Source organism: Coregonus lavaretus (genome assembly GCF_964263955.1).
Source record: "Coregonus lavaretus genome assembly, contig: HAP1_SCAFFOLD_361, whole genome shotgun sequence".
Lineage (NCBI taxonomy): Eukaryota > Metazoa > Chordata > Actinopteri > Salmoniformes > Salmonidae > Coregonus > Coregonus lavaretus.
The window spans coordinates 27,369-171,547 of NW_028165982.1; the positions used below are offsets into that span (position 1 = coordinate 27,369).

Here is a 144,179-nt window from a genome sequence, read left to right on the forward strand (position 1 = left end):
CCCTGAAATCGATACAGGGGCGTAACGACTTGTCTTTCTTTTCAACGAAAAAGAAATCTGCACCCAAAGGAGACGACGAGGGACGGATTATGCCCGAGGTCAGAGAATCACCAATATACTGCTCCATTGCCTCTCTTTCCGGTCGGGACAGATTGTATAAGCGACTAGAGGGCAAGGGAGCACCAGGAAGCAGTTCAATAGGGCAATCATAAGGCCTATGTGGTGGTAGAGACAGAGCCTTGTCCTTACTGAAAACCTCCGCTAAGTCATGGTATTCTTTGGGGACAGATGACAGATCGGGAGGAGCTGAGGGATGAGTTGGGTTACACTTAGTGGGGGGAACCGCTGACCTAAGGCACTCCGAATGGCAGTTAGTGCTCCAACTGAGAATGATGTGACGTGTCCAATCAATTTGTGGGTTGTGAAGAGCCAACCAGGGGAAGCCAAGGATTAGGGAGGTAGCTGAGCCAGACATAACTCTTAACTGAACGCTTTCACAATGATTGTCAGAAATCACTAGGGAAACGGGGGTGGTTTGATGAGTTATCTCCGCGAGGAGGCGCCCATCAAGGGCTGTGACTCGAATGGGGGTAGGTAGTGGCTCCACGGGGATACGAGCTTGTGTAACGAACTGGTGGCTAATAAAGTTGTCTTCTGCACCTGAGTCTATGAGAGCTGAGAGTGGCAGGGAATGACTCTGGAAACTTAAGGTTACAGGTACTTGTAATCGGGGAATGATGGGTTCAGGATCTAACTCTGGGCTCGCAAGTAGACCCACCGTTACGAGCGAGCCTTGTCTTTTGGTCGCTTAGGGCATGTAGCCAGAATGTGTGTGGCGTCTCCACAGTACAGGCACTCACCCGCCTGGAGGCGCCGTTGCCGCTCTGCTGGAGGTAGTCGAGCTCGACCCACTTGCATTGGTTCCTCCTCTGTGCTCGGGATGGGATCAGGAACAAGAAGCTGCCGGCTCCGGGGAGGCGAGACTCGAGTGGTTGAAGGCTGGGGAACTCGTCCTCCTAGATGTGGCCGACCGCCTCTCTCCCGACGCCTCTCCCGCAACCGGTTGTTTAGCTTAATGGACAGGGAAACGAAAGAATGTAAATCATGTGGCTCGTCACGAGCAGCCAGTTCATCCTTAATGGCTTCATTCAAACCGTTTAGAAATGCTCCTTGAAGTGCCAAATTGTTCCACTTGGAGTCCGCTGCCAAAGTCCAGAACTCAATAGAGTACTCAGCCACACTGTTAGAACCCTGCCTCAAATTAAAAAGTATCTTGGAGGAATTAACCACATGGTCAGGATGGTCAAAAACAGTCTTCAATTTAGCAGAAAAATCTGCAAAAGTCAATCCAGTCAAAGTTTGATTTGAGCACACAGCCTCAGCCCAAACCAGAGCTCTCCCTCTTAACAGCCCCAGAACATAATGTACCTTAGAGGAATCAGTAGAAAACGACAGTGGTCTCTGCCGAAAAATCAAGTCACACTGAAGCAAAAATCCCCGGCACTTGTCCAATTCTCCATTGAACGGTTCAGGCGACGTGACAGGGGGTTCCCGATGGAACGAAGCCTGCATAATGTCCGAGGAACCAACTTGGGGTGCATCAAACTGGGGGCCAGAGAGAGATTTAGAACTGATAACAGACAATTTAGAGACTTGTGTAATTAACTGAGTCACCTGGTTCAGCAGTTGATGATTATTTTCCAAAAGAGTCTGAATCAATTGGTCATGCTGTCCTAGCAACGTTCCTTGAGCCTGGATAGCTTGTTGGAAGCTGTCTTCGTTTGCCCCGTGCTGTTTCTCTGTTGGGTCCATGGCCAGATCGTTCTGTTAGGCTATGGTTAAACCCAGCACTCAGAGAAACAAAACACGACTAAGGGAGTGGAAGAAACAAAAATGCTTTTAATAAATATTCAATTTGTCTTAGTCCAAAAAACAACTGAAGAAAAGGAACAGAGTGGGCTAGTCGGCTTCGGAGGAAGGAGAGGCTGAGGCAGGCAGGCAGGCAGGCAGGCAGGCAGGCAGGCAGGCAGGCAGGCAGGCAGGAAGGTAGGGAGGTATGTCTGAACGCTCTAGTAAGAACAACGATCTGGCGCCGGTGGAGAGCCATGAGCACACCCCCCGATCCACTCCAGACACACACCGGCAGACGCACCAACATAATGGGGACAAACCCACATACAGATACGACAGACAAAGAGGGGACAAAACAAGGAGGAAGGGAAACAGAAAAGGGAGAGACAAGCTGCCCACATAACATTCTCCTTGTTCGGGCAGGCTTCGGCGGTCGTCGTCCCCGGAGTACTAGCTGCCACCGTTCGTTGTTTCTGTGTTCGTTTGGTTTGGTCTGTTTTGGTACACCTGTTTCTCATTTTGTCTTGATTATGTGTCCTTTAAGTTCTCGTTGTTTCTGTCTTGTGGTTGTGTGTAGTTGTTCCATGTCAGCAGGTGTTGCCAGTCAGTTTGTGCTCTATTTTTATAGAGAGTCCGCACTGTTGTGCGTTTGTTGTATTTTTACGCTGAGTGCGTTATTTTCCTTGTGCCTCCGGCTCTGTTTGTAGTCGTTCATTCTGTGGACTTTATTAAAGTATTTTGGACTTGCATCTGCACCCTGCATTTGATTCCACACCACACCTACGCCCATCTCTGACAGGGTATTACGCAAATGTAGATCGTCGGTTGGGTGGTTAACAGATTTCTGTACTCCGAAGTCCTTGTGTAGGTGAAGGCAGTCTAGAAGGGCATCTAGGAATCTTTGGGTTGTCCAAGAATTTACAGCGTGGCTTAAGATAACCCTTGTTTGGGGTCTGAGCAGATTATTTGTTATGTTTGCAAGCATATTACGATGGTGGTCCGATAGTCCAGGATCATGAGGAAAAGCATTTAGATCCAGAATATCTATTCCACGGGACAAAGTTAGATCCAGGGTATGACTGTGGCAATGTGTAGGTCCGGAGACATGTTGAGCAAAATCCACTGAGTCGATGATGGTTCCGAAAGCCTTTTGGAGTGGATCTGTGGACTTTTCCATGAGAATATTGAAGTAAAAAAAAAAAAGAATATTATCTACCATGACTACAAGGTCCAATAGGAATTCAGGAAACTCAGTGAGGAATGCTGTATACAGTCCAGGAGGCCTGTAAACAGTAGCTATAAAAAGTGATTGAGTAGGCTGCATAGATTTCAGGATTAGAAGCTGCGCCATACAGGGTGCAAAATAGTTGGGAGGAGATTTATGACGTACCGATTCCATGGCACATGGTTTATGAACTGACACACAAAACAACACCGGATTCAAAACGTAGAGTTTTTCAATGTAAATTATTTTCCAAAATTCTTGCAACCAAAATAATGTTATATATATGGGGGGATACAACCATCCCAGCTCTGCATATTTTGATGCAAAGAGACAGAATCATTAGATCAGTTGTTTTGGTGCTGCTCATATATGGCTTGTTTTTGGTCGCAGATTTAGGAATGGCTGAACTCTGCAAATATGGAAAGAATGAAAAATGTCTACCATTATTATGGCTAACATCTCTGCATCATTATTGCTACCATTATTATGGCTAACATCTCTGCATCGTTATTGCTAACATTATTATGGCTAGCATCTCTGCATCGTTATTGCTACCATTATTATGGCTAACATCTCTGCATCATTATTGCTACCATTATTATGGCTAACATCTTTGCATCATTATTGCTACCATTATTATGGCTAGCATCTCTGCATCATTATTGCTACCATTATTATGGCTAACATCTTTGCATCATTATTGCTACCATTATTATGGCTAACATCTCTGCATCGTTATTGCTACCATTATTATGGCTAACATCTCTGCATCGTTATTGCTACCATTATTATGGCTAACATCTCTGCATCGTTATTGCTACCATTATTATGGCTAGCATCTCTGCATCATTATTGCTACCATTATTATGGCTAACATCTCTGCATCATTATTGCTACCATTATTATGGCTAACATCTCTGCATCATTATTGCTACCATTATTATGGCTAACATCTTTGCATCATTATTGCTACCATTATTATGGCTAGCATCTCTGCATCATTATTGCTACCATTATTATGGCTAACATCTCTGCATCATTATCGCTACCATTATTATGGCTAACATCTTTGCATCATTATTGCTACCATTATTATGGCTAACATCTTTGCATCATTATTGCTACCATTATTATGGCTAGCATCTCTGCATCATTATTGCTACCATTATTATGGCTAACATCTCTGCATCATTATCGCTACCATTATTATGGCTAACATCTTTGCATCATTATTGCTACCATTATTATGGCTAACATCTTTGCATCATTATTGCTACCATTATTATGGCTAACATCTCTGCATCATTATTGCTACCATTATTATGGCTAACATCTCTGCATCATTATCGCTACCATTATTATGGCTAACATCTCTGCATCATTATCGCTACCATTATTATGGCTAACATCTCTGCATCATTATTGCTACCATTATTATGGCTAACATCTCTGCATCATTATCGCTACCATTATTATGGCTAACATCTCTGCATCATTATCGCTACCATTATTTTGGCTAACATCTCTGCATCGTTATTGCTGCCATTATTATGGCTAACATCTGGGTGCAACTGGGTCCTGGACTTCCTGAAGGGCCGCCCCCCAGGTGGTGAAGGTAGGAAACAACACCTCCACTTTGTTGATCCTCAACACTGGGGCCCCACAAGGGTGCATGCTCAGCACCCCTCTTGTACTCCCTGTTCACCCATGACTGCGTGGCCAAGCACACCTCCAACTCAATCATCAAGTTTGCAGACGACACAACAGTAGTAGGCTTGATTACCAACAATGACGAGACAGCCTACAGGGAGGAGGTGAGGGCTTTGGGAGTGTGGTGCCAGCAAAATAACCTCTCACTCAACATCAACAAAACAAAGGAGATGATCGTGGACTTCAGGAAACAGCAGAGAGTGCACCCCCCTATCCACATCGACGGGACCACAGTGGAGAAGGTGGAAAGCTTCAAGTTCCTCGGCGTACACATCACTGACAAACTGAAATGGTCCACCCACACAGACAGTGTGGTGATGAAGGTGCAACAGTGCCTCTTCAACCTCAGGAGGCTGAAGAAATTTGGCTTGGCACCTAAAACCCTCAAAAACTTTTACAGATGTACAATTGAGAACATCCTGTCGGGCTGTATCACCGCCTGGTAACTGCAGGGATCTCCAGAGGGTGGTGCAGTCTGTCCAACGCATCACCGGGGGCAAACTACCAGCCCTCCAGGACACCTACAGCACCCGATGTCACAGGAAGGCCAAAAAGATCATCAAGGACAACAACCACCCGAGCCACTGCCTGTTCACCCCGCTATCATCCAGAAGGCGAGGTCAGTACAGGTGCATCAAAGCTGGGACTGAGAGAATGAAAAACAGCTTCTATCTCAAGGCCATCAGACTGTTAAATAGCCATCGCTAGCACATTAGAGGCTGCTGCTGCCTATTGAAATCACTGGCCACTTTAATAAATGGAACACTAGTCACTTTAATAATGTTTACATATCTTGCATTACTCATCCCATATGTATATACTGTATTCTATACTATTCTACTGTATCTTAGTCTCTGCCGCTCTGACATTGCTCCTCCATATATTTATTTATATATTCTTAATTCTATTGCTTTACTTAGATTTGTGTGTATTGGGTATATGTTGTGAAATTGTTAGATATTACTTGTTAGATATTACTGCACTGTCGGAGCTAGAAACACAAGCATTTCGCTACACCCGCAATAACATCTGCTAAACACGTGTATGTGACCAATAACATGTGATTTCATTTTGATTTGCATCGTTATTGCTACCATTATTATGGCTAACATCTTTGCATCATTATTGCTACCATTATTATGGCTAACATCTCTGCATCATTATTGCTACCATTATTATGGCTAACATCTCTGCATCATTATTGCTACCATTATTATGGCTAACATCTTTGCATCATTATTGCTACCATTATTATGGCTAACATCTCTGCATCGTTATTGCTACCATTATTATGGCTAACATCTCTGCATCATAATTGCTACCATATTTTGATTTTTTTAACACTTTTGTGGTTACTACATCAATCAATCAATCAATTTTATTTTATATAGCCCTTCTTACATCAGCTAATATCTCGAAGTGCTGTACAGAAACCCAGCCTAAAACCCCAAACAGCTAGTAATGCAGGTGTAGAAGCACGGTGGCTAGGAAAAACTCCCTAGAAAGGCAAAACCTAGGAAGAAACCTAGAGAGGAACCAGGCTATGAGGGGTGGCCAGTCCTCTTCTGGCTGTGCCGGGTGGAGATTATAACAGAACCATGCCAAGATGTTCAAAAATGTTCATAAGTGACAAGCATGGTCAAATAATAATCAGGAATAAATCTCAGTTGGCTTTTCATAGCCGATCATTAGAGTTTAAAACAGCAGGTCTGGGACAGGTAGGGGTTCCATAACCGCAGGCAGAACAGTTTAAACTGGAATAGCAGCAAGGCCAGGCGGACTGGGGATAGCAAGGAGTCACCACGGCCGGTAGTCCCGACGTATGGTCCTAGGGCTCAGGTCTCTCAGTTGGCTTTTCATAGCCGATCATTTAGAGTTGAAAACAGCAGGTCTGGGACAGGTAGGGGTTTCGTAGCCGCAGGCAGAACAGTTGAAACTGGAATAGCAGCAAGGCCAGGCGGACTGGGGGCAGCAGGGTGTCATCATGCCCGGTAGTCCTGACGTATGGTCCTAGGGCTCAGGTTCTCAGAGAGAAAGAGAGAACGAGAGAATTAGAGAGAGCATACTTAAATTCACACAGGACACTGGATAAGACAGGAGAAGTACTCCAGGTATAACCAACTAACCCCAGCCCCCCGACACATAAACTACTGCAGCATAAATACTGGAGGCTGAGACAGGAGCGGTCCGGAGACACTGTGGCCCCATCCGAAGAAACCCCCGGACAGGGCCAAACAGGAAGGATATAACCCCACCCACTCCGCCAAAGCACAGCCCCCGCACCACTAGAGGGATATCCCCAACCACCAACTTACAATCCTGAGACAAGGCCGAGTATAGCCCACAGAGGTCTCCACCACAGCACAAACCAAGGGGGGGGGGGGCGCCAACCCAGACAGGAAGATCACGTCAGTAACTCAACCCACTCAAGTGACGCACCCCTCCCAGGGACGGCATGAAAGAGCACCAGCAGGCCAGTGACTCAGCCCCTGCAACAGGGTTAGAGGCAGAGAACCCCAGTGGAGAGGGGAACCGGCCTGGCAGAGACAGCAAGGGCTGTTCGTTGCTCCAGCCTTTCCGTTCACCTTCACACTCCTGGGCCAGACTACACTCAATCATATGACCTACTGAAGAGATAAGTCTTCAGTAAAGACTTAAAGGTTGAGACCGAGTCTGCGTCTCTCACATGGGTAGGCAGACTGTTCCATAAAAATGGAGATCTATAGGAGAAAGCCCTGCCTCCCGCTGTTTGCTTAGAAATTCTAGGGACAATTAGGAGGCCTGCGTCTTGTGACCGTAGCGTACGTATTGGTATGTACGGCAGGACCAACTCGGAAAGATAGGTAGGAGCAAGCCCATGTAACGCTTTATAGGTTAACAGTAAAACCTTGAAATCAGCCCTTGCCTTAACAGGAAGCCAGTGTAGGGAAGCTAGCACTGGAGTAATATGATCAAATTTCTTGGTTCTAGTCAGGATTCTAGCAGCCGTATTTAGCACTAACTGAAGTTTATTTAGTGCTTTATCCGGGTAGCCGGAAAATAGAGCATTGCAGTAGTCTAATCTAGAAGTAACAAATGCATGGATTAATTTTTCTGCATCATTTTTGGACAGAAAATTTCTGATTTTTGCAATGTTACGTAGATGGAAAAAAGCTGTCCTTGAAACAGTCTTGATATGTTCGTCAAAAGAGAGATCAGGGTCAAGAGTAACGCCTAGGTCCTTCACAGTTTTATTTGAGACGACTTTACAACCATCAAGATGAATTGTCAGATTTAACAGAAGATCTCTTTGTTTCTTGGGACCTAGAACAAGCATCTCTGTTTTGTCCGAGTTTAAAAGTAAAAAGTTTTCAGCCATCCACTTCCTTATGTCTGAAACACAGGCTTCTAGCGAGGGCAATTTTGGGGCTTCACCATGCTTCATTGAAATGTACAGCTGTGTGTCATCCGCATAGCAGTGAAAGTTAACATTATGTTTTCGAATAACATCCCCAAGAGGTAAAATATATAGTGAAAACAATAGTGGTCCTAAAACGGAACCTTGAGGAACACCGAAATGTACAGTTGATTTGTCGGAGGACAGACCATTCACAGAGACAAACTGATATCTTTCCGACAGGTAGGATCTAAACCAGGCCAGAACTTGTCCGTGTAGACCAATTTGGGTTTCCAGTCTCTCCAAAAGAATGTGGTGATCGATGGTGTCAAAGGCAGCACTAAGGTCTAGTAGCACGAGGACAGATGCAGAGCCTCGGTCTGACGCCATTAAAAGGTCATTTACCACCTTCACAAGTGCAGTCTCAGTGCTATGATGGGGTCTAAAACCAGACTGAAGCATTTCGTATACATTGTTTGTCTTCAGAAAGGCAGTGAGTTGCTGCGCAACAGCTTTTTCTAAAATTTTTGAGAGGAATGGAAGATTCGATATTGGCCGATAGTTTTTTATATTTTCCGGGTCAAGGTTTGGCTTTTTCAAGAGAGGCTTTATCACTGCCACTTTTAGTGAGTTTGGTACACATCCGGTGGATAGAGAGCTGTTTATTATGTTCAACATAGGAGGGCCAAGCACAGGAAGCAGCTCCTTCAGCAGTTTAGTAGGAATAGGATCCAGTATGCAGCTTGAAGGTTTAGAGGCCATGATTATTTTCATCATTGTGTCAAGAGATATAGTACTAAAACACTTAAGTGTCTCTCCCGATCCCAGGCCCTCGCAGAGCTGTGCAGATCCAGGACAGCTAAGCCCTGGAGGAATACGCAGATTCAAAGAGGAGTCCGTAATTTGCTTTCTAATGGTCATGATCTTTTCCTCAAAGAAGTTCATGAATTTATCACTGCTGAAGTGAAAACCATCCTCTCTTGGGGAATGCTGCTTTTTAGTTAGCTTTGCAACAGTATCAAAAAGAAATTTTGGATTGTTCTTATTTTCCTCGATTAATTTGGAAAAGTAGGATGATCGAGCAGCAGTGAGGGCTCTTCGGTACTGCACGGTACTGTCTTTCCAAGCTAGTCGGAAGACTTCCAGTTTGGTGTGGCGCCATTTCCGTTCCAATTTCCTGGAAGCTTGCTTCAAAGCTCGGGTATTTTCTGTATACCAGGGAGCTAGTTTCTTATGACAAATGTTTTTCGTTTTTAGGGGTGCAACTGCATCTAGGGTATTGTGCAAGGTTAAATTTAGTTCCTCAGTTAAGTGGTTAACTGATTTTTGTCCTCTGACGTCCTTGGGTAGGCAGAAGGGGTCTGGAAGGGCATCAATGAATTTTTGTGTTGTCTGAGAATTTATAGCACGACTTTTGATGCTCCTTGGTTGGGGTCTGAGCAGATTATTTGTTGCGATTGCAAACGTAATAAAATGGTGGTCCGATAGTCCAGGATTTTGTGGAAAAACATTAAGATCTACAACATTTATTCCATGGGACAAAACTAGGTCCAGAGTATGACTGTGGCAGTGAGTAGGTCCAGAGACATGTTGGACAAAACCCACTGAGTCGATAATGGCTCCGAAGGACTTTTGGAGTGGGTCTGTGGACTTCTCCATGTGAATATTAAAATCACCAAAAATTAGAATATGATCTGCTATGACTACAAGGTCTGATAGGAATTCAGGAAACTCAGAGAGGAACGCTGTATATGGCCCAGGAGGCCTGTAAACAGTAGCTATAAAAAGTGATTGAGTAGGCTGCATAGATTTCATGACTAGAAGCTCGAAAGATGAAAACGTCATTTTTTTTTTTGTAAATTGAAATTTGCTATCGTAAATGTTAGCAACACCTCCGCCTTTGCGGGATGCACGGGGAATATGGTCACTAGTGTAACCAGGAGGTGAGGCCTCATTTAACACAGCAAATTCATCAGGCTTAAGCCATGTTTCAGTCAGGCCAATCACATCAAGATTATGATCAGTGATTAGTTCATTGACTATGACTGCCTTTGAAGTGAGGGATCTAACATTAAGTAACCCTATTTTGAGATGTGAGGTATCACGATCTCTTTCAATAATGGCAGGAATGGAGGAGGTCTTTATCCTAATAAGATTGCTAGGGTGGACACCACCATGTTTAGTTTTGCCCAACCTAGGTCGAGGCACAGACACAGTCTCAATGGGTATGGCTGAGCTGACTACACTGACTATGCTATTGGCAGACTCCACTAAGCTGGCAGGTTGGCTAACAGCCTGCTGCCTGGCCTGCACCCTATTTCACTGTGGGGCTAAAGGAGTTAGAGCCCTATCTATGTTGGTAGATAAGAGGAGAGCACCCCTCCAGCTAGGATGGAGTCCGTCACTCCTCAGCAGGTCAGGCTTGATCCTGTTTGTGGGTGAGTCCCAGAAAGAGGGCCAATTATCCACAAATGTTATCTTTTGGGAGGGGCAGAAAACAGTTTTCAACCAGCGATTAAGTGCTGAGACTCTGCTGTAGAGCTCGTCACTTCCCCTAACTGGGAGGGGGCCAGAGACAATTACTCGATGCCGACACATCTTTCTAGCTGATTTACACGCTGAAGCTATGTTGCACTTGGTGACCTCTGACTGTTTCATCCTAACATCGTTGGTGCCGACGTGGATAACAATATCTCTATACTCTCTACACTCGCCAGTTTTAGCTTTAGCCAGCACCATCTTTAGATTAGCCTTAACGTCGGTAGCCCTGCCCCCTGGTAAACAGTGTATGATCGCTGGGTGATTCGTTTTAAGTCTAATACTGCGGGTAATGGAGTCGCCAATGACTAGGGTTTTCAATTTGTCAGAGCTAATGGTGGGAGCCTTCGGCGTCTCAGACCCCGTAACGGGAGGAGTAGAGACTAGAGAAGACTCAGACTCAGACTCCGACTCGCTACATAATGGGGAAAACCGGTTGAAGGTTTCTGTCGGCTGAATGAGCGACACCGGTTGAGCATTCCAACAGTATTTCCCTCCAGAAGCCATGAGAAAGTTGTCCGGCTGCAGGGACTGTGCGGGGGGAGTTATACTAACGTTACTGTCTGTACTTACTGGTGGCACAGACGCTGTTTCTTCCTTTCCTACACTGATAATACTCTTGCCTAACGATTGCGTCTGAAGCTGGGCTTGTAGCACAGCTATTCTCGCCGTAAGGCGAGAATTCTCCTGTATATTATGAGTACAGCGACTGCAATTAAAAGACATCATGTTAATGTTACTACTTAGCTTCGGCTGTTGAAGATGTTGATGAGCCATGTCCAGATAAAGCGTCCGGAGTGAAAAAGTTGAATAAGGGAAAAAAAAAGTTGCGATGGAAAAACGGAAAATAACGTAAAGTTGGCAGCTAAAACGCACAGGAAAATGACTCTTCTGTCTCGGGATAAACGTCCGGGGTGAAAAAGTTTAACGAAAAAAGATGAGTGAGGACAAAACTAAAAAGTTGGTAAATTTGTTGAACACAGAGATTGATTAAACGTTTATTAAAAGTAAAACGTGAATAGTTTGGCAGGTAGCCAAGTAGCAACAAACAGCAGAGCAGCAAGGAGACAATGCGGAAGCGAGACGGAAGTCACGTGTCACACTATCACGTGTGACACATGGAGTGCTGCATCAGATGACCTGGCCTCCACAATCCCCCGACCTCAACCCAATTGAGATGGTTTGGGATGAGTCGGACGGCAGAGTGAAGGAAAAGCAGCCAACAAGTGCTCAGCATATGTGGGAACTCCTTCAAGACTGTTGGAAAAGCATTCCTCATGAAGCTGGTTGAGAGAATGCCAAGAGAATGCCAAGAGTGTGCAAAGCTGTCATGATTCCATATGTGTTATTTCATAGTTTTCATGTCTTCACTATTATTCTACAATGTAGAAAATAGTAAAAATAAAGAAAAACCCTGGAATGAGTAGGTGTGTCCAAACTTTTCACTGGTACTGCATATAAAGTTTGGACACACCTACTCATTCCAGGATTTGTCTTTATTTCTTCAAATAGCCACCCTTTGCCTTGATGACAGCTTTGCACACTCTTGGCATTCTCTCAACCAGCTTCATGAGGAATGCTTTTCCAACAGTCTTGAAGGAGTTCCCACATATGCTGAGCACTTGTTGGCTGCTTTTCCTTCACTCTGCCGTCCGACTCATCCCAAACCATCTCAATTGGGTTGAGGTCGGGGGATTGTGGAGGCCAGGTCATCTGATGCAGCACTCCATCACTCTCCTTCTTGGTCAAATAGCCCTTACACAACCTGGAGGTGTGTGTTGGGTCATTGTCCTGTTGAAAAACAAATGATAGTCCCACTAAGCCCAAACCAGATGGGATGGCGTATCACTGCATAATGCTCTGGTAGCCATGCTGGTTAAGTGTGCCTTGAATTCTAAATAAATCACAGACAGTGTCACCAGCAAAGCACCCCCACACCATAACACCTCCTCCTCCATGCTTTACGGTGGGAACTACACATGCGGAGATCATCTGTTCACCCACACCACGTCTCACAAAGCCACGGCGGTTGGAACCAAAAATCTCAAATTTGGAGACCAGACCAAAGGACAAATTTCCACCGGTCTAATGTCCATTGCTCATGTTTCTTGGCCCAAGCAAGTCTCTTCTTCTTATTGGTTCTTTAGTAGTGGTTTCTTTGCAGCAATTCGACCATGAAGGCCTAATTCACACAGTCTCCTCTGAACAGTTGATGTTGAGATGTGTCTGTTACTTGAACTCTGTGAAGCTTTTATTTGGGCTGCAATTTCTGACGCTGGTAACTCTAATGAACTTATCCTCTGCAGCAGAGGTAACTCTGGGTCTTCCATTCCTGTGGCGGTCCTCACGAGAGCCAGTTTCATCATAGCACTTGATGGTTTTTGCGACTGCACTTGAAGAAACTTTCAAATTTCTTGAAATGTTCTGTATTGACTGACCTTCATGTCTTAAAGTAATGATGGACTGTTTTTTCTCTTTGCTTATTTGAGCTGTTCTTCACATAATATGGACTTGGTCTTTCACCAAATAGGGCTATCTTCTGTATACCCCCCTACCTTGTCACAAGACAATTGGCTCAAATGCATTAAGAAGGAAATAAATTCCACAAATGAACTTTTAAGAAGGCACACCTGTTAATTTAAATGCATTCCAGGTGACTACCTCATGAAGCTGGTTGAGAGAATGCCAAGAGTGTGCAAAGCTGTCATCAAGGCAAAGGGTGGCTATTTGAAGAATCAAATATATAAAATATATTTTGATTTGTTTAACACTTTTTTGGTTACTACATGATTCCATATGTGTTATTTCATAGTTTTGATGTCTTCACTATTATTCTACAATGTAAAAATAAAGAAAAACCCTGGAATGAGTAGGTGTGTCCAAACCTTTGACCGGTACTGTATATATATATATATATATATATATATATATATATATATATATATATACACACTGTATAATAGTTCAATCATCCTTCCAACCGATAATGGATAATAGTTAAATCCTCCTTCCTACCAGTACTATAATATCTTTCTTCCTACCGGTACTGTATAATATCATCCTTCCTACCAGTATTTTATAATAGTTATATCTTCCTTCCTACTGGTACTGTATAAGAGTTAAATCCTCCTTTCTACCAGTACTGTATAATAGTTTATTCATCTTTCATACCATTACTGTATAATAGTTTATTCATCTTTCATACCATTACTGTATAATAGTTAAATCATCCTTCCTACAGGTATATTATAATATCATCCTTCCTACTGGTACTGTATAATATCATCCTTCCTACTGGTACTGTATAATATCATCCTTCCTACTGGTACTGTATAATATCCTCCTTCCTACCAGTACTATAATATCATCCTTCCTACCAGTACTATAATATCATCCTTCCTACCAGTACTATAATATCATCCTTCCTACCAGTACTATAATATCATCCTTCCTACCAGTACTATAATATCATCCTTCCTACCAGTACTATAATATCATCCTTCCTACCAGTACTATAATATCATCCTTCCTACCAGTACTATAATATCATCCTTCCTACAGGTATATTATAATATCATCCTTCCTTCTGGTACTGTATAATATCATCCTTCCTTCTGGTACTGTATAATATCATCCTTCCTACCAGTACTATAATATCATCCTTCCTACCGGTACTGTATAATATCATCCTTCCTACTGGTACTGTATAATAAAATTAAGTGTTAAGCTTCAGTGATGATTTCAATCAAATAAAGTTCAGTGTGTTGCCATTTCGGCGGTGTTATGTTTGCTGGTGTGTACTTTGTAGCTAACATGCTGACGGTAAGTAACTATTTAGGTAATAACTAGCTATAGCAAGTTAGCTAGCTAGCTAACATCAGTTAACACTGTAGATTGTGCATGGGTGGTTGTGCAAAATAGTGTTTGTCTGATATTGGTACCAGTTGAGCTGGTTATACTTTTAGCTTTAACTTAGTGGGTAACATTGGTGTCAGAGGCCATAATACTGTAGCATAGCTATTCTTCCCATATTATGAAGGTAGCTAGTGTTAGCCACTGAGGCTATAGTTAGTAGCTAAACAGCTACATTAGCAACCTAGCTAGCAACTAGTAACAGTGTTGTACAACTAGACTCAGCGATGTGATGTTGCACGAGAAGCACAACAGATGTTGCGACGACATGCAAGACAGAGTCACACACAGTATCCGTGCATGAGCACGAGCTCCCTTCCAACGTGATACAGGACCAAAACAGGACCAAAACAGGACCAAAACAGGACCAAAACAGGACCAAAACAGCGGAGAAGTTGAGGTTCGCACTTCTAAACTTACGGCCCGTGTACACATGTAGTGAAACACAGCTTCCCATTCATTTTCAATGGAAATAAAGCGGTGAGAAGGGGAGTGGGCAGGGGACCAATGGGCGGTGCGAATGTGGTGTGGGAGGTGATGAAATAGTTAAGCATTTCCCAACTTTATGCAAATCACCAGCAGCGAAGGCTGGGCGATGACCAATCATATTGAGTGGTTCCCATGACGAATTTGACGATATGCGACCCAACGCTGGATACTTTTTTTTCAGCAAAGATGGCTGACAAAAATACTAGATTGAAGCAAAGGTAAGTAATTATAACGTCATAACGAATCATGCAAAAAAAAAATTACAGTTGAGAAGAATACGTTTCATGTTTTAGGGACTCCTGAGAAAACCAGCAAACCAGGCTGTCGTCTTGTGAAACAGTAGATGTAAAGAATCTAGCTAGCTAAAGCATTTACAGCAAATTGAAGGTACAATTTTTTAAGCTTGCCTTGCTGATGTTTGCCATGCAATGCAGCTGAAGTAACGTAGCTAGCTAACTATGTTATTGCTTATTGTGTAGTGGAGGATAAAAATAACTGTATGCCTATTGTCGTCTAACATTAATCTGATGACTGTATTTCTATATTTAAATATGTTTAATTGTTACCTGATTACATAAATCATGTAACAATTAGCTCATTAGGATTTGGGGCACCACGGAAGCGGTTGTTTAAAGAGTTACCATCTCCCGAATTAAACTCTAGAAGGTATATACCTATCACATCGATGAACAGTCAACTTATTAATCATTACCTCATATCATGTCCTCATTCTGAACGTTGTATCCTCCTTGCATCTGCAAAAACCCCAGCCTTACTTATGATTCGGTACTATAAAAATTGGTTTAATTATTTATTTACTAGCTAACTAAATAATAACACAAGATGAACAGACACACACAGAATAGGTTATTGACTAGAAACTTAATACGATGGAAACAGGTCCCTAGCGGACTGACCCAATATGACGGCTTGTTACAAAAGAGATGGAGAGGGGGGCAGAGAGGGACAGAGACATTATAATTTGATACATTTGGAAACTACTCTCACAGCAATCATATACTTTGCACACGAACCGCCGCCCGCTTGGAGTAAGAAATCATGAATGTATTTAAATCATGAATGCCGCCGTGTAGCTCTCGGAACCGGGCCTTCTTGGAAAGGGGTTTGGTTGGGCCTTTCCGTGGCACGCTTGTAAGGCTCTGATTGTCCAAAAAAGGTCACAATGTACTTCTTCTTAGTTGTCAGATCTCCAATAACTTGTCATGTAGTCCTGAACAAAACTACAGCATGGATTGTCCATTCACTCGTTCTGGAAGATTGGTTCTTTGAAGAGAGGCTAGCCAGCCCTGTCGATGGTTCCCCAGTGAGGTGACGATAATAGCTTAGTAGGATGGTTTGGATAGAGTAGTAGTATGGTCCACTTAAATTCGCTTTTCTAGATACTTTGCTCAGAACAGCTAATCAGCCGTACCAGTGATTGTCCGGGAGGTGACTTATCTTATTATATACCAAGCCTTTATGCACTCTGGTCTAAAGGGGCGGTTCCGTCAGGCTGACACGCTCTCTGACCTCACTCGGGGTGTGGCTACTTACTGTGGAAAGTTTTCATCATTTTTCATATTTCATTCACAACGCATCGGATGAAAACATCATTCATAGTTTTTATACTTTTCAAATTACAGTATTTCCTCTATAATGTTTTTAATGACAATCACAAAATAACAACGCCATATGACATTCGTTTTCTATAGATCTCCTCTGACCATTCCCCATGTTCTATGTTAGAAATATTGTTCCAGTATTCGCTTCAGAACGTGTTAGAGTTTCGGCGGGAAAACGTCTGTGAAACAAAGGCACATTCCTTTGTTAAATTTACGACAGGACGTGGTGTCAAAACCCTACAGTTCCTGATCTGAGAACTGATCTGAGTCTGATGGAAGCTCTCCCTCCAAACCTGATTATCCCAGGACAGTCATGACACGATGGATGTGTAGCTAGCTATGTGGCCATATCTGTGTATGGACCCTAAAACGTTTGATGTAAATATTAGTTCAGAACAGTGGTTTTTAATTGCTTCCACCAGTTAATCATTAATCCCCAAGAAAATGACTGTTACACACATGAATGTTACATGTCAATAGTATAATGTAAATATTAGCTAGCTAGCTATGAACCTAGCTTCAGTATTATAATGTAAATATTAGCTAGCTAGCTTTGAAGCTAGCTTCAATATTATATAATGTCAATATTAGCTAGCTAGCTATGAACCTAGCTATGAACCTCAGCTATCATAGTCGGTTGTATCGACTTCAAGACAGTCTGAATGGCATCAATGAAGCCTATGGATTGAGTAGAATATAATACAACTTTATTGTGCCAAAGATGCAAGTCGTATCTACAGTAAATGTAGTTTTTACTATGCATGAGATCCCCACATTGTAGCTTATACATTGAATATATTCACTGATCATGTACTCTACCTTGGCAAATAAAGCTGCTGTTCAAGGTATGAATGTCTGTGAGACGTTATTTTTCAGTCATATCCAATACCAGGAGTATCAAACTCCAGTCTCTGAATGATGCTGTGTCTGCATTTATGTATTACAATTATACACTTCAACAGTGTTTACCAATCCTGGTCCAGGGACATCAATGGTTACACATTGTAACTCTGCAGTAGACTAGAAACATGATTTAACTAGTTAAAGACTGATTTGTAATTCATATATACAGAACCAGAATTTATAAAACAGTACACTACACTACCTATGCATCATGTAAATACTCAATATCTAATTTCCTTCCTCTGCCCTGATCTGAGGATAAGTGTAGTACTTCATCAAATGAGAGACTTAATTTCAACCAGTAGAGAATGTGAAAAGTTTTATTGAAATAAGTTCATTATCCAAGTGGTATACATACATAATACATGCATTATAAATATTATAATTGTAATATTATATTATAAATACAAGTTCAATCTGTACTTCAATGCACATCTGGTGTGCATTATAAAACCAGAGGAAGAAAGCGGTCAGGGGGGGGGGGGGGGGGGGGGGGGGGGGGGGGGGTGAGAAGGACAAAGAGAGATGAGAACAGAGGAGCAGGGAAGGAGGTGAGAACAGAGGAGCAGGGAAGACAGACAGGGAAAGAGATGAGAACAGAGGAGCAGGGAAGACAGACAGGGAACGAGATGAGAACAGAGGAGCAGGGAAGACAGACAGGGAAGGAGATGAGAACAGAGGAGCAGGGAAGACAGACAGGGAAGGAGATGAGAACAGAGGAGCAGGGAAGACAGACAGGGAACGAGATGAGAACAGAGGAGCAGGGAAGACAGACAGGGAAGGAGATGAGAACAGAGGAGCAGGGAAGACAGACAGGGAAGGAGATGAGAACAGAGGAGCAGGGAAGACAGACAGGGAACGAGATGAGAACAGAGGAGCAGGGAAGACAGACAGGGAACGAGATGAGAACAGAGGAGCAGGGAAGACAGACAGGGAAGGAGGTGAGAACAGAGGAGCAGGGAAGACAGACAGGGAAGGAGATGAGAACAGAGGAGCAGGGAAGACAGACAGGGAACGAGATGAGAACAGAGGAGCAGGGAAGACAGACAGGGAACGAGATGAGAACAGAGGAGCAGGGAAGACAGACAGGGAAGGAGGTGAGAACAGAGGAGCAGGGAAGACAGACAGGGAAGGAGATGAGAACAGAGGAGCAGGGAAGGAGATGAGAACAGAGGAGCAGGGAAGACAGACAGGGAAGGAGGTGAGAACAGAGGAGCAGGGAAGACAGACAGGGAAGGAGGTGAGAACAGAGGAGCAGGGAAGACAGACAGGGAAGGAGGTGAGAACAGAGGAGCAGGGAAGGAGATGAGAAGAGAGGAGCAGGGAAGACAGACAGGGAAGGAGGTGAGAACAGAGGAGCAGGGAAGACAGACAGGGAAGGAGATGAGAACAGAGGAGCAGGGAAGACAGACAGGGAACGAGATGAGAACAGAGGAGCAGGGAAGGAGATGAGAACAGAGGAACAGGGAAGACAGACAGGGAAAGAGATGAGAACAGAGGAGCAAGGAAGACAGACAGGGAAGGAGGTAAGAACAGAGGAGCAGGGAAGACAGACAGGGAAGGAGGTAAGAACAGAGGAGCAGGGAAGACAGACAGGGAAGGAGGTAAGAACAGAGGAGCAGGGAAGACAGACAGGGAAGGAGGTAAGAACAGAGGAGCAGGGAAGACAGACAGGGAAGGAGGTGAGAACAGAGGAGCAGGGAAGACAGACAGGGAAGGAGGTAAGAACAGAGGAGCAGGGAAGACAGACAGGGAAGGAGGTGAGAACAGAGGAGCAGGGAAGACAGACAGGGAACGAGGTAAGAACAGAGGAACAGGGAAGACAGACAGGGAACAAGATGAGAACAGAGGAGCAGGGAAGACAGACAGGGAAAGAGATGAGAACAGAGGAGCAGGGAAGACAGACAGGGAAGGAGATGAGAACAGAGGAGCAGGGAAGACAGACAGGGAAGGAGATGAGAACAGAGGAACAGGGAAGGAGATGAGAACAGAGGAACAGGGAAAGAGATGAGAACAGAGGAACAGGGAAGACAGACAGGGAAAGAGATGAGAACAGAGGAGCAGGGAAGACCGACAGGGAAAGAGATGAGAACAGAGGAGCAGGGAAGACCGACAGGGAAAGAGATGAGAACAGAGGAGCAGGGAAGACAGACAGGGAACGAGATGAGAACAGAGGAGCAGGGAAGACAGACAGGGAAGGACAAAGAGAGATGAGAACAGAGGAGCAGGGAAGGAGGTGAGAACAGAGGAGCAGGGAAGACAGACAGGGAAGGAGATGAGAACAGAGGAGCAGGGAAGACAGACAGGGAACGAGATGAGAACAGAGGAGCAGGGAAGACAGACAGGGAAGGAGATGAGAACAGAGGAGCAGGGAAGACAGACAGGGAAGGAGATGAGAACAGAGGAGCAGGGAAGACAGACAGGGAACGAGATGAGAACAGAGGAGCAGGGAAGACAGACAGGGAACGAGATGAGAACAGAGGAGCAGGGAAGACAGACAGGGAAGGAGGTGAGAACAGAGGAGCAGGGAAGACAGACAGGGAAGGAGATGAGAACAGAGGAGCAGGGAAGACAGACAGGGAACGAGATGAGAACAGAGGAGCAGGGAAGACAGACAGGGAACGAGATGAGAACAGAGGAGCAGGGAAGACAGACAGGGAAGGAGGTGAGAACAGAGGAGCAGGGAAGACAGACAGGGAAGGAGATGAGAACAGAGGAGCAGGGAAGGAGATGAGAACAGAGGAGCAGGGAAGACAGACAGGGAAGGAGGTGAGAACAGAGGAGCAGGGAAGACAGACAGGGAAGGAGGTGAGAACAGAGGAGCAGGGAAGACAGACAGGGAAGGAGGTGAGAACAGAGGAGCAGGGAAGGAGATGAGAAGAGAGGAGCAGGGAAGACAGACAGGGAAGGAGGTGAGAACAGAGGAGCAGGGAAGACAGACAGGGAAGGAGATGAGAACAGAGGAGCAGGGAAGACAGACAGGGAACGAGATGAGAACAGAGGAGCAGGGAAGGAGATGAGAACAGAGGAACAGGGAAGACAGACAGGGAAAGAGATGAGAACAGAGGAGCAAGGAAGACAGACAGGGAAGGAGGTAAGAACAGAGGAGCAGGGAAGACAGACAGGGAAGGAGGTAAGAACAGAGGAGCAGGGAAGACAGACAGGGAAGGAGGTAAGAACAGAGGAGCAGGGAAGACAGACAGGGAAGGAGGTAAGAACAGAGGAGCAGGGAAGACAGACAGGGAAGGAGGTGAGAACAGAGGAGCAGGGAAGACAGACAGGGAAGGAGGTAAGAACAGAGGAGCAGGGAAGACAGACAGGGAAGGAGGTGAGAACAGAGGAGCAGGGAAGACAGACAGGGAACGAGGTAAGAACAGAGGAACAGGGAAGACAGACAGGGAACAAGATGAGAACAGAGGAGCAGGGAAGACAGACAGGGAAAGAGATGAGAACAGAGGAGCAGGGAAGACAGACAGGGAAGGAGATGAGAACAGAGGAGCAGGGAAGACAGACAGGGAAGGAGATGAGAACAGAGGAACAGGGAAGGAGATGAGAACAGAGGAACAGGGAAAGAGATGAGAATAGAGGAACAGGGAAGACAGACAGGGAAAGAGATGAGAACAGAGGAGCAGGGAAGACCGACAGGGAAAGAGATGAGAACAGAGGAGCAGGGAAGACAGACAGGGAACGAGATGAGAACAGAGGAGCAGGGAAGACAGACAGGGAAGGACAGAGAGAGATGAGAACAGAGGAGCAGGGAAGGAGGTGAGAACAGAGGAGCAGGGAAGACAGACGAAAGGAGATGAGAACAGAGGAGCAGGGAAGACAGACAGGGAACGAGATGAGAACAGAGGAGCAGGGAAGACAGACAGGGAAGGAGATGAGAACAGAGGAGCAGGGAAGACAGACAGGGAAGGAGATGAGAACAGAGGAGCAGGGAAGACAGACAGGGAAGGAGGTGAGAACAGAGGAGCAGGGAAGACAGACAGGGAAGGAGATGAGAACAGAGGAGCAGGGAAGGAGATGAGAACAGAGGAGCAGGGAAGACAGACAGGGAAGGAGGTGAGAACAGAGGAGCAGGGAAGACAGACAGGGAAGGAGGTGAGAACAGAGGAGCAGGGAAGACAGACAGGGAAGGAGATGAGAACAGAGGAGCAGGGAAGGAGATGAGAACAGAGGAGCAGGGAAGACAGACAGGGAAGGAGGTGAGAACAGAGGAGCAGGGAAGACAGACAGGGAAGGAGGTGAGAACAGAGGAGCAGGGAAGACAGACAGGGAAGGAGGTGAGAACAGAGGAGCAGGGAAGGAGATGAGAACAGAGGAGCAGGGAAGACAGACAGGGAAGGAGGTGAGAACAGAGGAGCAGGGAAGACAGACAGGGAAGGAGATGAGAACAGAGGAGCAGGGAAGACAGACAGGGAACGAGATGAGAACAGAGGAGCAGGGAAGGAGATGAGAACAGAGGAACAGGGAAGACAGACAGGGAAAGAGATGAGAACAGAGGAGCAAGGAAGACAGACAGGGAAGGAGGTAAGAACAGAGGAGCAGGGAAGACAGACAGGGAAGGAGGTAAGAACAGAGGAGCAGGGAAGACAGACAGGGAAGGAGGTAAGAACAGAGGAGCAGGGAAGACAGACAGGGAAGGAGGTAAGAACAGAGGAGCAGGGAAGACAGACAGGGAAGGAGGTGAGAACAGAGGAGCAGGGAAGACAGACAGGGAAGGAGGTAAGAACAGAGGAGCAGGGAAGACAGACAGGGAACGAGGTAAGCACAGAGGAACAGGGAAGACAGACAGGGAACAAGATGAGAACAGAGGAGCAGGGAAGACAGACAGGGAAGGAGATGAGAACAGAGGAGCAGGGAAGACAGACAGGGAAGGAGATGAGAACAGAGGAACAGGGAAGGAGATGAGAACAGAGGAACAGGGAAAGAGATGAGAACAGAGGAACAGGGAAGACAGACAGGGAAAGAGATGAGAACAGAGGAGCAGGGAAGACCGACAGGGAAAGAGATGAGAACAGAGGAGCAGGGAAGACAGACAGGGAACGAGATGAGAACAGAGGAGCAGGGAAGACAGACAGGGAAGGACAGAGAGAGATGAGAACAGAGGAGCAGGGAAGGAGGTGAGAACAGAGGAGCAGGGAAGACAGACGAAAGGAGATGAGAACAGAGGAGCAGGGAAGACAGACAGGGAACGAGATGAGAACAGAGGAGCAGGGAAGACAGACAGGGAAGGAGATGAGAACAGAGGAGCAGGGAAGACAGACAGGGAAGGAGATGAGAACAGAGGAGCAGGGAAGACAGACAGGGAAGGAGGTGAGAACAGAGGAGCAGGGAAGACAGACAGGGAAGGAGATGAGAACAGAGGAGCAGGGAAGGAGATGAGAACAGAGGAGCAGGGAAGACAGACAGGGAAGGAGGTGAGAACAGAGGAGCAGGGAAGACAGACAGGGAAGGAGGTGAGAACAGAGGAGCAGGGAAGGAGATGAGAACAGAGGAGCAGGGAAGACAGACAGGGAAGGAGGTGAGAACAGAGGAGCAGGGAAGACAGACAGGGAAGGAGATGAGAACAGAGGAGCAGGGAAGACAGACAGGGAACGAGATGAGAACAGAGGAGCAGGGAAGGAGATGAGAACAGAGGAACAGGGAAGACAGACAGGGAAAGAGATGAGAACAGAGGAGCAGGGAAGACAGACAGGGAAGGAGGTAAGAACAGAGGAGCAGGGAAGACAGACAGGGAAGGAGGTAAGAACAGAGGAGCAGGGAAGACAGACAGGGAAGGAGGTAAGAACAGAGGAGCAGGGAAGACAGACAGGGAAGGAGGTAAGAACAGAGGAGCAGGGAAGACAGACAGGGAAGGAGGTGAGAACAGAGGAGCAGGGAAGACAGACAGGGAAGGAGGTAAGAACAGAGGAGCAGGGAAGACAGACAGGGAAGGAGGTGAGAACAGAGGAGCAGGGAAGACAGACAGGGAACGAGGTAAGAACAGAGGAACAGGGAAGACAGACAGGGAACAAGATGAGAACAGAGGAGCAGGGAAGACAGACAGGGAAAGAGATGAGAACAGAGGAGCAGGGAAGACAGACAGGGAAGGAGATGAGAACAGAGGAGCAGGGAAGACAGACAGGGAAGGAGATGAGAACAGAGGAACAGGGAAGGAGATGAGAACAGAGGAACAGGGAAAGAGATGAGAACAGAGGAACAGGGAAGACAGACAGGGAAAGAGATGAGAACAGAGGAGCAGGGAAGACCGACAGGGAAAGAGATGAGAACAGAGGAGCAGGGAAGACAGACAGGGAACGAGATGAGAACAGAGGAGCAGGGAAGACAGACAGGGAAGGAGGTGAGAACAGAGGAGCAGGGAAGACAGACAGGGAAGGAGATGAGAACAGAGGAGCAGGGAAGACAGACAGGGAAGGAGATGAGAACAGAGGAGCAGGGAAGACAGACAGGGAAGGAGGTGAGAACAGAGGAACAGGGAAGGAGGTGAGAACAGAGGAGCAGGGAAGGAGGTGAGAACAGAGGAACAGGGAAGACAGACAGGGAACGAGGTAAGAACAGAGGAGCAGGGAAGACAGACAGGGAAGGAGGTGAGAACAGAGGAGCAGGGAAGACAGACAGGGAACGAGGTGAGAACAGAGGAACAGGGAAGGAGGTGAGAACAGAGGAGCAGGGAAGACAGACAGGGAAGGAGGTGAGAACAGAGGAGCAGGGAAGACAGACAGGGAAGGAGATGAGAACAGAGGAGCAGGGAAGACAGACAGGGAACGAGATGAGAACAGAGGAGCAGGGAAGACAGACAGGGAAGGAGGTGAGAACAGAGGAGCAGGGAAGACAGACAGGGAAGGAGATGAGAACAGAGGAGCAGGGAAGGAGATGAGAACAGAGGAGCAGGGAAGACAGACAGGGAAGGAGGTGAGAACAGAGGAGCAGGGAAGACAGACAGGGAAGGAGGTGAGAACAGAGGAGCAGGGAAGACAGACAGGGAAGGAGGTGAGAACAGAGGAGCAGGGAAGGAGATGAGAACAGAGGAGCAGGGAAGACAGACAGGGAAGGAGGTGAGAACAGAGGAGCAGGGAAGACAGACAGGGAAGGAGATGAGAACAGAGGAGCAGGGAAGACAGACAGGGAACGAGATGAGAACAGAGGAGCAGGGAAGGAGATGAGAACAGAGGAACAGGGAAGACAGACAGGGAAAGAGATGAGAACAGAGGAGCAAGGAAGACAGACAGGGAAGGAGGTAAGAACAGAGGAGCAGGGAAGACAGACAGGGAAGGAGGTAAGAACAGAGGAGCAGGGAAGACAGACAGGGAAGGAGGTAAGAACAGAGGAGCAGGGAAGACAGACAGGGAAGGAGGTAAGAACAGAGGAGCAGGGAAGACAGACAGGGAAGGAGGTGAGAACAGAGGAGCAGGGAAGACAGACAGGGAAGGAGGTAAGAACAGAGGAGCAGGGAAGACAGACAGGGAAGGAGGTGAGAACAGAGGAGCAGGGAAGACAGACAGGGAACGAGGTAAGAACAGAGGAACAGGGAAGACAGACAGGGAACAAGATGAGAACAGAGGAGCAGGGAAGACAGACAGGGAAAGAGATGAGAACAGAGGAGCAGGGAAGACAGACAGGGAAGGAGATGAGAACAGAGGAGCAGGGAAGACAGACAGGGAAGGAGATGAGAACAGAGGAACAGGGAAGGAGATGAGAACAGAGGAACAGGGAAAGAGATGAGAACAGAGGAACAGGGAAGACAGACAGGGAAAGAGATGAGAACAGAGGAGCAGGGAAGACCGACAGGGAAAGAGATGAGAACAGAGGAGCAGGGAAGACAGACAGGGAACGAGATGAGAACAGAGGAGCAGGGAAGACAGACAGGGAAGGACAGAGAGAGATGAGAACAGAGGAGCAGGGAAGGAGGTGAGAACAGAGGAGCAGGGAAGACAGACGAAAGGAGATGAGAACAGAGGAGCAGGGAAGACAGACAGGGAACGAGATGAGAACAGAGGAGCAGGGAAGACAGACAGGGAAGGAGATGAGAACAGAGGAGCAGGGAAGACAGACAGGGAAGGAGATGAGAACAGAGGAGCAGGGAAGACAGACAGGGAAGGAGGTGAGAACAGAGGAGCAGGGAAGACAGACAGGGAAGGAGATGAGAACAGAGGAGCAGGGAAGGAGATGAGAACAGAGGAGCAGGGAAGACAGACAGGGAAGGAGGTGAGAACAGAGGAGCAGGGAAGACAGACAGGGAAGGAGGTGAGAACAGAGGAGCAGGGAAGACAGACAGGGAAGGAGATGAGAACAGAGGAGCAGGGAAGGAGATGAGAACAGAGGAGCAGGGAAGACAGACAGGGAAGGAGGTGAGAACAGAGGAGCAGGGAAGACAGACAGGGAAGGAGGTGAGAACAGAGGAGCAGGGAAGACAGACAGGGAAGGAGGTGAGAACAGAGGAGCAGGGAAGGAGATGAGAACAGAGGAGCAGGGAAGACAGACAGGGAAGGAGGTGAGAACAGAGGAGCAGGGAAGACAGACAGGGAAGGAGATGAGAACAGAGGAGCAGGGAAGACAGACAGGGAAGGACAGAGAGAGATGAGAACAGAGGAGCAGGGAAGGAGGTGAGAACAGAGGAGCAGGGAAGACAGACGAAAGGAGATGAGAACAGAGGAGCAGGGAAGACAGACAGGGAACGAGATGAGAACAGAGGAGCAGGGAAGACAGACAGGGAAGGAGATGAGAACAGAGGAGCAGGGAAGACAGACAGGGAAGGAGATGAGAACAGAGGAGCAGGGAAGACAGACAGGGAAGGAGGTGAGAACAGAGGAGCAGGGAAGACAGACAGGGAAGGAGATGAGAACAGAGGAGCAGGGAAGGAGATGAGAACAGAGGAGCAGGGAAGACAGACAGGGAAGGAGGTGAGAACAGAGGAGCAGGGAAGACAGACAGGGAAGGAGGTGAGAACAGAGGAGCAGGGAAGACAGACAGGGAAGGAGATGAGAACAGAGGAGCAGGGAAGGAGATGAGAACAGAGGAGCAGGGAAGACAGACAGGGAAGGAGGTGAGAACAGAGGAGCAGGGAAGACAGACAGGGAAGGAGGTGAGAACAGAGGAGCAGGGAAGACAGACAGGGAAGGAGGTGAGAACAGAGGAGCAGGGAAGGAGATGAGAACAGAGGAGCAGGGAAGACAGACAGGGAAGGAGGTGAGAACAGAGGAGCAGGGAAGACAGACAGGGAAGGAGATGAGAACAGAGGAGCAGGGAAGACAGACAGGGAACGAGATGAGAACAGAGGAGCAGGGAAGGAGATGAGAACAGAGGAACAGGGAAGACAGACAGGGAAAGAGATGAGAACAGAGGAGCAAGGAAGACAGACAGGGAAGGAGGTAAGAACAGAGGAGCAGGGAAGACAGACAGGGAAGGAGGTAAGAACAGAGGAGCAGGGAAGACAGACAGGGAAGGAGGTAAGAACAGAGGAGCAGGGAAGACAGACAGGGAAGGAGGTAAGAACAGAGGAGCAGGGAAGACAGACAGGGAAGGAGGTGAGAACAGAGGAGCAGGGAAGACAGACAGGGAAGGAGGTAAGAACAGAGGAGCAGGGAAGACAGACAGGGAAGGAGGTGAGAACAGAGGAGCAGGGAAGACAGACAGGGAACGAGGTAAGAACAGAGGAACAGGGAAGACAGACAGGGAACAAGATGAGAACAGAGGAGCAGGGAAGACAGACAGGGAAAGAGATGAGAACAGAGGAGCAGGGAAGACAGACAGGGAAGGAGATGAGAACAGAGGAGCAGGGAAGACAGACAGGGAAGGAGATGAGAACAGAGGAACAGGGAAGGAGATGAGAACAGAGGAACAGGGAAAGAGATGAGAACAGAGGAACAGGGAAGACAGACAGGGAAAGAGATGAGAACAGAGGAGCAGGGAAGACCGACAGGGAAAGAGATGAGAACAGAGGAGCAGGGAAGACAGACAGGGAACGAGATGAGAACAGAGGAGCAGGGAAGACAGACAGGGAAGGACAGAGAGAGATGAGAACAGAGGAGCAGGGAAGGAGGTGAGAACAGAGGAGCAGGGAAGACAGACGAAAGGAGATGAGAACAGAGGAGCAGGGAAGACAGACAGGGAACGAGATGAGAACAGAGGAGCAGGGAAGACAGACAGGGAAGGAGATGAGAACAGAGGAGCAGGGAAGACAGACAGGGAAGGAGATGAGAACAGAGGAGCAGGGAAGACAGACAGGGAAGGAGGTGAGAACAGAGGAGCAGGGAAGACAGACAGGGAAGGAGATGAGAACAGAGGAGCAGGGAAGGAGATGAGAACAGAGGAGCAGGGAAGACAGACAGGGAAGGAGGTGAGAACAGAGGAGCAGGGAAGACAGACAGGGAAGGAGGTGAGAACAGAGGAGCAGGGAAGACAGACAGGGAAGGAGATGAGAACAGAGGAGCAGGGAAGGAGATGAGAACAGAGGAGCAGGGAAGACAGACAGGGAAGGAGGTGAGAACAGAGGAGCAGGGAAGACAGACAGGGAAGGAGGTGAGAACAGAGGAGCAGGGAAGACAGACAGGGAAGGAGGTGAGAACAGAGGAGCAGGGAAGGAGATGAGAACAGAGGAGCAGGGAAGACAGACAGGGAAGGAGGTGAGAACAGAGGAGCAGGGAAGACAGACAGGGAAGGAGATGAGAACAGAGGAGCAGGGAAGACAGACAGGGAAGGACAGAGAGAGATGAGAACAGAGGAGCAGGGAAGGAGGTGAGAACAGAGGAGCAGGGAAGACAGACGAAAGGAGATGAGAACAGAGGAGCAGGGAAGACAGACAGGGAACGAGATGAGAACAGAGGAGCAGGGAAGACAGACAGGGAAGGAGATGAGAACAGAGGAGCAGGGAAGACAGACAGGGAAGGAGATGAGAACAGAGGAGCAGGGAAGACAGACAGGGAAGGAGGTGAGAACAGAGGAGCAGGGAAGACAGACAGGGAAGGAGATGAGAACAGAGGAGCAGGGAAGGAGATGAGAACAGAGGAGCAGGGAAGACAGACAGGGAAGGAGGTGAGAACAGAGGAGCAGGGAAGACAGACAGGGAAGGAGGTGAGAACAGAGGAGCAGGGAAGACAGACAGGGAAGGAGATGAGAACAGAGGAGCAGGGAAGGAGATGAGAACAGAGGAGCAGGGAAGACAGACAGGGAAGGAGGTGAGAACAGAGGAGCAGGGAAGACAGACAGGGAAGGAGGTGAGAACAGAGGAGCAGGGAAGACAGACAGGGAAGGAGGTGAGAACAGAGGAGCAGGGAAGGAGATGAGAACAGAGGAGCAGGGAAGACAGACAGGGAAGGAGGTGAGAACAGAGGAGCAGGGAAGACAGACAGGGAAGGAGATGAGAACAGAGGAGCAGGGAAGACAGACAGGGAACGAGATGAGAACAGAGGAGCAGGGAAGGAGATGAGAACAGAGGAACAGGGAAGACAGACAGGGAAAGAGATGAGAACAGAGGAGCAAGGAAGACAGACAGGGAAGGAGGTAAGAACAGAGGAGCAGGGAAGACAGACAGGGAAGGAGGTAAGAACAGAGGAGCAGGGAAGACAGACAGGGAAGGAGGTAAGAACAGAGGAGCAGGGAAGACAGACAGGGAAGGAGGTAAGAACAGAGGAGCAGGGAAGACAGACAGGGAAGGAGGTGAGAACAGAGGAGCAGGGAAGACAGACAGGGAAGGAGGTAAGAACAGAGGAGCAGGGAAGACAGACAGGGAAGGAGGTGAGAACAGAGGAGCAGGGAAGACAGACAGGGAACGAGGTAAGAACAGAGGAACAGGGAAGACAGACAGGGAACAAGATGAGAACAGAGGAGCAGGGAAGACAGACAGGGAAAGAGATGAGAACAGAGGAGCAGGGAAGACAGACAGGGAAGGAGATGAGAACAGAGGAGCAGGGAAGACAGACAGGGAAGGAGATGAGAACAGAGGAACAGGGAAGGAGATGAGAACAGAGGAACAGGGAAAGAGATGAGAACAGAGGAACAGGGAAGACAGACAGGGAAAGAGATGAGAACAGAGGAGCAGGGAAGACCGACAGGGAAAGAGATGAGAACAGAGGAGCAGGGAAGACAGACAGGGAACGAGATGAGAACAGAGGAGCAGGGAAGACAGACAGGGAAGGACAGAGAGAGATGAGAACAGAGGAGCAGGGAAGGAGGTGAGAACAGAGGAGCAGGGAAGACAGACGAAAGGAGATGAGAACAGAGGAGCAGGGAAGACAGACAGGGAACGAGATGAGAACAGAGGAGCAGGGAAGACAGACAGGGAAGGAGATGAGAACAGAGGAGCAGGGAAGACAGACAGGGAAGGAGATGAGAACAGAGGAGCAGGGAAGACAGACAGGGAAGGAGGTGAGAACAGAGGAGCAGGGAAGACAGACAGGGAAGGAGATGAGAACAGAGGAGCAGGGAAGGAGATGAGAACAGAGGAGCAGGGAAGACAGACAGGGAAGGAGGTGAGAACAGAGGAGCAGGGAAGACAGACAGGGAAGGAGGTGAGAACAGAGGAGCAGGGAAGGAGATGAGAACAGAGGAGCAGGGAAGACAGACAGGGAAGGAGGTGAGAACAGAGGAGCAGGGAAGACAGACAGGGAAGGAGATGAGAACAGAGGAGCAGGGAAGACAGACAGGGAACGAGATGAGAACAGAGGAGCAGGGAAGGAGATGAGAACAGAGGAACAGGGAAGACAGACAGGGAAAGAGATGAGAACAGAGGAGCAGGGAAGACAGACAGGGAAGGAGGTAAGAACAGAGGAGCAGGGAAGACAGACAGGGAAGGAGGTAAGAACAGAGGAGCAGGGAAGACAGACAGGGAAGGAGGTAAGAACAGAGGAGCAGGGAAGACAGACAGGGAAGGAGGTAAGAACAGAGGAGCAGGGAAGACAGACAGGGAAGGAGGTGAGAACAGAGGAGCAGGGAAGACAGACAGGGAAGGAGGTAAGAACAGAGGAGCAGGGAAGACAGACAGGGAAGGAGGTGAGAACAGAGGAGCAGGGAAGACAGACAGGGAACGAGGTAAGAACAGAGGAACAGGGAAGACAGACAGGGAACAAGATGAGAACAGAGGAGCAGGGAAGACAGACAGGGAAAGAGATGAGAACAGAGGAGCAGGGAAGACAGACAGGGAAGGAGATGAGAACAGAGGAGCAGGGAAGACAGACAGGGAAGGAGATGAGAACAGAGGAACAGGGAAGGAGATGAGAACAGAGGAACAGGGAAAGAGATGAGAACAGAGGAACAGGGAAGACAGACAGGGAAAGAGATGAGAACAGAGGAGCAGGGAAGACCGACAGGGAAAGAGATGAGAACAGAGGAGCAGGGAAGACAGACAGGGAACGAGATGAGAACAGAGGAGCAGGGAAGACAGACAGGGAAGGAGGTGAGAACAGAGGAGCAGGGAAGACAGACAGGGAAGGAGATGAGAACAGAGGAGCAGGGAAGACAGACAGGGAAGGAGATGAGAACAGAGGAGCAGGGAAGACAGACAGGGAAGGAGGTGAGAACAGAGGAACAGGGAAGGAGGTGAGAACAGAGGAGCAGGGAAGGAGGTGAGAACAGAGGAACAGGGAAGACAGACAGGGAACGAGGTAAGAACAGAGGAGCAGGGAAGACAGACAGGGAAGGAGGTGAGAACAGAGGAGCAGGGAAGACAGACAGGGAACGAGGTGAGAACAGAGGAACAGGGAAGGAGGTGAGAACAGAGGAGCAGGGAAGACAGACAGGGAAGGAGGTGAGAACAGAGGAGCAGGGAAGACAGACAGGGAAGGAGATGAGAACAGAGGAGCAGGGAAGACAGACAGGGAAGGAGGTGAGAACAGAGGAGCAGGGAAGACAGACAGGGAACGAGGTGAGAACAGAGGAGCAGGGAAGACAGACAGGGAAGGAGATGAGAACAGAGGAGCAGGGAAGACAGACAGGGAAGGAGGTGAGAACAGAGGAGCAGGGAAGACAGACAGGGAAGGAGATGAGAACAGAGGAGCAGGGAAGACAGACAGGGAAGGAGATGAGAACAGAGGAGCAGGGAAGACAGACAGGGAAGGAGGTAAGAACAGAGGAGCAGGGAAGACAGACAGGGAAGGAGGTAAGAACAGAGGAGCAGGGAAGACAGACAGGGAAGGAGATGAGAACAGAGGAGCAGGGAAGACAGACAGGGAAGGAGATGAGAACAGAGGAGCAGGGAAGACAGACAGGGAAGGAGATGAGAACAGAGGAGCAGGGAAGACAGACAGGGAACGAGATGAGAACAGAGGAGCAGGGAAGACAGACAGGGAAGGAGATGAGAACAGAGGAGCAGGGAAGACAGACAGGGAAGGAGATGAGAACAGAGGAGCAGGGAAGACAGACAGGGAAGGAGGTGAGAACAGAGGAGCAGGGAAGACAGACAGGGAAGGAGATGAGAACAGAGGAGCAGGGAAGGAGATGAGAACAGAGGAGCAGGGAAGACAGACAGGGAAGGAGGTGAGAACAGAGGAGCAGGGAAGACAGACAGGGAAGGAGGTGAGAACAGAGGAGCAGGGAAGACAGACAGGGAAGGAGGTGAGAACAGAGGAGCAGGGAAGGAGATGAGAACAGAGGAGCAGGGAAGACAGACAGGGAAGGAGGTGAGAACAGAGGAGCAGGGAAGACAGACAGGGAAGGAGATGAGAACAGAGGAGCAGGGAAGACAGACAGGGAACGAGATGAGAACAGAGGAGCAGGGAAGGAGATGAGAACAGAGGAACAGGGAAGACAGACAGGGAAAGAGATGAGAACAGAGGAGCAGGGAAGACAGACAGGGAAGGAGGTAAGAACAGAGGAGCAGGGAAGACAGACAGGGAAGGAGGTAAGAACAGAGGAGCAGGGAAGACAGACAGGGAAGGAGGTAAGAACAGAGGAGCAGGGAAGACAGACAGGGAAGGAGGTAAGAACAGAGGAGCAGGGAAGACAGACAGGGAAGGAGGTGAGAACAGAGGAGCAGGGAAGACAGACAGGGAAGGAGGTAAGAACAGAGGAGCAGGGAAGACAGACAGGGAAGGAGGTGAGAACAGAGGAGCAGGGAAGACAGACAGGGAACGAGGTGAGAACAGAGGAACAGGGAAGACAGACAGGGAACAAGATGAGAACAGAGGAGCAGGGAAGACAGACAGGGAAAGAGATGAGAACAGAGGAGCAGGGAAGACAGACAGGGAAAGAGATGAGAACAGAGGAGCAGGGAAGACAGACAGGGAAGGAGATGAGAACAGAGGAGCAGGGAAGACAGACAGGGAAGGAGATGAGAACAGAGGAACAGGGAAGGAGATGAGAACAGAGGAACAGGGAAAGAGATGAGAACAGAGGAACAGGGAAGACAGACAGGGAAAGAGATGAGAACAGAGGAGCAGGGAAGACCGACAGGGAAAGAGATGAGAACAGAGGAGCAGGGAAGACAGACAGGGAACGAGATGAGAACAGAGGAGCAGGGAAGACAGACAGGGAAGGACAGAGAGAGATGAGAACAGAGGAGCAGGGAAGGAGGTGAGAACAGAGGAGCAGGGAAGACAGACAGGGAAGGAGATGAGAACAGAGGAGCAGGGAAGACAGACAGGGAACGAGATGAGAACAGAGGAGCAGGGAAGACAGACAGGGAAGGAGATGAGAACAGAGGAGCAGGGAAGACAGACAGGGAAGGAGATGAGAACAGAGGAGCAGGGAAGACAGACAGGGAAGGAGGTGAGAACAGAGGAGCAGGGAAGACAGACAGGGAAGGAGGTGAGAACAGAGGAGCAGGGAAGGAGATGAGAACAGAGGAGCAGGGAAGACAGACAGGGAAGGAGGTGAGAACAGAGGAGCAGGGAAAACAGACAGGGAAGGAGATGAGAACAGAGGAGCAGGGAAGACAGACAGGGAACGAGATGAGAACAGAGGAGCAGGGAAGGAGATGAGAACAGAGGAACAGGGAAGACAGACAGGGAAAGAGATGAGAACAGAGGAGCAGGGAAGACAGACAGGGAAGGAGGTAAGAACAGAGGAGCAGGGAAGACAGACAGGGAAGGAGGTAAGAACAGAGGAGCAGGGAAGACAGACAGGGAAGGAGGTAAGAACAGAGGAGCAGGGAAGACAGACAGGGAAGGAGGTAAGAACAGAGGAGCAGGGAAGACAGACAGGGAAGGAGGTGAGAACAGAGGAGCAGGGAAGACAGACAGGGAAGGAGGTAAGAACAGAGGAGCAGGGAAGACAGACAGGGAAGGAGGTGAGAACAGAGGAGCAGGGAAGACAGACAGGGAACGAGGTAAGAACAGAGGAACAGGGAAGACAGACAGGGAACAAGATGAGAACAGAGGAGCAGGGAAGACAGACAGGGAAAGAGATGAGAACAGAGGAGCAGGGAAGATAGACAGGGAAGGAGATGAGAACAGAGGAGCAGGGAAGACAGACAGGGAAGGAGATGAGAACAGAGGAACAGGGAAGGAGATGAGAACAGAGGAACAGGGAAAGAGATGAGAACAGAGGAACAGGGAAGACAGACAGGGAAAGAGATGAGAACAGAGGAGCAGGGAAGACCGACAGGAAAAGAGATGAGAACAGAGGAGCAGGGAAGACAGACAGGGAACGAGATGAGAACAGAGGAGCAGGGAAGACAGACAGGGAAGGAGGTGAGAACAGAGGAGCAGGGAAGACAGACAGGGAAGGAGATGAGAACAGAGGAGCAGGGAAGACAGACAGGGAAGGAGATGAGAACAGAGGAGCAGGGAAGACAGACAGGGAAGGAGGTGAGAACAGAGGAACAGGGAAGGAGGTGAGAACAGAGGAGCAGGGAAGGAGGTGAGAACAGAGGAACAGGGAAGACAGACAGGGAACGAGGTAAGAACAGAGGAGCAGGGAAGACAGACAGGGAAGGAGGTGAGAACAGAGGAGCAGGGAAGACAGACAGGGAACGAGGTGAGAACAGAGGAACAGGGAAGGAGGTGAGAACAGAGGAGCAGGGAAGACAGACAGGGAAGGAGGTGAGAACAGAGGAGCAGGGAAGACAGACAGGGAACGAGGTGAGAACAGAGGAGCAGGGAAGACAGACAGGGAAGGAGATGAGAACAGAGGAGCAGGGAAGACAGACAGGGAAGGAGGTAAGAACAGAGGAGCAGGGAAGACAGACAGGGAAGGAGGTAAGAACAGAGGAGCAGGGAAGACAGACAGGGAAGGAGATGAGAACAGAGGAGCAGGGAAGACAGACAGGGAAGGAGATGAGAACAGAGGAGCAGGGAAGACAGACAGGGAAGGAGATGAGAACAGAGGAGCAGGGAAGACAGACAGGGAACGAGATGAGAACAGAGGAGCAGGGAAGACAGACAGGGAAGGAGATGAGAACAGAGGAGCAGGGAAGACAGACAGGGAAGGAGATGAGAACAGAGGAGCAGGGAAGACAGACAGGGAAGGAGGTGAGAACAGAGGAGCAGGGAAGACAGACAGGGAAGGAGATGAGAACAGAGGAGCAGGGAAGGAGATGAGAACAGAGGAGCAGGGAAGACAGACAGGGAAGGAGGTGAGAACAGAGGAGCAGGGAAGACAGACAGGGAAGGAGGTGAGAACAGAGGAGCAGGGAAGACAGACAGGGAAGGAGGTGAGAACAGAGGAGCAGGGAAGGAGATGAGAACAGAGGAGCAGGGAAGACAGACAGGGAAGGAGGTGAGAACAGAGGAGCAGGGAAGACAGACAGGGAAGGAGATGAAAACAGAGGAGCAGGGAAGACAGACAGGGAACGAGATGAGAACAGAGGAGCAGGGAAGGAGATGAGAACAGAGGAACAGGGAAGACAGACAGGGAAAGAGATGAGAACAGAGGAGCAGGGAAGACAGACAGGGAAGGAGGTAAGAACAGAGGAGCAGGGAAGACAGACAGGGAAGGAGGTAAGAACAGAGGAGCAGGGAAGACAGACAGGGAAGGAGGTAAGAACAGAGGAGCAGGGAAGACAGACAGGGAAGGAGGTAAGAACAGAGGAGCAGGGAAGACAGACAGGGAAGGAGGTGAGAACAGAGGAGCAGGGAAGACAGACAGGGAAGGAGGTAAGAACAGAGGAGCAGGGAAGACAGACAGGGAAGGAGGTGAGAACAGAGGAGCAGGGAAGACAGACAGGGAACGAGGTGAGAACAGAGGAACAGGGAAGACAGACAGGGAACAAGATGAGAACAGAGGAGCAGGGAAGACAGACAGGGAAAGAGATGAGAACAGAGGAGCAGGGAAGACAGACAGGGAAGGAGATGAGAACAGAGGAGCAGGGAAGACAGACAGGGAAGGAGATGAGAACAGAGGAACAGGGAAGGAGATGAGAACAGAGGAACAGGGAAAGAGATGAGAACAGAGGAACAGGGAAGACAGACAGGGAAAGAGATGAGAACAGAGGAGCAGGGAAGACCGACAGGGAAAGAGATGAGAACAGAGGAGCAGGGAAGACAGACAGGGAACGAGATGAGAACAGAGGAGCAGGGAAGACAGACAGGGAAGGACAGAGAGAGATGAGAACAGAGGAGCAGGGAAGGAGGTGAGAACAGAGGAGCAGGGAAGACAGACAGGGAAGGAGATGAGAACAGAGGAGCAGGGAAGACAGACAGGGAACGAGATGAGAACAGAGGAGCAGGGAAGACAGACAGGGAAGGAGATGAGAACAGAGGAGCAGGGAAGACAGACAGGGAAGGAGATGAGAACAGAGGAGCAGGGAAGACAGACAGGGAAGGAGGTGAGAACAGAGGAGCAGGGAAGACAGACAGGGAAGGAGGTGAGAACAGAGGAGCAGGGAAGGAGATGAGAACAGAGGAGCAGGGAAGACAGACAGGGAAGGAGGTGAGAACAGAGGAGCAGGGAAAACAGACAGGGAAGGAGATGAGAACAGAGGAGCAGGGAAGACAGACAGGGAACGAGATGAGAACAGAGGAGCAGGGAAGGAGATGAGAACAGAGGAACAGGGAAGACAGACAGGGAAAGAGATGAGAACAGAGGAGCAGGGAAGACAGACAGGGAAGGAGGTAAGAACAGAGGAGCAGGGAAGACAGACAGGGAAGGAGGTAAGAACAGAGGAGCAGGGAAGACAGACAGGGAAGGAGGTAAGAACAGAGGAGCAGGGAAGACAGACAGGGAAGGAGGTAAGAACAGAGGAGCAGGGAAGACAGACAGGGAAGGAGGTGAGAACAGAGGAGCAGGGAAGACAGACAGGGAAGGAGGTAAGAACAGAGGAGCAGGGAAGACAGACAGGGAAGGAGGTGAGAACAGAGGAGCAGGGAAGACAGACAGGGAACGAGGTAAGAACAGAGGAACACGGAAGACAGACAGGGAACAAGATGAGAACAGAGGAGCAGGGAAGACAGACAGGGAAAGAGATGAGAACAGAGGAGCAGGGAAGATAGACAGGGAAGGAGATGAGAACAGAGGAGCAGGGAAGACAGACAGGGAAGGAGATGAGAACAGAGGAACAGGGAAGGAGATGAGAACAGAGGAACAGGGAAAGAGATGAGAACAGAGGAACAGGGAAGACAGACAGGGAAAGAGATGAGAACAGAGGAGCAGGGAAGACCGACAGGAAAAGAGATGAGAACAGAGGAGCAGGGAAGACAGACAGGGAACGAGATGAGAACAGAGGAGCAGGGAAGACAGACAGGGAAGGAGGTGAGAACAGAGGAGCAGGGAAGACAGACAGGGAAGGAGATGAGAACAGAGGAGCAGGGAAGACAGACAGGGAAGGAGATGAGAACAGAGGAGCAGGGAAGACAGACAGGGAAGGAGGTGAGAACAGAGGAACAGGGAAGGAGGTGAGAACAGAGGAGCAGGGAAGGAGGTGAGAACAGAGGAACAGGGAAGACAGACAGGGAACGAGGTAAGAACAGAGGAGCAGGGAAGACAGACAGGGAAGGAGGTGAGAACAGAGGAGCAGGGAAGACAGACAGGGAACGAGGTGAGAACAGAGGAACAGGGAAGGAGGTGAGAACAGAGGAGCAGGGAAGACAGACAGGGAAGGAGGTGAGAACAGAGGAGCAGGGAAGACAGACAGGGAACGAGGTGAGAACAGAGGAGCAGGGAAGACAGACAGGGAAGGAGATGAGAACAGAGGAGCAGGGAAGACAGACAGGGAAGGAGGTGAGAACAGAGGAGCAGGGAAGACAGACAGGGAACGAGGTGAGAACAGAGGAGCAGGGAAGACAGACAGGGAAGGAGATGAGAACAGAGGAGCAGGGAAGACAGACAGGGAAGGAGGTGAGAACAGAGGAGCAGGGAAGACAGACAGGGAAGGAGATGAGAACAGAGGAGCAGGGAAGACAGACAGGGAAGGAGATGAGAACAGAGGAGCAGGGAAGACAGACAGGGAAGGAGGTAAGAACAGAGGAGCAGGGAAGACAGACAGGGAAGGAGGTAAGACAGACAGGGAAGGAGATGAGAACAGAGGAGCAGGGAAGACAGACAGGGAAGGAGGTGAGAACAGAGGAGCAGGGAAGACAGACAGGGAAGGAGGTGAGAACAGAGGAGCAGGGAAGACAGACAGGGAAGGAGATGAGAACAGAGGAGCAGGGAAGACAGACAGGGAAGGAGGTGAGAACAGAGGAACAGGGAAGACAGACAGGGAAGGAGATGAGAACAGAGGAGCAGGGAAGACCGACAGGGAAGGAGATGAGAACAGAGGAGCAGGGAAGACAGCATATGATTAATGAATTAATAATACTAAACTTAATATATATATTATTTTTTATTTTTTTTAGTCATTTAGCAGACGCTCTTATCCAGAGCGACTTACAGGAGCAATTACGGTTAAGTGCCTTGCTCAAGGGCACATCGACAGATTTTTCACCTAGTCGGCTCGGGGATTAGAACCAGCGACCTTTCGGTTACTGGCACTGCGCTCTTAACCACTAAGCTACCTTCTCTCAGTTCATCACAATTACATAGCAGTGTCTCTAGCGGTGTCTCCTAACCAGCCTTGGGTCCCCAGTTGGCGCGAGGGTATCTTAGAGCAGGTGAGGTGGCGATGACGGGACTTGGGGTTGGCATCCTCTCTCACGTCAATCAAATTCAATCAAATGTATTTATGAAGCCCTTTTTTACATCAGCAGATGTCACAAAATGCTATACAGAAACCCAGCCTAAAACCCCAAACAGCAAGCCATGCAGATGTAGAAGCACAGTGGCTAGGAAAAACTCCCTAGAAAGGCAGGAACCTAGGAAGAAACCTAGAGAGGAACCAGGCTCTGAGGGGTGGCCAGTCCCCTTCTGGCTGTGCCGGGTGGAGATTATAACAGTACATGGCCATTAAGGCCAGATTTTTCTTCAAGATGTTCAAACATTCATAGATGAACAGCAGGGTCAAACAATAATCACAGTGGTTGTAGAGGTTGCAACAGGTCAGTACATCAGGAGTAAATGTCACTTGGCTTTTCATAGCCGGGCATTTAGAGGTTGAAATAGCAGGTGCGGTAGAGAGAGAGAGTTGAAAACAGCAGGTCTGGGACAAGGCAGCACGTCCAGTGAACAGGTCAGGGTTCCATAGCCGCAGGCAGAAGAGTGGAAACTGGAGCAGCAGCACGACCAGGTGGACTGGGGACAGCAAGGAGTCATCAGGCCAGGTAGTCCTGAGGCATGGTCCTAGGGTTCAGGTCCTCCGGGATGGGAGGGAGAGAGGGAGAGAGAGAGAATTCGAGGGAGCATACTTAAATTTACACAGGACAAAGGATAAGACAGGAGATTTACACCAGATATAACAGACTGACCCTAGCCCTCCAGCACATAGACTATTGCAGCATAGATACTGGAGGCTAAGACGGGGGGGGGACGGGGACGGGGGGGGGAGGGGGGGGGGAGGGAGACACAGTGGCCCCGTCCAATGATACCCCCGGACAGGGCCAACCAGGCAGCATATATCCCCACCCACTTTGCCAAAGCACAGCCCCCACACCACCAGAGGGATATCAACAGACCACCAACTTACTACCCTGAGACAAGGCTGAGTATAGCCCATGAAGATCTCCTCCATCGCACGAGCCCAAGGGGGCACCAAACCGTACAGGAAGATCACGTCTGTGACTCAACCCACTCAAGTAACGCACCCCTCCAAGGGACAGCATAGAAGAGCACTAGTAAGCCAGTGACTCAGTCCCCGTAATAGGGTCAGAGGCAGAGAATCCCAGTGGAGAGAGGGGAGCTGGCCAGGCAGAGACAGCAAGGGTGGTTTGTCGCTCCAGTGCCTTTCCGTTCACCTTCGCACCCCTGGGCCAGACTCAATCATAGGACCTACTGAAGAGATGACTCTTCAGTAAAGACTCAAAGGTTGAGACCGAGTCTGCGTCTCTCACATGGACCGGCAGAACATTCCATAAAAATGGAGCTCTATAGGAGAACGTTATGCCTCCAGCTGTTTGTTTAGAAATTCTAGGGACAATAAGGAGGCCTGCGTCTTGTGACCGTAGCGTACGTGTAGGTATGTACGGCAGCACCAAATCGGAGAGATAGGTAGGAGCAAGCCCATGTAACGCTTTGTAGGTTAGCAGTAAAACCTTGAAATCAGCCCTAGCCTTAACAGGAAGCCAGTGTAGAGAGGCTAGCACTGGAGTAATATGATCACATGGTTCTAGTCCAGATTCTAGCAGCCGTGTTTAGCACTAACTGAAGTTTATTTAGTGCTTTATCCTGGTAGCCAGAGAGTAGAGCATTGCAGTTGTCTGATCTAGAAGTTACAAAAGCATGGATTAGCTTTTCTGCATCTGTCACGACTTCCGCCGAGGCTGCCTCCCCTCCTTGTTCGGGCAGGCTTCGGCGTTCGTCATCACCGGCTTACTGTGGGCCAACGGGGTGTGGAACGAAGGAGGAGCCGCGTTGGAGAACTATGGGGAGTTCGCTCGCCTCTTTCGGGCGGTCTTCGATCACCCGCCCGAGGGTCGAGAGGCGGGCGAGTGGCTGGTCCACCTGAGGCAGCGGACGAGGACTGCGCAGGACTTCGCATTGGAGTTTCGAACTCTGGCAGCTGGAACCGGGTGGAACGAGCGGGCCCTGATCAACCATTTCCGGTGCCATCTGCGGGAGTACGTCCGACAGTAGCTAACCTGCTATGACACCATGTTGTCCTTCTCGCAACTGGTGGACATGGCCATTTGTTTGGACAACCTGCTGGCAGCCAGATGACGTCCTGGAGGAGGTCTGCCCATTTCCACCCTGGCCAACTAGGATCCAGAGTGGAACCGCTAGCCGCGAGAGGGGAGGACGACAGCGCCAGCGCCAGTGCCACACTGGTGGCACAAAGGGACATTCCACCACACGTTTTCGTCAACGCTCTTCTGGGTCTGGAGGCGGAAGGCAGGGCACTTTTTGAGTCCCCTGCTTTCCCTGTGGTATTAGGTATCCCTTGGCTAGCACTCCACAACCCCACCTTCTCATGGCCGCAGAGGGTTCTCACAGGGTGATCGCGAGAGTGTCAGGGTAGGTGTCTAGGTGTTTCCGTTGGTGCAACCACGTGGAAAGTCCAGACAGTACCTCCACCGTGCGCATTCCCCCCAAATACCTCAATCTAGCGCAAGCGTTCTCTAAAACGCAGGCGACTAAGTTACCACCTCATCTGGCGGGGGATTGCATGATAAACCTCCGGGTAGACGCTGTTCCTCCCAGGAGTCATGTGTATCCCCTGTCACAGGCTGAAATGGAGGCTATGGAAACATATGTTATCGAGTCCCTGCGCCAGGGGTATATACGTCCCTCCACTTCACCCGCCTCCTCAAGTTTCTTTTTTGTGAAGAAGAGAGACGGCGGTCTGCGCCTGTGCATTGATTATTGACCACTGAACAAGGAGACGATACGATTTAGTTATCCTCTCCCCCTCATTCCTTCAATGATTGAGTCAATGCGTGGGGCGCGCTTCTTCACCAAATTAAATCTCAGGAGTGCGTACAACCTGGTGCGTATCAGAGAGGGGGATGAGTGGAAGACAGCATTCAGCACAACCACAGGGGATTATGAATACCTGGTGATGCCCTATGGTTTGATGAATGCTCCACCCCGATCCATCACTACCGTTCGTAGTGGAAGTGGATGTGTCCGAAGTTGGGATAGGAGCTGTCCTGTCTCAACGCTCAGGCATGCCACCCAAGCTTCGCCCCTGTGCGTTCTTCTCTAAGAAGCTCAGCCCGGCGGAGCAGAACTACGGCGTTGGTGATCGGGAGCTGTTGGCTGTTGTCCGAGCCTTGACCGTGTGGAGGCATTGGCTCGAAGGGGCGAAACACCCTTTCCTCGTCTGGACGGACCACCGTAACCTGGAGTACATCCGGGCAGCGAGGAGGCTGAACCCTCGCCAGGCCAGGTGGGCCCGATTCTTCACCCGGTTTGATTTCACTCTATCATACATCCTGGGTATGAAGAATGTGAAGGTAGACGCACTGTCCCGACTGTATGAAACAGAGGAGAGGCCCAGAGACAACACCCCCATACTCCCGGCCTCCTGCATTGTGGCGCCGGTAGTATGGGCGATGGACGCGGATATAGAGCAGGCATTACGCATGGATCCATCTCCACCGCAGTGTCCAGATGGGCTACAGTACGTGCCTGCTCTTATCCGTGATCGTCTGATCTACTGGGCACACACGTCACCCTCCTCTGGCACCCAGGTATCGGTTGTACAGTGCGCTGCCTGACAGGAAAGTACTGGTGGCCTACCTTGGCTAAGGACGTGAGGGTGTACGTCTCCTCCTGCTCGGTGTGCGCCCAGAGTAAGGCACCTAGGCACCTCCCAGCGGGTAAGTTACAACCTTTACCAGTTCCACAACGACCATGGTCTCACCTTAGTATTGATTTTCTGACTGATCTTCCCCTCTCCCAAGGTAACACCACCATCCTGGTCATTGTGGACCGCTTTTCCAAGTCCTGCCGCCTCCTTCCTCTGCCTGGTCTCCCCATGGCCCTGCAGACTGCGGATGCCCTGTTTACTCACGTCTTCCGGCACTACAGGGTGCCAGAGGATATAGTGTCCAACCGAGGTCTCCAGTTCACGTCCAAGGTTTGGAAGGCATTCATGGAACGTCTGGGGGTCTCGGTCAGTCTGACCTCTGGGTTCCACCGCGAGTCAAATGGGCAGGTGGAACGGGTAAATCAGGATGTGGGTAGGTTCCTGCGGTCCTACTATCAGGACCGGCCGGGGGAGTGCTCTGTATTCTTGCCATGGGCAGAATATGCCCAGAACTCCAAAAACACCATTCCAATGTGTTTTAGGTTACCAACCGGTTCTGACCACTTCTTTATTGACCGAGTCACTGGTGCTTCCTGCTTTAGTTTGTAAGCAGGAATCAGGAGGAGCTTCGTACGCGTCACTGTGTGTGACGTAAAAGTGATCTAGAGTTTTTTTTCCTCTGGTTGCACATTTAACATGCTGGTAGAAATGAGGTAAAGCAGATTTAAGTTTCCTTGCATTAAAGTCCCTGGCCATTAGGAGCGCTGCCTCTGGATGAGCATTTTCCTGTTTGCTTATGGCCTTATACAGTTCATTGAGTCCGGTCTTAGGGACAGCATCAGTTTGTGGTGGTAAATAGACAGCTACGAAAAATATAGATGAAAACTCTCTTGGTAAATAATATGGTCTACAGTTGATCATGAGATACTGTACCTCAGGCGAGCAAAACCTCGAGACTTCCTTAATATTAGATTTTGTGCACCAGCTGTTGTTTACAAATATACACCTCCACCCCTTGTCTTACCGGAGGCACCTGTTCTATCTTGCCGATGCAGCGTATATCCCGCCAGCTACAGTGAGGGAAAAAATTATTTGATCCCCTGCTGATTTTGTACGTTTACCCACTGACAAAGAAATGATCAGTCTATAATTTTAATGGTAGGTTTATTTGAACAGTGAGAGACAGAATAACAACAACAAAATCCAGAAAAACGCATGTCAAAAATGTTATAAATTGATTTGCATTTTAATGAGGGAAATTAGTATTTGACTCCTCTGCAAAACATGACTTAGTACTTGGTGGCAAAACCCTTGTTGGCAATCACAGAGATCAGACGTTTCTTGTAGTTGGCCACCAGGTTTGCACACATCTCAGGAGGGATTTTGTTCCACTCTTAAAGGGAGTGCTCCTAATCTCAGTTTGTTACCTGTATAAAAGACACCTGTCCACAGAAGCAATCAATCAATCAGATTCCAAACTCTCCACCATGGCCAAGACCAAAGAGCTCTCCAAGGATGTCAGGGACAAGATTGTAGACCTACACAAGGCTGGAATGGGCTACAAGACCATCGCCAAGCAGCTTGGTGAGAAGGTGACAACAGTTGGTGCGATTATTCGCAAATGGAAGAAACACAAAAGACCTGTCAATCTCCCTCGGCCTGGGGCTCCATGCAAGCTCTCACCTCGTGGAGTTGCAATGATCATGAGAACGGTGAGGAATTAGCCCAGAACTACACGGGAGGATCTTGTCAATGATCTCAAGGCAGCTGGGACCATAGTCACCAAGAAAACAATTGGTAACACACAGCTTTGCACACTCTAGAGAGAGTGTGTGTCCTAACCCTCTACAGAGAGTGTGTGTGTGTGTCCATCCAGAGGGTGAAGGAGAGAGGTATCTGCTAGCATGCATTAGCGCAATGACTAGAAGTCTATGGGTATCTGCTAGCACGCATTAGCGCAATGACTAGAAGTCTATGGGTATCTGCTAGCACGCATTAGCGCAATGACTAGAAGTCTATGGGTATCTGCTAGCACGCATTAGCGCAATGACTAGAAGTCTATGGGTATCTGCTAGCACGCATTAGCGCAATGACTAGAAGTCTATGGGTATCTGCTAGCACGCATTAGCGCAATGACTAGAAGTCTATGGGTATCTGTTAGCAATGACTAGAAGTCTATGGGTATCTGCCCATAGACTTCTAGTCATTGCGCTAATTCTAGTTAGCATTGGCTAGCGAAACTACCTCTAACTTCTTTCATACTGGAGACAGAGACATAAAAATGGAATCAATCATTGCCAAAATCCCAAAGTATCCATTTAAGGCTGATCTTGTCGGATTGTACAGTTCAGAAATGGTACGAGACAAATCACCCAGGCAGCTCCTCGGCTTCTTGCTCCAGTATGACCTGAGACTGTCCCCGAGGCGACAGAGTTACTGCAGCTGGTCCAATAGAAAGTTGCTAACCGGCCACAGACCTCACAGCACGTCCCATGACTCCTGGGTCAAAAATGTGAAGGTAGAAACAAGAGGTTTCTAATATCCCATAACTCTTGGGGAAAAACCAAGGGATCAGCGAAGCTAGTTATCAACGGAGCTGGTCCAATGAATTTGTTTATTTTCGAAAGCTTGTGCACATAAATATAACATGTCCTAACCTGGGTTGGATCTTTAACCTTAGTAATAATAATAATAATAATAATATGCCATTTAGCAGACGCTTTTATCCAAAGCGACTTACAGTCATGCGTGCATACATTTTTGTGTATGGGTGGTCCCGGGGATCGAACCCACTACCTTGGCGTTACAAGCGTTGTGCTCTACCAGCTGAGCTACAGAGGACCCCCCGACTCCCCCCTTGACTCCCCCTGACCCCCCGACTCCCCCCTTGACTCCCCCCGACCACCCCCCGACTCCCCCTGACCCCCCCCCAACTCCCCCTTGTCTCTCTCCAATCACAGAGTGATCATTGGCTGAGCCTGCTCCTCCATGTGTTTGACCAGTTGGCTAGTGTCCACTGTGCTGGGGTTGACCACATCGACCTCGGTGACAGGCTCCGTGTAGAGGGGGTTGTCGAAGGCTCTCCAGCCTGCGCTGAAGACCAGGGGTTTGGTGAAGGAGGGCAGGGGACGGCCGGTCTTCTTGTAGAGCATTAAGGCTGTGAGACCCATCAGACACAGGGAAGCCAGCACCACCACCACTGCCAGGCCTGAATACACACGCCTCTGACCTCCCTTCAGAGACACTGCAGGATCACAGGGATAAATATTATAGTATGGCTATGATTGATTGACTGATATGACTGATTGGATGATTGGTTAATTAACTGAGTGGTTGATTGACTGAGTGGTTAATTGACTGCGTGGTTAATTGACTGCATGGTATTCGACTGATTGATTGATTAATTCATTGACTGATTGATTGATTAGTTGATTGAAGGATGGATGATTGGTGGATGGATGGATGGGTTGGTTGGTTGGTTGGTTGGTTGATTGATCGACTCATTCATTTATAACTCACCATGTGTTGGTAATGTTTCTAGAACTGGAGGTGGAAAAGAGAGGATTATTAAGAAGGTATTATTAAGAAGTCCAACGGTGTCTATTATCCTAATTCCTCAAATACTTCTTCATCATTGCCTTCATTTCATACAGTTCTATTGACATTCACATGTGTAGTCCACTATGGAGTGAGAAAGAAAGTTGTGTGTTTATTGTAATAGAGCCATGGTGCTCCTCTCTCACCTTTGGGCTTCTTACAGATGTATGGTTTGTCATGCCATCTGGGGGCAGTGCTCCAGGACCCATCGGAGGATAGCATCTCTCCATAGTTGTTTTGGTTAGAGTCGTAGGGCTGTCCCTCTGCCCAGTTAATGTAGTCCAGCACTGTTTGGTCAACCCACTGCCACTTACCTGCAACAGGGTCTGTTGTTAGTCATTTGGGTACCTACACTCTTACAAAGAAAGGTTCTATCTAGAACCAAAAAGGGTTCTTCGTCTGTCCCCATTGGAGAACCCTTTGAAGAACCCTTCTGGGTTCCAGGTAGAACCATTGTCGGTTCCATGTGGAACACCTCGTTTGAAAGGGTTCTACATGGAACCCAAAAGGGTTTTAACTGGTCCTTCAAAGGATTCTCACATGGGGACAGCCGAAGAACCATTTTGGAACCTTTTTATTCTAAAAGTGTATGTGTGTTTTGTACAGTTCTCTCCAGGAGTTGTAGTTACCTAGGTGTGTTTTGTACAGACCTATCCAGAATGATTGGTAGTTACCTAAGTGTGTTTTGTACAGTTCTATCCAGGAGTCGTAGTTACCTAGGTGTGTTTTGTACAGACCTATCCAGAATGATTGGTAGTTACCTAAGTGTGTTTTGTACAGGCCTATCCAGAATGATTGGTAGTTACCTAGGTGTGTTTTGTACAGACCTATCCAGAAGGATTGGTAGTTACCTAGGTGTGTTTTGTACAGGCCTATCCAGAAGGATTGGTAGTTACCTAGATGTGTTTTGTACAGTTCTATCCAGGAGTCGTAGTTACCTAGGTCTGTTTTGTACAGTTCTTTCCAGAAGGATTGGTAGTTACCTAGGTCTGTTTTGTACAGTTCTTTCCAGAAGGATTGGTAGTTACCTAGGTGTGTTTTGTACAGACCTATCCAGAAGGATTGGTAGTTACCTAGGTGTGTTTTGTACAGGCCTATCCAGAAGGATTGGTAGTTACCGAGGTGTGTTTTGTACAGTTCTATCCAGGAGTCGTAGTTACCTAGGTCTGTTTTGTACAGTTCTTTCCAGAAGGATTGGTAGTTACCTAGGTCTGTTTTGTACAGTTCTTTCCAGAAGGATTGGTAGTTACCTAGGTGTGTTTTGTACAGTTCTATCCAGGAGTCGTAGTTACCTAGGTGTGTTTTGTACAGACCTATAAAGAAGGATTGGTAGTTACCTAGGTGTGTTTTGTACAGTTCTATCCAGAATGATTGGTAGTTACCTATGTGTGTTTTGTACAGTTATATCCAGAATGATTGGTAGTTACCTAGGTGTGTTTTGTACAGATCTATCCAGGAGTCGTAGTTACCTAGGTGTGTTTTGTACAGGCCTATCCAGAATGATTGGTAGTTACCTATGTGTGTTTTGTACAGTTATATCCAGAATGATTGGTAGTTACCTAGGTGTGTTTTGTACAGATCTATCCAGGAGTCGTAGTTACCTAGGTGTGTTTTGTACAGACCTATCCAGAAGGATTGGTAGTTACCTAGGTGTGTTTTGTACAGTTCTATGCAGGAGTCGTAGTTACCTAGGTGTGTTTTGTACAGACCTATCCAGAAGGATTGGTAGTTACCTAGGTCTGTTTTGTACAGTTCTATCCAGAAGGATTGGTAGTTACCTAGGTGTGTTTTGTACAGTTCTATGCAGGAGTCGTAGTTACCTAGGTGTGTTTTGTACAGACCTATCCAGAATGATTGGTAGTTACCTAGGTGTGTTTTGTACAGTTCTATCCACGAGTCGTAGTTACCTAGGTCTGTTTTGTACAGGCCTATCCAGAATGATTGGTAGTTACCTATGTGTGTTTTGTACAGTTATATCCAGAATGATTGGTAGTTACATAGGTGTGTTTTGTACAGACCTATACAGAAGCATTGGTAGTTACCTAGGTGTGTTTTGTACAGACCTATAAAGAAGGATTGGTAGTTACCTAAGTGTGTTTTGTACAGTTCTATCCAGGAGTCATAGTTACCTAGGTGTGTTTTGTACAGTTCTATCCAGGAGTCATAGTTACCTAGGTGTGTTTTGTACAGTTCTATCCAGGAGTCATAGTTACCTAGGTGTGTTTTGTACAGACCTATACAGAAGGATTGGTAGTTACCTAGGTGTGTTTTGTACAGTTCTATCCAGAAGGATTGGTAGTTACCTAGGTGTGTTTTGTACAGTTCTTTCCAGAAGGATTGGTAGTTACCTAGGTGTGTTTTGTACAGACCTATCCAGAATGATTGGTAGTTACCTAGGTGTGTTTTGTACAGGCCTATCCAGAATGATTGGTAGTTACCTATGTGTGTTTTGTACAGTTATATCCAGAATGATTGGTAGTTACATAGGTGTGTTTTGTACAGACCTATACAGAAGCATTGGTAGTTACCTAGGTGTGTTTTGTACAGACCTATAAAGAAGGATTGGTAGTTACCTAAGTGTGTTTTGTACAGTTCTATCCAGGAGTCATAGTTACCTAGGTGTGTTTTGTACAGTTCTATCCAGGAGTCATAGTTACCTAGGTGTGTTTTGTACAGTTCTATCCAGAAGGATTGGTAGTTACCTAGGTGTGTTTTGTACAGACCTATACAGAAGGATTGGTAGTTACCTAGGTGTGTTTTGTACAGTTCACTCCAGGAGTCGTAGTTACCTAGGTGTGTTTTGTACAGGCCTATACAGAAGGATTGGTAGTTACCTAGGTGTGTTTTGTACAGGCCTATCCAGAAGGATTGGTAGTTACCTAGGTGTGTTTTGTACAGATCTATCAAGGAGTCGTAGTTACCTAGGTGTGTTTTGTACAGGCCTATCCAGAAGGATTGGTAGTTACCTAGGTGTGTTTTGTACAGATCTATCAAGGAGTCGTAGTTACCTAGGTGTGTTTTGTACAGGCCTATCCAGAAGGAAGAGTAGCTGTCTTTCAGTAACTCTATGTTGCTCTTTATGAAGCGGAGTTCCTCAGGGTCCTCGATGCTCACCAGAGATGCCCCTTAACACACAATATTCTTATTAATGCTTCTCCATTTACTTTCTTTATGTTCTGTCAAGTTCGTGGAATACTGGATCCCAATTCCAGTTATCTCCTTCCCTCCCTGAAGCGTGCACCTGTTCACTCCCCGCAAGGATTTAAAAGCATTGGATTGGTCTAGCAGCCTGTGTCCTACCACACGTCTTACACCAATGCAGTAAACAAGTACACACTTGGAGGAGAAGGGGAGAGAATGGGAGATGGGCCCAGTCCAAAATCGCACCATTTTATAACGGCACCCCCGTATAGAGCCCTGGTCAAAAGTAGTGCACTATGTAGGGAATAGTGTAGTGGACACTAAGTACTATGCCCTTGCATCTAAAATGAAACTTGTTATCAAATCTTGCATATTGAATATACATGCATGTACCCAGAATAATTCTGTATTAAATAATGTGTTACATGGCCTCTAGTCTCCTCTCTCTCCTGCCAAGTCAATTTATCAGAAATCACAGGTCTACAACAGGGTGACATTCTTTGACACACCCTTGGTTTTGAGGCTCCTACCTTTGTGTATACAGCTGGTGGAGGCGTAGGCCCACTCTATGTCATCATTGACGAAGCTGTAGCAGTGCCCTCTGAAGGGCAACCAGGACCAGGGGCTGTTCCAAACACCGATCTGCTCCTCCTCCTGGATACACTCCCCGGGGTACTGGGACGAGGCAGTGGGCGGGACGGCTGTGGGGGGAACCAACCAATAGGATTACAGCACTGCACAGGGATCTACCAATAGGATCATTCCTTCCCTGCTGCTTACACACACTGGGGAATTTGACTGTCTCACCTGGTATGCTCCCTCTAATTCTCTATCCCTCCCCTCCCGGGGGATCTGAGCCCTAGGACCATTAAATAATTTAGACGTATACACTGAAACGGTGACTGAGTTTATCAGGAAGTGTATAGGTGATGTTGTGCCCACTGTGACTATTAAAACCTACCCTAACCAGAATGTGTGGATAGACGGCAGCATTCGCGCCAATCTGAAAGCGCGAACCACCGCATTCAACCATGGCAAGGTGACTGGGAATATGGCAGAATACAAAACAGTGTAGCTACTCATTCTGCAAGGCAATTAAACTGGCAAAACGTCAGTATAGAGACAAAGTGGAGTCGCAATTCAACGGCTCAGACACGAGACGTATGTGGCAGGGTCTACAGACAATCACAGACTACAAAAGGAAAACCAGCCACGTCGCCGACACCGACGTCTCGCTTCCAGACAAGCTAAACACCTTCTTCGCCTGCTTTGAGGACAACACAGTGCCACCGACGAGGCCCACTACCAAGGACTGTGGCCTCTCCTCCATGGCCGACGTGAGTAAGACATTTAAGCATGTTAACCCCCGCAAGGCTGCAGGCCCAGACGCCATCCCTAGCCGTGTCCTCAGAGCATGCGCAGACCAGCTGGCTGGAGTGTTCATGGACATATTCAATCTCTCCCTATCCCAGTCTGTTGTCCCCACATGCTTCAAGATGGCCACCATTGTTCCTGTACCCAAGAAAGCAAAGGTAACTGAACTAAATGACTATCGCCCTGTAGCACTCACCTCTGTCATCATGAAGTGCTTTGAGAGACTAGTCAAGGATCATATCACCTCTACCTTACCTGTCACCCTAGACCCACTTCAATTTGCTTACCGCCCCAATAGATCCACAGACAATGCAATCGCCATCACACTGCCCACTGCCCTATTCCATCTGGACAAGAGGAATACCTATGGAAAAATGCTGTTCATTGACTATAGCTCAGCATTCAACACCATAGTACCCTCCAAGCTCATCATTAAGCTCGAGGCCCTGGGTCTGAACCCCGCCCTGTGCAACTGGGTCCTGGACTTCCTGACGGGCCGCCCCCAGGTGGTGAAGGTAGGAAACAACATCTCCACTTCGCCTATCCTCAACACTGGGGCCCCACAAGGGTGCGTGCTCAGCCCCCTCCTGTACTCCCTGTTCACCCATGACTGCGTGGCCAAGCACACCTCCAACTCAATCATCAAGTTTGCAGACGACACAACAGTAGTAGGCCTGATTACCAACAATGACGAGACAGCCTACAGGGAGGAGGTGAAGGCCCTGGCGGAGTGGGGCCAGGAAAATAACCTCTCTCTCAACGTCAACAAAACGAAGTAGCTGATCGTGGAATTCAGGAGACAGCAGAGGGAGCACCCCCCTGTCCTCATCAACAGGACAGCAGTGGAGAAGATGGAAAGCTTCAAGTTCCTTGGCATACACATCACAGACAAACTGAAATGGTCCACCCATGCAGACAGTGTGGTGAAGAAGGCGTAACAGAGCCTTTTCAACCTCAGGAGGCTGAAGAAATTTGGCCTGTCACCTAAAACCCTCACAAACTTTTACAGATGCACAATTGAGAGCATCCTGTCGGGCTGTATCACCACCTGGTACAGCAACTGCACCGCCCACAATCACAGGGCTCTCCAGAGGGTGGTGCGGTCTGCCGAACGCATTACCGGGGCAAACTACCCGCCCTCCAGGACACCTACAGCACCCGATGTCACAGGAAGGCCAAAAAGATCATCAAGGACATCAACCACCCGAGCCACTGCCTGTTCACCCGCTATCATCCAGAAAGCGAGGTCAGTACAGGTGCATCAAAGCTGGGACCGAGAGAATGAAAAACAGCTTCTATCTCAAGGCCATCAGACTGTTAAATAGCCATCGCTAGCACATTAGAGGCTGCTGCTGCCTATTGAAATCACTGGCCACTTTAAGAAATGGAACACTAGTCACTTTAATAATGTTTACATATCTTGCACTACTCATCTCATATGTATATACTGTATTCTATTCTATAATATTCTACTGTATCTTAGTCCATGCCACTCTGTCATTGCTTGTCCATATATGTATATATTCTTAAATCCCATTCCTTACTTTTTTGTGTGTATTGGGTATATGTTGTGAAATTGTTAGATAATACTGCACTGTCGGAGCTAAAAGCATAAGCATTTGGCTACACCTGCTATAACATCTGCTTAATACGTGTATGTGACAAATCAAATTTGATTTGATTTGATGCCTCAGGACTACCTGGCCTGATGACTCCTTGCTGTCCCCAGTCCACCTGGTCGTGCTGCTGCTCCAGTTTCCACTCTTCTGCCTGCGGCTATGGAACCCTGACCTGTTCACTGGACGTGCTACCTTGTCCCAGACCTGCTGTTTTCAACTCTCTCTCTACCGCACCTGCTATTTCAACCTCTAAATGCCCGGCTATGAAAAGCCAAGTGACATTTACTCCTGATGTACTGACCTGTTGCAACCTCTACAACCACTGTGATTATTATTTGACCCTGCTGGTCATCTATGAACGTTTGAACATCTTGGAGAAAAATCTGGCTTTAATGGCCATGTACTGTTATAATCTCCACCCGGCACAGCCAGAAGGGGACTGGCCACCCCTCAGAGCCTGGTTCCTCTCTAGGTTTCTTCCTAGGTTTCTGCCTTTCTAGGGATTTTTTCCTAGCCACCGTGCTTCTACATCTGCATTGCTTGCTGTTTGGGGTTTTAGTCTGGGTTTCTGTATAGCACTTTGTGACATCTGCTAATGTAAAAAGGGCTTTATAAATACACTGCTCAAAAAAATAAAGGGAACACTTAAACAACAGAATGTAACTCCAAGTCAATCACACTTCTGTGAAATCAAACTGTCCACTTAGGAAGCAACACTGATTGACAATAAATGTCACATGCTGTTGTGCAAATGGAATAGACAACAGGTAGAAATTATAGGCAATTAGCAAAACACCCCAAATAAAGGACTGGTTTTGCAGGTGGTGACCACAGACCACTTCTCAGTTCCTAAGCTTCCTGGCTGATGTTTTGGTCACTTTTGAATGCTGGCGGTGCTTTCACTCCAGTGGTAGCATGAGACGGAGTCTACAACCCACACAAGTGGCTCAGGTAGTGCAGCTCATCCAGGATGGCACATCAATGCGAGCTGTGGCAAGAAGGTTTGCTGTGTCTGTCAGCGTAGTGTCCAGAGCATGGAGGCGCTACCAGGAGACAGGCCAGTACATCAGGAGACGTGGAGGAGGCCGTAGGAGGGCAACAACCCAGCAGCAGGACTGCTACCTCTACCTTTGTGCAAGGAGGAGCAGGAGGAGCACTGCCAGAGCCCTGCAAAATGACCTCCAGCAGGCCACAAATGTGCATGTGTCTGCTCAAACGGTCAGAAACAGACTCCATGAGGGTGGTATGAGGGCCCGACGTCCACAGGTGGGGGTTGTGCTTACAGCCCAACACCGTGCAGGACGTTTGGTATTTGCCAGAGAACACCAAGATTGGCAAATTCGCCACTGGCGCCCTGTGCTCTTCACAGATGAAAGCAGATTCACACTGAGCACATGTGACAGACGTGACAGAGTCTGGAGACGCCGTTGAGAACGTTCTGCTGCCTGCAACATCCTCCAGCATGACTGGTTTAGCGGTGGGTCAGTCATGGTGTGGGGTGGCATTTCTTTGGGGGGCCACACAGCCCTCCATGTGCTCGACAGAGGTAGCCTGACTGCCATTAGGTACCAAGATGAGATCCTCAGACCCCTTGTGAGACCATATGCTGGTGCGGTTGGCCCTGGGTTCCTCCTAATGCAAGACAATGCTAGACCTCATGTGGCTGGAGTGTGTCAGCAGTTCCTGCAAGAGGAAGGCATTGATGCTATGGACTGGCCCGCCCGTTCCCCAGACCTGAATCCAATTGAGCACATCTGGGACATCATGTCTCGCTCCATCCACCAACGCCACGTTGCACCACAGACTGTCCAGGAGTTGGCGGATGCTTTAGTCCAGGTCTGGGAGGAGATCCCTCAGGAGACCATCCGCCACCTCATCAGGAGCATGCCCAGGCGTTGTAGGGAGGTCATACAGGCACGTGGAGGCCACACACACTACTGAGCCTCATTTTGACTTGTTTTAAGGACATTACATCAAAGTTGGATCAGTCTGTAGTGTGGTTTTCCACTTTAATTTTGAGGGTGACTCCAAATCCAGACCTCCATGGGTTGATAAATTTGATTTCCATTGATAATTTTTGTGTGATTTTGTTGTCAGCACATTCAACTATGTAAAGAAAAAAGTATTTAATAAGATTATTTCATTCATTCAGATCTAGGATGTGTTATTTTAGTGTTCCCTTTATTTTTTTGAGCAGTGTACATTTGATTGATTGATTATTTGATTGGTGACTACTAACACACTGGGGTAGGTGCAGGGGCGGTCTGTTCAATAGGGCGATATGGGCGACGCACTGCCAAACGGGAAAAGGAAGGGATTTTTTTTCTAATCAATTATATCACGGCAACAGTAGTTCAGTGTTCTAATCTAGACGTTTGATCTGCCAGCCACTAAATGTCCAATCAGGCTAAAGTCGTGCTTCAAATGTCCCCGCCCGTTTTGGGGCGATTTCAGTCAGGTTGAAAATCGGCCAGAAGTCTCTCATAGCCTCTAATGTAAAAAATTTTTTTTTCAAATTTCAGAGCTTTCAATACAATCTCTATGGGTTTCTGAGGGCTTGCACTTACGCGCTTTCGTCATACGTAACGTAACGTAACCATGAACGTAACTAAGAAACTACTCTTTCACCCTGAAGGCGGCACGGCAGACAGCACCGCTTGGACAGCGACTGGTGTAACCGACATGCACCATCTTTCAGAAAAGATTAAGAAAAATGAGCTGTCAAAGACCCACATTGATAGCTTTTTGAGATTGTCTGCTTTGGGGAGAGTGAATATTGCCACTCAACTGGATGAGGGATACAGGCTAGCTGTCCACCGCGATAACGATGAGGTTAGCAACAGCAGAGTCGTGAACACTGTCTACGAGAATCGAGACGACCTCATAGAATGTTTTGAAGCCATCCGGATGGGTTCATTGGGTTCATTTCACCAGCCCACCGTACCAGAAGCTACAGAAGAAGGACATCGATGCTGTCTTTATCAAACGTGCCCTCGACAGCTTCGCAAGCAGTGTGCAGGCCATAAGGTAAGATAAAGATTAAACAATATCATTCGATCTTTCTCAAAGCAGAGCTTTATTTGAAAATGTATGCATGAAAGGAGACTGCATTTGTGTTTGAAATTACATTATTCTCATTATATATGGCCAGTGGTGTAATCTATCTTATTTTATATACTATGTGTACTGTACAGTGGTGCTCATAAGTGTATGAACACATTCTAAAGCTGACTAAAAAGAGGAATAAAAAAATAAAAAAATCATCTTTTGGAAATTGATCTTAATGACTTAATTAAAAAAGTTGGAAAATCCAACCTTTAAGGACACCAATTTTCTTTTCTTTTTTATTCCTCTTTTTAGTCAACTTTAGCATGGGATCATAAGCTTATGAGCACCACTGTATACTGTGCTGAACATCCAGGCTATGTGAGACACAAAGGCTAACTTAAACACTAAAGACTTTATGCATCCCTGCTCATTTTAAGTGGAACTGAAGTATTTGTACTATACATGGATACATTGCATATACCTGTGCATCACATAGACAACAATACTGTACAAAGCCAACAAACACATTGGTCTGTTTGCCTTCAGGGACTCCTCTCAACAGCAGCTGCAAGAAGCAACAGGAGCCAAAAGACCCAGAACAGCTTTGAGAGAAGAGGAGAAGCAGAGGCTGTCTGAAGAGGTCTGCAACACCATCCTGGATCACACCAAAGAAAGGTTCTCTTTCTCTGGCCACCTTGTGAGTGCTACCTTACTGCAAGCAGACATGTTTGAAAGGTACTGCCATTCAAAAAAATAAAAAATCTGTTCATGTTCATTTTTACAAATCTATACAATTGGCCAGAATATGGTTGTTCATATTTACAAATCTATACAATTGGCCAGAATATGGTTGTTCATTTTTACAAAGCCATACATATTGTTTATGCAGTGTTGAGGAATGTGAAAGAACACCCTTGATTATTTTTACTGTGATAACTTATTTTGCTTTTGTAAGCCAACACTTTTGAGATCAGTCAATAAATGCTTCTGGTATTGACTTATATGCTGCCCCTGTCTTCATGTTGTTGCTGGACATATCTTTTTAAAAATGTGTGTAGGTCACCTAAATCATCAGAAAAATTGCCCCCCCTGAGAATTTTTTCAGGAGCCGCCACTGGGTAGGTGACTGACTCACCTGGTGACTACTAACACACTGGGGTAGGTGACTGTCTCACCTGGTGACTACTAACACACTGGGGTAGGTGACTGTCTCACCTGGTGACTACTAACACACTGGGGTAGGTGACTGTCTCACCTGGTGACTACTAACACACTGGGGTAGGTGACTGACTCACCTGGTGACTACTAACACACTGGGGTAGGTGACTGTCTCACCTGGTGACTACTAACACACTGGGGTAGGTGACTGTCTCACCTGGTGACTACTAACACACTGGGGTAGGTGACTGACTCACCTGGTGACTACTAACACACTGGGGTAGGTGACTGACTCACCTGGTGACTACTAACACACTGGGGTAGGTGACTGACTCACCTGGTGACTACTAACACACTGGGGTAGGTGACTGTCTCACCTGGTGACTACTAACACACTGGGGTAGGTGACTGTCTCACCTGGTGACTACTAACACACTGGGGTAGGTGACTGACTCACCTGGTGACTACTAACACACTGGGGTAGGTGACTGTCTCACCTGGTGACTACTAACACACTGGGGTAGGTGACTGTCTCACCTGGTGACTACTAACACACTGGGGTAGGTGACTGTCTCACCTGGTGACTACTAACACACTGGGGTAGGTGACTGTCTCACCTGGTGACTACTAACACACTGGGGTAGGTGACTGTCTCACCTGGTGACTACTAACACACTGGGGTAGGTGACTGTCTCACCTGGTGACTACTAACACACTGGGGTAGGTGACTGTCTCACCTGGTGACTACTAACACACTGGGGTAGGTGACTGTCTCACCTGGTGACTACTAACACACTGGGGTAGGTGACTGACTCACCTGGTGACTACTAACACACTGGGGTAGGTGACTCTCTCACCTGAGGATTGCTTACACACACTGGGGTAGGTGTGGTTACAGAGGGCTGTCTTCCAGGTGCCTTCCACGTCCAGGTAGACACAGGGCCGGTCTCTGCTGGGCTCCCCTTGGGCCCACTTGGCCAGGCTCAGGGGCCAGCCGTCCATCCACCTGAAGTAGCCTTGCGTCTGAAAAAAAACCCCACTACAGCTGTAAGTCAGTTGGTTGAGCATTGCGCTTCCAACTTCAGGATCGTGGGTTTGATTCCCGCTGGGGCCACCCACGCGAAAATGTATTCACGCATGACTGTAAGTCGCTTTGGATAAAGCATCTGATAAATTGCATCTGTTATATTACAGTACAGTAGCCTGTCTTGATCATCTGAAAACGTAACGTTATGCTCCTTAGATAATGCCTAGGCTTTATCTCAGAGGGCTAACACAGTTTTTGTTGTGTGGTGCTGTAAACGACCCTGTGGTTGAAACCCAGTTGGTCACACTATCTAGCAGTGAGGAGAAAGGTACCAGTAAGCTGCCCTATTCTGATGAGGAGTCTGTTGCACCTGAAGAGACAGCCAGCAGTGAGGAGAGGGTACCAGTAACTAGTAGTAGTAGCTAGTACTCTACCTCATTCCTATTGAGTCCGATCCACAGTGGTGACTGCAGCTTCAGAGCCTGCAGCTCCAGGTAGGCTACTGACAGTTCATCCAGGGTGCTAGCCAGCTGGCCCTCCTCGGCCTCACACTGCATCCGGGCCTCGGGCCATGTCTGGTTCCGGGGCAGCACCATGTAGGAGTCGTTGGCCAGCTTCACCCATCCTCTGGGTAACGCTGTCGGGGCTGGGACTGGGATGCCTGAGTCTAGGAGGGCAGAGCAACAGTTAGTCACATCACAAATCAGAGGGCTGAGGATGGAGACAAGAAGAACGAGGAAGAAGAGAAAAAGAGAAGGGGGAAGAGGAGGAGGAGGAGGAGGAGAGAGAAAGAAGAGGAGGAGGAAGATGAGGAGGAGGAGGATGAGGAGGAGGAAGAGAGAGAGATAAGAAGAGGAGGAGGAGGAGGAGGAGGAGGGAGAACGAAGAGGAGGAGGAGTAGGAGGAGGCAGAGAGAGAGGAGGAGGAGGAGGAGGAGGAAGATGAGGAGAGAGAGAGCGAAGGGGAGGAGGAGGAGGAGGTAGAGAAGAAGTAGAAGAATGTCTTTACTCACCAACTTTGCGCTGACAGATGAAGCCGTGTGTATCGTTGCAGGACCTGTGCTGCCATTTCCCCAAGATGGATGAGGAACTGGCCATCACAAAACACTGACAGTGAGAGAAAGATGATCAATGCCACCACAACATTCACAGTCACAGACTTCATTCTGTCATATAATATAGCTTTGAGCAAAATGTATGGCTAGCACATTAAATAATACATTATTAATATATTATTTGTATTGTTATTATATCAGATGTATTGTGTGTAATTCTCATTTTGAGTGATGATAGTTAGTTTAAATGGGTCTTACCTTATTAGACTGAGAGATAAATATATCTAAGAAATGCTACAATTAAACAAGCCAAATGATATATGTTAGTGGTATTTATTCAGAAATGTTTCTAGAGATACACTATAGGGATTTGGTCTATGTGTTTCAGTATCTTATGTTATCTTATGAACATATGTACAGTAGGCCTGTCGGTGGGGGTGGGGGTGTGGTGTGGGTGTGTGGTGTGGTGTGGGTGTGTGGGTGTGGGTGTGGGTGTGTGGTGTGGTGTGGGTGTGTGGGTGTGTTGTGTGGGTGTGGGTGTGTGGTGTAGTGTGGGTGTGGGTGTAGGTGTAGGTGTGGGTGTGTTGTGTGGGTGTGTGGGGGTGTGGGTGTGTGGTGTGGTGTGGTGTGGTGTGGGTGTGTGGTGTGGTGTGGGTGTGGGGGGGTGTTGTGTGGGTGTGGGTGTGTGGTGTGGTGTGGGTGTAGGTGTGGGTGTGTTGTGTGGGTGTGTGGGGGTGGGGGTGTGGGTGTGTGGTGTGGTGTGGTGTGGGTGTGGGTGTGTGGGTGTGGGTGTGTGGTGTGGTGTGGGTGTGTGGGTGTGTTGTGTGGGTGTGGGTGTGTGGTGTGGTGTGGGTGTGTGGGTGTGTTGTGTGGGTGTGGGTGTGTTGTGTGGGTGTGGGTGTGTGGGTGTAGGTGTGGGTGTGTTGTGTGGGTGTGTGGGGGTGTGGGTGTGGGTGTGTGGTGTGGTGTGGTGTGGTGTGGTGTGGTGTGGGTGTGGGTGTGTGGGTGTGGGTGTGTGGTGTGGGTGTGGGTGTGTGGTGTGGTGTGGGTGTGTGTGTGGTGTGGGTGTGTGGGTGTGTTGTGTGGGTGTGTGGTGTGTTGCGATTATTCGCAAATGGAAGAAACACAAAAGAACTGTCAATCTCCCTTGGCCTGGGGCTCCGTGCAAGATCTCACCTCGTGGAGTTGCAATGATCATGAGAACGGTGAGGAATCAGCCCAGAATTACACGGGAGGATCTTGTCAATGATCTCAAGGCAGCTGGGACCATAGTTACCAAGAAAACAATTGGTAACACACTACGCCGTGAAGGACTAAAATCCTGCAGCGCCCTCAAGGTCCCCCTGCTCATGAAAGCACATGTACAGGGCCGTCTGAAGTTTGCCAATGAACATCTGAATGATTCAGAGGAGAACTTGGTGAAAGTGTTATGGTCAGATGAGACCAAAATGGAGCTCTTTGGCATCAACTCAACTCGCCGTGTTTGGAGGAGGAGGAATGCTGCCTATGACCCCAAGAACACCATCCCCACCGTCAAACATGGAGGTGGAAACATTATGCTTTGGGGGTGTTTTTCTGCTAAGGGGACAGGACAACTTCACCGCATCAAAGGGACGATGGACGGGGCCATGTACCGTCAAATCTTGGGTGAGAACCTTCTTTCCCTCAGCCAGGGCATTGAAAATGGGTCGTGGATGGGTATTCCAGCATGACAATGACCCAAAACACACGGCCAAGGCAACAAAGGAGTGGCTCAAGAAGAAGCACATTAAGGTCCTGGAGTGGCCTAGCCAGTCTCCAGACCTTAATCCCATAGAAAATCTGTGGAGGGAGCTGAAGGTTTGAGTTGCCAAATGTCAGCCTCGAAACCTTAATGACTTGGAGAAGATCTGCAAAGAGGAGTGGGACAAAATCCCTCCTGAGATGTGTGCAAACCTGGTGGCCAACTACAAGAAACGCCTGACCTCTGTGATTGCCAACAAGCGTTTTGCCACCAAGTACTAAGTCATGTTTTGCAGAGGGGGTCAAATACTTATTTCCCTCATTTAAAATCCAAATCAATTTATAACATTTTTGACATGCGTTTTTCTGGATTTTTGTTGATGTTATTCTGTCTCTAACTGTTAAAATAAACCTACCATTAAAATTACAGACTGATCATGTCTTTGTCAGTGGGCAAACGTACAAAATCAGCAGGGGATCAAATACTTTTTCCCCTCACTGTATATGTCTGTGTAGATGTATATTTACTGTATGTATATTTACTGTATGTATATTTACTGTGTGTATATTTACTGTATGTATATTTCTGTGTTTAAGTGAATATACGTGTAGCATTTTTACTTAAAGTGTAAAGGGTATTTACCCGATTAACTTGATGCCATCGCTGTCTTAACGTCGGCGGCAGATTCTAAAATTAAGAAACAAAATATTATACATGAATGGTATTTATTAAGAGACATTATTGGCTTAGGGATAAGATTTGCAAAGTAAACTAGCACATCACGTCCAGTATGCCACCCAGTGGTCCAGGCTCAAAGTAAACGAACACATCTGTAGCCTAAACACAGTCCAGTTCAAAGTGAACGGCACAGATCCATATATGACAATGGCTATTTGCATATAGGCCTATTGCAGCTCTGATTGGTTATGCCGGACCGGTCTGTGTAGAGTAAGGGCTGAGTCGTGCCTATCAATGCAATAGAATCCTACTCCAATGCGTTCTGCCTACAAGAAAATCTCTTGCATAGTTCGTTTTGTGTGGGTATGTTACATTGAAATTGGCTAACATTGCGTTGATTCGATCACAATTCCCACAGTACAGCGGAACATTGATAGTGTTAACTAAAGGGGAAAACTCAAGAAAGGTGAGTGAAGTTCAATTTCGTGCTTCTCTGCAGCTTAGACGGAACATTGTCTATGTCTATGTGAATGTTTTGTTTATATGTAAATGCATAAATGTCTGCTTCGCGTCACGCCTACGACCAGCTGTGGTATATTGGCCATATAGCACCCCCCAGCGGGCCTCATTGATTAGGTAAATGTGTGCATACATGCATACCTTATTGGGATCCCAGTTTAAGTATTTGACTGCCTGGCCATCGGTCCAAACAAACCTGTCCCGGTTTAAGTTACTCAGTCCAATCCACAGGTCAGTGGCCACAGTAGTCATCTGGGTCGTCAGAAACACTGCAACCATAGAGACAGATAGAGGTCTCATCTTTGTATCTGTGCCATTATAGCGTCTGTGACAGCGTGGGCAGCTCATTGAGGCTACAGCCCATAGGAATCCCCACCCAGCTGACTACTTTAAAATGGTGGAAGCCCTCAATCCATCCAGAGCCCTCTTTCTATCTCTATGGTTACAACCCACAGGAGAGAGAGTTGGTCAGGAGAGAAAAAGGTTGGATCAACACTGACTGACTGATATTTGGCTGTTCCTTTATTTGATGGTACTGTCATTTTCGTCTGTAAAACAAGGTGCTACTAACATTTATAGCAGTATCCATGGGGTGTTTATGTGTATGACTGTCTGTAATGGGTCAGTTGATCAGTTTGACAGTTTAGGGTCAGTGGCGTTGTCTGTGGGCGTTAACTACCTGCCTGTCAAAGAGAAGATGACTGTTCATTCAGTATATACAGTATATCTTTTGCAGTGGTGTAAAGTACTTAATAAAAAAAACTTTAAAGTACTACTTAAGTAGTTTTTTGGGGTATCTTTACTTTACTATTTATATTTTTGACAACTTTTACTTTTACTTCACTACATTCCTAAAGAAAATAATGTACTTTTTACTCCATACATTTTCCCTGACGGCCAAAAGTACTCGTTACATTTTGAATGCTTAGCAGGACAGGAACATTGTCTAATTCACTCACTTATCAAGAAAATCCCTACTGCCTCTGATCTGGAGGACTCACTAAACACAAATGCTTAGTTTGTCAATTATGTCTGAGTGTTGGAGTGTGCCCCTGGCTACCCATAAATAAAAAAACAAGAAAAGGGTGCCGTCTGGTTTGCTTCATATAAGGAATTTCAAATGATTTTATACTTATACTTTTGATACTTAAGTATATTTTAGCAATTACATTTACTTTTGATACTTAAGTATATTTAAAAACAAATACTTTTAGACTTTTACTCAAGTAGTATTTTACTGGGTGACTTTCACTTTTACTTGAGTCATTTTCTATTAAGGTATCTTTACTTTTACTCAAGTATGACAATTGGGTACTTTTTCCACCACTGGTTTTATTGAATTGTTTTGTATGTTTTAGGATAGATAGAGGTGAAAGGTTAAAGGTAGGACAAAGAGTGATGAAAGAGCAGTGGGCAGGATTCAAACCCCCAGCGGCACATCGTAGATGTGATCCAGAGGCAACGGCTTAGACGGCCACAGATGAGGGTCATTGGATTAAAAGCATCTCACCAACCTTGCTCCCTCCTATTGGCGATGGACGCCAGGTTTGCGCCCATGGATTGGCAGAACGATCTGGCCTCGAGCCAGGTACTAGGTACCCGGTGTCCAATCAGTTTGTAGCACTATAAACAAATCAATAAGCAATACATCAACTTGATTAATTAAAGTTGATTGACTATAGGCAAACACTTAGAGTTAGACTTTCATTCTCAAAGCCTGTTGTAAAACTGTATCGTCTGTTTTCATGTGAAAGACTTTTAACATTAAATTATTATTACATTATTATTATTATAACACTCTTCCTGTGTGACCTGTGATCTCTGACCTTAGACTGGTAGAGGGTCCATTCCGGGGGACATCCTCCTGTGGGGGGGGCAGTAGGGGCCACAGTGCTGTTCGCTGGGGGGGAACCAATCCTCTCACAGATGGACCTCATTTGGGTGCCACAGTTATAGTCGTGCCAGAAACCTGAAGACACAGACACACAGTTATAGTCATCCTAGAAACCTGAAGACACAGACACACAGTTATAGTCATCCTAGAAACCTGAAGACACAGACACACAGTTATAGTCATCCTAGAAACCTGAAGACACAGACACACAGTTATAGTCATCCTAGAAACCTGAAGACACAGACACACAGTTATAGTCATCCTAGAAACCTGAAGACACAGACACACAGTTATAGTAGACCTAGTCATGCCCTTGAGTTCTGTGGTAACCACCCCCCAGATTCAGAATTAAAATAACTCAATGCAAGTTCTTATAAGAGAGGATCAATTATGGGCCTCATCTCATCTTTAGCTCACCCATGGAGGCATACATGGCAACACAGTTCTCATCGTTGTTCTTGAAGTCCGGCTGGTTGTTGTCCCATCTCTGGTACACTACTGGGGAACCGTCCATCCACCTGGACAGAACACGGAACACAATAACTCAGAACTTAGAACACAAGAACTCAGAACACAAGAACACAGAACATAAGAACTAAGAACACAAGAACACAAGAAGATTCAAGAACATGAGAACTCAGAACACGAGAACTCAGAACACGGAACACAAGAACTCAGAACATAAGATATTGAATATCAGATATTGAATATCCCTTTGAGCACGGTGAAGTTATTAATTACACTTTGGATGGTGTACACCCAGTCACTACAAAGTACAGGCGTCAGTAACTAAGATGCCGGAGAGGAAGGAAACCGTTCCGGGATTTCACCATGAGGCCAATGGTGACATTAAAACAGTTACTGAGTTGAATCACTGTGATAGGAGAAAACTGAGGATGGATCAACAACACTGTAGTTAATCCACAATATTAACCTAAATGACAGAGTGTGTCACGCCCTGGCTCTGGGGACTCTTATATGTTGAGCCAGGGTGTGGATTTTCTATGTTTTGTTTTCTATGTTTTAGGTTCTAGTTCGTTTTGATCTATGTTGGCCAGGGTGGTTCCCAATCAGAGGCAGCTGTAGCTCGTTGTCTCTGATTGGGGACCATACTTAGGCAGCCTGTTTGGCACTAGTATTTGGTGGGATCTTGTTCCGAAAGGTTTGTGTTGTCCATGCTGTTCTAGCTGGAGGTAAGCAGGAGGTAAGCTTCTCATATGGTGTTGAGTAAAGCTTAACCATGTATTAGATCGTAGGTAGGTAGTTAGTTGTAGTTAGGTATTGTAGTTATTGTAGGTTAGTATTGTTGTTATTGTAGGTTTCCGTAGGTAATTGTAGGTTAGTATCGAAGCACGAGGCTAGCTAGCTAGCGGGTAGCTACTGGTAACGTTTAGCAACGGTGGAGAGCTGTTTCCAATGTTAATGTGCTGCTAGCCAACGTTTAATTTTTGCTGCGTTATGCGTTATGAAAGGAACTAGACACGGACATGAATTATCTGTTTAGTGTGCTAACACACTCTTGGCAGTTTGTTGTAACCAAGTATTGGTGCTAAACTGTGTGTTAATGGATGCTAGCATGCTAGTTAGCTATGGCGTCATAGCTAGGCATCGTGGGTTGTTGTGGGTAGTTACTGTAGGTTGGCAGTGTCTTCGGCCGTGCCGGCTGTAGCACGAAGCGAGCTAACTAGCCGTTTTTCGAACAGAGTCAGAGTCAACACAGTAGCCATTGTGTGCCGGGTGTAGCACGAAGCTAGCTAGCTAGCCGTTCTTCAAACAAAGTCAACACAGTGGCCATTGCTAGCTACCCAACACGACCAGCTAACTGTACTGTAGTAGCTAAATACAATATACTTGTCCTAGCTAGCCAACGTTTAATCATTGCTGCGTCATGAAAGGAACTTGACACAGACACGAATGATCTGTTTAGTGTGTTATCACACTATTGGTGGTTTGTTGTGACCAAGTGTTGGTGCTAAACTGTGTGTTACTGGATGCTAGCATGCTAGTTAGCTAGTTAACACACTATTGGTGGTTTGTTGTGACCAAGTGTTGGTGCTAAACTGTGTGTTATTGTTATTGGATGCTAGCATGCTAGTTAGCTATGGTGTCATAGTTAGCTAGCTGAATAAAGTGGGTTGAGTCTATTCCTTTAAACATTGAACCACTGTGGTTCACAACAATTCTGATTTCTAAAGGTGGAAGTTGGGAGAGTTTTTGTTCGGGTGGTTCAGTGAAACAATTTTAGTTTCTGAGGTAGAAGTTTTTGGTGAGGGAGGCCCTGCTCTCTCCTCTCCCAGATGCTTAGCTCATTTCATTCCGATCTCCTCTGCATTTTTGTAGCCATTTGCTACAGCCTGTCAACTATGCCTCTGCCTATCCCTGTTCTCTCCTCTCTGCACAGGCTACACAAACGCACCACACCGCGTGGCTGCTGCCTCTCTAACCTGGTGGTCCCTGCACGCACCCCACACCTGGAGTTCCAGGTCGCAGGCAGCCTCTGGAACTGCCGTTCTGCTGCCAACAAAGCTGACTTCATCCCAGCCTATGCCAACCTCCAGTCCCTCGACTTCCTGGCGCTGACGGAAACATGGATCACCACTGAAAACACTGCTACTCCTACTGCTCTCTCCTCGTCTGACCATGTGTTCTCGCATACCCCGAGAGCATCTGGTCAGAGGGGTGGTGGTACAGGAATCCTCATCTCTCCCAAGTGGACATTCTCAATTTTTCCCCTAACCCATCTGTCTATCTCCTCATTTGAATTCCATGCTGTCACAGTCACTAGCCCATTTAAGCTTAATATCCTTGTCATCTATCGCCCTCCAGGTTCCCTTGGAGAGTTCATCAATGAGCTTGACGCCTTGATAAGTTCCTTTCCTGAGGATGGCTCACCCCTCACAGTTTTGGGGGATTTCAACCTCCCTATGTCCACATTTGACTCATTTCTCTCTGCCTCCTTCTTTCCACTCCTCTCCTCTTTTGACCTCACCCTCTCACCGTCCCCCCCTACTCACAAGGCAGGCAATACGCTTGACCTCATCTTCACTAGATGCTGCTCCTCTACTAATCTCACTGCAACTCCCCTCCATGTCTCCGACCACTACTTTATTTCCTTTTCTCTCTCGCTCTCCTCCCACACTACTCACTCTGCCCCTACACAGATGGTAATGCGCCGCCGCAACCTTCGCTCTCTCTCTCCCACTACTCTCTCCTCTTCCATCCTATCATCTCTTCCCTCTGCTCAATCCTTCTCCCTCCAATCTCCTGATTCTGCCTCCTCAACCCTCCTCTCCTCCCTTTCTGCATCCTTTGACTCTCTGTGTCCCCTATCCTCCCGGCCGGCTCGGTCCTCCCCTCCAGCTCCGTGGCTTGATGACTCATTGCGAGCTCACAGAACAGAGCTCCGGGCAGCGGAGCGGAAATGGAAGAAAACTAAACTCCCTGCCGACCTGGCATCTTTTCACTCCCTCCTCTCTACATTTTCTTCATCTGTTTCTGCTGCTAAGGCCACCTTCTACCACTCTAAATTCCAAGCATCTGCCTCTAACCCTAGGAAGCTCTTTGCCACATTTTCCTCCCTCCTGAATCCCCCCCCCCCCCCCCTCCTCTCTCTCTGTGGATGACTTCGTCAACCACTTTGAAAAGAAGGTTGACGACATCCGATCCTCGTTTGTTAAGTCTAATGACACTGCTGGTCCTGCTCACACTGCCCTACCCTATGCTTTGACTTCTTTCTCCCCTCTCTCTCCAGACCATCTCCGGTGACCTTCTCCCCTACCTCACCTCGCTGATCAACTCATCCTTGACCGCTGGCCATGTCCCTTCCGTCTTCAAGAGAGCGAGAGTTGCTCCCCTTCTCAAAAAACCAACACTCGACCCCACTGATGTCAACAACTACAGACCAGTATCCCTTCTTTCTTTTCTTTCCAAAACTATTGAGCGTGCCGTCTTTAGCCAACTCTCTTGCGTCCTGCCACAGTCATACTCTGGACCTAGTTTTGTCCCATGGAATAAATGTTGTAGATCTTAATGTTTTTCCACAAAATCCTGGACTATCGGACCACCATTTTATTACGTTTGCAATCGCAACAAATAATCTGCTCAGACCCCAACCAAGGAGCATCAAAAGTCGTGCTATAAATTCTCAGACAACACAAAAATTCATTGATGCCCTTCCAGACTCCTTCTGCCTACCCAAGGACGTCAGAGGACAAAAATCAGTTAACCACTTAACTGAGGAACTCAATTTAACCTTGCGCAATACCCTAGATGCAGTTGCACCCCTAAAAACGAAAAACATTTGTCATAAGAAACTAGCTCCCTGGTATACAGAAAATACCCGAGCTTTGAAGCAAGCTTCCAGGAAATTGGAACGGAAATGGCGCCACACCAAACTGGAAGTCTTCCGACTAGCTTGGAAAGACAGTACCGTGCAGTACCGAAGAGCCCTCACTGCTGCTCGATCATCCTACTTTTCCAACTTAATCGAGGAAAATAAGAACAATCCAAAATGTCTTTTTGATACTGTTGCAAAGCTAACTAAAAAGCAGCATTCCCCAAGAGAGGATGGCTTTCACTTCAGCAGTGATAAATTCATGAACTTCTTTGAGGAAAAGATCATGACCATTAGAAAGCAAATTACGGACTCCTCTTTGAATCTGCGTATTCCTCCAGGGCTTAGCTGTCCTGGATCTGCACAGCTCTGCGAGGGCCTGGGATCGGGAGAGACACTTAAGTGTTTTAGTACTATATCTCTTGACACAATGATGAAAATAATCATGGCCTCTAAACCTTCAAGCTGCATACTGGATCCTATTCCTACTAAACTGCTGAAGGAGCTGCTTCCTGTGCTTGGCCCTCCTATGTTGAACATAATAAACAGCTCTCTATCCACCGGATGTGTACCAAACTCACTAAAAGTGGCAGTGATAAAGCCTCTCTTGAAAAAGCCAAACCTTGACCCGGAAAATATAAAAAACTATCGGCCTATATCGAATCTTCCATTCCTCTCAAAAATTTTAGAAAAAGCTGTTGCGCAGCAACTCACTGCCTTTCTGAAGACAAACAATGTATACGAAATGCTTCAGTCTGGTTTTAGACCCCATCATAGCACTGAGAATGCACTTGTGAAGGTGGTAAATGACCTTTTAATGGCGTCAGACCGAGGCTCTGCATCTGTCCTCGTGCTACTAGACCTTAGTGCTGCCTTTGACACCATCGATCACCACATTCTTTTGGAGAGACTGGAAACCCAAATTGGTCTACACGGACAAGTTCTGGCCTGGTTTAGATCCTACCTGTCGGAAAGATATCAGTTTGTCTCTGTGAATGGTCTGTCCTCCGACAAATCAACTGTACATTTCGGTGTTCCTCAAGGTTCCGTTTTAGGACCACTATTGTTTTCACTATATATTTTACCTCTTGGGGATGTTATTCGAAAACATAATGTTAACTTTCACTGCTATGCGGATGACACACAGCTGTACATTTCAATGAAGCATGGTGAAGCCCCAAAATTGCCCTCGCTAGAAGCCTGTGTTTCAGACATAAGGAAGTGGATGGCTGAAAACTTTTTACTTTTAAACTCGGACAAAACAGAGATGCTTGTTCTAGGTCCCAAGAAACAAAGAGATCTTCTGTTAAATCTGACAATTAATCTTGATGGTTGTAAAGTCGTCTCAAATAAAACTGTGAAGGACCTAGGCGTTACTCTTGACCCTGATCTCTCTTTTGACGAACATATCAAGACTGTTTCAAGGACAGCTTTTTTCCATCTACGTGACATTGCAAAAATCAGAAATTTTCTGTCCAAAAATGATGCAGAAAAATTAATCCATGCATTTGTTACTTCTAGGTTAGACTACTGCAATGCTCTATTTTCCGGCTACCCGGATAAAGCACTAAATAAACTTCAGTTAGTGCTAAATACGGCTGCTAGAATCCTGACTAGAACCAAGAAATTTGATCATATTACTCCAGTGCTAGCTTCCCTACACTGGCTTCCTGTTAAGGCAAGGGCTGATTTCAAGGTTTTACTGTTAACCTATAAAGCGTTACATGGGCTTGCTCCTACCTATCTTTCCGAGTTGGTCCTGCCGTACATACCAATACGTACGCTACGGTCACAAGACGCAGGCCTCCTAATTGTCCCTAGAATTTCTAAGCAAACAGCGGGAGGCAGGGCTTTCTCCTATAGATCTCCATTTTTATGGAACAGTCTGCCTACCCATGTGAGAGACGCAGACTCGGTCTCAACCTTTAAGTCTTTACTGAAGACTTATCTCTTCAGTAGGTCATATGATTGAGTGTAGTCTGGCCCAGGAGTGTGAAGGTGAACGGAAAGGCTGGAGCAACGAACAGCCCTTGCTGTCTCTGCCAGGCCGGTTCCCCTCTCCACTGGGGTTCTCTGCCTCTAACCCTGTTGCAGGGGCTGAGTCACTGGCTTGCTGGTGCTCTTTCATGCCGTCCCTGGGAGGGGTGCGTCACTTGAGTGGGTTGAGTTACTGACGTGATCTTCCTGTCTGGGTTGGCGCCCCCCCCCTTGGTTTGTGCTGTGGTGGAGACCTCTGTGGGCTATACTCGGCCTTGTCTCAGGATTGTAAGTTGGTGGTTGGGGATATCCCTCTAGTGGTGCGGGGGCTGTGCTTTGGCGGAGTGGGTGGGGTTATATCCTTCCTGTTTGGCCCTGTCCGGGGGTTTCTTCGGATGGGGCCACAGTGTCTCCAGACCGCTCCTGTCTCAGCCTCCAGTATTTATGCTGCAGTAGTTTATGTGTCGGGGGGCTGGGGTTAGTTGGTTATACCTGGAGTACTTCTCCTGTCTTATCCAGTGTCCTGTGTGAATTTAAGTATGCTCTCTCTAATTCTCTCGTTCTCTCTTTCTCTCTGAGAACCTGAGCCCTAGGACCATACGTCAGGACTACCGGGCATGATGACACCTTGCTGTCCCCAGTCCGCCTGGCCTTGCTGCTATTCCAGTTTCAACTGTTCTGCCTGCGGCTACGAAACCCCTACCTGTCCCAGACCTGCTGTTTTCAACTCTTAATGATCGGCTATGAAAAGCCAACTGAGAGACCTGAGCCCTAGGACCATACGTCGGGACTACCGGCCGTGGTGACTCCTTGCTGTCCCCAGTCCGCCTGGCCTTGCTGCTATTCCAGTTTCAACTGTTCTGCCTGCGGTTATGGAACCCCTACCTGTCCCAGACCTGCTGTTTTCAACTCTTAATGATCGGCTATGAAAAGCCAACTGAGATTTATTCCTGATTATTATTTGACCATGCTTGTCACTTATGAACATTTTTGAACATCTTGGCATGGTTCTGTTATAATCTCCACCCGGCACAGCCAGAAGAGGACTGGCCACCCCTCATAGCCTGGTTCCTCTCTAGGTTTCTTCCTAGGTTTTGCCTTTCTAGGGAGTTTTTCCTAGCCACCGTGCTTCTACACCTGCATTACTAGCTGTTTGGGGTTTTAGGCTGGGTTTCTGTACAGCACTTCGAGATATTAGCTGATGTAAGAAGGGCTATATAAAATAAAATTGATTGATTGATTGATCTCTCTCAGAATGACCTTCTTGATCCAAACCAATCAGGTTTCAGGATTGGTCATTCAACTGAGACTGCTCTTCTCTGTGTCACGGAGACTCTCCGCACTGCTAAAGCTAACTCTCTCTCCTCTGCTCTTGTCCTTCTAGACCTGTCTGCTGCCTTTGATACTGTGAACCATCAGATCCTCCTCTCCACCCTCTCCGAGCTGGGCATCTCCGGCGCGGCTCACTCCTGGATTGCGTCCTACCTGACCGGTCGCTCCTACCAAGTGGCGTGGCGAGAAGCTGTCTCCGCACCACGTGCTCTCACCACTGGTGTCCCCCAGGGCTCAGTTCTAGGCCCTCTCCTTTTCTCCCTATACACCAAGTCACTTGGCTCTGTCATATCCTCACATGGCCTTTCCTATCATTGCTACGCTGACGATACACAACTAATCTTCTCCTTTCCCCCTTCTGATAACCAGGTGGCGAATCGCATCTCTGCATGTCTGGCAGACATATCAGTATGGATGACGGATCACCACCTCAAGCTGAACCCTGGCAAGACGGAGCTGCTCTTCCTCCCGGGGAAGGACTGCCCGTTCCATGATCTCGCCATCACGGTTGACAACTCCGCTGTGTCCTCCTCCCAGAGTGCGAAGAGCCTAGGCGTGACCCTGGACAACACCCTGTCGTTCTCCGCCAACATCAAGGCGGTGACCCGCTCCTGCAGGTTCATGCTCTACAACATTCGGAGAGTACGACCCTGCCTTACACAGGAAGCGGCACAGGTCCTAATCCAGGCACTTGTCATCTCCCGTCTGGACTACTGCAACTCGCTGTTGGCTGGCCTCCCTGCCTGTGCCATTAAACCCCTACAACTCATCCAGAATGCCGCAGCCCGTCTGGTGTTCAACCTTCCCAAGTTCTCTCACGTCACCCCCCTCCTCCGCACACTCCACTGGCTTCCAGTTGAAGCTCGCATCCGCTACAAGACCATGGTGCTTGCCTATGGAGCAGTGAGGGGAACGGCACCTCTGTACCTTCAGGCTCTGATCAGTCCCTACACCCAAACGAGGGCATTGCGTTCATCCACCTCTGGCCTGCTGGCTCCCCTTCCTCTGCGGAAGCATAGTTCCCGCTCAGCCCAGTCAAAACTGTTCGCTGCTCTGGCACCCCAATGGTGGAACAAGCTCCCTCACGACGCCAGGACAGCGGAGTCACTCACCACCTTCCGGAGACATTTGAAACCCCACCTCTTTAAGGAATACCTGGGATAGGATAAAGTAATCCTTCTACCCCCCCCCCCCCCCCCCCAAATTGTAAAGTGGTTATCCCACTGGCTATAGGGTGAACGCACCAATTTGTGAGTCGCTCTGGCTAAGAGCGTCTGCTAAATGACGTTAATGTGCCCTTGAGCAAGGCACTTAACCCTAATTGCTCCTGTAAGTCGCTCTGGATAAGAGCGTCTGCTAAATGACTAAAATGTAATGTAATGTAAATGTAACCTAGGACTTCACGTATCGTTTGTTTATTGTTTTGGTTCGTGTTGTGTACACAAATAAAGAATGTACGCTTATCATGCTGCGCCTTGGTCCGCTTCATCTGTCAACGATCGTGACAGAGTGAAAAGAAGGAAGCATGTACTGAATACATTTTTTTCCAAATAATGCATCCTGTTTGCAACAAGGCACTAAAGTAATTTTGCAAAAAAAATTGCCAAAGCATTTAACTTTTTGTCCTGAATACAAAGTGTTATGTTTGGGGCAAATCCAATACAACACATTACTGAGTACCACTCTCCATATTTTCAAGCATGGTGGTGACTGCATCATGTTATGGGTATGCTTGTAATCGTTAAGGACTGGGGAGTTTTTCAGGATAAAAGAAATGGAATGAAGCGAAGCACAAGCAAAATCCCAGAGGAAAACCTGGTTCAGTCTGCTTTCCACCAGACACTGGGAGATGAATTTACCTTTCAGCAGGACAATAACCTAAAACACAAGACCAAATCTACACTGGAGTTGCTTACCAAGAAGACAGTGAATGTTCCTGAGTGGCCGAGTTACAGTTTTGACTTAAATCAGCTTTAAAATCTATGACAAGACTTGAAAGTTTTTGTCTAGCAATGATCAACAACCAATTTGACAGAGCTTGAATCATTTTTTAAAGAATAATGGGCAAATGTTGCACAATCCAGGTGTGGAAAGCTCTTAGAGACTTACCCAGAAAGACTCACAGCTGCAATCGCTGCCAAGGGTGATTCTAACATGTATTGACTCAGGGGTGGGAATACTTATGTAAATGATATATTTCTGTATTTCATTTTCAATAAATGTGTACAAATGTCTGAAAACAAGTTTGCACTTTGTCATTATGGGGTATTGTGTGTAGATTTGTGAGAGAAAAAACTATTTAATCCATTTTGAATTCAGGCTGTAACAACAAGATGTGGAATCTGTCAAGGGGTATGAATACTTTCTGAAGGCACTGTATGTGTGTGTGTGTTGTTGTTGTAGTTATTTTTTTTTTGGGGGGGGGGGGGGTATCCCTGGAACCTCCTACTGCATTATTCAACATTTCTGATTAGTAAGGAAGCAATACAAATAACAAATCGAATTCATTTCTTTCATTTTTTCTTTTAAAAATATATTTTAAGCCATCCTGATTGGGTGGGCCAGTATTCAGCCTCTGCCCAGCCTGGCACTGCCGTGGCCTCTGCACGAAACATGGAACACAGAACAAAGAACACAAGAACCCAGAACAAAGAACACAAGGACTCAGAACACAGAACTCAGAACACAAGAACTCAGAAACACACAAGACACAGAAAGAACACGGACAATACACGGCAAATATGATGCATTCATGACATGACGGAATGTTCGGAAATACAACTTCTAAACTCGGAGCAGTTATTTGTGTGCATTCACATGCTTTGAAATCGTTGATAACACCAACTGGCTAATGTCTAACTAGCTACGTCAACCATAAACAAAAAGTGCAGCCGTCACGCTCTCAACCAAATTATTGTGTTAAATAAACATCCAAATAGATTGATTTGGATAAATAATGTTTTGGTAAGTTATGTCTGAGAAGTATCTGAGTCTCCAATTGGAGTGCTTTTCAAATCGATTTCTCCCACAAAGGAAGCTTGTATTTCAGAGTTTTTAAAATGTCAAGAACGCAGCAATAGAAGAGCAGTTTGACACCATTAGTTTAGTTTATTTGAAAATCTATTTACTCGTTTTATACTCACCCGAAAGACCGATCAAGATCAACTGTTAGCCCGATGTAATGGGATCCCAAACGCTCTTTATTTATCTGAAAAATAACAATTAACATTAGCTCTCTCTCTCTCTCTCTCTCTCTCTCTCTCTCTCTCTCTCTCTCTCTCTCTCTCTCTCTCTCTCTCTCTCTCTCTCTCTCTCTCTCTCTCTCTCTCTCTCTCTCTCTCTCTCTCTCTCTCTCTCTCTCTCTCTCTCTCTCTCTCTCTCTCTCTCTCTCTCTCTCTCTCTCTCTCTCTCTCTCTCTCTCTCTCTCTCTCTCTCTCTCTCTCTCTCTCTCTCTCTCTCTCTCTCTCTCTCTCTCTCTCTCTCTCTCTCATACTTGCCAAAGCAAGTGTAATAGATAATAAACAAAAGTGAAATAAACAATAACAATTAACAGTAAAATTACACTCACAAAAGTTCCAAAATAAAATTTCAAATGTCATTATGTGCAAAAGCACAAAAGGGAAAATAAATAAACATAAATATGGGTTGTATTTCCAATGGTGTTTGTTCTTCACTGGTTGCCCTTTTCTTGTGGCAACAGGTCACAAATCTTGCTGCTGTGATGGCACACTGTGGTTTTTCACCCAGTAGATATGGGAGTTTATCAAAATTGGATTTGTTTTCGAGATCTTTGTTGGTCTGTGTAATCTGAGGGAAATATGTGTCTCTAATATGGTCATACATTTGGCAGGAGGTTAGGAAGTGCAGCTCAGTTTCCACCTCATTTTGTGGGCAGTGTGCACATAGCCTGTCTTCTCTTGAGAGCCAGGTCTGCCTACGGCGGCCTTTCTCAATAGCAAGGCTATGCTCACTGAGTCTGTACATAGTCTAAGCTTTCCTTAAGTTTGGGTCAGTCACAGTGGTCAGGTATTCTGCCACTGTGTACGCTTCGTTTAGCGCCAAATAGCATTCTAGTTTGCGATGTTTTTTTGTTAATTATTTCAAATGTGTCAAGTAATTATCTTTTTGTTTTCTCATGATTTGGTTGGGTCTAATTGTGTTGCTGTCCTGGGGCTCTGTGGGGTCTGTTTGTGTTTGTGAACAGAGCCCCAGGACCAGCTTGCTTAGAGGACTCTTCTCCAGGTTCATCTCTCTGTAGGTGATGGCTTTGTTATGGAAGGTTTGGGAATCGCTTCCTTTAAGGTGGTTGAAGAATTTAACGTCCCTTTTCTGGATTTTGATAATTAGCGGGTATTGACCTAATTCTGCTCTGCATGCATTATTTGGTGTTTTTCGTTGTACATGGAGGATATTTTTGTAGAATTCTGCATGCAGAGTCTCATTTTGGTGTTTGTCCCATTTTGTGAATTCTTGGTTGGTGAGCAGACCCCAGACCTCACAACCATAAAGGGCAATGGGTTCTATAACTGATTTAAGTATTTTTAGCCAGATCCTAATTGGTATGTCAAATGTTATGTTCCTTTTGATGGCATAGAAGGCCCTTCTTGCCTTGTCTCTCAGATCGTTCACAGCTTTGTGGAAGTTACCTGTGGCGCTGATGTTTAGGCCGAGGTATGTATCGTTTTTTGTGTGCTTTAGGGCAGCGGTGTCTAGATGGAATTTGTATTTGTGGTCCTATTTTTGTCTTACTGAGATTTACTGTCAGGCCCAGGTCTGACAGAATCTGTGCAAAAGATCTAGGTGCTGCTGTAGGCCATCCTTGGTTGGTGACAGAAGCACCAGATCATCAGCAAACAGTAAACATTTGACTTCAGATTCTAGTAGGGTGAGGCCGGGTGCTGCAGACTGTTCTAGTGCCCTCGCCAATTCGTTGATATATATGTTGAAGAGGGTGGGGCTTAAGCTGCATTCCTGTCTCACCCCACGGCCCTGTGGAAAGAAATGTGTGTGTTTTTTGCCAATTTTAACCACACACTTGTTGTTTGTGGACATGGATTTTAATTTTGTATGTTTTTCCCCCAACACCACTTTCCATCAATTTGTATAGCAGACCCTCATGCCAAATTGGGTTTTTGAAATCAACAAAGCATGAGAAGACTTTGCCTTTATTTTGGTTGGTTTGTTTGTCAGTTAGGGTGTGCAGTGTGAATACGTGGTCTGTCATACGGTAATTTGGTAGAAAGCCAATTTGACATTTGCTCAGTACATTGTTTTCACTGAGGAAATGAACTAGTCTGCTGTTAATGATAATGCAGAGGATTTTCCCAAGGTTGCTGTTGAAACATTTCCCACGGTAGTTATTGGGGTCAAATTTGACTCCACTTTTGTGGATTGGGGTTATCAGTCCTTGGTTCCAAATATTGGGGAAGATGCCAGAGCTAAGGATGATGTTAAAGAGTTTAAGTATAGCCAATTAGAATTTGTGTTCTGTATATTTTATCATTTCATTGAGGATACCATCAACACCACAGGTCTTTTTGGGTTGGAGGGTTTGTATTTTGTCCTGTAGTTCATTCAATGTAATTGGAGAATCCAGTGGGTTCTGGTAGTCTTTAATAGTTGATTCTAAGATTTGTATTTGATCATGTATATGTTTTTTTTGTTTGTTCTTTGATATAGGGCCGAAAAGATTGGAGAAGTGGTTTACCCATACATCTCCGTTTTGGATAGATAGCTCTTCGTGTTGTTGTTTGTTTAGTGTTTTCCAATTTTCCCAGAAGTGGTTAGAGTCTATGGATTCTTCAATTACATTGAGCTGATTTCTGACATGCTGTTCCTTCTTTTTCCGTAGTGTATTTCTGTATTGTTTTAGTGATTCACCATAGTGAAGGCGTAGGTTCAGGTTTTCTGGGTCTCTATGTTTTTGGTTGGATAGGTTTCTCAATTTCTTTCTTAGGTTTTTGCATTCTTCATCAAACCATTTTGTCATTGCTGTTAATTTTCTTAGGTTGTCTGCTTGAAATTGTTTGATTTGATAGGGAAGCTGAGAGGTCAAATATACTGTTCAGGTTTTCTACTGCCAAGTTTACACCTTCACTATTACAGTGAAATGTTTTGTCCAGGAAGTTGTCTAAAAGGGATTTAATTTGTTGTTGCCTAATTGTTTTCTGGTAGGTTTCCACACTACTTTCCTTCCATATATAGCATTTCTTAATATTATTCAGTTCCTTTGGCTTTGATGCCCCATGATTGAGTATTGCTCTGTTCAAGTAGACTGTGATTTTGCTGTGGTCTGATAGGGGTGTCAGTGAGCTGACTATGAACACTCTGAGAGACTCTGGGTTGAGGTCAGTGATAAAGTAGTCTACAGTACTACTTCCAAGAGATGAGCTATAGGTGTACCTACCATAGGAGTCCCCTCGAAGCCTACCATTGACTATGTACATACCCAGAATGCGACAGAGCTGCTGGAGTCGTGACCCGTTTTTATTGGTTATGTTGTTATAGTTGTGCCTAGGGGGGCATATTGGGAGGGAATGCTGTCACCTCCAGGTAGGTGTTTGTCCCCCTGTGTGCTGAGGGTGTCAGGTTCTTGTCCAGTTCTGGCATTTAGGTCACCACAGACTAGTACATGTCCCTGGGACTGGAAGTGATTGAATTCCCCATCCAGGATGGAGAAGCTGTCTTCATTAAAGTATGGGGATTCTAGTGGGGGGATATAGGTAGCACACAGGAGGATATATTTCTCTGTTGAGATAATTTCCTTTAGAATTTCTAGCCAAATGTAAAATGTTCCTGTTTTGATTAATTGAATAGAGTGAGTTAGGTCTGCTCTATACCAAATTAGCATACCCCCGGAGTCCCTTCCCTGTTTTACTCCTGGTAGTTTGGTGGATTGGACTACCAGCTCTCTGTAACCTAGAGGGCAACCAGTGGGTCCGTCTCCTCTATACCATGTTTCTTGTAGGATGACAATGTCTTTATTTCTGATTTATTTGGTGAAGTCCAGGTTCCTACTCTTTAGGCCAAAGGCAGATGACCTCAGGCCTTGGATATTCCAGGATGAAATAGTGATGGCTTTGTGCTCCATAAAGTGTCCAATGTTGTTAGTCGTGTGGTTTGGCCTCAGACCAGTAAGTGTGAGCAGAGCCTGCTGAGCATCTCTCTCTCCCTCTCTCTTCTCTCTCACACACACAGAGTGCACAAAACAGTAAGAAAACCTGCTCTTTCCATGACATAGACTGACCAGGTGAATCCAGGTGAAAGATATGATCCCTTATTGATGTAATTTGTTTAATCCACTTATATCAGTGTAGATGAAGGGGAGGAGACAGGTTAAATAAAGATTTTTAAGCCTGGAGACAATTGAGATATGGATTTCGACACCATGTAGAGTCCAAGCCCCGACGAATTGAGGGAAAAAGGGGGTGCAACTCAATATTAGAATGGTGTTCTTAATGTTTTTGTGCACTCAGTGTATATAGCTCTGCCAATGTGTTTAAAGGCAGGACTATAACGAAACTATAGGTGTTTACCTTTTTCCACAGAAATGTATTTTCGTTTTGTCCGTTGATAACTACGAGGTCCCCATGCCTCTGCTGACAGTAGTATCTGGCATCCTCCATGGCCAGCATTTCAGTATTAAAGTAATATTGAGAGCCTCCGTACTCCAGCCAGCCATCCTCTGTCACATTATACTCTAGACAGGATTAGAAAATACTCATATCAGTCTGAATCTGAATCATCTCTGCTTGGAGACTCCAGAGAGGACTTATTTGCTTGGTCTGGACTACAGACTACAGACCAAGCAGATCAGTGCCCCTAGAGTCTAGACCAAGCACATGAGTCCCCTCTAGAAAGGGGATTTATCTGCTTGGTCTCTAGAAAGGGGACTTATCTGCTTGGTCTCTAGAAAGGGGACTTATCTGCTTGGTCTCTAGAAAGGGGACTTATCTGCTTGGTCTCTAGAAAGGGGACTTATCTGCTTGGTCTCTAGAAAGGGGACTTATCTGCTTGGTCTCTAGAAAGGGGACTTATCTGCTTGGTCTCTAGAAATGGGACTTGTCTGCTTGGTCTCTAGAAAGGGGACTTATCTGCTTGGTCTCTAGAAAGGGGACTTATCTGCTTGGTCTCTAGAAATGGGACTTATCTGCTTGGTCTCTAGAAAGGGGACTTATCTGCTTGGTCTCTAGAAAGGGGACTTATCTGATTGGTCTCTAGAAAGGGGACTTATCTGCTTGGTCTCTAGAAAGGGGACTTATCTGCTTGGTCTGGACTACAGACTACAGACCAAGCAGATCAGTGCCCCTAGAGTCTAGACCAAGCACATGAGTCCCCTCTAGAAAGGGGATTTATCTGCTTGGTCTCTAGAAAGGGGACTTATCTGCTTGGTCTCTAGAAAGGGGACTTATCTGCTTGGTCTCTAGAAAGGGGACTTATCTGCTTGGTCTCTAGAAAGGGGACTTATCTGCTTGGTCTCTAGAAAGGGGACTTATCTGCTTGGTCTCTAGAAATGGGACTTATCTGCTTGGTCTCTAGAAAGGGGACTTATCTGCTTGGTCTCTAGAAAGGGGACTTATCTGCTTGGTCTCTAGAAATGGGACTTATCTGCTTGGTCTCTAGAAAGGGGACTTATCTGCTTGGTCTCTAGAAAGGGGACTTATCTGCTTGGTCTCTAGAAAGGGGACTTATCTGCTTGGTCTCTAGAAAGGGGACTTATCTGCTTGGTCTCTAGAAAGGGGACTTATCTGATTGGTCTCTAGAAAGGGGACTTATCTGCTTGGTCTCTAGAAATGGGACTTATCTGCTTGGTCTCTAGAAAGGGCTTATCTGCTTGGTCTCTAGAAAGGGGACTTATCTGCTTGGTCTCTAGAAAGGGCAGTTATCTGCTTGGTCTCTAGAAAGGGGACTTATCTGCTTGGTCTCTAGAAAGGGGACTTATCTGCTTGGTCTCTAGAAATGGGACTTATCTGCTTGGTCTCTAGAAAGGGGACTTATCTGCTTGGTCTCTAGAAAGGGGACTTATCTGCTTGGTCTCTAGAAAGGGGACTTATCTGCTTGGTCTCTAGAAAGGGGACTTATCTGCTTGGTCTCTAGAAAGGGGACTTATCTGCTTGGTCTCTAGAAAGGGGACTTATCTGCTTGGTCTCTAGAAAGGGGACTTATCTGATTGGTCTCTAGAAAGGGGACTTATCTGCTTGGTCTCTAGAAATGGGACTTATCTGCTTGGTCTCTAGAAAGGGGACGTATCTGCTTGGTCTCTAGAAAGGGGACTTATCTGCTTGGTCTCTAGAAAGGGCAGTTATCTGCTTGGTCTCTAGAAAGGGGACTTATCTGCTTGGTCTCTAGAAAGGGGACTTATCTGCTTGGTCTCTAGAAAGGGGACTTATCTGCTTGGTCTCTAGAAAGGGGACTTATCTGCTTGGTCTCTAGAAAGGGGACTTATCTGCTTGGTCTGGACTACAGACTACAGACCAAGCAGATCAGTGCCCCTAGAGTCTAGACCAAGCAAATGAGTCCCCTCTAGAAAGGGGATTAATCTGCTTGGTCTCTAGAAAGGGGACTTATCTGCTTGGTCTCTAGAAAGGGGACTTATCTGATTGGTCTCTAGAAAGGGGACTTATCTGCTTGGTCTCTAGAAAGGGGACTTATCTGCTTGGTCTGGACTACAGACTACAGACCAAGCAGATCAGTGCCCCTAGAGTCTAGACCAAGCACATGAGTCACCTCTAGAAAGGGGATTTATCTGCTTGGTCTCTAGAAAGGGGACTTATCTGCTTGGTCTCTAGAAAGGGGACTTATCTGCTTGGTTTCTGGAGGGGACTCATCTGCTTGGTCTCTAGAAAGGGGACTTATCTGCTTGGTCTCTAGAAAGGGGACTTATCTGCTTGGTCTCTAGAAAGGGGACTTATCTGCTTGGTCTCTAGAAAGGGGACTTATCTGATTGGTCTCTAGAAATGGGACTTATCTGCTTGGTCTCTAGAAAGGGCTTATCTGCTTGGTCTCTAGAAAGGGGACTTATCTGCTTGGTCTCTAGAAAGGGCAGTTATCTGCTTGGTCTCTAGAAAGGGGACTTATCTGCTTGGTCTCTAGAAAGGGGACTTATCTGCTTGGTCTCTAGAAAGGGGACTTATCTGCTTGGTCTCTAGAAAGGGGACTTATCTGCTTGGTCTCTAGAAAGGGGACTTATCTGCTTGGTCTCTAGAAAGGGGACTTATCTGCTTGGTCTCTAGAAAGGGGACTTATCTGCTTGGTCTCTAGAAAGGGGACTTATCTGCTTGGTCTCTAGAAAGGGGACTTATCTGCTTGGTCTCTAGAAAGGGGACTTATCTGCTTGGTCTCTAGAAAGGATACTTATCTGATTGGTCTCTAGAAAGGGGACTTATCTGCTTGGTCTCTAGAAATGGGACTTATCTGCTTGGTCTCTAGAAAGGGGACTTATCTGCTTGGTCTCTAGAAAGGGGACTTATCTGCTTGGTCTCTAGAAAGGGGACTTATCTGCTTGGTCTCTAGAAAGGGGACTTATCTGCTTGGTCTCTAGAAAGGGGACTTATCTGCTTGGTCTCTAGAAAGGGGACTTATCTGCTTGGTCTCTAGAAAGGGGACTTATCTGCTTGGTCTCTAGAAAGGGGACTTATCTGCTTGGTCTCTAGAAAGGGGACTTATCTGCTTGGTCTCTAGAAAGGATACTTATCTGATTGGTCTCTAGAAAGGGGACTTATCTGCTTGGTCTCTAGAAATGGGACTTATCTGCTTGGTCTCTAGAAAGGGGACTTATCTGCTTGGTCTCTAGAAAGGGGACTTATCTGCTTGGTCTCTAGAAAGGGGACTTATCTGATTGGTCTCTAGAAAGGGGACTTATCTGCTTGGTCTCTAGAAAGGGGACTTATCTGCTTGGTCTGGACTACAGACTACAGACCAAGCAGATCAGTGCCCCTAGAGTCTAGACCAAGCACATGAGTCACCTCTAGAAAGGGGATTTATCTGCTTGGTCTCTAGAAAGGGGACTTATCTGCTTGGTCTCTAGAAAGGGGACTTATCTGCTTGGTTTCTGGAGGGGACTCATCTGCTTGGTCTCTAGAAAGGGGACTTATCTGCTTGGTCTCTAGAAAGGGGACTTATCTGCTTGGTCTCTAGAAAGGGGACTTATCTGCTTGGTCTCTAGAAAGGGGACTTATCTGATTGGTCTCTAGAAATGGGACTTATCTGCTTGGTCTCTAGAAAGGGCTTATCTGCTTGGTCTCTAGAAAGGGGACTTATCTGCTTGGTCTCTAGAAAGGGGACTTATCTGCTTGGTCTCTAGAAATGGGACTTATCTGCTTGGTCTCTAGAAAGGGGACTTATCTGCTTGGTCTCTAGAAAGGGGACTTATCTGTTTGGTCTCTAGAAATGGGACTTATCTGCTTGGTCTCTAGAAAGGGGACTTATCTGCTTGGTCTCTAGAAAGGGGACTTATCTGCTTGGTCTCTAGAAAGGGGACTTATCTGCTTGGTCTCTAGAAAGGGGACTTATCTGCTTGGTCTCTAGAAAGGGGACTTATCTGATTGGTCTCTAGAAAGGGGACTTATCTGCTTGGTCTCTAGAAATGGGACTTATCTGCTTGGTCTCTAGAAAGGGCTTATCTGCTTGGTCTCTAGAAAGGGGACTTATCTGCTTGGTCTCTAGAAAGGGCAGTTATCTGCTTGGTCTCTAGAAAGGGGACTTATCTGCTTGGTCTCTAGAAAGGGGACTTATCTGCTTGGTCTCTAGAAAGGGGACTTATCTGCTTGGTCTCTAGAAAGGGGACTTATCTGCTTGGTCTGGACTACAGACTACAGACCAAGCAGATCAGTGCCCCTAGAGTCTAGACCAAGCAAATGAGTCCCCTCTAGAAAGGGGATTAATCTGCTTGGTCTCTAGAAAGGGGACTTATCTGCTTGGTCTCTAGAAAGGGGACTTATCTGCTTGGTCTCTAGAAAGGGGACTTATCTGCTTGGTCTCTAGAAAGGGGACTTATCTGCTTGGTCTGGACTACAGACTATAGACCAAGCAGATCAGTGCCCCTAGAGTCTAGACCAAGCACATGAGTCACCTCTAGAAAGGGGATTTATCTGCTTGGTCTCTAGAAAGGGGACTTATCTGCTTGGTCTCTAGAAAGGGGACTTATCTGCTTGGTTTCTGGAGGGGACTCATCTGCTTGGTCTCTAGAGATGACATATCGGCTTGGTCTCTAGAGATGACTTATCGGCTTGGTCTCTAGAGATGACTTATCGGCTTGGTCTCTAGAGATGACTTATCTGCTTGGTCTCTAGAGATGACTTATCGGCTTGGTCTCTAGAGATGACTTATCGGCTTGGTCTCTAGAAGGAACTTATCTGCTTGGTCTCTGGAGGGGACTTATCTGCTTGGTCTCTGGAGGGGACTTATCTGCTTGGTCTCTGGAGGGGACTTATCTGCTTGGTCTCTGGAGGGGACTTATCTGCTTGGTTTAGACTCTAGAGGGGACTTATCTGAGGCCATTTGGACTGTGTTCCAAAGTTCACACTAGAATACCACAATGCAACCCCAAAATATTTATATTTTTAATGTGGTGAGCTCATTCATTAATTCATTCATTCATGCATTCATTCATTCATTTGATTTATGTAGGCATGATAGACGACTCATCAACACTTGCCATTATTTTCCAGGGAGTCCTGAGAGCTATGGGATGTGTTACTGTCAAGGGGACTTACCAGGGACGGTGTTGTTGGGAGGAGGTAGTGGGGTCACTCCTGTAATGAGAAGAGAGGAGAGGAGGAGAACGGAGAAGAGAGGAGAAGAGAGGAGGAGAGAGGAGGAGAACGGAGAAGAGAGGAGGAGAACGGAGAAGAGAGGAGAAGAACGGAGGAGAGAGGAGGAGAACGGAGGAGAGAGGAGGAGAATGGAGAAGAGAGGAGGAGAACGGAGGAGAGAGGAGGAGAACGGAGGAGAGAGGAGGAGAACGGAGGAGAGAGGAGGAGAACGGAGGAGAGAGGAGGAGAACGGAGGAGAACGGAGGAGAACGGAGAAGAGAGGAGGAGAGAGAGAAGACTGTGTTAGCTCACTAAGCTAAAGCCTTCTGGTCCCAGTAGGTTTACTCATCATGCACATGAGGTCCACTAAAATACTGATGTCCAACAGACAGAGTCCTAAATGTCTTCCTATTCCTGTTATAGTGTTGTAGTTTTGACCATACCTCATGGGCCCTGGTCAAAAGTAGTGCGCTACATGTGGTCTATTGAGAGACTCCATTCAGTACATTACCTTTAGGGATCTCACACAGCCAGAGTCAGACTGAGAGACTCCATTCAGTACATTACCTTTAGGGATCTCACACAGCCAGAGTCAGACTGAGAGACTCCATTCAGTACATTACCTTTAGGGATCTCACACAGCCACAGTCAGACTGAGAGACTCCATTCAGTACATTACCTTTAAGGATCTCACACAGCCACAGTCAGACTGAGAGACTCCATTCAGTACATTACCTTTAAGGATCTCACACAGCCAGAGTCAGACTGAGAGACTCCATTCAGTACATTACCTTTAGGGATCTCACACAGCCACAGTCAGACTGAGAGACTCCATTCAGTACATTACCTTTAGGGATCTCACACAGCCACAGTCAGACTGAGAGACTCCATTCAGTACATTACCTTTAAGGATCTCACACAGCCACAGTCAGACTGAGAGACTCCATTCAGTACATTACCTTTAAGGATCTCACACAGCCAGAGTCAGACTGAGAGACTCCATTCAGTACATTACCTTTAGGGATCTCACACAGCCACAGTCAGACTGAGAGACTCCATTCAGTACATTACCTTTAGGGATCTCACACAGCCACAGTCAGACTGAGAGACTCCATTCAGTACATTACCTTTAGGGATCTCACACAGCCAGAGTCAGACTGAGAGACTCCATTCAGTACATTACCTTTAGGGATCTCACACAGCCACAGTCAGACTGAGAGACTCCATTCAGTACATTACCTTTAGGGATCTCACACAGCCACAGTCAGACTGAGAGACTCCATTCAGTACATTACCTTTAGGGATCTCACACAGCCACAGTCAGACTGAGAGACTCCATTCAGTACATTACCTTTAGGGATCTCACACAGCCAGAGTCAGACTGAGAGACTCCATTCAGTACATTACCTTTAGGGATCTCACACAGCCACAGTCAGACTGAGAGACTCCATTCAGTACATTACCTTTAGGGATCTCACACAGCCACAGTCAGACTGAGAGACTCCATTCAGTACATTATCTTTAGGGATCTCACACAGCCACAGTCAGACTGAGAGACTCCATTCAGTACATTACCTTTAGGGATCTCACACAGCCACAGTCAGACTGAGAGACTCCATTCAGTACATTACCTTTAAGGATCTCACACAGCCACAGTCAGACTGAGAGACTCCATTCAGTACATTACCTTTAGGGATCTCACACAGCCACAGTCAGACTGAGAGACTCCATTCAGTACATTACCTTTAGGGATCTCACACAGCCAGAGTCAGACTGAGAGACTCCATTCAGTACATTATCTTTAGGGATCTCACACAGCCACAGTCAGACTGAGAGACTCCATTCAGTACATTACCTTTAGGGATCTCACACAGCCACAGTCAGACTGAGAGACTCCATTCAGTACATTACCTTTAGGGATCTCACACAGCCACAGTCAGACTGAGAGACTCCATTCAGTACATTACCTTTAGGGATCTCACACAGCCAGAGTCAGACTGAGAGACTCCATTCAGTACATTACCTTTAGGGATCTCACACAGCCACAGTCAGACTGAGAGACTCCATTCAGTACATTACCTTTAGGGATCTCACACAGCCACAGTCAGACTGAGAGACTCCATTCAGTACATTACCTTTAAGGATCTCACACAGCCAGAGTCAGACTGAGAGACTCCATTCAGTACATTACCTTTAGGGATCTCACACAGCCACAGTCAGACTGAGAGACTCCATTCAGTACATTACCTTTAGGGATCTCACACAGCCACAGTCAGACTGAGAGACTCCATTCAGTACATTACCTTTAGGGATCTCACACAGCCACAGTCAGACTGAGAGACTCCATTCAGTACATTACCTTTAGGGATCTCACACAGCCAGAGTCAGACTGAGAGACTCCATTCAGTACATTACCTTTAGGGATCTCACACAGCCACAGTCAGACTGAGAGACTCCATTCAGTACATTACCTTTAGGGATCTCACACAGCCACAGTCAGACTGAGAGACTCCATTCAGTACATTACCTTTAGGGATCTCACACAGCCACAGTCAGACTGAGAGACTCCATTCAGTACATTACCTTTAGGGATCTCACACAGCCACAGTCAGACTGAGAGACTCCATTCAGTACATTACCTTTAGGGATCTCACACAGCCAGTCATTGTAGCCCTCACAGTTTACATCATTCCAGGATCCCTCTTCATCCCAGAAAGAGTTTCTCATCTCAGCACAGGACTCCACGCCGTTGTAGTTGTTGGGTTCCCCCTCCATCCAGTGTTGGAAGGACAGCTGAGGACAAACACATTTGTAAGATAAACTTTCCCGTGAGGTAGACTTCTGATCAACAATACTTCAAACCTATTACAGACAATCATGAACATTCCTCAAGGACAAACATCAGCCAACATGGGTGGCAGCTCAGTTGGAAGGGTTCAAGAACAACACCAGCAACACATTATTATAATTAGTATTAGTATTATTATTATTATTAGTAGTAGTAGTAGTAGTAGTAGTAGTAGTAGTAGTAGTAGTAGTAGTAGTAATAGTAGTAGTAGTAGTAGTAGTAGTAGTAGTAGTAGTAGTAGTAGTAGTAGTATTAGTAGTAGTAGTATTATTATTATTATTATTAGTAGTAGTAGTAGTAGTAGTAGTAGTAGTAGTAGTAGTAGTATTAGTAGTAGTAGTAGTATTATTATTATTATTATTAGTAGTAGTAGTAGTAGTAGTAGTAGTAGTAGTAGTAGTAGTAGTAGTAGTAGTATTAGTAGTAGTAGTATTATTATTATTATTATTAGTAGTAGTAGTAGTAGTAGTAGTAGTAGTAGTAGTAGTAGTAGTAGTAGTATTAGTAGTAGTAGTATTATCAGCAGTAGTATTAGTATAATTAGTAGTAGTAGTATTAACATTATTAGTATTATTATTAGTAGTATTAGTATTATTATGTAAACATAACTCACTGGCGACCCATCAGTCCAGGTGTAGCCAGCGTTGGGGTCCTGAGCACTCAGGCCGATCCAGGCAATCCCATCATGGCTAAGTTATCCAAAACAATATCATGTTATCATCATGGCTAAGTTATCCAAAACAATATCATATTATCACCATGGCTATGGTATCCAAAACAATTTCATATCACCATGGCTACAGTCTCCAAAACAATACTATATTATCACCATGGCTACAGTCTCCAAAACAATACTATATTATCACCATGGCTACAGTCTCCAAAACAATACTATATCATCACCATGGCAAGGGAATAAAACTTACGTCGATGTGAGTTAGCAGTATTACATCAATGCTATGTCTGGTGGCCCACCTACTGGACTTTTTTTGAGAAAACTGGAAGATGGTGGAAATATAACTGTCATATGCTGTAACAAAGATGTTACTAAGCCTTGGGTAAAATAGGTTGACTGTTTGGATCCTAGAATAAGACCTGTCGAAGATTATTGGGTGTTGGAATCGTTGCTAATCAAAAAAAAGTGTGTGTTGGAGTGTTTAAGTGAGGTTGTTTGAAGAACGTACACATGATTCATAGACTGGAGGTCCGTAGAACTGTGGATGCTGAGTAGGTCTCCTCCAATCACCCTGCAGTAGTCCCGAGCCTCAAACCAGGTCTTCTCGTCTGCGCGAGGCTGTGTAAAGAACTGGAACAGACAGACACCCTATTCAGTGCACTGCTTTTGACCAGAACGCAATGGGCACCACACAGGGAAAAGGTTATCATTTGAAACACAGACTGTCTCTGGATCATGATCCGTTACAGTTAGGAAGAGATCCTTATATGACGACTAACCAGGTCGTTATCCTAAATGACTTAGAACCTCTGTAGCTCAGTTGGTAGGACATGGCGCTTGCAAGACCAGGATAGTGGGTTTGATTCCCGGGACCACCCATACTGTAAAATGTATGCATGCATGACTGTGGATAAAAGCGTCTACTAAATGGCATATATTATATTGTTATATTTTAGATCCTGGCTACAGAGATGTTAAATGAAGAGGAACAGCATTAACTCAACTAGAGGTTGTTACTGCAGTGATAATACACATTAGTTCAATTCTAAGTGATGTCTACCTTGAAGCAGTAGTTTCGAGTCCCCACAGGATACCAGTCCTCATGGCACCTGGGAGGGACAGGTGTGATTGGTTCTGGTGTTGGCCCCGCCCCTTCTGCCAGGTGTTTACATATATACTTCTCCTGATTGGTGCAGCTCAGCACATCCCATAATCCTGCTAGGGTCCCTGTTGTCATGGCCACACAACCCTGTCTACTGCCTGAGGTCAAAGTTGATGCAGAGAGAGAACAACAAAGACAGAGCAACATTCAGTTTCACAGCAAAGAGATTCCTACTATAGAACTGCAGTGAGAGTCCTACTCCTTCATAGACATCGTACATAATCTTGTATCTAAACATCTGATCACCATTGCCCTTCTTCTCTAAATAATTACAATAGGTTTGATATTATAGAATGACATGATACATTATCATTATATAATATTGCAATGAAACAGGCGGGGAGAGTGAGCTCATCCACAGTGGGCGGTGAACCGTCAACTTTCTGCCGCTGCGCACCATCGACTCCCCTCAGAAAGCACGCTCCCTTGGGGGTGTTGATGAACGCGCTTCCAAACGCGTGGTCGCTACAATACATACAGTATTATTATATATCTCTGTGGTTGTCACGTACCTGGCATCTGTGCGTTCCAGTGGGTGTACCTGACCCTGTTGCTGTTGGTCCAGGTGAAGACGTCGATGTGGTTCTGGTTGGAGAGACCAATCCAGAAGTGTTGCTCTGCCCTGGACCCAACCAGGCTGATCAGGAAAGCATTGTCCACCCTGGACACATTATTATTAAAACATTATCATCAGAACATTATACACCCTGGACACATTATTATTAAAACATTATCATTAAAATGTTATACACCCTGGACACATTATTATTAAAACATTATCATTAAAACGTTATGCACCCTGGACACGTTATTATTAAAACATTATTATAACGTTATGCACCCTGGACACGTTATCATTTAACATTATCATCAGAACATTATACACCCTGTGAACATTATTATGAAACATTATCATTATAACATTATTTAAACATTATGATTAAAGGCATATTTTACTCAAAAACTATATTTGAGCATTTTGTCCTTTAGTCAAAATGGTGCTTGTGTTATGATCACATAACAGTGGACTAATTAAGAAAAAACTAAAAAGTTAGTTTTTGAGTACAATAATATTTTAAACATTATAATGGAACTTTGTCCACCCTGAACTCATTATCATGAGACAATGTTTTATCCAGCCAGATTCATCTAGCCCACATTTCTGATCTAGAGAAGTATATCCCAGTATCTTCTCTTACCTGCTAGAAACATCTGCCAGATAAGACTGTGATCTCTTGCATGTCTCTTTGGCCTCGTCAAACGTCTTGGTCTCCGGTCCCACAAAGTAGCAGTAGGAGCCGTGCCTGGTCCAATGCTTCAGAGAGACAAACAGGGTCAGAAACAGCTGTTAGACTGTTGAGCTGGTCTAGGGTTAAGGCTGTTGAGCTGGTCTAGGGTTAAGGCTTCACGTGTTGATTATCTATCTACCTGCGCAGGGAATAAAGTTGACAACTAGCTAGCTGGCTAAATCTGGCACATTTACAGATGTATTTTTATTTTTATACTTTATTTAGCCAGTTTGAAACAGAGGTGGAGACGGGCAAGTGGGAGTAAGAGTAGGAAGGTTTGAATGGAGGACTGAACCCCGGTCTCCGGTGGGGAGAGGCATATATGTGGCTGTTCCAGAGAGCGTCAGCGCTGTAGAGCACGAGCTCTGACCCTGTCAGTCCACTCACCAGTTTGCAGCCTGGGTTCGTGTTCACCTGGTCCCCTGAGGGTTGGGAGGAAGACTTCTTCATACAGATGAAGCCGTGCTGGTTCTCACACACCTGGGTAGCCCACCTGCCCTGCTGCAAGACAGACACAGTCACACAGGACACCGTCAGGGAGGGTGGTGGTTGTGAATGGGTGGTTAGAGTTAGGGTTAGGGGCAGGGTTAGGGGGTGTTAGGGTTAGGGGGTGTTAGGGTTAGGGGGTGTTAGGGTTAGGGGGTGTTAGGGTCAGGGGGTGTTAGGGTTAGGGGGTGTTAGGGTTAGGGGGTGTTAGGGTTAGGGGGTGTTAGGGTTAGGGTTAGGGGGTGTTAGGGTTAGGGGGTGTTAGGGTTAGGGGGTGTTAGGGTTAGGGGGTGTTAGGGTCAGGGGGTGTTAGGGTCAGGGGGTGTTAGGGTTAGGGGGTGTTAGGGTTAGGGGGTGTTAGGGTCAGGGGGTGTTAGGGTTAGGGGGTGTTAGGGTTAGGGGGTGTTAGGGTTAGGGGCAGGGTTAGGGGGTGTTAGGGTTAGGGGGTGTTAGGGTTAGGGGGTGTTAGGGTTAGGGGGTGTTAGGGTTAGGGCCAGGGTTAGGGTTAGGGGGTGTTAGGGTTAGGGGGTGTTAGGGTTAGGGGGTGTTAGGGTTAGGGGGTGTTAGGGTTAGGGCCAGGGTTAGGGGGTGTTAGGGTTAGGGGGTGTTAGGGTTAGGGGGTGTTAGGGTTAGGGGGTGTTAGGGTTAGGGGGTGTTAGGGTTAGGGCCAGGGTTAGGGGGTGTTAGGGTTAGGGGGTGTTAGGGTTAGGGGGTGTTAGGGTTAGGGGGTGTTAGGGTTAGGGGCAGGGTTAGGGGGTGTTAGGGTTAGGGCCAGGGTTAGGGGGTGTTAGGGTTAGGGGGTGTTAGGGGGTGTTAGGGATAGGGGGTGTTAGGGTTAGGGGGTGTTAGGGTTAGGGCCAGGGTTAGGGGGTGTTAGGGTTAGGGGGTGTTAGGGTTAGGGGGTGTTAGGGTTAGGGGGTGTTAGGGTTAGGGGCAGGGTTAGGGGGTGTTAGGGTTAGGGGGTGTTAGGGTTAGGGGGTGTTAGGGTTAGGGGGTGTTAGGGTTAGGGCCAGGGTTAGGGGGTGTTAGGGTTAGGGGGTGTTAGGGTTAGGGGGTGTTAGGGTTAGGGGGTGTTAGGGTTAGGGCCAGGGTTAGGGGGTGTTAGGGTTAGGGGGTGTTAGGGTTAGAGGGTGTTAGGGTTAGGGCCAGGGTTAGGGGGTGTTAGGGTTAGGGGGTGTTAGGGTTAGGGGGTGTTAGGGTTAGGGGGTGTTAGGGTTAGGGGGTGTTAGGGTTAGGGCCATGGTTAGGGGGTGTTAGGGTTAGGGGGTGTTAGGGTTAGGGCCAGGGTTAGGGGGTGTTAGGGTTAGGGGGTGTTAGGGTTAGGGGGTGTTAGGGTTAGGGGGTGTTAGGGTTAGGGGGTGGTAGGGTTAGGGGGTGGTAGGGTTAGGGGGTTAGGGTTAGGGGGTGTTAGGGTTAGGGGGTGTTAGGGTTAGGGGGTGTTAGGGTTAGGGGGTGTTAGGGTTAGGGGGTGTAAGGGTTAGGGGGTGTTAGGGTTAGGGGGTGTTAGGGTTAGGGGGTGTTAGGGTTAGGGGGTATTAGGTTTAGGGCCAGGGTTAGGGGGTGTTAGGGTTAGGGGGTGTTAGGGTTAGGGGGTGTTAGGGTTAGGGGGTGTTAGGGTTAGGGCCAGGGTTAGGGGGTGTTAGGTTTAGAGGGTGTTAGGTTTGGGGGTGTTAGGGTTAGGGGGTGTTAGGGTTAGGGCCAGGGTTAGGGGGTGTTAGGGTTAGGGGGTGTTAGGGTTAGGGGGTGTTAGGGGGTGTTAGGGTCAGGGGGTGTTAGGGTTAGGGGGTGTTAGGGTTAGGGGGTGTTAGGGTTAGGGGCAGGGTTAGGGGGTGTTAGGGTTAGGGGGTGTTAGGGTTAGGGCCAGGGTTAGGGGGTGTTAGGGTTAGGGGGTGTTAGGGTTAGGGGGTGTTAGGGTTAGAGGGTGTTAGGGTTAGGGCCAGGGTTAGGGGGTGTTAGGGTTAGGGGGTGTTAGGGTTAGGGGGTGTTAGGGTTAGGGGGTGTTAGGGTTAGGGCCATGGTTAGGGGGTGTTAGGGTTAGGGGGTGTTAGGGTTAGGGCCAGGGTTAGGGGGTGTTAGGGTTAGGGGGTGTTAGGGTTAGGGGGTGTTAGGGTTAGGGGGTGTTAGGGTTAGGGGGTGGTAGGGTTAGGGGGTGGTAGGGTTAGGGGGTTAGGGTTAGGGGGTGTTAGGGTTAGGGGGTGTTAGGGTTAGGGGGTGTTAGGGTTAGGGGGTGTTAGGGTTAGGGGGTGTAAGGGTTAGGGGGTGTTAGGGTTAGGGGGTGTTAGGGTTAGGGGGTGTTAGGGTTAGGGGGTGTTAGGTTTAGGGCCAGGGTTAGGGGGTGTTAGGGTTAGGGGGTGTTAGGGTTAGGGGGTGTTAGGGTTAGGGGGTGTTAGGGTTAGGGGGTGTTAGGGTTAGGGCCAGGGTTAGGGGGTGTTAGGTTTAGAGGGTGTTAGGTTTGGGGGTGTTAGGGTTAGGGGGTGTTAGGGTTAGGGCCAGGGTTAGGGGGTGTTAGGGTTAGGGGGTGTTAGGGTTAGGGGGTGTTAGGGGGTGTTAGGGTCAGGGGGTGTTAGGGTTAGGGGGTGTTAGGGTTAGGGGGTGTTAGGGTTAGGGGCAGGGTTAGGGGGTGTTAGGGTTAGGGGGTGTTAGGGTTAGGGGCAGGGTTAGGGGGTGTTAGGGTTAGGGGGTGTTAGGGTTAGGGGGTGTTAGGGTTAGGGGGTGTTAGGGTTAGGGGGTGTTAGGGTTAGGGGGTGTTAGGGTTAGGGGGTGTTAGGGTTAGGGCCAGGGTTAGGGGGTGTTAGGGTTAGGGGGTGGGTTAGGGGGTGTTAGGGAGTGTTAGGGTTAGGGGGTGTTAGGGTTAGGGGGTGTTAGGGTTAGGGGGTGTTAGGGTTAGGGGCAGGGTTAGGGGGTGTTAGGGTTAGGGTTAGGGTTAGGGGGTGTTAGGGTTAGGGGGTGTTAGGGTTAGGGGCAGGGTTAGGGGGTGTTAGGGTTAGGGGGTGTTAGGGTTAGGGGGTGTTAGGGTTAGGGGGTGTTAGGGTTAGGGCCAGGGTTAGGGTTAGGGGCAGGGTTAGGGAGTGTTAGGGTTAGGGGGTGTTAGGGTTAGGGGGTGTTAGGGTTAGGGGGTGTTAGGGTTAGGGGGTGTTAGGGTTAGGGGGTGTTAGGGTTAGGGGGTGTTAGGGTTAGGGGGTGTTAGCGTTAGGGGGTGTTAGCGTTAGGGGGTGTTAGGGTTAGGGGGTGTTAGGGTTAGGGGGTGTTAGGGTTAGGGGTTTTTAGGGTTAGGGGGTGTTAGGGTTAGGGGGTGTTAGGGTTAGGGGGTGTTAGGGTTAGGGCCAGGGTTAGGGGGTGTTAGGGTTAGGGGGTGTTAGGGTTAGGGGGTGTTAGGGTTAGGGGGTGTTAGGGTTAGGGGGTGTTAGGGTTAGGGGTTGTTAGGGTTAGGGGGTGTTAGGGTTAGGGGGTGTTAGGGTTAGGGCCAGGGTTAGGGGGTGTTAGGGTTAGGGGGTGTTAGGGTTAGGGCCAGGGTTAGGGGGTGTTAGGGTTAGGGGGTGTTAGGGTTAGGGTTAGAGGGTGTTAGGTTTGGGGGTGTTAGGGTTAGGGGGTGTTAGGGTTAGGGTTAGGGTTAGGGGGTGTTAGGGTTAGGGGGTGGTAGGGTTAGGGCCAGGGTTAGGGTTAGGGGCAGGGTTAGGGGGTGTTAGGGTTAGGGTTAGGGTTAGGGGGTGTTAGGGTTAGGGGGTGTTAGGGTTAGGGGGTGTTAGGGTTAGGGTTAGGGTTAGGGGGTGTTAGGGTTAGGGGGTGGTAGGGTTAGGGCCAGGGTTAGGGTTAGGGGCAGGGTTAGGGCGTGTTAGGGTTAGGGGGTGTTAGGGTTAGGGGGTGTTAGGGTTAGAGGGTGTTAGGGTTAGGGGGTGTTAGGGTTAGGGGGTGTTAGGGTTAGGGGGTGGTAGGGTTAGGGGGTGGTAGGGTTAGGGGGTGTTAGGGTTAGGGTTAGGGTTAGGGGGTGTTAGGGTTAGGGGGTGTTGGGGTTAGGGGGTGTTAGGGTTGGGGAGTGTTAAAGTTAGGGGGTGTTAGGGTTAGGGGGTGTTAGGGTTAGGGGGTGTTAGGGTTAGGGGGTGGTAGGGTTAGGGGGTGTTAGGGTTAGGGGGTGTTAGGGTTAGGGTTAGGGTTAGGGGGTGTTAGGGTTAGGGGGTGTTAGGGTTAGGGGGTGTTAGGGTTAGTGGGTGTTAAGGTTAGTGGGTGTTAGGGTCAGGGGGTGTTAGGGTTAGGGGGTGTTAGGGTTAGGGTTAGGGGGTGTTAGGGTTAGGGCCAGGGTTAGGGGGTGTTAGGGTTAGGGGGTGTTAGGGTTAGGGGGTGTTAGGGTTAGGGGGTGTTAGGGTTTGGGTTAGGGGGTGTTAGGGTTAGGGCCAGGGTTAGGGGGTGTTAGGGTTAGGGGGTGTTAGGTTTAGGGGGTGTTAGGGTTAGGGGTTAGGGGGTGTTAGGGTTAGAGGGTGTTAGGGTTAGGGGGTGTTAGGGTTAGGGGGTGTTAGGGTTAGGGGTGTTAGGGTTAGGGGGTGTTAGGGTTAGGGGGTGTTAGGGTTAGGGGGTGTTAGGGTTAGGGGCAGGGTTAGGGGGTGTTAGGGGGTGTTAGGGGGTGTTAGGGGGTGTTAGGGGGTGTTAGGGGGTGGTAGGGGGTGTTAGGGGGTGTTAGGGGGTGTTAGGGTTAGGGGGTGTTAGGGTTAGGGGGTGTTAGGGTTAGGGCCAGGGTTAGGGGGTGTTAGGGTTAGGGGGTGTTAGGGTTAGGGTTAGGGTTAGGGGGTGTTAGGGTTAGGGGGTGTTAGGGTTAGGGGGTGTTAGGGTTAGGGGTTAGGGGGTTATAGGGTTAGGGGGTGTTAGGGTTAGGGGGTGTTAGGGTTAGGGGGTGTTAGGGTTAGGGGCAGGGTTAGGGGGTGTTAGGGGGTGTTAGGGTTAGGGGTTAGGGGGTTATAGGGTTAGAGGGTGTTAGGGTTAGGGGGTGAAGGGTTAGGGGGTGTTAGGGTTAGGGGGTGTTAGGGTTAGGGGGTTTTAGGGTTAGGGGCAGGGTTAGGGGGTGTTAGGGGGTTTTAGGGTTAGGCCCAGGGTTAGGGGGTGTTAGGGTTAGGGGGTGTTAGGGTTAGGGGTGTTAGGGTTAGGGGGTGTTAGGGTTAGGGGGTGGTAGGGTTAGGGGGTGTTAGGGTTAGGGCCAGGGTTAGGGGGTGTTAGGGTTAGGGGGTGTTAGGGTTAGGGCGTGTTAGGGTTAGGGGGTGTTAGGGTTAGGGGGTGTTAGGGTTAGGGGGTGTTAGGGGGTGTTAGGGTTAGGGGGTGTTAGGGTTAGGGGGTGTTAGGAATAGGGGGTGTTAGGGTTAGGGGGTGTTAGGGTTAGGGGGTGTTAGGGTTAGGGGGTGTTAGGGTTAGGGCCAGGGTTAGGGGGTGTTAGGGGGTGTTAGGGTTAGGGGGTGTTAGGGTTAGGGGGTGTTAGGGTTAGGGCCAGGGTTAGGGGGTGTTAGGGTTAGGGGGTGTTAGGGTTAGGGGGTGTTAGGGTTAGGGGGTGTTAGGGTTAGGGGGTGTTAGGGTTAGGGGCAGGGTTAGGGGCAGGGTTAGGGGGTGTTAGGGTTAGGGGGTGTTAGGGTTAGGGGGTGTTAGGGTTAGGGGGTGTTAGGGTTAGGGGGTGTTAGGGTTAGGGGGTGTTAGGGTTAGGGGGTGTTTGGGTTAGGGGGTGTTAGGGTTAGAGGGTGTTAGGGTTAGGGGGTGTTAGGGTTAGGGCCAGGGTTAGGGGGTGTTAGGGTTAGGGGGTGTTAGGGTTAGGGCCAGGGTTAGGGCCAGGGTTAGGGCCAGGGTTAGGGCCAGGGTTAGGGCCAGGGTTAGGGCCAGGGTTAGGGGGTGTTAGGGTTAGGGCCAGGGTTAGGGCCAGGGTTAGGGCCAGGTTTAGTGGGTGTTAGGGTTAGGGCCAGGGTTAGGGCCAGGGTTAGGGCCAGGGTTAGGGTTAGGGGCAGTCTGGAGGGGGGTGATGGTACAGGGGGGTGCATACCATACCTCTCCCCTGACCAGGACACAGTTGCCCTCCCTTAGCATGGCTTCCTCCCACCTGGTGTAGGTGACAGGGGATTGGTCGCTCCACTCAAACAGTAGTGGCGTCTTGACGTCGTTCATCCCGATCCACAGCTCGTCAGCGGCCGCTGGGACAGAGGAGAGGAGAGGAGGGGAGGGGAGGTGGGAAGAGGAGAGGTGAGTTGGAGTTACCCTTTTCACTCACTGTCTAACGTGCGAACTCTAGCGTATCAGTGTTTCACTGACCATATCCCAGCTGTGACATCACAAAGCTGTGCTGCTCGATGTTGTGGATGCTGGCCAGGTCGCCTCCGTCCTTGCGACATTCCATCTGAGCCTCTGTCCAGGTCTTCTTAGTGCGCTGGAGGCGGTAGCACCTGGCAGCGTAGGGAATCCACGGACCGGAGCATGAACCTGCCTCTTCTGATGATCACAAACACATGGAAACACATTTAAGAATACTGTGCTACAACAAATACACCTGCCCATACTAAACCAAATCAAATCATAAAGAACTGAACTGGACTAGACTGGACTGAAATGGACTGAACAGAATCAAAACGAACTGGACTGGATTGAAATGGACTGGACTAGACTAGACTGGACTAGACTAAAATGGACTGGACTAGTCTGAAATGAATTGAGCAGAGTAGAATGGAGTGTTGGATCTGGCTGAACAGGGGCTGTAGGTGGGTCTTTCTGACAGACGTACCTGGCTGAACAGGGGCTGTAGGTGGGTCTTTCTGACAGACGTACCTGGCTGAACAGGGGCTGTAGGTGGGTCTTTCTGACAGACGTACCTGGCTGAACAGGGGCTGTAGGTGGGTCTTTCTGACAGACGTACCTGGCTGAACAGGGGCTGTAGGTGGGTCTTTCTGACAGACGTACCTGGCTGAACAGGGACTCTAGGTGGGCTTTCTGACAGACGTACCTGGCTGAACAGGGACTCTAGGTGGGTCTTTCTGACAGACGTACCTGGCTGAACAGGGGCTGTAGGTGGGTCTTTCTGACAGACGTACCTGGCTGAACAGGGGCTGTAGGTGGGTCTTTCTGACAGACGTAGCCTAGTGACTTGGAGCACAGGGAGCTCTGCCAGTAGGACTGCTGAGCCGGGTTGACCAGTCCACAGATCTGACCAGGATCAGGGAGAGGGTGACCTACAGACAAACAACAACAACAGATATATCACTACATCTGAAGACTAACAACAGATATATCACTACATCTGAAGACTAACAACAGATATATCACTACATCTGAAGACTAACAACAGATAGATCACTACATCTGAAGACTAACAACAGATATATCACTACATCTGAAGACTAACAACAGATATATCACTACATCTGAAGACTAACAACAGATAGATCACTACATCTGAAGACTAACAACAGATATATCACTACATCTGAAGACTAACAACAGATATATCACTACATCTGAAGACTAACAACAGATATATCACTACATCTGAAGACTAACAACAGATATATCACTACATCTGAAGACTAACAACAGATATCACTACATCTGAAGACTAACAACAGATATATCACTACATCTGAAGACTAACAACAGATATATCACTACATCTGAAGACTAACAACAGATATATCACTACATCTGAAGACTAACAACAACAAGAATCGTAACATTAACAAATGCTTAATGTTCTCACCAGAGTCCCATAAAATGTAAAGTCTCATTGTGACGTCCCATCTAATCTGTGTCCAAAATGGTGCACCCTATTCCCTATATAGTGCAACAGACCCTGGTCAAAGTAGTGCACCGTAAAGGGAACAGTGAAAAGGTGAGAACTCACCCGAGTCCCAGCGGAAGTAGCGGAGGGGCTTTCCACTGCTCCACTGCCACCCACTGTCCTGCTCCAGAGCGTTCAGCCCCGTCCACAGCGGCACATGCTCTCTACCAACCAGGCCTGTGTGTAAGACAGAGAAGGAGAGAAAGTTGCATGTGACATAAATAGTACATGAACAGTACACTAATAAACACAGTAGTACATGATATTATGTGGAAGGAAGTGTGTATATACTGGGCTGTAAGAAGACTGCTGTGCAGATTTGAATAGCAGTAGTGCTTTAGAACGGTGGACGTCTCTAACTCCAGTAGTGCTTTAGAACGGTGGACGTCTCTAACTCCAGTAGTGCTTTAGAACGGTGGACGTCTCTAACTCCAGTAGTGTTTAGAATGGTGGACGTCTCTAACTCCAGTAGTGCTTTAGAACGGTGGACGTCTCTAACTCCAGTAGTGTTTAGAACGGTGGACGTCTCTAACTCCAGTAGTGTTTAGAATGGTGGACGTCTCTAACTCCAGTAGTGCTTTAGAATGGTGGACGTCTCTAACTCCAGTCCTAATGGACAGAATGTCTGCAGGTTTTCGCTCCTTCCTTCTACTTGATTGATTCGTTAAGCTAGGTCTTGAATTGAAAGGAAATAAAAACCAGCAGACAACTCGGCCCTCCAGGGTTGGAGTTTGACACGCCTGATGTATGTGAATGTGAGCATGGCCACCAGGTGGCACTACCTGATAAGTAGCTCTGCTCGTGGGGTGCGGTGATTGAGGCCAAGTCTGCTCCCTGCTGTTGGCAGCTGGTCCGAGCCTGGTGCCAGGTCAGGGCAGAGCGGAGGTTCACCTGGTAGAATGCACCTGTGACTGGGTTCTTATGCCAATGCTCCATAGCTATAGGATGAGGGATGAGGGATGAGGGAGAGAGAGAGAGAGAGAGACAGAGACAGAGACAGAGACAGAGAGAGAGAGAGAGAGAGAGAGAGAGAGAGAGAGAGAGAGAGAGAGAGACAGAGAGACAGAGAGACAGAGAGAGAGAGAGAGAGAGAGAGAGAGAGAGAGAGAGAGAGAGAGAGAGAGAGAGAGAGAGAGAGAGACAGAGACAGAGACAGAGACAGAGACAGAGACAGAGAGAGAGAGAGAGAGACAGAGAGAGAGAGAGAGAGAGAGAGAGAGAGACAGAGAGACAGAGAGACAGAGAGAGAGAGAGAGAGAGAGAGAGAGAGAGAGAGAGAGAGAGAGAGAGAGAGAGAGAGAGAGAGAGAGAGAGAGAAAAATAGTAGCATCTAACAGGTGCGTATATTGACACACAGTAAGTAACAGATGTAATACTCACATTTGGATGGACAGTAGCCCCACAGTTCATTGTCTTGGTAGTTTGTTTCGGTGGCACACCAGAGGCGTCCAACAGAGGAGTCCATCAAGGTACAGTCTCCGTACCATTGGTCTTTGTACAGGAAGGGAAACTGACAGGGATGCCCAAATGCGTTTCCTTCGATGGTAAAGAGTTCTGAAGGAAACAGGGACAGGGGTTACTGTGAGTGTGTGTGAGTGTGTGAGTGTGTGTGTGTGTGTGTATGTGGTTAAGTGCTCAGTGTGACGTAGGTTTCAGCCCCAAGGGTTTTACTGCCCCTCTGCCTCTCTGCCCCTCTGCCTCCCTGCCTCCCTGCCCCTCTGCCTCCCTGCCCCTCTGCCCCTCTGCCCCCCTGCCTCCCTGCCCCCCTGCCCCTCTGCCCCCCTGCCTCCCTGCCCCCCTGCCTCTCTGCCTCCCTGCCCCTCTGCCTCTCTGCCCCTCTGCCCCCCTGCCTCCCTGCCCCCCTGCCTCTCTGCCTCCCTGCCCCTCTGCCTCTCTGCCCCTCTGCCCCTCTGCCCCTCTGCCCCTCTGCCTCCCTGCCCCTCTGCCCCTCGGCCTCCCTGCCCCTCTGCCTCCCTGCCCCTCTGCCCCTCGGCCTCCCTGCCCCCCTGCCTCCCTGCCCCTCTGCCCCTCGGCCTCCCTGCCCCTCTGCCCCCCTGCCTCCCTGCCCCTCTGCCCCTCGGCCTCCCTGCCCCTCTGCCCCCCTGCCTCCCTGCCCCCCTGCCCCCCTGCCTCCCTGCCTCCCTGCCCCTCGGCCTCCCTGCCCCTCTGCCCCCCTGCGTGACCTTGTTGGTGAATATGGCCTCCTATTTGAACACTATTATGGGACACTGTCTGTGAGTGCGTGTCCCTCTTTCTCTTTGTGTGTGTGTCCCTGTGTGTGTGTGTGTGTGTGTGTGTTACTGTACGTTGTGGATTCTCAGGGGAAAATATGTAGGTTGTTTTTTTTTCAATCAAATGTACTGTCAAATGTAGTTATGTGTAACCTGCAGTCGTTAAAATGTACTATCTAAGTGATTACTTTCCCCGTGTTAGGGATGCAAACAATCACAGCGCCAGATCAGCTGTTGCTAATGTGTGCTTATACAGGTTCAGGGGTAATGCTGGGAAAGGTATTATCACGTATACTGGAGCCTCAGAGTGGAATGAGCTGCCTCTGCCCAGAAAAACGACGTCCTCTCTGGGCAGCTTAAAAAGTAAAAACCTGTTTGATGTCTTCTGTGCCCATATGAATGACCCCTACGATGTAACTGCAATGATGAGATAGATGTTCTTCTTCTTCGTTTTTTGTTTTATAATCTGGTTGTCATACTGTGTTCCATCTTGCCAGCCATCTTGTCTCCAGAGGACCACCATGGAAAGAAGTCCCAGACTGTAATGTGTGTTTTCCTCCATGATTTTACTCATGTGCATGTACGGCTTTTTCAAGTTTTATGTGTGCTTGATTTTTTTTAATGGTTGAATTATTAAACAAACAAAAAAACTAAACTACTGTCAGATGTAGTTATGTGAGCAATCGGGGGAGAAGGGCCTTGGTCAGGGAGTTATATGTAACCTGCCTTTAACCTTGCTTCTTGTGAAATGTGTTGAGACTTTGTGTAAAATCCTAATAAATGAGAAATCCCGTACCTCTGTGGGTCCTTGAGCAGGGGCCGTCCGTTGTACCGAAGACGATCCAGCGACTCCGAGGCCCCATGTCTCTGGACAGCACCCGATCATTGTTGTCGTTGATGTGGAGGTACAGAGTCTGTCCTTTCAGATTGAGCAGTGTGTGGTTACTACACTCCCACTGCTGGAGGTGGCTATTCTCATCACAGTCAGAAAACACCAGGGTACTACCCTCTTTCTTCCCAGAGACCCCAGCACACTTCCTAATGCTGGGGTAGTAGAGACGTCCCCCTGACACCCAGCGTGCCAGACCCTGTTTAATGCCACTGGCTGCATTGAAGAGAATGAAGGGACCGTCTACAAAGGAAAATTACAAAAACAAAATCACTAACCAGCACTGACATAACAGGCAAACATTTTAACTTTAATTGAACCCTCTTTCAGAAGTGCTTTTTAACTGTCATAGGGCTACATAACCCTGTCATAGGGCGACATAACACTGACATAGGGCTACATAACCCTGTCATAGGGCCACATAACACTGTCATAGGGCTACATAACCCTGTTATAGGGCTACATAACCCTGTTATAGGGCTAGATAACCCTGTTTTAGGGCTACATAACCCTGTCATAAGGCTACATAACCCTGTTATAGGGCTACATAACCCTGTTATAGGGCTACATAACACTGTCATAGGGCTAAATACCCCTGTTATAGGGCTACATAAATCCTCTTAAGGCCAGGCAACACACCCTCATAAGGAATTGTTTTCCCTTAATCATTTCAAAATCAACTTTTACCGGTTCAATGTAAACACAAATATAACACTTCTTCACATTTTACTATACATGCTATTAACATACAGTACCAGTCAAAGTTTGGACACGCCTACTCATTCCAGGGTTTTTCTTATTTTACTGTTTTCTACATTGTAGAATAATAGAGAAGACATCAAAACTATGAAGTAACACATGTGGAATCATGAAGTAACCATTTTTTTTTTTTTTTTATCTAAATATATTTTATATTTAAGTTTCTTCAAAGTAGCCACCTTTGCCTTGATGACAGCTTTGTACACTCTTGGCATTCTCTCAACCAGCTTCATGAGGTAGTCACCTGGAATGTATTTCAATTAACAGGTGTGCCTTCTTAAAAGTTAATTTGTGGAATTTATTTCCTTCTTAATGCGTTTGAGCCAATCAGTTGTGTTGTGTAACGGTAGGGGGGTATACAGAAGATAGCCCTATTTGGTAAAAGACCAAGTCCATATTATGGCAAGAACAGCTCAAATAAGCAAAGAGAAACGACAGTCCATCATTACTTTAACATGAAGGTCAGTCAATACGGAAATGTCAAGAACTTTGAACGTTTCTTCAAGTGCAGTCGCAAAAACCATCAAGTGCTGTGATGAAACTGGCTCTGATGAGGACCACCACAGGAAAGGAAGACCCAGAGTTACCTCTGCTGAAGAGGATAAGTTCATTAGAGTTACCAGCCTCAGAAATAGCAGCCCAAATAAATACTTCACAGAGTTCAAGTCACAGACACTCAACATCAACTGTTCAGAGGAGACTGTGTGAATCAGGCCTACATGGTCAAATTGCTGCAAAGAAACCACTACTAAAGGACACCAATAAGAAGAAGAGACATGCTTGGGACAAGAAACATGAACAATGGACATTAGACCGGTGGAAATTTGTCCATTGGTCTGGAGTCTAAATTTGAGATTTTTGGTTCCAACCGCCATGTCTTTGTGAGACGCGGTGTGGGTGAACAGATGATCTCCGCATGTGTAGTTCCCACCATAAAGCATGGAGGAGGAGGTGTTATGGTGTGGGGGTGCTTTGCTGGTGACACCGTCTGTGATTTATTTAGAATTCAAGGCACACTTAACCGGCATGGCTACCAGAGTATTCTGCAGCGATACACCATCCCATCTGGTTTGGGCTTAGTGGGACTATCATTTGTTTTTCAACAGGACAATGACCCAACACACCTCCAGGCTGTGTAAGGGTTTTTTTTACCAAGAAGGGGAGTGATGGAGTGCTGCATCAGATGACCTGGCCTCCACAATCCCCCGACCTCAACCCAGTTGAGATGGTTTGGGATGAGTCGGACGGCAGAGTGAAGGAAAAGCAGTGCTCAGCATATGTGGGAACTCCTTCAAGACTGTTGGAAAAGCATTCCAGGTGAAGCTGGTTGAGAGAATGCCAAGAGTGTGCAAAGCTGTCATCAAGGCAAAAGGGTGGCTATTTGAAGAATCTCAAATATTACATTTACATCATTTAGCAGACGCTCTTATTCAGAGTGACTTACAAATTGGTGCATTCACCTTATGATAGCCAGTGGGATAACCACTTTACAATATAATTATTTGTGTATTTTTTGTATGTTATATCTTTTTTTGGGGGGGGGGGGGGGCAAGGGGGGTAGAAGGATTACTTTATCCTATCCCAGGTATTCCTTAAAGAGGTGGGGTTTCAAGTGTCTCCGGAAGGTTTTTGATTTGTTTAACACTTTTCTGGTTACTACATGATTTCTTCACTATAGAAAATATTAAAATAAATTAAAACCCTTGAATGAGTAGGTGTGTCCAAACGTTTGACTGGTAATGTATGCAAATTAGGTGATCTCAATAAATTGTGCATATTTGGATATCGCGCAAATCGATTTTTTTTTTTTTTTTTTTTGGACACTGGATGAAGTCAGACTAAATATTTTGGTTTCATTTTTTAAGACATTCAAGGACCGGACTTGTCCAGAGCAGATTGTAGATGAATACTTTTTGTCATCTTTTTACCTGTAAAATACTAAAAACGTACGTAAAATTCATTTTTTTTCCAAAGGAAGTTATCTAGACTAAATCATTGACAATGTCAACAATTCCCTCTGTGTCACGCCCTGACTCAGGGGACTCTTATATGTTTTGTTTGTATATATTCTATGTTGTATATCTAGCATGTGTGGATTTATGTTGGCCGGTGAGGTTCCCAATCAGAGGCAGCTGTCGCTCGTTGTCTCTGATTGGGGACCATACTTAAGCAGCCTATTGGCACAGTCTAGTTGTGGGATCTTGTTCCGGATAAGGTATGTTGTGTGTGCTACCTTGGACTTCACGTTTCGTTTCCTTTGTTGTTTTGTCGTGTGTTTAACAGTTAAAATAAACATGTACGCATATCAAGCTGCGCCTTGGTCTGACCCGTCATTAAATGAATGTGACACTCTGGGCAAGTATGGAGAATATACAGCGCCTTCGGAAAGCCTGGACTTTCCACATTTTGTTGTGTTAGATCAGTGACACAAAATGTACATTTAATACATTTTAAATGTCAGTTGAAGTCGGAAGTTTACAAACACTTTGGTTGGAGTCATTAAAACTCGTTTTTCAATCACTCCACAAATTTCTTTTTGCTTGACATCATGGGAAAATCAAAAGAAATCAGCCAAGACCTCGTTCATCTGTACAAACAATAGTACGCAAGTATAAACACCATGGGACCACGCAGCCGTCATACCGCTCAGGAAGGAGACGCGTTCTGTCTCCTAGAGATGAACGTACTTTGGTAAGAAAAATGCAAATCAATCCCAGAACAACAGCAAAGGACCTTGTGAAGATGCTGGAGGAAACAGGTACCAAAGTATCTATATCCACAGTAAAACGAGTCCTATATCGACATAACCTGAAAGGCCACTCAGCAAGGAAGAAGCCACTGCTTCAAAACCGCCATAAAAAAGCCAGACTACGGTTTGCAACTGCACATGGGGACAAAGATCGTACTTTTTGGAGAAATGTCCTCTGGTCTGATTAAACAAAAATAGAACTGTTTGGCCATAATGACCATTGTTTATGTTTGGAGGAAAAAGGGGTTGCTTTGCAAGCCGAAGAACACCATCCCAACCATGAAGCACGGGGGTGGCAGCATCATGCTGTGGGGGTGCTTTGCTGCAGGAGGGTCTGGTGAACTTCACAAAATAGATGGCATCATGAGGAAGGAAAATTATGTGGATATATTGAAGCAACATCTCAAGACATCAGTCAGGAAGTTAAAGCTTGGTCGCAAATGGGTCTTCAAAATGGACAATGACCCCAAGCATACTTCCAAAGTTGTGGCAAAATGGCTTAAGGACAACAAAGTCAAGGTATTGGAGTGGCCATCACAAAGCCCTGACCTCAATCCTATAGAACATTTGTGGGCAGAACTGAAAAAGCGTGTGCGAGCAAGGAGGCCTACAAACCTGACTCAGTTACACCAGCTCTGTCAGGAGGAAAGGGCCAAAATTCACCCAACTTATTGTGGGAAGCTTGTGGAAGGCTACCCGAATCGTTTGACCCAAGTTAAATAATTTAAAGGCAATGCTACCAAATACTAATTAAGCGTATGTAAACTTCTGACCCACTGGGAATGTGATGAAATAAATAAAAGCTGAAATAAATCACTCTCTACTATTATTCTGACATTTCACATTCTTTTTTTTTTCTGGGGGAATGGATCAGCTTAATATTGCAGATAGATTGTATCTTCTATCAATGTAATTGTCTGCATCACTTCCAATCCCCCATGTTTAAAAAAATATATATATATACTCCCCTTTATTACTTTTCAACCCCACCATCCTTTCCCTAAATTAGTGAACAACAATGCCCAGGCCTCTACTTCCGGTCTATACTTACTATCTACACCTTATGGACAGAGTTAATTTTACAATAATTCTATATATATATATAAATATATATATATATATACACAGTGAGGGGAAAAAAGTATTTGATCCCCTACTGATTTTGTACGTTTGCCCACTGACAAAGACATGATCAGTCTATAATTTTAATGGTAGGTTTATTTGAACAGTGAGAGACAGAATATCAACAGAAAAATCCAGAAAAACGCATGTCAAAAATGTTATGAATTGATTTGCATTTTAATTAGGGAAATAAGTATTTGACCCCTCTGCAAAACATGACTTAGTACTTGGTGGCAAAACCCTTGTTGTCAATTACAGAGGTCAGACTTTTCTTGTAGTTGGCCACCAGGTTTTCACACATCTCAGGAGGGATTTTGTCCCATTGCTCTTTGCAGATCTTCTCCAAGTCATTAAGGTTTCGAGCATGACATTTGGCAACTCGAACCTTCAGCTCCCTCCACAGATTTTCTATGGGATTAAGGTCTGGAGACTGGCTAGGCCACTCCAGGACCTTAATGTGCTTCTTCTTGAGCCTCTCCTTTGTTGCCTTGGCCGTGTGTTTTGGGTCATTGTCATGCTGGAATACCCATCCATGACCCATTTTCAATGCCCTGGCTGAGGGAAGGAAGTTCTCACCCAAGATTTGACGGTACATGGCGCCGTCCATCGTCCCTTTGATGCGGTGAAGTTGTCCTGTCCCTATGACCCCAAAAGCATAATGTTTCCACCTCCATGTTTGATGGTGGGGATGGTGTTCTTGGGGTCATAGGCAGCATTCCTTCTCCTCCAAACACGGCGAGTTGAGTTGATGCCAAAGAGCTCCATTTTGGTCTCATCTGACCACAACACTTTTACCCAGTTCTCCTCTGAATCATTCAGATGTTCATTGGCAAACTTCAGATGGGCCTGTATATGTGCTTTCTTGAGCAGGGGGACCTTGCGGGCGCTGCAGGATTTCAGTCCTTCACAGCGTAGTGTGTTATCAATTGTTTTCTTGGTGACTATGGTCCCAGCTGCCTTGAGATCATTGACAAGATCCTCCCGTGTAGTTCTGGGCTGATTCCTCACCATTCTCATGATCATTGCAACTCCACGAGGTGAGATCTTGCATGGAGCCCCAGGCTGAGGGAGATTGACAGTTATTTTGTGTTTCTTCCATTTGCGAATAATCGCACCAACGGTTGTCACCTTCTCACTAAGCTGCTTGGCGATGGTCTTGTAGCCCATTCCAGCCTTGTGTAGGTCTAAAATCTTGTCCCTGACATCCTTGGAGAGCTCTTTGGTCTTGGCCATGGTGGAGAGTTTGGAATCGGATTGATTGATTGCTTCTGTGGACAGGTGTCTTTTATACAGGTAACAAGCTGATATTAGGAGCACTCCCTTTAAGAATGTGCTCCTAATCTCAGCTCGTTACCTGTAGAAAAGACACCTGGGAGCCAGAAATCTTTCTGATTGAGAGGGGGTCAAATACTTATTTCCCTCATTAAAATGCAAATCAATTTATAACATTTTTGACATGCGTTTTTCTGGATTTTTTTGTTGTTATTCTGTCTCTCACTGTTCAAATAAACCTACCATTAAAATTATAGACTGATAATTTCTTTGTCAGTGGGCAAACGTACAAAATCAGCAGGGGATCAAATACTTTTTTCCCTCACTGTATATATACAGTGGGGGAAAAAAGTATTTAGTCAGCCACCAATTGTGCAAGTTCTCCCACTTAAAAAGATGAGAGAGGCCTGTAATTTTCATCATAGGTACACATCAACTATGACAGACAAATTGAGAAAAAAAAATCCAGAAAATCACATTGTAGGATTTTTAATGATTTTATTTGCAAATTATGGTGGAAAATAAGTATTTGGTCACCTACAAACAAGCAAGATTTCTGGCTCTCACAGACCTGTAACTTCTTCTTTAAGAGGCTCCTCTGTCCTCCACTCGTTACCTGTATTAATGGCACCTGTTTGAACTTGTTATCAGTATAAAAGACAACTGTCCACAACCTCAAACAGTCACACTCCAAACTCCACTATGGCCAAGACCAAAGAGCTGTCAAAGGACACCAGAAACACAATTGTAGACCTGCACCAGGCTGGGAAGACTGAATCTGCAATAGGTAAGCAGCTTGGTTTGAAGAAATCAACTGTGGGAGCAATTATTAGGAAATGGAAGACATACAAGACCACTGATAATCTCCCTCGATCTGGGAGATCCAAGATCTCACCCCGTGGGGTCAAAATGATCACAAGAACAGTGAGCAAAAATCCCAGAACCACACGGGGGGACCTAGTGAATGACCTGCAGAGAGCTGGGACCAAAGTAACAAAGCCTACCATCAGTAACACACTACGCCGCCAGGGACTCAAATCCTGCAGTGCCAGATGTGTCCCCCTGCTTAAGCCAGTACATGTCCAGGCCCGTCTGAAGTTTGCTAGAGTGCATTTGGATGATCCAGAAGAGGATTGGGAGAATGTCATATGGTCAGATGAAACCAAAATAGAACTTTTTGGTAAAAACTCAACTCGTCGTGTTTGGAGGACAAAGAATGCTGAGTTGCATCCAAAGAACACCATACCTACTGTGAAGCATGGGGGTGGAAACATCATGCTTTGGGGCTGTTTTTCTGCAAAGGGACCAGGACGACTGATCCGTGTAAAGGAAAGAATGAATGGGGCCATGTATCGTGAGATTTTGAGTGAAAACCTCCTTCCATCAGCAAGGGCATTGAAGATGAAACGTGGCTGGGTCTTTCAGCATGACAATGATCCCAAACACACCGCCCGGGCAACGAAGGAGTGGCTTCGTAAAAAGCATTTCAAGGTCCTGGAGTGGCCTAGCCAGTCTCCAGATCTCAACCCCATAGAAAATCTTTGGAGGGAGTTGAAAGTACGTGTTGCCCAGCGACAGCCCCAAACCATCACTGCTCTAGAGGAGATCTGCATGGAGGAATGGGCCAAAATACCAGCAACAGTGTGTGAAAACCTTGTGAAGACTTACAGAAAACGTTTGACCTGTGTCATTGCCAAGAAAGGGTATATAACAAAGTATTGAGAAACTTTTGTTATTGACCAAATACATATTTTCCACCATAATTTGCAAATAATTCATTAAAAATCCTACAATGTGATTTTCTGGAGAAAGAAAATCTCATTTTGTCTGTCATAGTTGACGTGTACCTATGATGAAAATTGCTGGCCTCTCTCATCTTTTTAAGTGGGAGAACTTGCACAATTGGTGGCTGACTAAATACTTTTTTTCCCCCACTGTACGTTTCCTGTAGGTCTTGACCAGGTTTGCACACACTGCAGCAGGGATTTTGGCCCACTCCTCCATACTGACCTTCTCCAGATCCTTCAGGTTTCGGGGCTGTCGCTGGGCAATACGGACTTTCAACTCCCTCCAAAGATTTTATATTGGGTTCAGGTCTGGAGACTGGCTAGGTCACTCCAGGACCTTGAGATGCTTCTTACGGAGCCACTCCTTAGTTGCCCTGGCTGTGTGTTTCGGGTCGTTGTCATGCTGGAAGACCCAGCCACGACCCATCTTCAATGCTCTTACTGAGGGAAGGAGGTTGTTGGCCAAGATCTCGCGATACATGGCCCCATCCATCCTCCCCTCAATACGGTGCAGTCGTCCTGTCCCCTTTGCAGAAAAGCATCCCCAAAGAATGACGTTTCCACCTCCATGCTTCACGGTTGGGATGGTGTTCTTGGGGTTGTACTCATCCTTCTTCCTCCAAACACGGCGAGTGGAGTTTAGACCAAAAAGCTCTATTTTTGTCTCATCAGACCACATGGCCTTCTCCCATTCCTCCTCTGGATCATCCAGATGGTCATTGGCAAACTTCAGACGGGCCTGGACATGCGCTGGCTTGAGCAGGGGGACCTTGCGTGCGCTGCAGGATTTTAATCCATGACGGCATAGTGTGTTACTAATGGTTTTCTTTGAGACTGTAGTCCCAGCTCTCTTCAGGTCATTGACCAGGTCCTGCCGTGTAGTTCTGGGCTGATCCCTCACCTTCCTCATGATCATTGATGCCCCACGAGGTGAGATCTTGCATGGAGCCCCAGACCGAGGGTGATTGACCGTCATCTTGAACTTCTTCCATTTTCTAATAATTGCGCCAACAGTTGGTGCCTTCTCACCATGCTGCTTGCCTATTGTCCTGTAGCCCATCCCAGCCTTGTGCAGGTCTACAATTTTATCCCGGATGTCCTTACACAGCTCTCTGGTCTTGGCCATTGTGGAGAGGTTGGAGTCTGTTTGATTGAGTGTGGACAGGTGTCTTTTTACAGGTAACGAGTTCAAACAGGTGCAGTTAATACAGGTAATGAGTGGAGAACAGGAGGGCCTCTTAAAGAAGTTACAGGTCTGTGAGAGCCAGAAACCTTGCTTGTTTGTAGGTGACTAAATACTTATTTTCCACCATAATTTGCAAATAAATTCATAAAAAATCCTACAATGTGATTTTCTGGAGAAAAGAAATCTCATTTTGTCTGTCATAGTTGACGTGTACCTATGATGAAAATTACAGGCCTCTCTCATCTTTTTAAGTGGGAGAACTTGCACAATTGGTGGCTGACTAAATACTTTTTTCCCCCACTGTATGTCATGCAATAGAATGCAAATGAATTACTTAAAAATCATACAATGTGATTTTCTGGATTTTTGTTTTAGATTCCGTCTCTCACAGTTGAAGTGTACCTATGATAAAAATTACAGACCTCTACATGCTTTGTAAGTAGGAAAACCTGCAAAATCGGCAGTGTATGCACAAAAACAAACAATTTAGTCCAATCATGTTGCTAAGAATCATGTGGGTGTCCATGGGGCTGATTTCTGTGTATGTGTGTGTGTGTGTGTGTGTGTGTGTGTGTGTGTGTGTGTGTGTGTGTGTGTGTGTGTGTGCTTGCATGCGTGCGCAACAATGAACCAGCTAAGTTAGCTAGCTAACGTTAGTTAACATGAGCCTACTAGGTTACTTCTAGGCTACATATTGAACTTCAATCGTCTCAGGCCAGTGGCACAATATATTAATTTATGGTTAGATCAGAATCGCCGTCATAAACATTGCCTGGAGAGAGAATTAAGTCAAAACCACAAGTCCAAATCCCCATCCATGCCTTAGGAAAGGGCCGATTTAGCAAGCTAGCTACTGCAGGACAACAACACAAGCTGACCAGAAACAGACACGTTTTTCTGACAATGATGCCACTGAATGTTCCTGAGTGGCCTAGTTAGTTTTGACTTAAATCTATGGCAAGACTTGAAAATGGCTGTCTAGCAATGATCAACAACCAACTTGACAGAGCTTGAAGAATTTTCAAAATAATAAAATGGGCAGATATTGTACAATCCAGGTTTGCAAAGCTCTTAGAGATTTTGCAAACCTGCCAAAGGTAGTGAATACCTTCTGAAGGCACTAAGCTGAGAAAAAATGTGTTGACGTGTCGGAAGAGTCGGACTTTCAGGAAATGGTAGTTAAAGAAAAGTACACTGAATTTAGACTACCAACGCCTATTTAGACCCAATCACCAACTCTTCAAAGGAAGTTACAAAACATAGTCCCAGTTTGTAACACTCTCTAAGAAATGGGCTTTTAAATTACGCGTAATTGAAAATGATTGAGCTTTGAAATTATTGATGTGAGTCGGACCAACATTTTTGTGTACAGAGCGCTCTGTGAAACGGCGCAACATCATTTGCTGTGTGAAGGCTCCGGTTGTCCCGCTTCACATGCTGCTCTCTGAGACGCAGCATGTGAAATCTGACACCTCATTTGCATAGGGAGCGACACCTCACATTTTCTGGCCAATCCAGACAAAAGGATCGATTTCCTCTGCCTGTGTGATTGCAGCACTCATCTCGCCGTGATCTTCTCTAGCTCTCAGCATGAAAAAAATACAAAATAATTTTGTAGAACTGAAACAAGACCACTTTCTCTTGGTCACAGAGGGACTAAATCACTTTGTGCTTAAAAAGCTGAAGTTGTAATGAGTCAGCAGGCATTTGAATGGCGTCTCTGCATCACACAGAGGACGCTGGGCAGAAAATGCTCTGTTGTCAGTAATATGAAATGGTGCCAATTTTGTACTGTCACTAAATACGATCATATTTATTTTACAGTTACAAGAAATGTGAAATCTTATAGTAAGTCGTTTATAATTTGATTGTTACTATATTCAGAAAGCATTGCAATCGTGGTCCTCTGTAGCTCAGCTGATAGAGCACGGCGCTTGTAACGCCAGGGTAGTGGGTTCGATCCCCGGGACCACCCATACGTAAAAATGCATGCGCACATGACTGTAAGTGGCTTTGGATAAAAGCGTCTGCTAAATGGCATATTATTATTATTAATTCCTATTCCCCCCTCTTTTGTTGAACAGGAAAAAAATTATATATTATTTTTCATATTTTCATTACATTTATACTGTGTACTTGAGCTTGTGTCCTCAAAAGTGATTACACCTCAGCAATTTATTTTTGAAAATTCCAGAAACGTGAGATTGTAATCTTTCTGGCAGTATTACATATTACTAAGTATTGTTTATGGCCTTCTCATGATAAATAATTACTTTTGGGTATGCTTATTTAGGCGGAAATGTACCTTTTGACATTACATTTAACAGGATAACACTGTCATAGGGCTACATAACCCTGTCATAGGGCTACATAACCCTGTTATAGGGCTACATAACCCTGTCATAGGGCTACATAACCCTGTTATAGTGCTACATAACCCTGTCATAGGGCTACATAACCCTGTCATAGGGCTACATAACCCTGTTATAGGGCTACACTATACTGTCATAGGGCTACATAACACTAGCATAAGGATACGTAACACTGTCAAGGGCTACATAACACTGTTATAGGACTACATAACACTATCACATACATACAGGGCCCCATTGAAAAATGGACCTTGGTCTCAATTGGGATTCTGGATCAGCCAAATGGTTAGGCTAATAAGCTGCCAGGACAAGACAGAACAGGAGTTAGACCTAAAGAGCTGTCCTCTGCAGAGTAAACCAATAACCAATGAGATGGACAACATACCTGTTTCAGGTGTAAACCAATAACCAATGAGATGGACAACATACCTGTTTCAGGTGTAAACCAATAACCAATGAGATGGACAACATACCTGTTTCAGGTGTAAACCAATAACCAATGAGATGGACAACATACCTGTTTCAGGTGTAAACCAATAACCAATGAGATGGACAACATACCTGTTTCAGGTGTAAACCAATAACCAATGAGATGGACAACATACCTGTTTCAGGTGTAAACCAATAACCAATGAGATGGACAACATACCTGTTTCAGGTGTAAACCAATAACCAATGAGATGGACAACATACCTGTTTCAGGTGTAAACCAATAACCAATGAGATGGACAACATACCTGTTTCAGGTGTAAACCAATAACCAATGAGATGGACAACATACCTGTTTCAGGTGTAAACCAATAACCAATGAGATGGACAACATACCTGTTTCAGGAGCCTCCAGGGTGGTTTGAATGAAAAGCAACAGTACTGCTACTGTTATCATGATGGCTGTCATCTTCCCAGTAGGGTTGTGACTGACTGAGTGGTCTGTACGACTGGTTCTGCTATTTAATAGCCATGAAATACTCTGTCACATGGCATATTTCTTTCACTATCAACAGATGTCGTTGAGACATTTCAACACTAGTAACCTTTTCTTGTGAATGGGAGGGGCGCTGACACCCCCTCGATTAGCCTTCATGTACTCAATGTTCAAATAATAACTATGTCAGGGATACGATTAACAGAAAACACTATTGTGTAAAAAAAAAAAAATGACGTTCTGTGTATTTTACACTGACCACGAGTCATGAGACAATAGTCGAATGGCACCCTATTCCCTATATAGATCCCAATGGGCCCTGGTCTAAAGTAGTGCACTATATAGGGAATAGGGTGCCATTCTCTGTTCTAAAGTAGTGCACTATATAGGGAATAGGGTGCTATTCTCTGTTCTAAAGTAGTGCACTAAATAGGGAATAGGGTGCCATTCTCTGGTCTAAAGTAGTGCACTATATAGGGAATAGGGTGCTATTCTCTGTTCTAAAGTAGTGCACTATATAGGGAATAGGGTGCCATTCTCTGGTCTAAAGTAGTGCACTATATAGGGAATAGGGTGCCATTCTCTGGTCTAAAGTAGTGCACTATATATGGGATAGGGTGCCATTCTCTGGTCTAAAGTAGTGCACTATATAGGGAATAGGGTGCCATTCTCTGGTCTAAAGTAGTGCACTATATAGGGAATAGGGTGCCATTCTCTGTTCTAAAGTAGTGCACTATATAGGGAATAGGGTGCTATTCTCTGTTCTAAAGTAGTGCACTATATAGGGAATAGGGTGCCATTCTCTGGTCTAAAGTAGTGCACTATATAGGGAATAGGGTGCTATTCTCTGTTCTAAAGTAGTGCACTATATAGGGAATAGGGTGCCATTCTCTGGTCTAAAGTAGTGCACTATATAGGGAATAGGGTGCTATTCTCTGTTCTAAAGTAGTGCACTATATAGGGAATAGGGTGCCATTCTCTGGTCTAAAGTAGTGCACTATATAGGGAATAGGGTGCCATTCTCTGGTCTAAAGTAGTGCACTATATAGGGAATAGGGTGCCATTCTCTGGTCTAAAGTAGTGCACTATATAGGGAATAGGGTGCCATTCTCTGGTCTAAAGTAGTGCACTATATAGGGAATAGGGTGCCATTCTCTGGTCTAAAGTAGTGCACTATATAGGGACTAGGGTGCCATTCTCTGGTCTAAAGTAGTGCACTATATAGGGAATAGGGTGCCATTCTCTGGTCTAAAGTAGTGCACTATATAGGGAATAGGGTGCCATTCTCTGGTCTAAAGTAGTGCACTATATAGGGAATAGGGTGCCATTCTCTGGTCTAAAGTAGTGCACTATATAGGGAATAGGGTGCCATTCTCTGGTCTAAAGTAGTGCACTATATAGGGAATAGGGTGCCATTCTCTGGTCTAAAGTAGTGCACTATATAGGGACTAGGGTGCCATTCTCTGGTCTAAAGTAGTGCACTATATAGGGAATAGGGTCCCATTCTCTGGTCTAAAGTAGTGCACTATATAGGGACTAGGGTGCCATTCTCTGGTCTAAAGTAGTGCACTATATAGGGAATAGGGTCCCATTCTCTGGTCTAAAGTAGTGCACTATATAGGGAATAGGGTGCCATTTAGGACGTAATCACTAACCAATGTCTGTTCATCCCAACAGGTTAGATGGTTATTACAACAACGTAAAGTAGGCCTACGTGTCATCAATAAATGATTTGATTTGATCTCACTAGCTACAATGACCAACACAATCAAATCACATGTTATTTGTCGCAAGCGCCGAATACAACAGGTGTAGACCTTACAGTGAAATGCTTACTGACGAGCCCTTAACCAACAATGCAGTTTTATGAAAGAACACCAAAAAAATAACATTTCAAAAAAATAAAAGTGACAAATAATTAAAGAGCAGCAGTGAAATAACAGTAGGGAGGCTATATACAGGGGGTACCGGTACAGAGTCAATGGGAAATAACAGTAGGGAGGCTATATACAGGGGGGTACCGGTACAGAGTCAATGGGAAATAACAGTAGGGAGGCTATATACAGGGGGTACCGGTACAGAGTCAATGGGAAATAACAGTAGGGAGGCTATATACAGGGGGGTACCGGTACAGAGTCAATGGGAAATAACAGTAGGGAGGCTATATACAGGGGGTACCGGTACAGAGTCAATGGGAAATAACAGTAGGGAGGCTATATACAGGGGGGTACCGGTACAGAGTCAATGGGAAATAACAGTTGGGAGGCTATATACAGGGGTACCGGTACAGAGTCAATGGGAAATAACAGTAGGGAGGCTATATACAGGGGGTACCGGTACAGAGTCAATGGGAAATAACAGTAGGGAGGCTATATACAGGGGGTACCGGTACCGAGTCAATGGGAAATAACATTTTACATTTACATTTTAGTCATTTAGCAGACGCTCTTATCCAGAGCGACTTACAGGAGCAAATTAGGGTTAAGTGCCTTGCTCAAGGTCACATTTAAGTCATTTAGCTGACGCTCTAGTCCAGAGCGACTCACAAATTGATGCATTCACCCTATAGCCAGTGGGATAACCACTTTACAAAAAAAAATTTTGGGGGGGGTGGGGGTGTGGGGGGTGTGGGGGGTGGGGGGGGGGGGGGGGGGGGGGGGGCTGAAGGATTACTTTATCCTATCCTATCCCAGGTATTCCTTAAAGAGGTGGGGTTTCAACAGTAGGGAGGCTATATACAGGGGGGTACCGGTACAGAGTCAATGGGAAATAACAGTAGGGAGGCTATATACAGGGGGTACCGGTACAGAGTCAATGGGAAATAACAGTAGGGAGGCTATATACAGGGGGTACCGGTACAGAGTCAATGGGAAATAACAGTAGGGAGGCTATATACAGGGGGTACCGGTACAGAGTCAATGGGAAATAACAGTAGGGAGGCTATATACAGGGGGTACCGGTACAGAGTCAATGGGAAATAACAGTAGGGAGGCTATATACAGGGGGTACCGGTACAGAGTCAATGGGAAATAACAGTAGGGAGGCTATATACAGGGGGTACCGGTACAGAGTCAATGGGAAATAACAGTAGGGAGGCTATATACAGGGGGTACCGGTACAGAGTCAATGGGAAATAACAGTAGGGAGGCTATATACAGGGGGTACCGGTACAGAGTCAATGGGAAATAACAGTAGGGAGGCTATATACAGGGGGTACCGGTACAGAGTCAATGGGAAATAACATTTTACATTTACAGCTGGGTCTACTATCCTACTGGAACCTATAGACCAGCTGGGTCTACTACCTGGCTAACGGCTAGCTGTAAGACTATACCTGGCTAACGGCTAGCTGTCAGACTGTACCTGGCTAACGGCTAGCTGTCAGACTGTACCTGGCTAACGGCTAGCTGTCAGACTATACCTGGCTAACGGCTAGCTGTCAGACTATACCTGGCTAACGGCTAGCTGTAAGACTATACCTGGCTAACGGCTAGCTGTCAGACTATACCTGGCTAACGGCTAGCTGTCAGACTATACCTGGCTAACGGCTAGCTGTCAGACTATACCTGGCTAACGGCTAGCTGTCAGACTATACCTGGCTAACGGCTAGCTGTCAGACTATACCTGGCTAACGGCTAGCTGTCAGACTATACCTGGCTAACGGCTAGCTGTCAGACTATACCTGGCTAACGGCTAGCTGTCAGACTATACCTGGCTAACGGCTAGCTGTCAGACTATACCTGGCTAACGGCTAGCTGTCAGACTATACCTGGCTAACGGCTAGCTGTCAGACTATACCTGGCTAACGGCTAGCTGTCTGTTTAATAATCACCACTCTTTCAGGAACACACACTCACACACTTGACCCTGAGCCCAGGGAGTGAAAGAAACTAATCTGTTGTGAAAACATTTCATGCTGACAGCTCTGATTCATCCCTGAGCACACAGAGAAAGAAGGGTGTGGGTGGTCTGAGAGCGTGGGGGGGGGGGGGAGAAAGGAGAAGGGAGAAAGGAATAGCACCCTATTCCCTATATAGTGAGAAAGGAGAAGTGGTACCATGGGGCCCCAGTGACCGATGGCCTCCCGAACCCCGCCTCCTCGAAGAAAGGAAGGGCAGACGAGACGTGATTCACCAGGACACAAGAAGCAACTGGCTGAGTGCCAAGGAGGACAAAGGACAGCTAAGACCAGCTGGGTCTACTATCCTACTGGAACCTATAGACCAGCTGGGTCTACTATCCTACTGGAACCTATAGACCAGCTGGGTCTACCATCCTACCGGAACCTATAGACCAGCTGGGTCTACCATCCTACCGGAACCTATAGACCAGCTGGGTCTACCATCCTACCGGAACCTATAGACCAGCTGGGTCTACCATCCTACTGGAACCTATAGACCAGCTGGGTCTACCATCCTACTGGAACCTATAGACCAGCTGGGTCTACTATCCTACTGGAACCTATAGACCAGCTGGGACTACTATCCTACCGGAACCTATAGACCAGCTGGGTCTACCATCCTACCGGAACCTATAGACCAGCTGGGTCTACTATCCTACTGGAACCTATAGACCAGCTGGGACTACTATCCTACTGGAACCTATAGACCAGCTGGGTCTACTATCCTACTGGAACCTATAGACCAGCTGGGACTACTATCCTACCGGAACCTATAGACCAGCTGGGTCTACTATCCTACTGGAACCTATAGACCAGCTGGGTCTACTATCCTACTGGAACCTATAGACCAGCTGGGTCTACTACCTGGCTAACGGCTAGCTGTCAGACTATACCTGGCTAACGGCTAGCTGTCAGACTATACCTGGCTAACGGCTAGCTGTCAGACTATACCTGGCTAACGGCTAGCTGTCAGACTATACCTGGCTAACGGCTAGCTGTCAGACTATACCTGGCTAACGGCTAGCTGTAAGACTGTACCTGGCTAACGGCTAGCTGTCAGACTATACCTGGCTAACGGCTAGCTGTCAGACTATACCTGGCTAACGGCTAGCTGTCTGTTTAATAATCACCACTCTTTCAGGAACACACACTCACACACTTGACCCTGAGCCCAGGGAGTGAAAGAAACTAATCTGTTGTGAAAACATTTCATGCTGACAGCTCTGACTCATCCCTGAGCACACAGAGAAAGAAGGGTGTGGGTGGTCTGAGAGCGTTGGCTGAGAGCGTGGGGTGTGTGTGTGTGGGGGGGGGGGGGGGGGGGGGGGGGAGAAAGGAGAAGTGGTACCATGGGGCCCCAGTGACCGATGGCCTCCCGAACCACGCCTCCTCGAAGAAAGGAAGGGCAGACGAGACGTGATTCACCAGCACACAAGAAGCAACTGGCTGAGTGCCAAGGAGGACAAATGACAGCTAAGACCAGCTGGGTCTACTATCCTACTGGAACCTATAGACCAGCTGGGTCTACCATCCTACCGGAACCTATAGACCAGCTGGGTCTACTATCCTACTGGAACCTATAGACCAGCTGGGTCTACTATCCTACTGGAACCTATAGACCAGCTGGGTCTACCATCCTACTGGAACCTATAGACCAGCTGGGTCTACCATCCTACCGGAACCTATAGACCAGCTGGGTCTACTATCCTACTGGAACCTATAGACCAGCTGGGTCTACTATCCTACTGGAACCTATAGACCAGCTGGGTCTACTATCCTACTGGAACCTATAGACCAGCTGGGTCTACTATCCTACTGGAACCTATAGACCAGCTGGGTCTACTATCCTACCGGAACCTATAGACCAGCTGGGTCTACTATCCTACTGGAACCTATAGACCAGCCGGGTCTACTACCTGGCTAACGGCTAGCTGTCAGACTATACCTGGCTAACGGCTAGCTGTCAGACTATACCTGGCTAACGGCTAGCTGTCAGACTATACCTGGCTAACGGCTAGCTGTCAGACTATACCTGGCTAACGGCTAGCTGTCAGACTATATCAATCAATCAATCAATTTTATTTTATATAGCCCTTCTTACATCAGCTAATATCTCGAAGTGCTGTACAGAAACCCAGCCTAAAACCCCAAACAGCTAGTAATGCAGGTGTAGAAGCACGGTGGCTAGGAAAAACTCCCTAGAAAGGCAAAACCTAGGAAGAAACCTAGAGAGGAACCAGGCTATGAGGGGTGGCCAGTCCTCTTCTGGCTGTGCCGGGTGGAGATTATAACTATACCTGGCTAACGGCTAGCTGTAAGACTATACCTGGCTAACGGCTAGCTGTCAGACTATACCTGGCTAACGGCTAGCTGTCTGTTTAATAATCACCACTCTTTCAGGAACACACACTCACACACTTGACCCTGAGCCCAGGGAGTGAAAGAAACTAATCTGTTGTGAAAACATTTCATGCTGACAGCTCTGATTCATCCCTGAGCACACAGAGAAAGAAGGGTGTGGGTGGTCTGAGAGCGTGGGCTGAGAGCGTGGGGTGTGTGTGTGTGTGGGGGGGGGGGGGGGGGGTGAGAAAGGAGAAGTGGTACCATGGGGCCCCAGTGACCGATGGCCTCCCGAACCACGCCTCCTCAAAGAAAGGAAGGGCAGACGAGACGTGATTCACCAGGACACAAGAAGCAACTGGCTGAGTGCCAAGGAGGACAAATGACAGCTAAGACCAGCTGGGTCTACTATCCTACTGGAACCTATAGACCAGCCGGGACTACTATCCTACTGGAACCTATAGACCAGCTGGGTCTACTATCCTACTGGAACCTATAGACCAGCTGGGTCTACTATCCTACTGGAACCTATAGACCAGCTGGGTCTACTATCCTACCGGAACCTATAGACCAGCTGGGTCTACTACCTGGCTAACGGCTAGCTGTCAGACTGTACCTGGCTAACGGCTAGCTGTCAGACTGTACCTGGCTAACGGCTAGCTGTCAGACTATACCTGGCTAACGGCTAGCTGTTTGACTATACCTGGCTAACGGCTAGCTGTCAGACTATACCTGGCTAACGGCTAGCTGTCAGACTGTACCTGGCTAACGGCTAGCTGTCAGACTATACCTGGCTAACGGCTAGCTGTCAGACTATACCTGGCTAACGGCTAGCTGTAAGACTGTACCTGGCTAACGGCTAGCTGTCAGACTATACCTGGCTAACGGCTAGCTGTCAGACTATACCTGGCTAACGGCTAGCTGTCTGTTTAATAATCACCACTCTTTCAGGAACACACACTCACACACTTGACCCTGAGCCCAGGGAGTGAAAGAAACTAATCTGTTGTGAAAACATTTCATGCTGACAGCTCTGACTCATCCCTGAGCACACAGAGAAAGAAGGGTGTGGGTGGTCTGAGAGCGTGGGCTGAGAGCGTGGGGTGTGTGTGTGGGGGGGGGGGGGGGGGGGGGGTGAGAAAGGAGAAGTGGTACCATGGGGCCCCAGTGACCGATGGCCTCCCGAACCCCGCCTCCTCGAAGAAAGGAAGGGCAGACGAGACGTGATTCACCAGCACACAATAAGCAACTGGCTGAGTGCCAAGGAGGACAAATGACAGCTAAGACCAGCTGGGTCTACTATCCTACTGGAACCTATAGACCAGCTGGGTCTACTATCCTACTGGAACCTACAGACCAGCTGGGTCTACTATCCTACTGGAACCTATAGACCAGCTGGGTCTACTATCCTACTGGAACCTACAGACCAGCTGGGTCTACCATCCTACTGGAACCTATAGACCAGCTGGGTCTACTATCCTACTGGAACCTATAGACCAGCTGGGTCTACTATCCTACTGGAACCTATAGACCAGCTGGGTCTACTATCCTACTGGAACCTATAGACCAGCTGGGTCTACTATCCTACTGGAACCTATAGACCAGCTGGGTCTACTATCCTACTGGAACCTACAGACCAGCTGGGTCTACCATCCTACTGGAACCTATAGACCAGCTGGGTCTACTATCCTACTGGAACCTAATAACCAGCTGGGTCTACTATCCTACCGGAACCTATAGACCAGCTGGGTCTACTATCCTACTGGAACCTATAGACCAGCCGGGTCTACCATCCTACCGGAACCTATAGACCAGCCGGGTCTACTATCCTACCGGAACCTATAGACCAGCCGGGTCTACTATCCTACCGGAACCTATAGACCAGCTGGGTCTACTATCCTACCGGAACCTATTGACCAGCTGGGTCTACTATCCTACCGGAACCTATAGACCAGCTGGGTCTACTATCCTACCGGAACCTATAGACCAGCTGGGTCTACTATCGTACCGGAACCTATAGACCAGCTGGGTCTACTATCCTACTGGAACCTATAGACCAGCCGGGTCTACTACCCTACCGGAACCTATAGACCAGCCGGGTCTACTATCCTACCGGAACCTATAGACCAGCTGGGTCTACTATCCTACCGGAACCTATAGACCAGCTGGGTCTACTATCCTACCGGAACCTATAGACCAGCTGGGTCTACTATCGTACCGGAACCTATAGACCAGCTGGGTCTACTATCCTACTGGAACCTATAGACCAGCTGGGTCTACTATCCTACTTAAGCCTATAGACCAGCCGGGTCTACTATCCTACCGGAACCTATAGACCAGCTGGGTCTACTATCGTACTGGAACCTATAGACCAGCTGGGTCTACTATCCTACTGGAACCTATAGACCAGCTGGGTCTACTATCCTACTGGAACCTATAGACCAGCCGGGTCTACTATCCTACTGGAACCTATAGACCAGCTGGGTCTACTATCCTACTGGAACCTATAGACCAGCTGGGTCTACTATCCTACCGGAACCTATAGACCAGCCGGGTCTACTATCCTACTGGAACCTATAGACCAGCTGGGTCTACTATCCTACTGGAACCTATAGACCAGCTGGGTCTACTATCGTACTGGAACCTATAGACCAGCTGGGTCTACTATCCTACTGGAACCTATAGACCAGCCGGGTCTACTATCGTACTGGAACCTATAGACCAGCTGGGTCTACTATCCTACTGGAACCTATAGACCAGCTGGGTCTACTATCCTACTGGAACCTATAGACCAGCTGGGTCTACCATCCTACTGGAACCTATAGACCAGCTGGGTCTACTATCCTACTGGAACCTATAGACCAGCTGGGTCTACCATCCTACTGGAACCTATAGACCAGCTGGGTCTACTATCCTACTGGAACCTATAGACCAGCTGGGTCTACTATCCTACTGGAACCTATAGACCAGCTGGGTCTACTATCCTACCGGAACCTATAGACCAGCTGGGTCTACTATCCTACTGGAACCTATAGACCAGCTGGGTCTACTATCCTACTGGAACCTATAGACCAGCTGGGTCTACTACCTGGCTAACGGCTAGCTGTCAGACTATACCTGGCTAACGGCTAGCTGTCAGACTATACCTGGCTAACGGCTAGCTGTCAGACTATACCTGGCTAACGGCTAGCTGTCAGACTATACCTGGCTAACGGCTAGCTGTCAGACTATACCTGGCTAACGGCTAGCTGTCAGACTATACCTGGCTAACGGCTAGCTGTCAGACTATACCTGGCTAACGGCTAGCTGTCAGACTATACCTGGCTAACGGCTAGCTGTCTGTTTAATAATCACCACTCTTTCAGGAACACACACTCACACACTTGACCCTGAGCCCAGGGAGTGAAAGAAACTAATCTGTTGTGAAAACATTTCATGCTGACAGCTCTGATTCATCCCTGAGCACACAGAGAAAGAAGGGTGTGGGTGGTCTGAGAGCGTGGGCTGAGAGCGTGGGGTGTGTGTGTGTGTGGGGGGGGGGGGGGGGGGTGAGAAAGGAGAAGTGGTACCATGGGGCCCCAGTGACCGATGGCCTCCCGAACCACGCCTCCTCAAAGAAAGGAAGGGCAGACGAGACGTGATTCACCAGGACACAAGAAGCAACTGGCTGAGTGCCAAGGAGGACAAATGACAGCTAAGACCAGCTGGGTCTACTATCCTACTGGAACCTATAGACCAGCTGGGTCTACCATCCTACCGGAACCTATAGACCAGCTGGGTCTACTATCCTACCGGAACCTATAGACCAGCTGGGTCTACTATCCTACCGGAACCTATAGACCAGCTGGGTCTACTACCTGGCTAACGGCTAGCTGTCAGACTGTACCTGGCTAACGGCTAGCTGTCAGACTGTACCTGGCTAACGGCTAGCTGTCAGACTATACCTGGCTAACGGCTAGCTGTTTGACTATACCTGGCTAACGGCTAGCTGTCAGACTATACCTGGCTAACGGCTAGCTGTCAGACTGTACCTGGCTAACGGCTAGCTGTCAGACTATACCTGGCTAACGGCTAGCTGTCAGACTATACCTGGCTAACGGCTAGCTGTAAGACTGTACCTGGCTAACGGCTAGCTGTCAGACTATACCTGGCTAACGGCTAGCTGTCAGACTATACCTGGCTAACGGCTAGCTGTCTGTTTAATAATCACCACTCTTTCAGGAACACACACTCACACACTTGACCCTGAGCCCAGGGAGTGAAAGAAACTAATCTGTTGTGAAAACATTTCATGCTGACAGCTCTGACTCATCCCTGAGCACACAGAGAAAGAAGGGTGTGGGTGGTCTGAGAGCGTGGGCTGAGAGCGTGGGGTGTGTGTGTGGGGGGGGGGGGGGGGGGGGGGTGAGAAAGGAGAAGTGGTACCATGGGGCCCCAGTGACCGATGGCCTCCCGAACCCCGCCTCCTCGAAGAAAGGAAGGGCAGACGAGACGTGATTCACCAGCACACAATAAGCAACTGGCTGAGTGCCAAGGAGGACAAATGACAGCTAAGACCAGCTGGGTCTACTATCCTACTGGAACCTATAGACCAGCTGGGTCTACTATCCTACTGGAACCTACAGACCAGCTGGGTCTACTATCCTACTGGAACCTATAGACCAGCTGGGTCTACTATCCTACTGGAACCTACAGACCAGCTGGGTCTACCATCCTACTGGAACCTATAGACCAGCTGGGTCTACTATCCTACTGGAACCTATAGACCAGCTGGGTCTACTATCCTACTGGAACCTATAGACCAGCTGGGTCTACTATCCTACTGGAACCTATAGACCAGCTGGGTCTACTATCCTACTGGAACCTATAGACCAGCTGGGTCTACTATCCTACTGGAACCTACAGACCAGCTGGGTCTACCATCCTACTGGAACCTATAGACCAGCTGGGTCTACTATCCTACTGGAACCTAATAACCAGCTGGGTCTACTATCCTACCGGAACCTATAGACCAGCTGGGTCTACTATCCTACTGGAACCTATAGACCAGCCGGGTCTACCATCCTACCGGAACCTATAGACCAGCCGGGTCTACTATCCTACCGGAACCTATAGACCAGCCGGGTCTACTATCCTACCGGAACCTATAGACCAGCTGGGTCTACTATCCTACCGGAACCTATTGACCAGCTGGGTCTACTATCCTACCGGAACCTATAGACCAGCTGGGTCTACTATCCTACCGGAACCTATAGACCAGCTGGGTCTACTATCGTACCGGAACCTATAGACCAGCTGGGTCTACTATCCTACTGGAACCTATAGACCAGCCGGGTCTACTACCCTACCGGAACCTATAGACCAGCCGGGTCTACTATCCTACCGGAACCTATAGACCAGCTGGGTCTACTATCCTACCGGAACCTATAGACCAGCTGGGTCTACTATCCTACCGGAACCTATAGACCAGCTGGGTCTACTATCGTACCGGAACCTATAGACCAGCTGGGTCTACTATCCTACTGGAACCTATAGACCAGCTGGGTCTACTATCCTACTTAAGCCTATAGACCAGCCGGGTCTACTATCCTACCGGAACCTATAGACCAGCTGGGTCTACTATCGTACTGGAACCTATAGACCAGCTGGGTCTACTATCCTACTGGAACCTATAGACCAGCTGGGTCTACTATCCTACTGGAACCTATAGACCAGCCGGGTCTACTATCCTACTGGAACCTATAGACCAGCTGGGTCTACTATCCTACTGGAACCTATAGACCAGCTGGGTCTACTATCCTACCGGAACCTATAGACCAGCCGGGTCTACTATCCTACTGGAACCTATAGACCAGCTGGGTCTACTATCCTACTGGAACCTATAGACCAGCTGGGTCTACTATCGTACTGGAACCTATAGACCAGCTGGGTCTACTATCCTACTGGAACCTATAGACCAGCCGGGTCTACTATCGTACTGGAACCTATAGACCAGCTGGGTCTACTATCCTACTGGAACCTATAGACCAGCTGGGTCTACTATCCTACTGGAACCTATAGACCAGCTGGGTCTACCATCCTACTGGAACCTATAGACCAGCTGGGTCTACTATCCTACTGGAACCTATAGACCAGCTGGGTCTACCATCCTACTGGAACCTATAGACCAGCTGGGTCTACTATCCTACTGGAACCTATAGACCAGCTGGGTCTACTATCCTACTGGAACCTATAGACCAGCTGGGTCTACTATCCTACCGGAACCTATAGACCAGCTGGGTCTACTATCCTACTGGAACCTATAGACCAGCTGGGTCTACTATCCTACTGGAACCTATAGACCAGCTGGGTCTACTATCCTACTGGAACCTATAGACCAGCTGGGTCTACTATCCTACTGGAACCTATAGACCAGCTGGGTCTACTATCCTACTGGAACCTATAGACCAGCTGGGTCTACTACCTGGCTAACGGCTAGCTGTCAGACTATACCTGGCTAACGGCTAGCTGTCAGACTGTACCTGGCTAACGGCTAGCTGTCAGACTATACCTGGCTAACGGCTAGCTGTCAGACTGTACCTGGCTAACGGCTAGCTGTCAGACTGTACCTGGCTAACGGCTAGCTGTTTGACTATACCTGGCTAACGGCTAGCTGTCAGACTATACCTGGCTAACGGCTAGCTGTCAGATTGTACCTGGCTAACGGCTAGCTGTCAGACTATACCTGGCTAACGGCTAGCTGTCAGACTATACCTGGCTAACGGCTAGCTGTCAGACTGTACCTGGCTAACGGCTAGCTGTCAGACTATACCTGGCTAACGGCTAGCTGTAAGACTATACCTGGCTAACGGCTAGCTGTCAGACTATACCTGGCTAACGGCTAGCTGTCAGACTGTACCTGGCTAACGGCTAGCTGTCAGACTATACCTGGCTAACGGCTAGCTGTTTGACTATACCTGGCTAACGGCTAGCTGTCAGACTATACCTGGCTAACGGCTAGCTGTCAGACTATACCTGGCTAACGGCTAGCTGTCAGACTATACCTGGCTAACGGCTAGCTGTCAGACTATACCTGGCTAACGGCTAGCTGTCTGTTTAATAATCACCACTCTTTCAGGAACACACACTCACACACTTGACCCTGAGCCCAGGGAGTGAAAGAAACTAATCTGTTGTGAAAACATTTCATGCTGACAGCTCTGACTCATCCCTGAGCACACAGAGAAAGAAGGGTGTGGGTGGTCTGAGAGCGTGGGCTGAGAGCGTGGGGTGTGTGTGTGGGGGGGGGGGGGGGGGGGGTGAGAAAGGAGAAGTGGTACCATGGGGCCCCAGTGACCGATGGCCTCCCGAACCCCGCCTCCTCGAAGAAAGGAAGGGCAGACGAGACGTGATTCACCAGCACACAATAAGCAACTGGCTGAGTGCCAAGGAGGACAAATGACAGCTAAGACCAGCTGGGTCTACTATCCTACTGGAACCTATAGACCAGCTGGGTCTACTATCCTACTGGAACCTATAGACCAGCTGGGTCTACTATCCTACTGGAACCTATAGACCAGCTGGGTCTACTATCCTACTGGAACCTATAGACCAGCTGGGTCTACCATCCTACCGGAACCTATAGACCAGCTGGGTCTACTATCCTACTGGAACCTATAGACCAGCTGGGTCTACTATCCTACTGGAACCTATAGACCAGCTGGGTCTACTATCCTACTGGAACCTACAGACCAGCCGGGTCTACTATCCTACCGGAACCTATAGACCAGCTGGGACTACTACAGAGTAGGGTCCAGTACGAACACAACATTTGACTTTGGAGCTTTTTACGTTAATACTATCTAAGAACTTGTCCTCAAAGGCCAACCAAATTTTCAGGCGTGTTAAGACGATTATTCTGAGCAATAGTATTGTAGTGAATGGTGGGGCAGCGAAGTGAACCTGAGACGCTGGCGTTAAAGGCAACCACCATATGCATCTCACCAATTGGGTTAACCCACGTGGTAGGAATTGTAACGTGGCTCATATAGCGAAGATCGCTACAGTATCAAAAGCAGCACTTAAATGTAGGACAACAACAATTGAAACTTAGCCAGAACCATCAAACGTCTCCTCAATTGTTTGTTATGAGTCTATATGGCTAGAGCAAAGCCAATAACACAGGATGTTTAACACGAGTGCATTGACTTCAATGGATAGAGTGATAGAGTGATAGACTGGTGTTGATTCCTCGCTTCTACCCTTACAATGCACAACGGCAGAACTGCACTATCATCAATATCACAGTTAGGCAATACTCAGGCAGGGAACAATTCTAAGAAAAACCAATAATACTCAGCAGAGAAATTCAGAGGAAATGCAAGATACTCTCTCATCTATCTATATCCTTCCCTTGTTTCCTCTGAATTTCTCTGCTGGGTGACGTCACTGTATTATAGGTTTTTCTTAGAATTGTGTCTTCCTGAGTATTGCCTAACTGTGATATTGATGAGAATGCAGCTCTGGCTTTGCGCACTGTAAGGACAAGAGAAGACTTCAGTACTGGAGACATAACGTAACACAGCATCCTGTTATGGGGTTGAGTCATTCCACAGTTGTTGGCCAATCATAACTTTGATTAATCACATTCTTTCATTTAGACTTTCTTCTAACTTTGAAAAAAAGCTAACCTGGCTAATACCTCTATGTCAGTTGGTAAATTAGAGGACAACTAACCTAACTAATACCTCTAAGTTAGCTGTGGGACACAACATTGGGAGTCTGTGTATTGGTTAGACTCCCTGATTTGTGAATCGTTCTGGTGGCTGGCGACGGAAAATAACCCTACCACAATATAGCCGGCTACACCAAATCAAACGTTTCCCGTCAACAAAGGCATATGTATAATCTCTCGGAACTCTTCTTACCAGATGTAAAGTGAAATGTGTCCCTCGCTATCAAATCAAACAGATCAACAGATATCAACATTTGCCCGTTATAGCGCCACCGTGTGGTCGATCTGAATGTGCTTGCAAATGTTAATTCTTGACAGTGTTTGGAACACCGTCAAGGACAAGTTCTGTAACAATACGAATATCCATGTCTGATTTATATGCATTTAGGTGTCAGACCACGCCCATCTGAATGTTTATTGGTCAATAGTGGCCATGTTGTTTTAGTAGTGTTTTGAATGTTTTTGACAAAATTCTAAATGGCGGAAAAATCCATCATGGCAGACCTTATGGGTTCTTGAAGCAAATTTGTTCCTTGTGAGGAGAGGGACCTATGTACCAATTTTTAGGACTAGCTCACGCGGGGTGAGGCACGTGACCTTGCTAAGTTTTAATGTTAAATCGATTGTTATAGCGCCACCATGTGGCCAATTGGCATGGTATTATGTGAGAGGGTGTGGCCCATGGCCCTTTACCATCCTGTCAGGTTGCACCCTCCTAGGCCTCACCATCTCATCTCAGGCCCACTGTGGTACCCCTAGGTTCAGCTATGGGCCCACTGCGGTACCCCTAGGTTCAGCTATGGGCCCACTGCGGTACCCCTAGGACTAGGGCTGTCCCCGACAAAAACCATCTTGGTTGACCAAGAGTCGTTTGTTCTTTCGACCAATCGACTAGTCAACATTTTAAAAACGTGTATTTTTCCACATATAGATACACCCTATGTTTGAATAAAATCAACTCAAATCTGTAGGCTACTGAGATAGCACGGCGATAAAAAAATGAAGACACACAAATTACTAAAGAGGGAGCCAGAGATCAATATCGCCTAACCAGAAGGAGAGAAATGCTGTTCCCGACCCCCCTCCTCCCGACCCTCTTCCTCCCGACCCTCCTCCTCCCGACCCTCCTCCTCCCGACCCCCCTCCTCCCGACCCCCCTCCTCCCGACCCTCCTCCTCCCGACCCTCCTCCTCCCGACCCCCCTCCTCCCGACCCCTCCTCCTCCCGACCCCTCCTCCTCCCGACCCTCTTCCTCCCGCTGCCGCTGGCCAGATGCTGCCGTTACGCTCCTGAAGTTGCCTGTAGGTAATAGTCTACACCAGGGGTCCTTTTCCATTTGGAGTGCCAAGTTATCTTACCATTTATACTGATCTACGTGCTAGTTAGGATTTTCATATGGACATTTTCGTGGAACAGTTTAATTTAATTTATAATAAAGTCTTCATATCTCAAAATCAATGTCATGTGGTGAATCAAAATCCTGAATGAAAATTATACAAATCTAAAACTATGGCCATTGCCAATATGTAAACATAGCCTCCATAATGCCAACAAATAAAAACATTGCAGCACGCAGGTAGAAAATATCCTGAGGAAAATATCCTATCAATTACATTGGCTACTCATGGCCTGTCTGCAACGAACTGGAAACATTGTATCAACTATTAACTTGGGTCCAGCCTGAAGCTCCTTGAAACATTGTATCAACTATTAACTTGGGTCCAGCCTGAAGCTCCTTGAAACATTGTATTAACTATTAACTTGGGTCCAGCCAGAAGTTTGAGCTAGAAAACTTGCAACCTTCTATGGTCCTCTGTAGCTCAGCTGGTAGAGCACGGCGCTTGTAACGCCAAGGTAGTGGGTTCGATCCCCGGGACCACCCATACATAAAAATGTATGCACGCATGACTGTAAGTCGCTTTGGATAAAAGCGTCTGCTAAATGGCATATTTATTAATTTTTATTTATTTCTATAAAATAGTTTCCCTGCACCAGTGAGCTCCTGACAGACACAGCTGTAGGCTATGATGCGATACTACAAGGGATAAAAGTAATCAGGTAGGCCTATATTATGCCGGATAGGAGCATGACATTTTTTCCCCCTTTCATGCTGAGTGGTAATCGAAAGGGAGAGAGCTGGAAAGATTTTACAAATAGGCTACTTTGAGGAACTAGTGACATTCTCAATGGATGTAAAAACAGATTTAGTTTACTTGCTTTTTGAGGCAAAGAAAAAAAACTACTTTTGGTGGTGAGTGAAGACAATCAAAAATAGTATCAGATCCCCAAATGGGCACACTTGTAGGCCTACATTTGCGCGCAGGCCAGGCAGACTAGTCCTACTTCTATATGCGTAAATCAGGTGCGTGTCCTTACACAAGATTGACAGGAGCGCTCCAAACAAAAAGACAATTCATTAATTGACAACTCGTAAATGGAATGAAATGCACCCAAACTTTTTGTGTAGCCGAGGTTTGATTGGTCGGTTGTGACTCTGCAAACAACGTGTCCACTCCTACAACGACAACGGTAAGACTGTAATAATAATATATTGAACGCATTAACAGAAATTACCGTAACCAAGCAAACATTGTAGATTGGAAATGATGGTAATTAACGGTAAATGTACTACTGCGGCCTCCACGATGGATTAGTCCAGAGACAGGCGTCTTGTGTGCCATGTTTTTTTATACATATATTTGCCACCTGCTCGACTAAAGACATCTCGGTTGACCAACAGCCCATCGACCAGTCGACTAAAGACATCTCGGTTGACCAACAGCCTATCGACCAGTCGACTAAAGACATCTCGGTTGACCAACAGCCCATCGACCAGTCAACTAAATGGGGTCAGGTTAGGACAAGTTACTTTTCTACTGTTTACCACAGTTGCCAATATCAGAACTCAAAATCAAACTAATCACGCAATACAGTGCATTCGGAAAGTATTCAGACCTCTTGACTTTTTCCACATTTTGTTACGTTACAACCTTATGTAAATAAAGTATCAGTTTTTTATATTTTTTTATAAATTTTGCACAAATATCTACAAACCAGTTTTTGCTTTGTCATTATGGTTTGTGGATTGATGAGGATTTTTTTTATTTGTATCTATTGTAGAATAAGTATTCAGACCCTTTGCTATGAGACTCAAAATTGAGCTCAGGTGCATCCTGTTTCCATTGATCATCCTTAAAATGTTTCTACAACTTGGAGTCCACCTATGGTAAATTCAATTCATTGGACATGATTTGGAAAGGCACACACCTGTCTATATAAGGTCCCACAGTTGTCAGTGCATGTCACAGCAAAAACCAAGCTATGAGGTCGAAGGAATTGTCCGTAGAGCTCCAAGACAGGATTGTGTCGAGGCACAGATCTGGGGAAGGGTACCAAAAAATGTCTGTAGCATTGAAGTTCCCCAAAAACACAGTGGCCTCCATCATTCTTAAATGGAAGAAGTTTGGAACCACTAAGACTCTTCCTTGAGCTGGCCGCCCGGCCAAATTGAGCAATCGGGGGAGAAGGGCCTTGGTCAGGGAGGTGACCAAGAACCCATTGGTCACTCTGACAGAGCTCCAGAGTTCCTCTGTGGAGATGAGAGAACATTCCAGAAGGACAACCATCTCTGCAGCACTCCACCAATCAGGCCTTTATGGTAAAGTGGCCAGACGGAAGCCACTGCTCAGTAAAAGGCACATGACAGCCCGCTTGGAGTTTTCCGAAAGGCACCTAAAGGACTCTTAAACCATGAGAAACAAGATTCTCTGGTCTGATGAAACCAAGATTGAACTCTTTGGCCATAATGCCAAGCGTCACGTCTGGAGGAAACCTGGCACCATCCCTACGGTGAAGCATGGTGGTGGCAGCATCATGCTGTGGGGATGTTTATCAGCGGCAGGGACTGGGAGACTAGTCAAGATTGAGGCAAAGATGAACGGAGCAAAGTACAGAGAGATCCTTGATGAAAACCTGCTCCAGAGCGCTCAGGACCTCAGACTGGGGCGAAGGTTCACCTTCCAACAGGACAACGACCCTAAGTACACAGCCAATACAACGCAGGAGTGGCTTCGGGACAAGTCTCTGAATGTCCTTGAGTGGCCCAGCCAGAGCCCGGACTTGAACCCGATCTAACATCTCTGAAGAGACCTGAAAATAGCTGTGCAGTGACCCTCCCCATCTAACCGGACAGAGCTTGAGAGGACCTGCAGAGAAGAATGGAAGAAACTCTCCAAATACAGGTGTGCCAAGCTTGTAGCGTCATACCCAAGAAGACTCAAGGCTGTAATCACTGCCAAAGGTTCTTCAACAAAGTACTGAGTAAAGGGTCTGAATACTTATGTAAAGGTGATATTTCAGTTTTTTTTAAATTTTCTAAAATTCCTAAAAACCTGTTTTTGGTTTGTCATTATGGGATATTGTGTGAAGATTGATGAGGGAGAAATGCATTTTAGAATAAGGCTGTAGCATAACAAAATGTGGAGAAAGTCAAGGGGTCTGAATACTTTCCGAAGGCACTGTATAACATGCTTTGATGCATTTTGGACCATTTTCAATTCTGTTGACTACTTTAATGTGTGTGTTTCTACCTGTATTTAATGTGTGTGTTTCTACCTGTATTTAATGTGTGTGTTTCTACCTGTATTTAATGTGTGTGTTTCTACCTGTATTTAATGTGTGTGTTTCTACCTGTATTTAATGTGTGTGTTTCTACCTGTATTTAATGTGTGTGTTTCTACCTGTATTTAATGTGTGTGTTTCTACCTGTATTTAATGTGTGTGTTTCTACCTGTATTTAATGTGTCTGTTTGTTCCTACCTACAGTTGAAGTCAGAAGTTTACATACACTTCGGTTGGAGTCATTAAAACTTGTTTTTCAACCACTCCACACATTTCTTGTTAACAAACTATAGTTTTGGCAAGTCGGTTAGGACATCTACTTTGTGCATGACACAAGTAATTTTTCCAACAATTGTTTACAGACAGATTATTTCACTTATAATTCACTGTTTCACAATTCCAGTGGGTCAGAAGATTACATACACTAAGTTGGCTGTGCCTTTAAACAGCTTGGAAAATTCCAGAAAATGATGAAATGGCTTTAGAAGATTCTGATAGGCTAATTGACAACATTTGAGTCAATTGGAGGTGTACCTGTCGATGTATTTCAAGGCCTACCTTCAAACTCAGTGCATCTTTGCTTGACATCATGTGAAAATGAAAAGAAATAGACCTCCACAAGCCTGGTTCATCCTTGGGAGCAATTTCCAAACGCCTGAAGGTACCACGTTCATCTGTATAAACAATAGTACGTAAGTATAAACACCATGGGACCACGCAGCCGTCATACCGCTCAGGAAGGAGACGTGTTCTGTCTCCTAGAGATGAACGTACTTTGGTGAAAAAAATGCAAAATTAATCCCAGAACAACAGCAAAGGACCTTGTGAAGATGCTGGAGGAAACAGGTACAAAAGTATCTATATCCACAGTAAAACGAGTCCTATATCGACATAACCTGAAAGGCCGCTCAGCAAGGAAGAAACCACTGCTCCAAAACCGCCATAAAAAAGGCAGACTACGGTTTGCAACTGCACATGGGGACAAAGATCGTACTTTTTGGAGAAATGTCCTCTGGTCTGATGAAACAAAAATAGTAATGTTTGACCATAATGACCATCGTTATGTTTGGAGGAAAAATGGGGTTGCTTGCAAGCCGAAGAACACCATCCCAACCGTGAAGCACGGGGGTGGCAGCATCATGCTGTGGGGGTGCTTTGCTGCAGGAGGGACTGGTGCACTTCACAAAATAGATGGCATCATGAGGAAGGAAAATTATGTGGATATATTGAAGCAACATCTCAAGACATCAGTCAGGAAGTTAAAGCTTGTTCGCAAATGGGTCTTCCAAATGGACAATGACCCCAAGCATACTTCCAAAGTTGTGGCAAAATGGCTTAAGGACAACAAAGTCAAGGTATTGGAGTGGTCATCACAAAGCTCTGACCTCAATCCTATAGAACATTTGTGGGCATAACTGAAAAAGCGTGTGCGAGCAAGGAGGCCTACAAACCTGACTCAGTTACACCAGCTCTGTCAGGAGGAATGGGCCAAAATTCACCCAACGTATTGTGGGAAGCTTGTGGAAGGCTACCCGAAACGTTTGACCCAAGTTAAACATTTTAAAGGCAATGCTACCAAATACTAATTGAGTGTATGTAAACTTCTGACCCACTGGGAATGTGATGAAAGAAATTAAAGCTGAAATAAATCATTCTCTCTACTATTATTCTGGCATTTCACATTCTTAAAATAAAGTGGTGATCCTAACTGACCTAAGACAGGGAATTGTAACTAGGATTAAATGTCAGGAATTGTGAAAAACTGAGTTTAAATGTATTTGGCTAATGTGTATGTAAACTTCCGACTTCAAATGTATATTTAATGTGTGTGTTTCTACCTGTATTTAATGTGTGTGTTTCCACCTGTATTTAATGTGTTTCTACCTGTATATAATGTGTTTGTGTTCCTACCTGTATTTAATGTGTGTGTTCCTACCTGTATGTAAGGGTTGGGGTGAGGTGCTTTTGTTCATTGTATCCAGTGCCGCAGCCTTTCACCACGGCGCCTCCGGGTGGAGGCTACTAAATGTTGTTATCAGCCCTGGGTCCAGAATGTCCCTCCTGTGCACCCAGGACTGCTCCTCCGGCCCATAACCCTCCAAGTCCACCAGAAATTGGAGACCCCTCCCCACCTGCCGGCAGTCCAGGATCCGGTCCACAGTAAAAGCCGGTTGCCCTCCGACGAGGCGCAGTGGGGGAACAGGACGAAGAGGAGGAGCCAGGGGACAGGTGGCGGCGGGCTTGAGGAGGGACACATGGAATGTGGGATGCACCCGCATGGTGGGGGGAAGTTGCAGGCGGTAGGCCACTGGGTTGACTCACCGGACCACTCTGAATGGCCCGACGAACCGGGGGGACAGCTTCCTGGACTCCACGCGGAGGGAGAGCCACACCCTCTGTCCCGGGCGAAAGACCGGGGCCGGGCGATGCCTGCGGTTGGCCTAATGTTGAGACCTGACCGAGGCCCGCTTAACCATATCTGCCTCCAGGTGCGGCGATAGCGCCTGATGTGGGACTGACGGGACCGCCTCCTCCTCCTCTTGCTCAGGGAATAGGGGGGGTTGGTACCAGTATTGGCACTGGAAGGGGGACAGGCCGGTGGGCGGACGAGCAGAGAAGGGTGTTGTGGGCGTACTCCGCCCATGCCAGTCTCTGACTCCACGTAGCTGGGTTGCTGGAGGCGTAGCACCTCAGCACCCCCTCCAGATCCTGGTTGACGCGCTCAGTCTGCCCGTTCGACTGGGGATGGAAGCCGGAAGACAAGCTGACGGAGGTGCAGAGGCAGGTGGCGAACGCCTTCCAGAATGTGGAGGCGAACTGAGGACCTCGATCCGACAACACATCTTGGAGAAGGCCATGGACCCGGAAAACATGCTGCACCCCCGACTTAGACATCTCCCGGGCCGACAGGAGTTTGGGAAGGGGAATGAAGTGAGCAGCCTTTGAGAACTGGTCCACAACGACCAGGATGACTGTGTATCCATAAGAGGAGGGTAGGGCGGAAATTAAATCCAGCGAGATGTGGGACCAGGGGCGCTTGGGGATAGGCAGGGGTCGGAGCAGCCCTGCCGCGGGCTGACGTTAGCTCTTCGTGCGCGTGCACACTGGGCAAGCAGCCACGAAGGTGCATGTATCCCCCTTAGCAGATGGCCACCAGAACCTCCTACACAGGAACTCCAACGTCCTGGCACCCCGGATGGCTGGTGAAGTCGGACGTGTGCGCCCACTGAAGCAGTCGCGAGCGCTCAGCCTTGGGTACGTACATCCTCCCCGATGGACCTCCGCCCGGATCTGGCTCCCGCCGTAGTGCTGCTCTGATCAGCCTATCGATTCCCCACGCAACTTGGGCAGCAATCAGGGCATTGGGGACAATGGGGTCGTCCCTCTCCACCAGGTCCATGGGGTCGAACTGCCAGGAGAGCGCGTCAGGCTTGGTGTTCTTCAACCCCGGACGGTATGAGATGGTGAACCAGAACCTGGTGAAGAAAAACGCCCACCTGGCCTGGCGTGAGTTGAGCCTCTTGGCCCCCTGAATGTAAGCTAAGTTATTGTGGTCAGTCCATACGACCAATGCCTCCACTCCCCCAGGGCGAGCTTGACCGCTAGCAGCTCACGGTTCCCCACGTCGTAATTCTGCTCCGCCTGGGACAGCCGACGGGAGAAAAATGCACAGGAGTGAGTCTTACTGTCCGTGAGGAACCGCTGGGACAGGATTTCTCCTACCGCAACTTCTGAAGCATCCACCTCCACAATGAACGGCAGGGACGGAGCAGGATGCCTGAGGACCGGGGGCGATGTAAAGCACCGCTTAAACGCATCAAATGCGTTCCCCGCTTCCGGGGTCCAGGCGAAGGAGCGTACGCTCGTCTGGGTGAGGGCTGTCAGGGGAGCGGCTAGGGAGCTAAAATTGCGAATAAAATTGCCTATAAAAATTAGCGAACCCTAAAAACCGTTGTAGTTGCTTGAGGGAGAAAGGCTGGGGCCAATCCAGTACCGCGCTGGCCTTGGCTGGGTCCATCCGTAGGTCCCCATGGGTGATGATGAACCCCAGGAAGGAGACTGATGAGGGGACACTCTGGAGAGTCCACAATGAAAAACTGGATTTCCTCCCATAGCCCCCCGCCACCCGGACACGTTTGGGGACAGTGCGCCGGGTGACGGCCGGCTGTCCAGGCCCATGACCGGAACTAGGTTTCCCGCGGCCCCAGAATCCACCAGTGCATGCACCCGACGCGCAGCGCGGGCCCACTGAACCCTGACAGGGAGAAAAGTCCCCTCCCGATACTAGCGAGCCTTCCCGTTTCCCGGCTTCTCCGGGAATGAGTCGCAGTTGTGACTTGCCTGGCCACAGTACTGGCAACGTCCCTGGCGCAGACGCCTCTGCCTCTACATCCTGGATAAGCGCACCGCCCCCAGCTGCATAGCCTCCTCCTGATGGGTCCCCTCCCTGAACCAGCCTCCGGGTTGATAGGGCGCCTTGCGTCATCCCTCTCTCATGCGCCCTCTCACAACGCAGATTGTCTACCCGCACCGAGAGCTTGACGAGGCCGTCCAATTTCTCAGGCAGCTCCCTGTTGGAGAGTTTGTCCTTCATCCCCTCCGATATCCCGCGATGTTGCAGGCGATACTGGAGACGCCGCGGCTTCTGCTCCGCCGGCTGCCGGGGCTGATCGGGTGTCCACCCGGCTCTGAACGGCGATCGTCAGCTGGCGGAGATTCTCGGTGATCTACTGCAGGCTGCGGTCGTGTTGGTTCAGCATGGCTCCTTGTGTTGCCAATGCGCTCCGATACTGTGCTGCCTCCACTGGGTCCATATTGGCTCAGTTTTCTGTAAGGGTTGGGATGAGGTGTGACCCAGGTGTAGTGCTATGATATACAGTAGGCAGAGGTTGTGAAACAAGGATCTTTACTGGTGGTCCCGAAGCCAAAATACAAAATAACTGACTTTTATCATTGAATTTTAAGACCCCTTAAGGTATCAAAAAAATATATAAAAAATATTATTGGATGAAACATTTAATTTGGCATTACTGTTATTAGCCAATAAACGTATTGAATAACAGATTCACTACATGGAACAACAGATAGTCCCCCAATAAATCTAAAGGAAGTTTGTTCTGAATTGTCTGTCCTATATTTGAGAAATATAAGAGAGATCAGGAAACCATTTTCATAAAAGAAAATTACATGTATTTATCCCCTTACTTTAGGCACTAAACTATCTCCATATATACTTCCATTCATTTTTAAACAGGTACTGGGAACCTTAAGATAAGTCTTGTGGGTGTGTTCGTGATAGTTTCAGCTTTCCACAGAGGGGTCATATTAGTGTGTAGCCCAAACCATTCGGACGCTACAGAGAGAAGTTAGCAGAAGAGGCTGCACCGACTTCAGCCGAGTCCTGTGGGAGAACACCATCGTGTTCGTGAGAGTCTCTTCTTTCAATGGAGTGGTCGTAATAGTTTGCTGGCCAAACCGTTCGGACGCTACAGACGTTTTCGTGAGAAGAACGATTTTCGGGATGTCTCATGGTCTGACAAACTCCGCTCTAGCTCTGTCACCTTTCACCCCAGATGCGGAAGGGAGATATCGGCTGATGAGGTGGATTTAGATGCAGCCCATGCAACAAACACATCTCTAGTTTAAACAGATGGATTTTGATGTTTGTTTTTTATTAAGTTAATTCGATTTCCGCGGCTAATTAATGTGCACCAATACGGTGTTAGACCTGGACATGGCACAGTTTCAGCTGCTACGCTTGCAATTTTAGTGTTAAATTGCTTGGATCATAAAAATCATTGTGCTGCCTTATTTATAGGCCTTCGATAGCGTTCTAATTTAAAGGGAAGGCCTCTGGTCACTCCAGTACTGCGACCCCCTCCTGTAACACAAGGCCTACAAATATTTAGAATTTGGTCAAGGTCGCCCAAAAAGTTACATATTGCCCCTTTAAATAAATGAGCAAGGAAATACAAAAATACTGACTCAAATTAATTAATTTTCTCTACATATATGTATGTATTTAATTATTTATCTATGTATTATCTAATTATTCAAACTTTAATCAATTATATTAATTTATATATTTATTCATTAATTTCTGTATTCCTTCCTCCAATATGATAATGAGATGTCAATCAAACTCCTGTGGGTGGTATCTAACACACCATTGGTTGATCAATGTCACCTTGCGTTGCTCGATTGCTTTTACACCACCTACGTGAAACTAGCCACAACAACGATTAGCCACAATAGTAGAATTTGCGGTTCACCTTCAAAATAAAAGTCCCACATTGAAACTGACGCAAACAGATACAAATTGTGGAATCATGCCATATTTGGACTAGATAATGCTTAACAAGTTTGGACTGTTGTTATACAAATTCAACAAAAGACAATACACATTTTTTAAAACTAAAAAAACAGTTGAAATCACACTGTGGATGTATTAGACTTCAGAATTGCATTGGATTTTGGGTCCACGAAATGAGTTATCAGCCTACTCAGTGAAACCCACAGAACCCAACTGTGAAGAGTTTACACAGATATGAACGGCATAACTCTTATTGCAGGACTTTGACACCACTGTGAAATGAGCCACATTAGCTCACCAGTCAATAGGCTGAATAATGAGGCGATTTCCCACAGTCAAAGTCCTGCAATCCATAATCCATAGGTGAGGCTGTATAGTGAAATATAATTATGTCCCCAATGCAATTATGAAGTCAAATACATCCACAGTGTGATTTCAACTAATTTGTCAAATTAACTAATTACTGTATTTTGTCGAATTTATATAACATTCCAAAATTGTTAAGCATTATCTAGTCCAAATATGGCATGATTCTACAATCCGTTTCAGTCTTTATTTTGAAGGCGAACCGCAAATTCCACAATAATCTTTACTGTGGCTAGCTTCACATAGGTGGGCCGCAGCTAATAGACGAGGCATCTCCAGATGACCAGCTTTACCATGTGGAGGCATGCATCAAAACATGGGTCAGCTAGCTGCTACAAGGGACACTTAGGTGAACAAATATATTTGTTAACTATTCATCTGGGGGCCAGACGGATTACCAGGACGTGTATTCAGAGCATGCGCGGACTAACTGGCAAGTGTCTTCACTGACATTTTCAACCTCTCCCTGACCGAGTCTGTAATAACTTCATGTTTCAAGCAGACCACCATAGTCCCTTTGCCCAAGAAAGTGAAGGTAACCTGCCTAAATGACTACCGCCCCGTAGCACTCACGTCGGTAGCCATGAAGTGTTTTGAAAGGCTGTTCATGGCTCACATCAACACCATCATCCCGGAAACCCTAGACCCACTCCAATTTGCATACCGCCCCAACAGATCCACAGATGATGCAATCTCAATTGCACTCCACACTGCCCTTTCCCACCTGGACAAAAGGAACACCTATGTGAGAATGCTGTTCATTGACTACAGCTCAGCGTTCAACACCATAGTGCCCACAAAGCTCATCACTAAGTTAAGGATCCTGGGATTAAACACCTCCCTCTGCAACTGGACCCTGGACTTCCTGACGGGCCGCCCCCAGGTGGTAAGGGTAGGCAACAACACATCGTGGATCGTGAACTACAGGAAAAGGAGGGCAGAACACGCCCACATTCACATCGACGGGGCTGAAGTGGAGCGGGTCGAGAGTTTCAAGTTCCTTGGTGTCCACATCTCCAAAACTGTCATGGTCCAAACACACCAAGACAGTCGTGGTAGTGGGAGGACCACACAACATGTCATCGTGTGACTCCAAGTTTACTTCCATATGATGGTTATTATACTGAACACAAATATAAACGCAACAATTTCAAAGGTTTTACTGAGTTACAGTTCATATAAGGAAATCAGTCAATTGAAATAAATTCATTAGGCCCTAATCTATGAATTTCATGACTGGGAATACAGATATGCATCTGTTGGTCACAGATACCTTAAAAAAGGCAGGGGCATGGATCAGAAAACCAGTCAGTATCTGGTGTGACCACCATTTGCGACAGGTAGCCTAGTGGTTAAGAGCCTTGGGCTAGTAACCAAAAGGCCGCTGGTTCGAATCCCCGAGCCAGAAAGGTGGAAAAATCTGCTGTATATACAGTGGGGAAAAAAAGTATTTAGTCAGCCACCAATTGTGCAAGTTCTCCCACTTAAAAAGATGAGAGAGGCCTGTAATTTTCATCATAGGTACACGTCAACTATGACAGACAAATTGAGAGAAAAATTTTCCAGAAAATCACATTGTAGGATTTTTATGAATTTATTTGCAAAGTATGGTGGAAAATAAGTATTTGGTCACCTACAAACAAGCAAGATGTCTGACTCTCACAGACCTGTAACTTCTTCTTTAAGAGGCTCCTCTGTCCTCCACTCGTTACCTGTATTAATGGCACCTGTTTGAACTTGTTATCAGTATAAAAGACACCTGTCCACAACCTCAAACAGTCACACTCCAAACTCCACTATGGCCAAGACCAAAGAGCTGTCAAAGGACACCAGAAACAAAATTGTAGACCTGCACCAGGCTGGGAAGACTGAATCTGCAATAGGTAAGCAGCTTGGTTTGAAGAAATCAACTGTGGGAGCAATTATTAGGAAATGGAAGACATACAAGACCACTGATAATCTCCCTCGATCTGGGGCTCCACGCAAGATCTCACCCCGTGGGGTCAAAATGATCACAAGAACGGTGAGCAAAAATCCCAGAACCACACGGGGGGACCTAGTGAATGACCTGCAGAGAGCTGGGACCAAAGTAACAAAGCCTACCATCAGTAACACACTACGCCGCCAGGGACTCAAATCCTGCAGTGCCAGACGTGTTCCCCTGCTTAAGCTAGTACATGTCCAGGCCCGTCTGAAGTTTGCTAGAGTGCATTTGGATGATCCAGAAGAGGATTGGGACAATGTCATATGGTCAGATGAAACCAAAATATAACTTTTAGGTAAAAACTCAACTCGTCGTGTTTGGAGGACAAAGAATGCTGAGTTGCATCCAAAGAACACCATACCTACTGTGAAGCATGGGGGTGGAAACATCATGCTTTGGGGCTGTTTTTCTGCAAAGGGACCAGGACGACTGATCCGTGTAAAGGAAAGAATGAATGGGGACATGTATCGTGAGATTTTGAGTGAAAACCTCCTTCCATCAGCAAGGGCATTGAAGATGAAACGTGGCTGGGTCTTTCAGCATGACAATGATCCCAAACACACCGCCCGGGCAACAAAGGAGTGGCTTCGTAAGAAGCATTTCAAGGTCCTGGAGTGGCCTAGCCAGTCTCCAGATCTCAACCCCATAGAAAATCTTTGGAGGGAGTTGAAAGTCCGTGTTGCCCAGCGACAGCCCCAAAACATCACTGCTCTAGAGGAGATCTGCATGGAGGAATGGGCCAAAATACCAGCAACAGTGTGTGAAAACCTTGTGAAGACTTACAGAAAACGTTTGACCTGTGTCATTGCCAACAAAGGGTATATAACAAAGTATTGAGAAACTTTTGTTATTGACCAAATACTTATTTTCCACCATAATTAGCAAATAAATTCATAAAAAATCCTACAATGTGATTTTCTGGATTTTTTTTTCTCATTTTGTCTGTCATAGTTGACGTGTACCTATGATGAAAATTACAGGCCTCTCTCATCTTTTTAAGTGGGAGAACTTGCACAATTGGTGGCTGACTAAATACTTTTTTTCCCCACTGTATATATTTGTGAGAAGAAAAATGGGGGATTGGAAGTGATGGAGACAATTACATTGATGGAAGTTACAATCTATCTGCAATATTAAAGCTGATTTTTTTTTTTTCCGCCTTCGGGGGGATGGATCAGCTTAATATTGCAGATATATTGTATCTTCTATCAATGTAATTGTCTGCATCACTTCCAATCCCCCATGTTTTTTTTATTTTTTATATATATATTCCCCTTTATTACTTTTCAACCCCACCATCCTTTCCCTACTTGGAGTAAATTAGTGAACAACAACGCCCAGGCCTCTACTTCCGGTCTATACTTACTATCTACACCTTATGGACAGAGTTAATTTTACAATAATTCTATATCTATATATATATATATATATATATATATTTTTTTTTTTTTTGCTCCTGAACTTCTTCTACTCTCAACCTCTCCGATCATTTTCATGATGTCCATCCGGTTTGCTTCTAAATGCCATATCTTTCTAACTGTGCTCTTTCCCAAAAGCTCCCAACATACAACCTATATACTTATTATGGACACAGTATGCTTACATTATTAACTATCTTTGTTATTATTTGTTGTTATTTGTTATTAGTCCCATCCTTCAACTCTATTCAATACCTCCCATCTATCTCTTAACACCATCCATATAGGATTTCTATTTGCCATATATATTTCAACCATACTGTGATGTTTTACAAAAGTTCTGAACCTTTCTATTCTCATTGCTTCTACAGATTGTGAATTAAAAATAAACATTTTTGCTAAAAGTATTATTATATTATTGATTGATTGACTATAACTTTTCAGATCACCCAGTAATGCTATCTGCAGGGTTAGCTCCAGGTAAATATTGCAATCCTTTACCCATTCCTGGACCTGTGTCCAAAAACAAGCTACAAATGGACAGAACCAAAACAAATGATCTAATGATTCTATCTCTTCACAGCAAAATCTGCAGAGCTGGGAAGATTGTATCCCCCATATAAATAACATTCTATTGGTAGCAAGAATTTTATATAATAATTTAAATTGAAAGATTCTAATTTTTGAATCCGGTGTCGTTTTGCGTATCAGTTCATAAACACTATGCCATGGGATCGGTACGTCAAAGATCTCTTCCCAACTATTTTGCAATCTATATGGGACTGCTGTCAATCCTTTGGTCCTTAAGTGAAACTGATATACTTTTTTATTTATCACAGTTTTCCTTAACCAATTATGTTCTTTAATGCAAGGCCGACAGACAAGTTCCTTACTTTCTCCCCCTTCAACTTTCCTCTTCCACTTTTGCGGTAAGGCTGCAATTATTTGGTTGTAATTTTGGGTAGAGCAGACATTTCCATATGTTTTTGTTAGCTGCATGTGCGACATAACTCCACCAGTCCTACCGATGATATCATTTACGAAGATTATACCTTTTTTAAACATTCTGTCAAAAAATAAAGGTTTTTTGTCAATTAGTATATTTGAATTTAACCACAATATTTGTTGCATTATTTGTTCTGTCGTTTCTGGAGGATTAAATTGAAATTGCAACCAACTTTCTATGGCTTGTTTTAGAAATAGTGACATTTGGGAGATTATTTCCTTTTCAAATAACTGAAAGTGAGAGGTTGTAATCTGAATAAAGGGAAAAAGGCCTTTCTTGAACATTGGGTGAGACAATCTTACTAATTTGCTTGAGAACCAGTTCGGATTTAAGTATAACTTTTGGATGACTGAGGATTTTAGTGATAGGTCTAATGCTTTAATATTTAATAATTTCTGTCCTGCGAATTCATATTCATTATATAAATATGCTCTTTTAATTTTGTCTGGCTTGCCGTTCCAAATAAAATTGA

At 47.0% G+C, this 144,179-nt stretch overlaps 1 protein-coding gene across 2 annotated transcripts; it reads right to left on the reverse strand.

Moving 5' to 3' along the window:
* Positions 1-45,232: 45,232 nt before the first annotated feature.
* On the reverse strand, positions 45,233-113,020 carry LOC311115239 (macrophage mannose receptor 1-like; the record flags this gene model as incomplete). 2 transcript variants are annotated; one of them, XM_084190438.1, is made up of 32 exons in its annotated part: positions 112,947-113,020; positions 100,782-101,117; positions 99,135-99,308; positions 98,537-98,692; positions 97,818-97,931; positions 97,012-97,149; positions 96,239-96,415; positions 95,978-96,120; positions 89,867-89,980; positions 89,390-89,505; positions 88,703-88,851; positions 88,089-88,288; positions 87,537-87,658; positions 86,966-87,041; positions 86,144-86,297; positions 83,466-83,504; positions 78,288-78,451; positions 73,896-73,960; positions 63,528-63,628; positions 63,043-63,185; positions 62,731-62,839; positions 61,358-61,485; positions 60,662-60,706; positions 58,555-58,590; positions 58,255-58,348; positions 57,677-57,909; positions 57,073-57,238; positions 49,547-49,717; positions 48,884-49,000; positions 46,022-46,189; positions 45,798-45,821; positions 45,233-45,522 (listed from the first exon to the last, which is right to left on the reverse strand). In XM_084190438.1, exons 1-32 carry the CDS (start codon positions 113,017-113,019, stop codon positions 45,233-45,235), a joined length of 4,335 nt encoding a protein of 1,444 aa, XP_084046564.1. In that variant the 5' UTR covers position 113,020. The 2 variants fall into 2 exon arrangements, with proteins under 2 accessions (XP_084046564.1, XP_084046565.1); XM_084190439.1 differs by lacking the exon at positions 58,555-58,590.
* Between the last annotated feature and the right edge of the window lie 31,159 nt (positions 113,021-144,179).